We start from the raw sequence: 144179 nt of genomic DNA, 5'->3' as shown, positions 1-144179 counted from the left end.
CAATGCAAATTAGCTGTCCGTACGAAAAGGATGTACAGTTCGTGCGTGCTGCCAAGTGGGGATGTCCGGGCGCGACTTTGTTTTCGTGCCTCCACTTGTTTCGCCATCGTTCTGCTCTTTGTCCCTGCGGAGAGCTAAACAGGTCGCACTCCTAACGCATGCGCGTCGCATGGTGATCGACGGTCATGAGCGCCTTTGATCGTTGACTAAGAAGACAACATGGTTGCATTTACAAAGTCCTTCATCTGCCAGCAATTCTGTGTATATATGTCTGTATATATATCCACAGCTGTTGCTCTTTTCAATAGTGTAAAGCAGCGGACAATAAGCCTGTTTTAACCGAAGAACTGTGCCATCGGCGTCATTCGTGTTTTCTGTCTGAGCGGAAGAGAGGAAGGCCGTTGTGCGCTCACATCGTTACACGAAATACGCGTTCGCCCGATGAGGAAGTCCTGGAGCTTGTAGAATACGGTGTTTAGCCCTGTAATATGATGGCCAGATGTAGCCTAAATACCACGGAATGGTCTGGCTCTGTGGCTGGCATGCTATACCGAGGTTAATTGAATTGAAGCACGCAGGCACACACACGCGCATGTGCGCTCAAACGAATATAGAGAGAGAAGAGCTACAAGACGCTAAACGAATACCTTGCTCCATTAATATTCTAAACGTTTCCAGCTGTCTTCAAGGCACATATTTGTAGCAGTAGACATAAAAAGAACAGATATGCACCCACAATGACCGGCCATATGTGTACATGGCACCCTTTGCAGAAGGCGTGCGTGCGTCTTTGACATGGAGTGCCTACTTCGTCTCGAACTCGAAGTGGCCTACAAAACAAGCGCGTCGTGCTTCACAGTATGACACAATGGATTGTTCTCATTACTATACGGACGCACCGAGCGCACATCTATACTGCAAGTGGAGCTAGTTGTTCGGTCTTTAGCGTTTTTAATCGGAGCTTTCGGTCTTCATCTGCGTGACAGCCACTCTGTCATTTAAGCTGGCGGTCAGGTTGGGCATGTCTCGTATTTCACGAACTCTGCTTCGCCGCAAGCCACGTTCAGCTATTTATCAGAGCTATTATAGGCCAGGAGTCATGAGTGCATGGTCATGACGCCATTGAAGCTAAGGGCACTCGTTTACAATCATATTTGTCGAGTGCATGGTGCGCTTTGGCTGAAACGTACAGCCCAGCCTATGCGCGCTTTACCGGAGGTCCCAGCAGGGTCCGTTGGAGGGAAGTATGAAACCTCACTTCAGAACTTTCTTACTAAAAACAGCTATACCACTGTGATCGTTCAGCCGACACAAGGATCGTTAGTACATGTGGATTTGCCGAAACTTCATACCTGCGACTTCAAGCGTTCTCGTAACGCTTCACTTTTCTGAATTCCTAAACACGCATGGTTCTTCAGCGCGGCGCACGTCTTTGATTATTGCACCCATCTGTAATCATTGCAAATAGGGATTTGGTAACACACTAAGATGTTAAATGTTATGCAACTGTGTAATGTCATAAAGCTGCCTTAAGTTAACAGACCTTTAAACTTACTTATGGACTAACCATCATGCCCTTGTTGTCTGGACCACCATATTCACAGCGCCAGTAGAGGCTTATCCAGAGTTCCGCCGAGTAAACATTGTAGGGACTTTATGGGGGGAAATGTGCCGGTGATATTCTATAGGTCGTGACTACCACGCCTTCAAAGAGCCTCTGGTTGGATGCAAGGCAACCGATCGTGAAGTTGCTCGCAGTGATCCAAGTTTCACTTCCGCCTTCTGAACTTTGCTAACATCTACGCATTTTCTAAAGCGCATGTCTAAAGACTAGCACCACTCAGACTGCGTTGTGCTTATGCTTCATTCGACCCGCAACTGCTCGACTCCTTACCCACTCGCGATTTCTCATTGCGGCCTGACGGGCGGCAACATCTAAAAACGTTGCGGGCGGTAACGCACGCTCACCCAAGTGCACGGGCATTCCACGGTGAACGCAATCCTTCTTGGCTCTACTGCAAACGCAAAAAACAATGAGAGCGCATTCTTCTTGGCAAAGGCTGGGCGCAATGGACGTCCTTTAACTCGGAGCAGGCAGCCACAGCAGCGGCAGAATCTGCACAGAGGCCACAGAGGCGGCGGCGATACGCGATCAAGCGCGGCCGAGCGTGGCTCGATTCGGAGGTCACGCGTTACGTTATGCGGCCACGCTCCGCAGCGCGTGGATATATTCTCCGAAAGGGGCGGTGGCGTCGAGGCGGTCAGAAGCTCCCTGCTGCTGCTCCGCTTTGAGCAGCGCACCCTCACTCCGTGGCTCCGAATTCTGATCTGTTGTTCTCGCCGCTTGCTTCATCGAGACACGCTAGGGGCCAGCCATCATCTTCGCAGGCGGCGCGCTAAGGTCAGGGTTAAAAGGGGGACAACGCGTGCACGCTCGCCTCGACATCCTCCCTCCGTTACCCACCCCTGTGCAGCGCCCTAATTGACCCGTCATGACGAGGCGGCGCGCCGTCGCACAGAATAGCCGTAGTCACGCATTGTCCGCGACCCTTCGACAAGAATGACGGCGCTCATTTAGCGCGTCGTATAGAAGATCACTGGTGTTCGCTACTTCGCAAAAACCCGCTTTCACTTTTGCTTGGTATAACAGACAAATGTGTTCTCCTTCCTCTTCAGAACTTTATTGTTTGTCCTCTACATGAGGTAAATGCGCCAGCCTCGCTACTTCCACGACGGGACTGGAAGGTCGAACCTCCTGGCCCTATCGAGCGGGTACTGGACAACCAACACTTGCTTAGGATAAGGTAGTCATTTGGCAAGTTTTTCAAAGTGGTATCGCGTAAAACAGGACCCCGCTGAGCCGCAGACCCAAAGAGTGTTCTCTAATCTGCACTTCCTTTGCAAGCTTTGCATAAATGATTTCTACTTCTGCTCCGCGTACCACTCCTTAGTTGGAAGCGAGTTCACAAAAGTCGAACTTGCTATACTTTCATACCTTCTAAAGAAGATACTTAAATTTTCGTGTAGAAGGCAATTGCAGGAATCCCCCTATTCGGCAGTTTAACGAACACGCGGTTTCTACGAGTATATGTAGACTGCGCAGTTGCAAGGCACCTCCGTAGAGGATGAATCCAATTAAATATTCTCTAACTTCTCCTGTCTAGCTGTTTTTCCAAATAGGTGCTAATTGTTAATTACTTAGACGAAGATCTCATCAGTGTCCAGCCTGGCCGGGAATAGCCGTGAGTTCGGGGTGTTGTCCGGTGTTTTCGTGGAAGGGCTAGTAATGGGAAAGGCCTGTATCGTTGATTAATTACATTGCCCCACCTTCCTCTTGTGGCAAAGCCAACCATTGTTGTCAGCATAACCTAATATTGAAAAACTGAGTGTGTTAGTACGAGCATTCATTCAGTGGTCGTGGCCTAAATGAGAACCATTAAAGTACAGAATAAAAGATGGTCATTCGCAATAAATATTCAGAACCAATGATATTGTTTTCACTGCACCTCTATTTTTTGTTCACGCATACTTCTACGTATGGAGGCTCTCAACCAGGCCCTTTTGTTGGAAAACATAGAGTAGCATTTCTTTTTTTTTTCGCTTCTTGAATGGTTTCTGGTGGGATGCCAGTCAAGTTTTTAGTTTATATCAGTGAGTTTGCGCTCTTCTGCCTTCCGAGGTTACGTCTGCCCGCAATCGCGAGCACAGACCAGCATGAAAAAATTAATAAATAAAACTGAAATACAAAAAGTGACGTCACGACTATAAACCACAACACCTCGCGAACGCTTCCCGTTCAAGGTAGCATATCTCCTAAGTATTTCCCGGGCAATCCACATGCACGATCCGGCCAGCCGCCGGTCATCAGGGTCTATACAAAAGAGCCAGCACGAAATATGCCTAGACTCGGAACATTACGCATCACAGTCACGCCTTTCCTTTTTCTTTTTTTTCAAAACACACAATACCTGTGTACGTCCCGCTTCTGAAGGAAGCACACCATTTAGCGCACCTCCGGGCTGCAATGCGCACGACACATCAGCCGGAAAACCACCTCCACGTAACATCCCTGCGACCGGGAAAAAAAAACGTAACTTGAACAGCCCGCATAGCGGCGAGATCAAGAGGCAAGCACGCGTCCACCGCGTAGGAATCGTGTACGCTTTTCGTTTTGAGTGTCGGTGCACGCGTTTACGCTCACGTTTCAGGCTCCACTGTAGAGAGCCACAGTACAGCGGTGAGCCATTGAAGCGAAGTAATAAGCGGTACAGCGAGCCTTTCATTTGTGCATCCGATCACATATATACCGCGACTGCCGCCCCCTTAACTTCCTCCCTACCTTTTGCGCGGAGGTTTGCCGCTGCGCGGACCTTGAACGGCGTTGTCTTTCCTGGACCAGCCAGACCGTTGCTGCGGGCCGACCGCTTCGAGAAGGCGGGAGTATGCGTGGGGCTCACCACGCCGTCTATCGCGAGTGCTATGTGTATGCTCGTGACTTTCGAAAACCGAGGCGGACGGACTTTCGTGTCTAAGCTTACGTCTGGAGACGTGCGGTGGCGTTTTGTATTTATGCCGAGCACTGGAGTCGACGTGTTGCAGTCGGCATATGAGCGTGCAAATATTACAGAGCGCGGGTTTATTCCGCGTGTGTCGAGCACGTCTACACGAAACAAATGTGAGCTACGAGAAAAACTTAGGTTTGAGGAGCTACACGCTGAATTTGTCAACTGGCCAAGAAGATTCTCTGTTACTGGAGAAACAACCCAGAGAGATAGAAGCTCTTCATGAAAGCGTGTAGGGAAGCGTGTCGCCATGATATGATAGGACGAAATCATCACGTGAAGTTAACTTTAAGATGGACCGCGACTATATCACACAGCGGGACGACATGACACTGCGACAAGCCTAGCTTCTCACCTATAAGCGACAAAAGTCTACAACTTGGTAGTTTTGAGGCCATCCAAACACGGGCCTATGGTTTCCTGCATTTTCTCTCAGCGACCCTCCCCCCCCCCTTTTTCTTTCACACACACACATGCACTTTTCCTACGAACTCTTCCGTTTTTCTGTTTTTTTTTTCTTCCGAAACACCGGTTGGCATCAATAAACGTTTTTGTAATCATTTTTCCCGTATTACGCGCCGAAGTCATGAGGCACCTGATAGTATGCAACTCCCTATTTGTTTTGACCACCTCGGCATCACGTATGTTCTGGGATCTAAGTACCAAAGTGTTTTTGCATTTTGGCCCCCCATCGAAACGCCACCGCTATGGCTGGTACCTGAATCCGCATCCCGGAGCTTAATAGCGATACAGCTTAGCCGCTAAGCTATCACTAAGGACACCAGGTTCCCTTGCTAGTGCGTTTAGGTCTGCGAGAAATTCCAATCGCGTGCTGTCCTTATACGTATTTCGTAAGCTGATTCACAAGTTTATTGTTACGGCGCAAGATCTAAAACAGTAGCAAGGAAATTACGTAGGACACCAAACGCAGCGATAAGTATCAGAGGTTATGCGGTTATGCAGTGTTTGTGAGAATGTTATTCTCCGCCAGGAAGATGGAATGCATCGCCGTTTCAGTGTAAGAACGCATTTTATCACTATCTGCTTTTCCAAACGTGTTTAGATTGTTTTTAAGAAGCTATGAGTCTTATGACACATGGTAATTACCTTGATAGGTTTCCTGAAAAAGTTGGACACTGCTAACTTGGGCATTGCCAGGGCGAAAGCACCGAAGACGTTTGCGGAGTCCAAAACGTGCACATGCATTAGGAAACACCAATTACGCTCTCTCTATCCCCCCCCCCCCCCTCAGCATCGTGGCTAAGATCCTGACTCCTCACGACAAGAAAAATGAAAACGATGTGTGTTTGCCGTCTAGTTTCGTCCTTGCCCTTGATGGTTTCAGAAATTATAAACATGAACCGATCATAAACGATTGCCAACCACCCTGACTGGAATGGCCAGCCCCGGGGTATCATGGCCATGGCTTCATCATCTGCTTTTGAAGACCGTGTCGGGGATCGCCTTCAATACAGAAAGAATCTTGAGTGCTTGTTGTTAACCCCACCCCTTAAGTAATGCCTCCTGCTGCTTCCCGTTAAGATATTAATAACCAATTTGACCAAATAGCAGTCCCCCAAAACGGAAACGAGGGCTATATGACGATGACAACCGAATGTTTCAAGCCACGAGGTCGAGTGTAATCCATGTGAAGCAGGGATAATCGCTGGCCAAGTGGCCGCTTTTTTTTTTTTTGGCATTCATTCTGCAATGCTGCAATGTTGGAAATGAATATGAGGACAGTCGCCACTTATGATTTGTACTTCAGCACTACTTACGAAGGTCACACACGCAAAAGTTTCTCCCCGCATTCAAGGCGAACGACGCTTCGCGCATCTGCATATGTGCTCGCATCCTTCTTCCGTTCACTCACAATAGCCGCTTCTACGAACCTTTTTTTCCGCGAATGCAAACCTCGCAGACAATGCTCTCAGGACCATGGAACCAACACGGCCGAAAGAGGCGGATGCAGTCTTGACCCGTAGGAAACAATGGCAACACTTCTTGTGTATATAGTAAGTAGTACATCGCTCGTTGTCCAGACGGGGAGGGAGGGGGGGGGGGGGGGCAACGCGTGCGAACAGCCATCTTCCGGCCACTCAGGGCGTCGGCGCGCCGGCTTCCGACGCGTTCGCTTCGTCTTCTCCACCCTCTTGCAAACGCAAGCACTTCATCGTCCCCCTCGGGCCGCCACCGGTAACCACTGCGCCTGCCGTCCACTCATCGAAGAGACCGCGCCTCTCTCAGAGCCGATGAACAATGCACACAAATATGACGACTGTATGTAGAGTCGCCGTTGAAGCAAGGTTCACTTAATTGACAATTATGGGCTCCCGTCGACCGTGAATCGTGACGCTTCCACTGTACACACGTGGCTAGCCCGTGGAGAGGCCTGGCTCTACGCGGTAGCCCGCTATTTACCCAAGATGCGTGAGTGAGTGTGCGTGTGTGTTCAGTACAAACCGCACGCACACATACGCACTGCATTTCACACGCTCGTGAGTACACACAGACAGCCGTCTTTATACATCTGGATCACCGCAGGGGGCGAGTTCGGGGCCGCCCTTTCTCTATGGTCTCTACCGCGAAGATGGGCGTGGTCTCGATTACTTTGTTTTGTGCCGTCCTAGCATGCCTCTCGTTCGCAGCGTGTCCGCCCGCGTGAATTCTAAAAGGCCGTTTCGCCTGAGCACTCTCGAGGGGCCGTTCGCGCTGTCGAGCTCTCTCAATTACGAATCTCTCTGCAAAACGAAGCATTTTTTTTTTTGCTTGCGATCTGAAAGCTCCAGCTATGTGTGGCTCTAAGGAAACCTGATCATCGTTTTTTTAACCTGTTTTTTCCGTGGTTGCCGCTTGTTCGTCTTTCTTCGCGATGTCGATGGAAACAACGCGCAACTAAACGATAAATGGGAAAAGGGGTGCGCAGGACATGCACTCAATCATCTCACGTCTTGTGCGTTGATTTTTTCATATTTCCTATAGTGGCGTGCTGTTTCATTGAATATAGCTCCAACCAAATCGCAAAACTTGCCGTCTTCTTTCGCCGTGTCATTGTACCTATCCTGCTCACAATAAAGTGGCAGCGAAAATGGCATCATGTGCGTTTGGGGACAACGTTTATTGGGAAGTATAAGAACATTTCTTCATGATGACCTAATGACATTTTATTGTATGGTTCGTTTCATATTTTTTTTCTGAAAAAAAAAAGCTAAGGCAGCTCGCGTTAGATGGTAGCCGGAACCAAGTGTGGAGGTGGGCATGCTTCCTTGTTTTTTTTTTTTTCCAGTTTTCTCTTTCCTTCCTCCTCACTTGCTTTCTGGTTCAGTTTTCTGGTTTATATTATGTAATTCTATTTTTAATTTTTATCACCAAGGCGCTTGAAGAACAAGGGGAAAAAGACTTCTCTTTAGCGCGAGCGTGCGCTACAGCTCGCTATGCTAAATGCGATTTTGAGAGCGTTGCGCCAAGCTAACCTACGACAGCATTTGACGATGAAAATATATGACAGTTCCACACCCGAAAAAGGTCAACGAGCAACGAATTCAGAGAAAGGTAGTTTTTCTAAAAGTTATTTTAAAATTCCATCATCGCGAACTGTATTGCTGAAGCTCATCTTCGTTTTACCACGCGTCCAGATTACCCGAGAAAAGCAGGAAGGTCCAAAATAAGTCAGTCTTATTATCCAATATTTTGGGCTGTTTATGTGTCCTATAAGCGCATTTATAATTATACACATGACGAAGTAGTCGAAATTCTACTGGTTTGAGTTATGTATGCCCGTGGGACCTCACTTACTACACGAACATATACCTACACCCGGGTACCTTGCCGAGCATCAGCACATTTAGTGCATTTTCGTATTCTTCGTCATATAGCACATCCACGCGAACTGCGTCCAGTGAAAACGCCTTGCGGTCTTGCGAACAGCGTGAGAACATTGGTTACGAAGCTTGCGACCGGTGAAGAGCAATGCAGCGTGAACACAAACCTTCGCACACGCGATGTATACCTGCTCACGGACCGCTGCCCGAGACGACGCACTCGGAAAGCACGGCGACGACCTCGCACGTCCCGCAAACAGCACAGCAGTGTCATTCGGCGTGGGTCGGCCGCTTAAAAGCGGGTTAGTCTCGCGCCAGCAGAGCGCGACGGCCAGCTTCCCACCGCACTGGTCGGCTGGACGCGAAGTCATGACGCTTCGCAGTATGACGCCAACGACCACGCTATATAGTACACGGCGTAACCAAATCGGCTAGACTCATGCTTGTTCACAGCACCGGTACTTTTCGTGGAAAGCGCAAGCTTGAATTTTTATAGGTGTATTCGCGTTGCGGGAGTGATACAGATCGCCTACCGAGTTTACGCTTGAAATATAATCACAATATTTAGGGTTTGACGTTCTAAAACCGCGATATGACTATAGGGATGCCGTGGTGGAGGGCTGAGGAAATGTCGACCACCAGGAGCCTCTTTAACTTGTGCCTAAATATAGATACATGGGCCTGAAACATTTTCGCCTGCATCGAAAATGCAGTCGACGCAGCCAGGATTCGATCCCGCGACCTCCGCGTTATGAGTCGGGCGCCATATATGCACCACCATGACCACTGCGGCGGGGCTACACTCAGAACAATGAGGAGGAGAAGAGGCGAGGAGTTTAACCAAGCGCGCGTCGCGGCTTGCTAACCTCATCGAAATTTAGCCTGACAGTGCTGTCCAGCCAAACGTGATAATACTTGCACTAACGACGAATCTTTTACTGACGATTTAACTACAGCCTATATATGCACTGACAAACCACACGGGTGGTATGAGCAGAAACCTGCTAGCGCGAATATCTTGGAGATGCGAAAACGTGCCACAAGTGATTCCACGGCACGTGGCACGGAAAGTATACGAAGAATCGCCCCAAAAATGTGGATTCTCCCGTTACCAAACGCTATACTGAACTCTATATACATGCCTAAAAAAGAAAGAAAAGAAGACGTGGCATAGTGAACCGAATGGTCAAATGCTTTCGGCGAACACACTTCGCAGTTCACAAAGGACCCTTCAATTTTTTACTGTTTGCGCTACCGATGACAGAAAATCTGGGAATGGATATTATGAGGGAGATCTTTATTCGAGACGAGCTCGACCTGGCACACACTGATGATGATATCTACAGATCAGGAAATTATACAAATGATGATGACACGTCCAATTGATAAAGAAGAGTCGGTGACTGCGCTCACACTAATTCCCCGTCACGCTGGAAGCGGCGTCCTGGTTGTGCGAGAGACAATATTAGAAATTGCATCGGGTATACAGTTTCAGTCGAGAAACGTGCATTTAAATATATATATCTGGGAAAGAAAAAAAGGGAGTTAAAGAGGTTGACGTCTGAACCTTGCTCGATCGCAAGAGAATGGGGAAAATGAGAGAGTGAACTCTCGCACGTACACACATTAGCATACACGATGCGCACGTGTAATCGAGAGATAAATTTGCTTATTATAGCTTTACACTTCTATAGTTACGTTTATTGTGATTTAGTTGTTGAGTAGCGTCGAAGCAACGAAGTGGCAATCAAAAGGCCTGGCCATAAAAGAACTTGGCAAAAAGGACAAAAGATACTCTTCTTCTTTTTTCTTCTTTTGTCATGGCTCATACCCAATGCAGAGTATTTGGCCGTGTATCAGTGATACTCGAACATCGTACCGCTAAAGGCACACACTTCGTCATTGTCGTCCTACTCATAGAAACAAATAAAATTATAAATAAAATAACTAAAACTAATGAAATGGAAATAAATAAAGATTCTCGAACATTCTCTGCACACTCCCCTGCCTTCAAAATACCTGTTCTACTCTGCATTTTACTTTACCTTCAGCATGGCGCTAACATCTCCTAAACAACGTTAGAAAAAAACAAATAAAACAGAACTCATTAATAATTTAATAAATTATGTGGAGTAGTTCAAAGATCGGGCGAGAATTATGCGAGGTAAACAACAGCGAACGAATGAAGAAAACTGAAACTGAATGAAGAAATTTTATAAGGGGGATTGTTTTTTTTTTTTTTTGCAAAGACCTGATATATATGCAATAATGACAGTTCCCAGAGCAGTAAATATATCTTTTTAAAGGGCTTTACCATTATATAATATTTAGTCTTTATACATTTCCTAATGCAACGATGTCTCCTAGAAGCACGTGCTGTTGACGTATGTATACGACAGGGTGTGGTGACGCTAAAGTACAGGTGATCACTTACAGGTGACACATTTGGCACTGAACATGACACGTCCGCTGTATCTGGGCTTGAAAAGAAATGCAAAATGACATGAACCGTGTGTGTCAGGACCAATGGGCTTCGTGAGCGTCAGCTGTACGAGACAAAAAGCACAGCGCTGTGTATGTGAGAGGCCCACAGTGAATTCTCAATGTACACGTTGCATTTCGTTTAGCTGTCAATTTCTCGCTATCATGGACATGAAAATCATCGAAGCTTCTATGTTTAGGGAGAGTTGCCCATAATAGCGAACCATAAACAAGCTTGATTTATTTTTTTTAAAATGCGATGAATTTCTTAGCGAACTTCGGCGACTTTCAGCGTATCTATCTATCTAGCCGCCTGCGACATTTAGCTCTCCTGGCCGTTTCGATCATGGTATCGATACCAAACTTAGTATGACATAACATGACTGTATGAAGAACAGATTTCACTGAACATATCATGAAAATAATGATATGTATGTCATAAATGTCATGATTTACATCTCATAGTCCTGCAGCTCTTGCGGTGGTTTCGTTCACATGCCATGTTGCAAAACTGGTATGGTAGGACATGACTGCATGGCAAACACAAGCGACAGACCCTAACATGAAAATCATGACATGCCTATCATGTAACAACATGACTACATCCCACGCTCATGATGCGCTCGCGGCCGTTTCGCTAGCGTCACATGTACCAAATTTGGTATTACAGTACGTGAATGGATGACGAAGGTATGTCACTGGTGCAAACATGATAATCATAAGATGCCTGTCATGTAACAACATGACTACATTCCACACTCATGATGCGCTGGTGGCCGTTTCGCTAGCTTCATTTACACCTAATTCGGTACTACGGGACGTGAGTGGATCACGAAGGTGTGATACTGGTGCAAACATGATAAACATGAGATGCGTGTCATGTAACAGAATGACTACATGCTACGTTCATGATGCGCTCGCCATCGTTTCACTAGCTTCACATGTACCAAACTCGGTATTACGCGACGCGAACGAACGACATAGGTAAATGACACAACCAAACATAATAATCACTACATGCATGTCATGTAACAACTTAACGACATGCCACTCATGATGCGCTCACGGCCGTTTCGCTAGCTTCACATATGCCAAATTTCGATTACGTGACGCCAATGGATGACGAAGGTATATGACTGGTGCAAACATAATAATCATGAGATGCGTGTCATGTGAGAACATGACGACATGCCAGAGTCAAGGCGACAATACACTTCGACCTGACACGGTGCGCGTGCTCGCCGGTGTTCATTTCGTCGCGTCACGCCGGCGTTGCCACGCCAGGCGCAGGTCCTGCCATATACTCGCAGGTGCACTCCGCGCTGCGTTGCTTTAACGCATGCGCGTTTCAGCGCGTCCGGCGTCCCTCCGTCACGAAAAGATGGAGGCACAGTGTTGTCTGGGTAATGCATCGGCATAGAGTAATGTTGCTCCATGGCATCGGCGTGAAATGCAGTATGTCGAATTTCGCGCCGGTTGCCGTCGGGCCGCGCCAACGGACGCTTGTCGCGCCTGGCATCAGACTATAGAGTACTCGCGTTTTGCTAACGTAGCGTCGCTGTGCCCAGCGTGCGCACGCGTCAACGCTACGTTGGAGCATATTGGGCTCTTTATGATGCGCTCGCGGCCGTTTCGCTAGCTCCACATATACTAAATTTGGTATCACGCGACGTGAATAGATGACGAAGGTGAATGACACATCCAAACGTGATAATCATGACACGGAAGTCATGTACGGCATCATTCACCTCCACCTCGTAACGTTGTGATTATTTTAAAGTGACATATCAGTATTTCTCATGCATGCTTCGCATATCATAGATTCCCACTGTACGCTGTACGTGGGACCTGCCAATTTTTTTTCTGATAATATATCATCTGCCAGAAAGATCTCACGCGTTTGCTGCGCGATCATCAATCAGTTCGCGGTGATTGATTGATATATGGGGTTTAACGTTGTTGGGGTCTCGGCGAGGCGAACACGCGCATCGCCACGCCACGCTCTTGGAGTGAACGGACACAGTAGACCCGGTCGGTACAACGCACACAACAAACATACTTTTATTAACTATTTTAGACCACGATATCGTCCGCCGAATGATACATCAATTTTAAATAACATGCTACCATACAAACAACATAACGCAGGGATACACTAAACACACAATAACCTGACAAACACACACTAACACACTCAACACACTAGCACATACCCAAGACGGCGTCGCCAACGCCTGACTTTCCACGTGGGACCCCGGCGCGAAGCCCGCGGTGCCGAGCACCGGGGACCCGCGCTACAGACAACCGTTCGCGGCAGCCGCCACGCGCAGAAGAGACTCGCTCAACTGTCGCCCACCACCAAGGCCCGCCTTCCGCCAGGGGCCACCGCCGACGCTACCACTCTACCAACAGTGGTACTCAAAGCGAACACAACGCCATCTATCGCCCGGCGGTGGTCACCACCGAAACAAAGCCTTGGGGCGAGACACGTGCGCCACGCGGCGCAGACAACTTTACAGGGGGGGGGGGGTGTCAGCACCCCTACATTCCCCCAACCTTAAATCAAACCATACCCCGAAATCAAAAAAATAGCTACACAAGCTTTAACAAAAAAATGATATCGCACGACCATAATGTCCTTGCACCACGACACCGCCGCTGGTCGACACTGCTGCACTTTCCGGCTAGACTTCACCTCAGTACCGGCCCCGCAACAGCAACGTTGCCGTCGGCGCGACGATCCGTCGCTAGCGCCGACACGTCTTCCAGTTGCGACCAGCACTCACGAGGGCGCCGGACTGCAGGCAGTTGCGCAGGTCCCAGGCATCTTCATCGCCCGAACTCACGACCGCATTCCTGGCCAGCGACGCTGACGATGCGCAGGACAGCCGGCCGTGGATGACATCCCTACCGCTGAATACATCAACAAAAAACAAAACTCGAAAGAAACAAAGGAGCGCGGCCCAGGGGAGGGAGCTTCAGGCTTTTCGGCCACGTGGTACGGTGGTTAGTACTGCTAGCTAATACATCGGTGGCGGCCGAGACGCCCATCAAAATAAAAACAAAAATCACTTTCCCTAACTCGTGCTCACAAGAAAAAAAAAGTGAGGGAAGCAGAGCGCAACACCTCAACGCTACGATCCACCTAGTTGTGCCACGTGCGACAGGCGGCTGCGCAGAGCCTTAGGCCTAATGAGTCGCTCGGCAACAACCGGCATCCACCCAGCACCCAGCCTAGGCGCAGGAGAGGCAGCCGCGAGGAGACGTCCACTCTGTGAGGTGGCCCTATCGCTCGCCGCACACAGCAGCTTACCGAGCGATCGGCGTCCACCGCCCCGGGCGGTGTCACGACGCCCCGGCGTCGAGCCGCAATACAAGTCAGCAACGACGCCCGGCTCCCTGAGCCCAAAGAGATAGAAGAAGCTATTTACAGAAAATCGGACCACCCACGAGGCTTCCGTACTCACTCGCTTCGGGCCTGGCCTACAAACCACGTGCTCTAGGCCTTGCTCACCCCAGGATGCGGACCGCATGGCTCTCGTCCTAATTCAACAACGTTTTTGAAAACTAACAACAAAAAATAAGAACACTTGCGAGCAAAAAAAAAAAGAAAGTCAACCTGCCGACAAATTGAAACACGTTACAAAAACCAATCCCCTCGCTTCTCAACAAAGCACACCACCGACGCTAGCAAAGAAGTCCCCCCTAAGCCTACTCTACTCCGGCTCTAACAAAATCCCTGTACTGAACCGCAAAAACTATTGTCCGATACTCCAAGAGCCCCACGTTGGGCGCCAGTGTTGGGGTCTCGGCGAGGCGAACACGCGCATCGCCACGCCACGCTCTTGGAGTGAACGGACACAGTAGACCCGGTCGGTACAACGCACACAACAAACATACTTTTATTAACTATTTTAGACCACGATATCGTCCGCCGAATGATACATCAATTTTAAATAACATGCTACCATACAAACAACATAACGCAGGGATACACTAAACACACAATAACATGATAAACCCACACTAACACACCCAACACACTAGCACATACCCAAGGCGGCGTCGCCAACGCCTGACCTTACACGCGGGACCCCGGCGCGAAGCCCGCGGTGCCGAGCACCGGGGACCCGCGCTACAGACAACCGTTCGCGGCAGCCGCCACGCGCAGAAGAGACTCGCTCAACTGTCGCCCACCACCAAGGCCCGCCTTCCGCCAGGGGCCACCGCCGACGCTACCACTCTACCAACAGTGGTACTCAAAGCGAACACAACGCCATCTATCGCCCGGCGGTGGTCACCACCGAAACAAAGCCTTGGGGCGAGACACGTGCGCCACGCGGCGCAGACAACTTTACAGGGGGGGGGGGGGGGGTGTCAGCACCCCTACAACGTCCCAAATCCAAAAATTATGAGAGAGGCCGTAGTTGAGGGCTCCGGAAATTTCGACCACCTGGGGTTCTTTTACGTGCACCCAAACCTGAGCACACGGGCCTACAGCATTTTCGCCTCCATTGAAAATGCAGCCACCACAGCCGGGATTTGATGCCGCGACCTGCAGGTCAGCAGCCGGGGGCGCAGTTCGCGGTGTATATATCTTTTAATGGCTCACCAAGACGCCCAATATTCGTCGCTAAACTGCGACAGAACGGTTCTCGGTAAACAGCCGTTAATTTTTTGTCGGTAACTACACTCAGACCGCCATTGCGCATACTATGCCTCACTACTCTTCCCTTCCCTCTCTTCTCGTTGCTCGCAGGGGCGCGCAGGCAGAACGTACGAGTCTGTGTGAAACGATGGCCCGCAGAGCGTGCGCAGACAGCGCGTTCGCACGTACGGTACATGCACTGCGGCTGGTGCGCGCACGCGGACTGACAATGCGGAAGAAAGGGGCGGAACAGCGGCATCGTCGAATCGCTCGCCCGCGCGCACGCAGCAGACACCACCACCGCTGGCGGAACTCCAGCGCATTCGGGAGGTGAACTTGAGGGGAAAAAAAAAAGAAATCCGCCAGACGCGGCGCGAAGGAAGGGAACCTTTCAAGCAGCGCGTCCGTGGGAGCTCAGGATTTCTTTCTTTCTTTCTTCCTTTCTTTTTTTCTTTCTTTCTTTCTTTCTTTCTTTCTTTCTTTTTTCTTTCCTTCTTTCTTCCTTTCTTTTTTCTTTCTTTCTTTCTTTTTTTTTCTTTCTTTTCTTCTACGCAACAGTAACGCTGCGGACTTTTGCGCACACGCACTGGCCTTGTACTCGCCGCCGGGCTTGTGGGCCGGCAGCAACGCGCGTAATTGCTGTTGCTTTCAAAATACACACCCGCGATTTCGTTTCTTTACTCGTTTCTACAACGAGATGAGAAAGAAAACAAAGGTCACTGTCTTGTAGTGACGCTTACAGTTGGTTACCGGCTGATCTGGCTTTTGAAGTATGCAAAGTTTTCTCTGTTCTGCCTCAGTGCTGAGAGCAGCATGGAGCCATAGCTTACATTTTTGCCACAAAGGTATGCACAGTTGTTGTTCAGTAGAGAAAAAAGATAGCTTGCTGCGGAACGTGGTTTGGTCTGTTCGCAGCAAGAAAAACAATCGATAGAAAGCTTAATATCTAGCCAGGACAGATCTGCTGCGCTGTGATGAAGTTTAAGTTACCTTTCGTCCGAGACCCGTTTGGCGAATTACAGTAACGTAGTACATCTAAACCCCGGCTACATTAGGATCAGCACACAAAGAAATACGGGACAGCAGCATTTCTCGCGCAGTAAATCGCAACGAGAATAGTTAATAGTTCCGAGTCTGCGCAGTGCGTTCACGATGTATGTACGTACACAGTCGTCATGACATGAAGTGAGGGCTATGAGAATGCACCGAAAGCGTGTTATGCATATCAGCGTGACATGTAACTTTCGGTGTCAACAACTCCGTCGGCTACACTGTTGGTGCGTGCGTGAAAAGGGGGAGAAACAAAGGCGGCGAACACGCAGTAAATGGTTTCGAGCTGTGCAAGTGTGCGCTGGTATATATATATGTAGGAAGTGGCCGACCAAAAAAATTCTCGAGGCCCTCTTTGCATGCGCCGCTAGCCTATGTTAACACGGGAATGTGGACAAACAACAGAACTATATGCGCGAATCGCGCGGCTTCCTCTACCAAGACGGCCTGTCAGCCAGCGCTGCTGGAGGCCTTGGTGACCATTATAGAATGCGAGAGCATGGCACGCACTCATGCCACCCTTCAAAACACACGCACAATAAAAACTAAACAAGCAAGAGATCACCTCAGCGGTCAAGTGCTACGAAACAAAAAAGGAGTTGAAGAGTGCGGCATCTGGGAGGACGGAAGACACGGGATGGACGCCGACTGTAGCATTGCCGCAGCTACTGTACGTACAGTATACCTTTCGTGTTGCTACCTTCGGGCGTACACATACATAGTGGGCAATGTAGGGTGTCATGCCTTTGTGCGTGCGTACACGTGCGTACGCCGCACAGAAACGCCCTCGTTCCGAAGCCGACTACTGGCTCGCGGAAATGTAGGTGTGCCAGCACAAGGTTCCGGGGTCAGGCTTGTGCTGGCATGGGGGGCCTTTCTGATGTATGACGGTTCGCTCAGTGAGCAAGCTCAAGAATTGCCCCTCTGCTCATACGTGAGCCCACGAGCTGATGGTTCGTAAGGTCATGCGGCGAGGTTCTTTCCCCCGACAAGCGTCATTTGCCCGCTATGTAACCGTGTGTTCTACGTGTCATATTATCCTCGTGCTTGTGCGTTGTTATAAGCGAGTCCGTGGATCGGTGGGTGTGTGCGAGTGCACGGACCATGACGTTACGCATGTGCGGTCCTATCGTTCGGCGTGTGTACTTTGTCGCAGCCTTGGGTTTTTGGCTACGAACAGGCTTGGTGATCCCCGTACTGCGGGTGGCATTGGGACGATAGTAAGCAGGTGGGGATGAGAGACGCTTGCTCGAAATGCGACCCTGTTTGAAGCCACAACGCAGTCATGTATACTTCATTCGGACGGCGTAATAGTGGAGTAGCTGGCATGAAACTGTACGACGGCCTTCGGGTCTCGTCTACTCCCCTCCAGTACATCTGCTCAGGCCACGCTGAATGCCCCGGTGACGCAATATTCTCTGCAGCCGATTCATCAGCTCGGAAACCAGCTGTCATGGGCCACACATGCATAGCGGAAGATTGTGCTGTCTATTTTTGTACCAGAAAACACGTATACCCTACGTACTTACTTTTCAGTTAAGACCTCTCAAACAATAAGGTCGTAGCTCAATAATTTAATTTCAAGTTTCATGCCAAGCCACCGAGCAAACCGGGAGAACATTTTATGGTGGGTTTCCCTTGTTTCCAGGACGCACAGTTCAGAGGGGGGACTGCGAAAATGTTAACGATGTGGTGTTCGTTAACGTGCCCTTCAATCTACGGGCTTTGCACGCTTCGCCTTCAATGAAATATGGCAGGCGCGACCGGGATTCGATCTTGCTATCTTCTGGTCAGCACCCGAATACCACGACCACAAGACCATCATGGCGGGGTAAGGAGAACTGTTATCTCGATATTTAAGTATCTCCACAGAAACTTCTCATGCAGTGACATCGCCGGTACCTGCTGGTCTTTCTACGGGTAATATAGTTTTCTTCGTTGTTGGGGCACTGTAAGTACGCACTGCAAACTTCTAAAGCTAGAATAATGCCAACGTAAGACATTACATGCGCCCGAAGCCGTGATACGATTATGCATCTCGCTGGAACGGTGTAGTTTTGATTAATTTTTTTTCTCTGATGATATAAACGAACTACTAAGCCTAGGTGCGCAGGTGTTTTCGCATTTAGCGTCATTGGAAATAGGCCGCAGTGACCAGAAATCCAACTTGACGACTTCTGTTCGGAGCAGAGGCAGTCTACAAGGTGTAAAAAATCGTAGCAAGCAAAGGGAAGACAGACGACACAGCAACGCTCCTTGGATTTATTCTTGAGGCAAAAACAATAACATTGACTTGTGCTTCGAATGTCAGCATTAAGCGAGATACCGTGTTGGCTAAAGAAACTGCAGTCAACGAGAAAGTTACTGCAGCAACTTCAAACTCACAATGGAGAGGGAGAGAGAGAGATATGGACTTTATTAATTTCCGGCAGATTGCTGGGATGGGCTCCCACCTAGGGGCCAACGGAGAGACCGTGTCTCCCGGCAGCTTCCTTGGCCTGCTGGATCGCCCAAAGTTGTTTGTCCAGGCCCGAACTGAGCAGCGCAGTCCGCCAACGCACCCGAAGGTGAAAGAAAAAAGTATTTTTTTTTCCAGTTGACAGGGAACACTGCATACAAAAGAAATTGGGCTCACGTTGTTTAAATGCACCTGACGAAGGCCACATCCCGTCGCTGCACCGCGTCCTGTGTGACTGTCCGGTATGCAATATTCAGAGATAATTTAACTGGCGTCCATTCTAGCACACCATATTAAATGAAATGTCTGTTGAAACTATAGCTTAAAACGTATTGGAGGGCTAGTTTGTGAGACAATACAGCATATGGCAGCGCGCACCAGGTTACACAAACACGCACACAAAGGCACGAACCCAGCGCTGATATTCAACCGATTTTTCTCATGGGAAAGAATCTAAGTATAGGGACGCATTCGTTGTTCCCACATGACGTATGCCTATCGCAACAATCTAAACCCATAGAACACCCTGTCGTGTAGCTGCAACCACTTCCCCTAAACAACGGGCACAAATGATGTACACGAAAAGCGAAACAGTGTCACATGTTTATACCTAAAAACTTTTCTTTCGGAGCTTTAGAGCGACCGATGGGCAACTAAAGTATCCTTCCTCCCTACGGACTTTTTTTTTTTTTCCTCAGCGATTGTGTCGTCCCTTTGGGTGCGTGTTTGTGTAACCCATTGTGCACTGCCATATGCTATTGAAACTATTCTTACATGTCGTCCACAGAAGACGTAGCTGCTGAAGGCGACGATGGCAGTACTGGGGCTTTTAGTAAAAAACGCACTTATACAAACAGCTGTGGCAGTGGTGTCGCGTGCCACGGCGGAGTGATGGACCGCGACTGACCGCGCATGTGGGCCGTATGTCTTTCTCTCTTATTCCCTTCCATTTTTGAATATTTCCCATTTTGTTCCTATGCGTATAGGGTGGCAAACTGGTTGCTCTGAACCTCTTTGCCCTTCCTTCTTCACCATTTGTCTGTCTTCTGACGAGCGCCCAACGACAACTTACGCACGTTATGACACTTGTCGAGATTTTGTGTCTCGGGACGGTCACATCATTGAATGGGATGATTAGGGACTCCGCAGTGCCATTTTTCATAAAGCGAACCGTGTTCATATGTCTTACAAGCCAGCGTGGCCCAAACGTGCATCTCCAGCTGCTTCGTCGCTGCTCTGTCAGACATCGATTTCAGATTCACTGCTCGAAAGAAAATGAAGCCGAAAATTATTCGCCCCGCCACGAAGCACCGCCATTACATATTCCTCAGCGTTTTTATCGTTGCTTGTGGACGTTGATGACGGTGGTGACGACAGTGGAGGGGGGAGGGTGAACACATGCCTTATAGACAAATTCCACCGGACTCACGTCACGAAAATGCGGTGGCGCTGTCTTGGTAAGCAAAAGACGCTCCGCCTACCGAAGTTTCTGCTGGGTTTTCAATGGTCCATGTTCTGTTCCCAGTCAAGCAACGAGAAAAAAAAAACGGTATGCCGAAGAGCTGCGTCACGGTTGGCTGTGAGTCGCGTCTCACAACTTAGTTTTGTTTGTTGGCGCACATCGCAGCCTTCAGCGCTTATGGCGGAAGTTACGTGCGGACGTCGCTATAATTTTACCCATATAATGTCGACATCAACCTACCTGTGTTTAAAACATGGAATGGGTCTATAGAAGTGCGCGCCGAGCAGACAAAATGTCAACTGAAACTCACGCCACCATTTCGTACGACCACGTGATCAGATGGAGATCAGATATTTTACGTTATTTTCCTGTCCATGATGATGGAGAGTTTGAGGTAGGGCAGCACCCTGGGCGGTGACTACTTGACAGAGCTCAAACTTGGCGGGCTTTGCACCAATTTGGAATTGGGTTTGATACTGGCCATTCCAATCGATGTTGCATGTAATATTTCATTTTTCTGTCGCATAATTAGTACCGAGTCATTTCAAGGGCCGATAAGTATCAGCGTCGACACAAAAGACGCGACAAGCATCGAGTTGACGTTACTGCTCCTTTAACACAGAGTAACATAGTTTGCTTTGTTACTCTATAGCAGGAGTTGGCTACCTGCGGCTACCCGGCACTAAATGAGAATGACCCCACTCCTCTCTCATCACTTCCTATATGAAAAGGCCGGCATGTCAGTTTTCACCCGAAATAAGGCTTTGGCTTGCAACTCATATTAGTAAATTCATCGGTGAATTGCTACCTTAGGACATGCGTGCAGTCAATAAACAAAGCTTTATTACAGTTTTGTACATTGCTGTCAAATCTCAATATTTTATGTTTAGGAACAATGTTTAACGATTTAGAGTATTTGGTACTCCCCTATGGGAGTGTAGAAAGCCGTCCCACTACATGGCAGAAGCTAATGGACCGTTCTTGGACGCTGCGCGAACGTTCACATATCTTCGTCTGCGTGATAATACAATTCCACAATTATGTCGCCGGTTTTGTTGCAAAAACGTGAACGTCCTGGAAAATTTCACTCAGTATTCTGACAGTGATGTTCGGCCACACGTAATAGTATTTATAGTAATGACGAACCTTCAACTAAGAACATGCCTAGTCCTTGTATACACTGGAGAAGTACACGTGTGGTTCGAGCATGAACCTACCAACGCGGATGTCTCGAAGATGTCCAAGCGTGCCGCAAGCGATTCCACGGCACGTGGTACGGGCTGTAGGGAGAATGTGGAGTCCCCCGATAGCAAACGCTATAGATGGTTTCAAGGTCACAAAAGTTGTACCCCAAAAAATTTCCGGTCACTCCATTTAGCAGCTTCTAACGTCGAAACTAAAAGCACGTTTTCAAGTTTTCTTTCAGTGATTGATTGATTGATGTGTGGGGTTTATCGTCCCAAAACCACTATATGATTGTGAGAGACGCCGCAGAGGAGGGCTCCGGATATTCCGACCACCTGAGTTTCTTTAACGTGCACCCAAATCCGAGCACACGGGCCTTCAACATTTCCGCCTTCATTGGAAATGCAGCCGCCGCAGCGGGATTTGATCCCGCGACCTGAGGGTCAGCAGCGGAGTACTTCAGTCACTAGACCACCGCGGCGGGGCAGTTTTCTTTCAAGAGAAAGGACAGTCTCTCATTAGTTTTGCTCATAAAGAAACGCGCGTTAAGTTCAAGAGAATCTCTTATAATGTTTACGTAGGTCAAAAGGACATTTATTTGAATATGTTTTGCCAAATGAGAGAAGAAAAGTGCAGAAAATGAGCGGGCTAATTTTCAAAGCTCTTCTTGTCCACCGATGTTATTAAACTGCTGTGGATGAAACCGGGTGACATCAAGGGCGTGTGTTTGCAAACAGTGAAAGGCTCTATACCAAACGTTATACGTGCATGAAAAAAGAGAAAGAAAAGAAAAGCGAAGACGTGACATAGTCAGTCGAATGGTTATGCTTTCACCGAACACAATTCGCAAATCACAAAGGACCCTTCAATTTTTCACCGTTTGCATTACGGATGAGAAGACGTACATCACGGAATATATATAGTTAAATAGAGCAGGGAAAGAAAAAAAAAAGGAAGTTAAACAGGTTGACGTCTGAACCTCGCGCGATCGCAACAGAATGGGGAAAATGAGAGAGGGATATCTCGCACGTGTACACATTAGCATACACGATGCGCCCGTGTAATCGAGAGATAAATTAACTTATTATGACTTTACACTTCCATAGTTCCCTTTAAGGTGATGCAGCTATAGAGTAGCGACAAAGCAACAAATCGGCAATCAGAACGACTGAACATAAAACGACCTCGCCATGAAATGAAGGGAACATCCTCGCGCTGCGCTGTGCGAACGTGCATGCCCGATTACGAGTGCAGGCGCCGTGCGTTCCTTCGGCGCATGCGTGCCCAGCCGCACTGAACAGCCTCCGCGGTTCCCCGCTGGTGTTGCATGCCCGCCGAGACGAGTCGCCGCGAGAACGGGTTATGCCCGACGATGACACAGCAGTCGGGGGAAAAAACATTTCTCGAAATGATGTTTCGCGTCCCACTGGGGCGCCTTCGGCCCTCAAGAGAAGAACGCATACGCAGCCGGGTGGGGTCGTCGAACTCTCGTCCGCCGTCAGGAGCCGGGAAGGCAGCGTCGAATATAAAGGTAGAAAGAGAGACGAAGATGGCGTCGTTGTTAAGCAATTACGGAGCCGAATCCCTCGCTCTCCCATTCACCCACCGGAGGCGGTGCCACTTTGCGTTCCGCGCGTTACGAGCGGTGTGCCTCTTCCAATCACTGCGGACTGCGTGCGTGACACGTTGCATAACAGTGCGAAGGAATAGCTGTACGCGTACGAGGCACGGTTTGTTTTTTTTTCTTATAGGGCTAATTGACAGTTACAACAAAACTATCAAGATTTGCCAAGTAGCTGGCCCGTCGTAGGCCTGCAGCGAACGTCGCTCGTAGAGAAGTGAATGATGGGTGGTATTCCAAGTAGCTGCCGCTTTATCGACAACGACGAAACTGTCAGACACGGCCAATGCAGTACAAGGCATGCAAGAGACGTGGTAAGCTGCAAAGATGAACAAGTGTTTAACGCTAACAAGCAATACATTACTATAGGACGCACGCTGGTAGGCGTGCATGACATGAACCTCTCAAAAATCGCATTGCGTGGAAGTGCAATAAAGCAAACGTGACGACAAAGAGTGAAAGAGAAGTGCTTTAATGAAAAGCTGAAGATTTTAGCCGAGCTCTTCCGTTTACATGGTTAACTACATGGCTTAGATTACGATTAAAATACACTACTCTCAGCTTGATTCCACGAAAGATTGAAAAATGTGGTACACTTAATATCTCCAATTTTTTCTCGTATATTTTCACATTATGCTCTTATGGCCGAATAGCTTGAAATCCTAATTTCTTTTCAAATCAAAAACGTTTTGAACCTAGAAAAAATCAAGAAGCATCACCGGGTGGTGACATGCCATTTTACAAAAAGTGCGTTTTCGTGAATTTGCGATCATGCTATAAGCGACTCAAGCTATATATCACAAATATCTTTTTGCATAGCGCAATTTGAAGTAATGGAGAAATCGCTCACTTGGTCTTTTCGAATTCTGGGCAACCTAAGTAGTTTTGTTTTAAAGTTCTTGAAAAACGCCACGTTAATAAAATTCACTCGTTTTTGGGGCGTCATTCCTGCTTTTGGGGACGTTAGAGCTTGTTCATATTTACATAACTCATAGTGCATTATGACTAATTATCCACTATATTTTCATTTGCCTACTAACATTCAAAAGAGTGAATTTTCTTCCTCAATACATGAAAAAACAAAAACTATTGGCCAATTTAGACATTTATATTTAAAAATCCCACTCACAATTTGGCTCAAAATGTATTCAGAAGACTGCGTTATCAGATTCTGGAAAAACATATTGCAATATTTTGATCACAACTGGCATATTACAAGTGCACGTCAAAGAACCCCAAGTGGTCAGAATTCGGAGTCCTCGCCTATGGCGTCTCTCAGAATCATATCGTAGTTAGGGAACGTTAAATAGCAACAAACTACTTAGTCCCACCAAAACGCAGCATGGCATATACAATGTATATTATTGGACACAGGAGCGGGCCATTGCGTATAGCGCTGGGCGCACCTTACCGACGCCACCCCCATTCATGTATACATTAATATGCGTTAGTTTGCACAATCTTTCTTCGTACCATCTCGATTGGGGTGTGCTTACACCCCCTCTTCTATTCGATTGAAAACCTTAGCATTTTCAATTACCGGCTGGATACCGATAGAGAATAATTGCGTAAATTAACTGTGATTTTACAACAATTATTTATTTTGTGTTCTCCCCACGAAAGCCTTCTTGTGCTTTAAGGACCACCGGACTTGACAAGCACTCGTGAAAGAACGGCGTGACACCGTTGATTGATTGATATGTGGGGTTTAACGTCCCAAAACCACTATATGATTATGAGAGACGCCGTAGTGGAGGGCTCCGGAAATTTAGACCACCTGGGGTTCTTTAACGTGCACCCAAATCTGAGCACACGGGCCTACAACATTTCCGCCTCCATCGGAAATGCAGCCGCCGCAGCCGGGATTCGAACCCGCGCCCTGCGGGTCAGCAGCCGAGTACCTTAGCCACTAGACCACCGCGGCGGGGCGGCGTGACACCGTGCTGTGTAGTCTTGAGCTGACTAATCATCTATCTCTTTCGTACTCCTCTTCTTTTCTCTCTCTTTCCTTTCTATTATTCCTCCTTTACCCCACCCCAAGTGTAGGGTAGCCAACCGAGCCAAGCTTGGTTAACCTCCCTGCCTTACTTCTGTATTTCTCTCTCTCTCTCCCTCAAAGATGGCTTTCGAACATGGAAAGACTGGGAAGCTGGGCTCGCACTACAGCTGGAAAATTCCGTTGCATATTCGGTCCGCCAGCGACAACCCCGCAAGTTTCGACGGATATTTCTGTATCTCCTCGTTACGTGTAACCTGTCGCGTGATACATGCGATGCACAACTTCACTCCTCCTCCCCCCCCCCCAAAAAACAAAACAAAAGGGCACGTAACTGTGGAGCTACTTCGCCATGAGTGTGTAGTTATTTGCTTACTATATGCACTGAGTACTTCCGCATTGCGTGATAGACCGGGGGGCAATCAACTTGATTGGTGGTAATGATGCAGTATGCAATGGAGAATGTTATTGCGTATACATGCTAGAGCATATGCGGTCGCTTTCCGATATCTGTGAAACACGAGAAGAAAATATGCCCTAACGTACTGATTAGCTTCTTCTTGAATAATCATTTATGTGGAAGCTCGCAAGCTACTCGAACGTTCATTAGACGGAAAAGCTACGATCCACTGGTTGGTAACGCGAAAGTGTTAGTATCTAGTTCTAACCCCAGACTATTTTTGTTCCTCAAGTGTGAAACCTGCTTTCTGAGAGTCTAATTTCCTTGCTCCTGGCTTCTTGTTCCAAACGTGTAAATGACAATTTTCCTCTATTTCGTAGTATACGCTAATGAATCGTCTCAGTTATTTCCTGATCGGTCAACTTCAGCCTCCTTCACAGCTAGCGCATTCGTTGTCCTGACACTCTGTCCTGTCATTCATCATCGATGGAAGGCCCGGGGGAAAATCATAGCTGCAGAGGCTGACATTGTGAGCTCTCCGGTGTGCTCAATTTGTTGAGCGATTTATTTATAGCGACAACTCATCCTTGGGCGAAAATCTTTTCTTTGTTGACGATAGGCACCTCACATATGTCATGCAGGAATATTACTTTCCAACAAGTGATCCGTACAACGCTGTTATATATGAGATTAGCTCGAACTAAGGTGGCAGGTTTGATGCGATCCGTCTGAGATTAAATGGCTAACCGTGAGGCTGCCGCCCATACGGCGAATTCTTTTCTGGTGATCTTAATCGCACGAAGCGTGATGGAGATTGACGAATGGCGCGTTCCAAAAACTAATGGGAAACCACTAGCCCGTCACGTATTTATTAAGGTGGACCACTTGCCTATAGTGTCTTCCGTTTAACAAGTGTGTGTAACAAGTGCGTTTAACACCGATCAACTCACCGACAAAGAGATAAGCGTCACTCATGATCTCTGTATGATTGGTGACCGGAAATACTCTCTAAAACAGTGGCCAACGTGGTGCTTCTCTTACCTTCTTTTGTTTTCTACGAGTCGTCACACACACGCTGTGTGTGCGTGTGCGCGTGTGCACACGCGCATGTGACGCTTCGAGGAAAGCACCACACTGCGCTCAACTAAATGCGATTCTACGCAGTAAATCTAACAGCCACATAAATTGGAGCATCGTATTGCTAGACGCACCCTGCTGCAGGAGGTGTAATGCGCTGTTTGGAAACAAGACAACGAAGAACGCGAAATTTTGTGTGTGCTCGGGGTTGACCTTCTATACGATCGATCACAGTGCATGGTTCTTCGGGCACCGGAGCATGCGCATCCGCGAAAGCGTATTAGGTCCCTGCTCATGCATACTGCGGTGCGTCCCGAAGTTCTTGCTTCCGACTGAAAGGCAGGTTGTGATAGCCCGTACTAAAAGAAGAAGCACTAAGATTACAATGAATTCAAGTGCAGTACGAAGTCCGGGGGGAAGATGTGACGATTTATTTATGAAATAAAGCAAAGCTCCTCACGCCGAAGAAGCGAAAATAGTCCGAATCAATTACTACCTGAATCTCTAACTCAGTCCGCTGCATGGTCCGAGTAGCCATGCCTCAGAGGCTAAGCGCTAGCACTACTTTCTGCGTACAGTATCTACGCGGACAGACTTAGTAACGTTAATCCTGGCATTTATTTCGTAATCCTACTGCTTTCTTAATGCATCGCGCAGTCGTGTGTAAGCAACGCCCTCACGTGAGACGCTATAGGCGCAGTTTTAGTAGGCTTGCAACAGGGCATAGGATTGCACTGATCTCGCTCCCGGTGTAAATAGGCGGACAGCGCGGGAAGTCTCATGAAGATCATTTTTTGAGTAACCCCGTCTCACACAAAATCTGTGCCTCTTCAGTCCTTTTCTCTTGTAAGTAGCGTTTGGAGTTCAGACAAACGGCAAAGCAGAATGCTCTGTCAGCTGTAACGCAGAGCCGACGCTGAACCAGATCACATATGCATCCGTTAGTCTCGTTCTACGACATCACGTGATCCCAGCTGCGGCGGCTGCATTTCCGATGGAGGCGGAAATGTTGTAGGCCCGTGTGCTCAGGTTTGGGTGCACGTTAAAGAAGCCCAGGTGGTCGAAATTTCCGGAGCCCTCCACTACGGCGTCTCTCATAATCATATGGTGGTTTTGGGACGTTAAACCCCACAAATCAATCAATCTATCAATTACGACATCACGTGGCATTACAAGTTAACCCGCAAAACGTAACCTCCTGCACACAAGTCGCTACCGGCTAGAGGGACCACTCCGTGCACTAGAGGGTCGACAAATTTCCAGAAATTATTTCATATCCCTCTACAAAATCTCCGCAGTGGCGCTTCTGCGAAGAACCTGGGTCTCTTTGGCATATATATCAAGAGGCTACAGAGCCCAGCCTTAGCACGAGAACAAGCTTTGGAAGAGAGCTTTCTGCAGTTTCGGCATCAGCTTGGGCTGGTCATGAGGGCCTGGGATACTGTCCGAGCTCAAGGGATCATGGATTAAGGAAACCTCTTCGGAGCTGTCTGCCTAAATAAGGACGTTTTTTTTTCTCAGATTCTCTGATTATGAGAAATACCATTCCGAGATCGTGATTACCGCCATCCACACGAACGCCATGAAAGTACCGAAGTCATACTTTCTGAATATTTCTATTTAACATACGCTCTTGTACACGGCGTAAAAAAGTGCTGTGGCTTAAGTGGGCTATGAATTGTGAGAACACCCGTGTACTTGGATTTACGTGACTGATGAATCACTCTGTTTAAAAAAAAAGTTCTAACATGGCATGCCTCACAACCATATATACCGTAGTTTAGACTTGTAAAACACGCGAACTTTAAATTTTGACGATTTAGCATGTCATCGTCCACTGTACAAGTGACAATACGTATAGCTCTTGTTGTACGGCCCATTTTCTCCGACAGTGGCCGCAAGGGGCACGAATAGAATGAGAAGCCAGCACGTGTCTCCACCTCTAGTCCGAACACGGTCTGCCCAATCTTAGTGGAGGGAGGCGCGCGTCGCCCTTCACGTCTTGTCCAGGCAAAGCCAAATTTTTCTTCCCCTGTCAGCTGGACCATGCGTCCTGAAACTCCGCTCAACAGGGCTTATAGGCATTTTAGTGCGTCGACGTATATCGCTAAGTCGTTCTCGCTCCGCTTGAGCTCTGAGCGTCTCTTCTGAAGGCCCCACCCCTCAGCGCACTGCCAGTGCAAATAAGCCTCGCATTATCTGTCAGATGGATGACAACGTCGTGGCGTCAGAGACATGAATACTGTCTGAACGTGTGAGCACCAGTAAATAGGAAGACCTTTATTGCAGTTATTGTGGCATGCCGTTAGACACAAATAGCAAGACTATCTACAACTTGCACGGGGAGATCGATCCTGAATAGAATCATGATCAACCCTGTCATCGACCAGGAGACGTACGCCAAGATACCACAGGACTGTACTGAGAACATCATCGTTGCCCCGCTGCCAAGGAATATGCACCAAACCTTCAACGTCGCCAGAAGGGTAGCTCGGGTCAAGGCTTTATTGAAGAAATTCGATAAAGGAGGCAAGGGGGCCTGTTTGTTTTTTTGACTCAGCCTAATATAAAGGCCGACATTAGTTCGCCGCGGTAGTAGTTGACCACCTGGGTAGGTGTACCAACTGCGCCACGGTTTACACTTCCAAACCGGAAATCGCTGAACAGGTTGTCATCGCGTTGGCCCCGGTGGATGATCGATACACCGATATATACAGTGACTCAAAACCAGCCATCAGAGCCTTCAGCAGGGGCAGGATCCCACCACAAGCAGTTCGAAACAGACCATTGATACACAATAGATAGATTGGTTCCCAGCGCACCTTGGATAACTCGATGACATCCCCCATGATTCCAAATTAATCGGTCAACAACATTGCCTGCGAACTTCCGGACCGAGACGCTTTTACACATGGCTTTGATTCTGCTGGATTCGAAAATCTACAGTGGGATACGCCCGTGACATATAATGAACTTACTAAACATTACAACCTGGGGAGGAGAGAGTTTGCACCCCCTCACAGTAGACTAAACCGAGCACAAGTGGTCACACTTAAACAATTACAGACACAGTCTTATTACTCACCGGCACAGGCAAAATAATTGTACGATATAAAACATATGGATGTTGTTTGCAAGGCATGTAAGAAAGAAGTATGCACGCTTGAGCATATGCTCTGGGAGTGAGTTGCTTGGCCGTGGCATTTCCCGGGAACAGTTTACAGGGATGATAAAGTCTCACGACTATATCCCCCAAGTCCTGGCTGTTCAGTACGCCCATGACAGGGCTAGGAGGCTTGAACTCCCAGTTCCAACGTGGGATTAGCCAGGCAAGTGGCTACACCCTGTACAGTACGTATAAATAAAGTCATTTCCATTCATCTATCCATGTCGTTAGAGAAAGAAAACAGATGCAAGGAAAGGTAGTGAGGTTAACCAGACGTGCAAAAAGAAAGACAGGTTAGAAATCACTATCCGAAAAAAATTTTTATCTTTACGCTTCATGCGTGTCCTTGCTCCTATTTTTGTTGAATATTAGCGAAGGAACTGAATAATAAGCCGGAGCGACAACTGAGGCTGTGCAAGGTAGGCAAGAAGCAAACTCAGTCAGACGCGTTTACTATAGACACGGTTCACTCATGTATTACGGCCTGGTGATGTGGGGCCCAAGGGATGGCCTAGTGCTCTCCCATAGTAGAGGACCAAGTACTCTAAATTGTTCATCACTTTTTCTGTACACATAGTCACGGCGTGATTTTTGTCAATGGAGTCTTATAAGTTTAAAGCACACGGGAGTCCCATAGGAAGATGCCTGCAGGCTATTTAGTTCTTTGTAATTGTCACGGCTTTGTGCTCTCCTGTAGGGTACTACCTACTCTAAATCATTGAACACTATTCCTAAACACAGTCACGTCCATCGTGGCCTTTCAGCTTTTTACAGAGGCGAAGCATTTCTTAGCGAACGTCGGCGAATTTGAGCGTATCTATCTATCTATCTATCTATCTATCTATCTATCTATCGATTTATCTATCTATTGATCTATCAATCAATCTATCTATCTATCTATCTATCTACCATAATTTCTCGGTAAGTAGGGTACTGCTGTTTATAATACTGTCGTTGTATATATTGTCATACATTTAGATTTCACTCTGACGTAAATTGTTATTTGATTTTAGTGTCCCTTTAAAAAGGCCGCCAGAACGTGCTCAGAACATACAGCCATGATTCCGCTCCGATATGTTTTCGTGAAAAATTTTACAATGAGAAAGTATCCAAATGATAGGAAGTGAATATATACAGCCAATCAGGCCAGAATTATTGTTAAACGAATGCATGCGCGCGGAAACTGTGATGAAAATGAGCTCGTGTATGCTTTAGGAGGCACGATCATCTCTGGCGCTATTTTTAAAGTGCTTCGAGCTGTCCAACGCGTTGTTTACTACTATTGTTTTATCAAGTAAATCCTAAAGTCAATTTTTTGTCAATATATTTTATCATACCCGCTTGCTTTTCTAAGAAAAAGCCACGCTAGGGATTGAAAGTGCTTCGTGTTTTAAAAAACTTATACAGGCGTCATGTCGGTTAAGGAATCGTGGTAAGTAAGTAGTATAACATGACAAAACAGTAAAATAACAACCAGTCTTCAGACAACCCAAGCTACGCGATATTCTTCATCGTCATCAGTCACATGTATCATCAACAAATGTCACACAATGCCTTGCAGATGTGCAGCGAGTACCCCGCTTACTTCACAATAACTTTTAATGGCGTTGTCCATACCTGTGTTTAGAAAAAAAGTGCTAAACGATTTAGAGTACGTGTTACTCTACTACGGGAGAGCAGAAAGCCGTCCCAGAATGGCGTGTAGCTTGCGAATAACCGAAACTTCAAACGCACTTGGCATTACCTGAACACGAAGCTGGGCTCATATTTCACACTAAACAGCATTGAAATCGTCACCACTTTTTTTTTTCTGCGAGTTATCGGTAACGTGCCATAGTATCTTAGTGCAGCTATATCTATCTTCCTGTCTGCACATCTCATTAACACAATGTTTTTAGGGGCGAAGCTCATTAAAGCGACACCCGTTCCTCCCTCGTAGTAGTGCATAACATGTCTTACGCTTGGTGGCGCCGGTGGGGGATTTCTCCTGTGTGTTGTTGAACAATAAAGAATTCGCAGCATGCACGTTAACTACAAGCCTAATTCCCCTGTCTCTCATTTCCCATTAGCACCCATTGGCATGTACATTGAGCACTATCTGACAAGAAAGTGTTGCTATGTTATACTCGCTAGGCGTAACCTTCTTGGTTTCAGAAAAGTTTAGCGAGCGTTGGGCCGCAGTTCCATGAATGCAGTGAGGTAGTATGTACCAGGAACTCGAGGTGGGTAAAGGTGGAAAGTAGATACGAAGCGCAACCCGTAAGAAAGTGTGCGTGTGTCACCTCTCGTTTAGTCCTTGGAATGTCTGCTGGATGGCGGTGCTTCTATATGCGGAATATATGATGAAAAGATACGAGATGGTGGTACTTGGAATGTTGACTAGGTGGACGAACTGACACAAAGACAGATGCATGGACGAACGCACGAACAGACGTACGCACGGACAGGCAGATGGACGCACGGGCGGTCACACAGACGGTCGCATTGATGGACGGAAGCACGAACGAATGGACAGACGGATGCTTCGCTCACTCTCCATCATTCACCCCGTGGATATGCTGCCATTTCTTTATGCGATGCAGTTATGCATCGCATAAAGAAAAACTTTATTCGAAAAACTTTATGCGATGCATAACTTTATGCATCGCATAAAGTTATGCATCGCATACTGTTTTTATCAGTATTTATTAGATGTCTCAGACTGCGTTAGAAATGATTTGTCATGTAATGTCAATTTCTAAAGTATGCATGAAAAGCTGCATGACTCTAGGCTATATGTGACATACACAATGTGTGGGACTTCATGAAGGCAAGAAGGCTGCCAAGACGCGCGATCCTCCCCTCCTCCCCCTGCGAGATAAGGGCGCGCGAGGGGCGTTGCTGCCCTCCCCTAAGCGGGGCAAAGTACGCGTGGGAGATTAGAGCGCGTGCCGGTGCATGGTGTGCAGACGCGCATTCAATGAGCCGTCTTGCTGGTAATCCCCCCCCCCCCCCACCCGATATAGCCGTGAGCAGCGGTAAGTAGTAGAAATAGATAGCTCACCGTTTGAACGGTGAAGGACGTGCTCTTCGGTGGCTCAGTGGTTAACGCTTCGCACTCACGATTGAGAGGACCCAAGTACGGTGAGTGATCCACGGCGGCGCCAGCGGTGTGGGACGACGGCACCAGCGGCAAAACCCAGCCGAGAGTGTCCATTTTGTTACACGACATCGGCAACGAGACATCGTAAGATAGACAATGAAGACGATGAATGCGATCAGGCTCGTGTTGTTGTTGCTGTTGTTCCTCAATCTTGGCTGCAACTGCCTCTGACTCTTCCTGTATATTTTGTAAATATATTTATTTCATTTATACTTTCACCCCCGTGACAATATAATTCATATAATTGATATCGCAATAAAAAAGCACAACGAATTGGATCGCAAGAATGGCCGTCTCGTCCTCCAAGTGTAGCGATGTGCACTTGAACAAAGCCTTCATTGTGAATGTCGACAAAGTCAGCTTACACAAAATTACGCAATAGTGCTCAGCCTACGCAAAATTACGCAGTAGTGCTAAAAAAGCTTTGCTTACATAGTTGACACTATTAATAATTGGACTAGACTAACCTTCAAGAAAATGGCTTCTGGCCTTAAGAATTATCCAACCTGTTAACAGTGTCAGTTAACGTAAAGATGACGTGGTGAACCGTACATTCTGATGAGACAGAAAAAGCAGCAGTGGGTGTGCTTATCACAAAAACAGGCGCACTTTTTTCCTTCGCGGGCCTCATTTTATTGCGAGGTCGTTTGCCAATGCCATCTTTTTACAGTGGAAGCCGCCCTCCCTTATTACACTTTGCTCAATTTTCTTGCGAAGTTTCTTTTCACTATTAAGTTTACATATGCTGTGGTGTTGCCGCAGTGATTGCCAGTGATCATGCTGTGTAAATGTCCTCGCGTGGTGCAAGAGGTATCCGCCATCCACGAAAAAACTTACTCCGCGTATAACGCGTATTTTCGCCCAGCAAAGATGAGACTCTTAAACTGCTATTATGCTAACATCACATCGCTGAACGCTGGCATTTCGCGCACTATATATATATATATATATATATATATATATATATATATATATATATATATATATATATATATATATATATATATATATAAGATCTAACAGACAGTACTGCCAAGGAATGTACAGGGAAAGTTATTAGAACCAATGGAATGTAAATAAGAAGAAAGAAAAGTGCCGTGGGTTCGTTTCCTAATTACGGCTGGTTATTTTTTCATCCACTTTTCTTTCTTCTTATTTACATTCCTTGGCATTACTGTCTGTTAGATCTCATTAATATTGTGTCAAAACATGGAAAAACGAGCCCTTAGGTATACACTTCTTTCCCTTATTTTATATATATATATATATATATATATATATATATATATATATATATATATATATATATATATATATATATATATATATATAAACTCACCGATACACGCATGCGTATTATTCTTATTGTGATTCATGATGTAGTGGCACAAACCCGAGTCGAATTCCGGAAGATCAAGCGACGCACACCGTCTACTTTCTACTGCTTTGTTCGACAAAGCGAGGCGCGATGTTCGCGACACAGATATCAACCGGCCTTTCTTTCTCGGACATGGTGCTGTGAAGTTCCCACCATTGCGCGAGGGTTCTTTGCCATGCGGTAACCAGCATGTGGTGTGCTGTTGCAAAAGTTACCGAAATGCAGACGAACTTCAAGTGGTACATCGTATTCACCTTTGCTTGAGTGTATACAGCTTTTTTTTTTTTTTAGCAGTGAGATTTTACAAAGCAGGCGAGTTTGCCTAGCATACTTGGCCCGAAACTGCCAATTTAATGACTTCTGTTTCGCTTAGACTATTTCACCGTTTATCACCTGATTCAGTCTCTAGCAGGAAAGTCAGAAGTATTCGCGAGGCACTTTGCCACGTGATATCCGCAGCCCATCTGGAAACACAGCCTGGTCATTACATGCACTCTTCGAAAAAAAGTTTTCTTTTAATCATATTATCCAAGAGCCTGCCCATTCCAGCGTGGCAGAAGTCCACTGCATGCAATAGTCGCGTCGCTAAGTGCTCTAAATAACGTTTTATCATCCAGCAATCCATTCAAAAGCCTGCTTCTTTCAGTACCGAAACACTGGCAAGACCAAATGAAGTAATCTAAATCGCCCACCTTATCTATTGCAGATAGCCAAGCAGCACCTCTCACTTTGAACTTTCAAGCAGGATTATTGGTAGATCCTGTTGTTTCACCAAACCAATAAGGGTGGGTTTGGAGTGAGTTACGTTGTAACCCAAAGGCTGCCGTAGTGCTTTCCGTAAAATTTTAGCGGGGCCAACAGAATCGTCTATTTTGGGAGCTGCTGACTGGTGATCGCATGCCTTCCCATACCTGGCAGGGCTGTAGCAGTTGTCACTGGCAATCAAGAAAACTAACATCACAGGAGCTCCCTGAGAGACGGGGTCCTGAAGTGGTGTGCGATTGTGGAACAAGCAATGTAGCCGAAGCTGGCTGCACGACAATGCAACCTGTCACCGTGTAGCGACGTCAGCTGGATCCAGCGAATTATCTGTTTTCCAAGATTTCTCATCTTCCTAAAACAAGGCAGCATGGGAAATGTTTTGGAGATCTGCGGAAGAAAGAGAGGTGCAAAGGAAAAGCACGTGGGCCACACTCGTAAATGGTTTGCTACGTTGCAGAGCGGCGGGGAAAATGGGTTGGGAAGGAAGACAGAGACCATTTGTGCTGACACGTCGATCAGCCGGGTCTGTCAGCGACTCCCGGCGGACGCCAACTACAGTACGAAATTCAAGATATCCCACTAACGACAACAGAAACTAACGTTCATGTCTGGCTCGGTGGAACATTGAGTTACGGTTGTCGGCTTCTGACCAGAAGGTTGCGGGTTCAATCCCGGAAGCGGCTGTTGCACTTCTGTGAAGGCAAAATAGTAGAGGTCCGCGTAATGTGCAATGTGAGTGCACGTTAATTAAGAAACATCAGATTGTCAATATCTCTGGAGCTGAACTATGGCGTCTCACATGATCATTTTGTGATTTTCGGACGTAAAACCACAGATACCATGAACCTGCCATCCGTCACTGTTGTAGTTGCTCAGAATGAAAGTGAGCAGGATGGTTGATACGCGAATAGCAGCATTCTCCGCTGCGACCGCATGCATCCATTGAAGTAAAGTAAGCCGGTAGGCGAATTTTCACTAACAACGCTGCTGCACTGCGCGGACCGCCTCTATCGAGAAGGCTGTAATCACGTGTTAGAACTCTGAATATCGTGAAAAAAAAGATATTACACAAGAAAAATAACGTAATTAAAAGGTATTCCTTCCAACTAAACTCAGTCCCGCACTCAACGAACACCACCATTGTTCCAGAAAAGCGCTGCTGCAGCACGTAAAGAAGGAAAGGAAAAAAAAATTACCAAGAGAAATGAAACGTTAACAACGATAAAAAAATAAATAGAATGAACACGTTAATGTTTGCTAAGCGCGGGGAAGAATCCACCTGTGGCCGTCCGAGAAAAAAAGAGAGAGAGAGAGAGGAAGCCACGGATTATCCTGCGTCTTTTTCGAAGCAACAGTGCTCGCTTCGTCTCGAACAGCGATGGTTCCTTCCCACATTCCGTGCACCCATAAAAATAACAAACAAAAAATACAACAGTAAGAGCCAAAACACACAGATCTAAATGCGCACAAAATAATCAATGTCGCGAACGCAGTTGCGTGACCTTCGCTCCTGTAACGGGCGACTCTACGCAGAAGCCCCCCTCCACCCACCCACCGGCAAACGGGCGCCAGCGGCGTTATGCGGGTCCCGCACGCCAACAGATTGCCTAGGGGTAGGTTTCGTGAGAGGAATTACCTAAAGCAGACTCGTCGTGTTAGGCGGGGAAGACACCACCGCTGAAGCGCTGCTGCAAAGGCGACGAGCTGCAGCCACGGGCAAACAAGCCGAGCATGAGGAGGATCCTCGACGCTCTCTCCGTCCCTCTCTCTTCCTTCAGTCCTGCTGCAGAGTTCTAGTCGCCCGTCGCTGTGGAGCACTAAAAGAGGAGGTGTCGTTCACCTGACCCTCAGGGCAACCAGGTTCGAGCACGCCTCTCCTTCTCACTCATCTCTCTCTGGCCGTCTCACTCTCTCTTTTGCTGTTTCCTTCCTTGACACTCAGTTTCCTTCTCATCATCTCGTCAGTGATGTCTCATGTTCGTGCTTGACTCTAGAACGGCCGCAAGCGACGTTGAGCTGCCGAGAACCAGCGTGTGGTGCCTTGTATCTGTTTATAGCTTTGGAATGAAGCACATTTCGCGTAGCCTGATGATCATAGCGGCGCTAACGGCGACGGGACCGTTTCACGGAAGACGCCGCAGACACCGTCTCGTCAACCCCCCCCCCCTCCTTTCCACTTTCGCCCCCTTCCGAAACTTTGTGGTGTGTTATTATGTACTACACGAAAGGACGCGCCCAGGAGGTGCACTGCGCCCTAAAACTGTGCGGCACGGAGTGCTCTCCAACATGTTTTCGTGCTCGAATGTACTTGAGATTCCAGGCCTGACAAGCAGTAGCTGTGCAGGTGCGTTTGCGTTGCTCCGCTGCATATTTTATTTCACCGCCGCAGGGCAGTGCAGTCTGGCTATGAATAGGGAGCCTACATGAACGGCCGTTTTTAGGGTGATGTCAGCCTTTGACCCACTACATGCCGCCAACGCACCGCCGCACGCCAAAACACAATGTTGCCAGACAGCAACGCCGCGCTGTCGCCCCATCTTGGTGCCCGCACTGCGTCTACGCCCGGTTGCGTTTAGTTCTCAATAATACGGCGTCGAACGTTGCGGTAGCGTGTTAAACGCTGCCGGGGAAGCCTTACAATGCCTGGATACTGCGTACCGCTCTGCACTAACCACAACAGAAAGGGGGTGCGAATGTTCCGCTTCCCAGCGAGCCCTGGTCCACGACAACTATGGCTGGCTCAGGTGAAGCGAGACGGCTGGGAGCCCACCAGTGCGTCTCGTATTTGCTCTGTGAGCACCGCGTATTTCGTTCACTGTTGTTTGCTGCGGCACACGTATATGTGTCTCGCGGTGTTCGCGAATGAGTAGATAACCGAAGTTGTCGTTGCTGCGTCCACGCATTGCGAGTAGAAAGCCCACAAACGGGACGCGTCCGCGCGTTCGTACGGAGACGCGCTCGCTAGTCTGAGCTGTTGCCACGCTTGCGTTCGTGTCAGCGTAACCTCAGTATTATGTCGCAAGTGTTTGTGTGTGGGCTGCGAATTTTTCCGTGCGTTCACTTTGAGAACTGGGTCGCTTACACGACCCTGAGAACCGCCGCTGTCAAAAGCCTAGGTGTTGTGTGTTGGCTGGCTCCAAAATGGCGGCGCACAGAAAACTATGCTGAATTTGGTGGGAGCTGGCAACAGCGTGCCCCGTTGCCCGCTGGTTTTGGCTGAGTTTCTTGAAGGCACTTATGAAGATGTCTCCACCCTAAAAGCGGCCGTTCATGTAGGCTCCCTAGCTATGAATGTTTAAAAAAGCAACCTTGCGTTTGCTGTATGAGCTTCCAGTGACCTAAAGGAAAAGTTGGGTGTACAAATTACTAGGCATTTGACCAAACAGACGAGTTGGTGACAGTGAAGATGCGCTAGCAATCACACCAGCAAATATTGGAGAGCTTTAAAATAGCGTACGCAAAGCTTTGCGTTGGCGATCGCCGCAACTGCACATTTGAAGTACGCTATCCCATCGCGGGTGCCCGTTAAGTGATGGTAATAGCGGGCGACTGTAATGGCGGTCACTTTCATATGCTATTCCGAAAATCCCTATTGCCTTTGCAACGCGCTGAGTTTCGCGAGGTACAGTCAACTGCATAAATATATATAAAACAAATGGCAGCATATCCACGGAGTGAATGATGGAGAGTGGGGCGAAGCATCCGTCCGTCCATGCGTTCATCTGTGTGACCATCCGCGCGTCCATTAGCCCATCTGTGCGTGCGTCTGTTCGTACGTCCGCTCGTCCATCTGTGCGTCCGTCTCTGCGTTCGTCCATGCATCCGCCCCGGCGTCTGTCCATGCATTCATCCGTCGGTGCAGCCATCCGTGAGTCCGTCCATGCATCTGTCTGGGTGTCCGTTCGTCCATCTATTCAACACTCTAAGTACCACCATCTCGCATCTTTTCATCATATATTACTCATATAGAAGCACCGCCATCCAGCGGACATTCCAAAGACTAAACGAGAGGTGGCACACGCACACGTTCTTACGGCTTGCGCTTCGCGTCTACTTTCCACCTTTAAGGAGCTTTGCCCCTAATAAAACGGGAAGTTTATTACAAACAACAGTTCAGGTGAAGTTCCGTCTGCCTGCAAGAGAACTTGCATAGCTAGAAGCGTAGACAACTTACGTTACCTGGTTTTCGGAACGTCGCTGCATAGGCAGTCTCCTTTTCAAATTGGTATTGCTCGAGCGTGACTACGTTTTCGTATAGCAATTCACATATGCGCAGCGGCTCTTTACAAAGCCTCTGTTTCTGGGTGGCTTTTTAAACATCTAAAGGATTCTCGATAGTATGGAAAAAACACAGACTTCAAAAAGAAAAAGTAGACAGCGGAAGGTCGAGCCATAAGCTACGGCTGTTTATTCTAACTGTGGAGCAAACAGAATACATAATTACCCCATGCGTATCGTCCAAATACAACAATACGAACGCATTAGACCTCTTTCTATTGCTGTAGAAACTACAAATGGAAGTAACACCAATGAAATTGGTGCCTCTCTTTTTAACGTAATGAGCCTCCAATAACTCACGTGATAAGGTATGAATACTCCTACACATTATCGTCATCCCACGCCGCAGTGCCAGTGGTTCACATCTTCAATCTCGGCAATGTGAAGGCACATGCGAAATACCTGGAATCTTTAACGATAATTTAGGCTCCTGTGTCTGACCCCTGACGCAGCGCCCAGTTTGGTCCATGTAGATCTTCAAGCACGACAGTGGTTTCTCGTATATAATACCCGTCATACATTTCGTGTAAGGTGGGGCATGCTTCTAATGCCCTGTTATGTCTTCGCACCAATTAACGTGGCTAATGCAACGGCACAGTTCAGGCGTGGCGCCCAGAAGACGTCGGGCACACCGTGTGTTTTTGCAATTTACATTATATTGTGAAAGATATTGCAGACCTATCGCAACATTCTTAGCTTGCACCGTTTTTTTTTCTTATTTTCTAGGTAGGGCTGTAGTCTCTTTTTTTTTCTTTATGGCTTTCATTTTTTGGGGGAAGGGGGGAGCGCTCTTCATACCACCCAGCACAAGCTCTGCCAACAAAAGTCACTTAGTTTCTGTTGGCAGGGCCTGTGCTGAATTCTTAAGTTGTCACAGAATCTAGACATTATAAGCGACGCTCGCGATCTGCTGGACCGGGAATACCTAATAACAACAAACAAAAAAATATCACATTTCAAACAATCATTTTTAGCTCACCAGAACAAACAAACAAAAAAGGCAGCCATGTACAAGAAGAAAACGAATATTTCACATTTCTTTCAGCGTTTCATCGATGGCATAGCGTGAGCGCACGATTGAAGTGCGTTTTATACCTCACAGGAATTTGGCCTACATTACACGCCGCTTTAGAGAGTATGGCAAGCCGTACAAGGCTTTTCAACAAACTACCATTGGTAGCTGAAAAGCAACACAAAAGACGCATCAAGAAGAGCCGATAAGGAGAGACGAGTTCGGGACCCAAGAGGAGGTCAGTGAGTGCGATGCGATGGCCGCCGCTCGTTGCCTCGGAAAGACCGGCGAAGCTTCGATAGGGCAGTGCTGCTTTAGGTTGGTCGGTTCAAACTTTGCGTGTGTTTAGCTTACACGTATACAGGATAGAGGAACTTACGACGCGGTTCCTAATAGTCGGTGTAGGTCACACTAATCTGTTGCGTGTCGAAGACGTTTTAAGTAGGAATTTCTTACAACAGCGCCCTCCAACTCCCCAGCTCACTCGGCTTCCGCTGTAAGAGCACTTTCAAGATTTATGGACATACGGAGAAGGTAGGTGCGCCGACGGTGCTTGAACCATTAACATTGACCTTTTCTGCTATGCGGGCCGGGCAAAAAAAGCAGGCGTTCACAAAAAAGTACACGCATATATTCCGTTTACTTCTGCATCCTTGTAGAAGTAGGAGACGTGACAGTGTCTAGACAAAACAAATTCTCCAGACCGTAGTTTTACGCAGCTCGATAGTTCCGCGTTGTGTACCATCTGGATGGAAAACGTTATGCCTCCCTATGCGTTGGGTGGGAGGTGTTTCGTTTTAAGAAATGCTGCGATTTTGGCCTTCATTTTACCGATGTATGCTGCTGTAAAATATGCTGTTTTGTGGACTTGAGATAGTTTTTGAACTCGGGTATGCCCCACCACCTCAGACTAAAAGAAGGATTTTGTGGCTGAACAAAAAAAAAAAAGCTGCCAAGAAACTTTTAAAGGGAGCGATATACTAGAAAATATACAGAATACCTGTTTAGACAAATTTTATGCAGATGTGATTGCAACTGACCACGTAGAGCTTTGCGTAATTTGATGTGTGAGCTCCTTCTGCGTACCTATGAGTGAACTTTCACAATTGCGTTGCTGCTGGGAGTGGACGTTGTGTAGTGTTTAACGTTTTTCATCGTGTCATTATGTGAATGAACTTCTATGAACTCTTCCTGCTGTTCTTTTCTTGTTGTTTTTTCTTTCGTTGCGGTGCTTTTCACATACGTGAAAAGGAGTGCCCGGCACTTTGCAAAACTGCCAACATCTCCTGAATACCTTATAATATAGAAAAAAAGGACGTCACGGTGTTTTGGCCGTTGCTGTGGCTCTCTTGTCGGTCCGTAATGCCACTACAAGGCGCCCACAGATAGCATATAGGACGACAAAAACGCATCACATAGAAAAACGTGAAACAAAAAAGAGTGAAAACAAGAAGATGAGAAAGAAAAATAAGGCTGAAACGCGAGTTGTTAACAACGTCTCACTGAAAAATACAGCTGAAACTGACACGGTGCGTCATATAGACATTTGCCTAAAGTGACTTGATGGTCGAATTTATGGTCTTCTTGGTAATTTTTCTGTGTGTGTGTGTGTGTGTGCGTGTGTGTGTGTGTGTGTGTGTGTGTGTGTGTGTGTGTGTGTGCGTGCGTGCGTGCGTGCGTGCGTGCGTGTGTGTGTGTGTTGTGTGTTGTGTGTTGTGTGTGTGTGTGTGTGTGTGTGTGTGTGTGCGTGTGTGTGTGTGTGTGTGTGTGTGTGTGTGTGTGTGTGTGTGTGTGTGTGTGTGTGTGTGTGTGTGTGTGTGTGTGTGTGTGTGTGTGTGTGTGTGTGTGTGTGTGTGTGTGTGTGTGTGTGTGTTGAATGCCTTATCCCTATCTCTGCCGCTTTCTGTAGCCGAAGTGGTTTCACATTGCCCCCAGAATTGGAAGCGTTCGAAAATATTTGTATCACACCTGACCTCCCAAATCTTGGCCGTCCAGATGGCACGCGCGAGGGCAGTCATGTTTCGTCTCATCGTCCCCGAGCCAGGGGACGTTGAGTTCACTCGCTTTTTTGGAGACATGTCACTTCCTAGGGTCGTGATACGATGACATGATCACGTAATGAGTTTTCTTTTTTTTTTCATCATTAGTTGCACGCCGCCGCTGACCGTCACTTTTCACGTTCGGCGAGACATCTATGGCTTTCGCATTAAACAATCTTCCCACAAAGCCGAGCTGGTGCAGTCACTACTTCTATGGGCGCTAGGTAAAACAAGGACACGTAAAGCAATTGCACTACGCGCTGAGTAAAGAAATAAACTGAAATGGCTTCTCTCTTCAGGTCCCCAGCAATATTGCCGGCCAAATAAGAAATTAACAGGCGATAATTGTAAGGGAAGTGGCCACAGAAAGAAGGAATGTGTGCTGCTCAGATATACAGCCACTGAAAAAATAAAACGTTACGTGTGCACGAAGGAAGAAGCCAGCGAGCAAATGGCTGCTGGCACAAGATGACATCCCGCGGACCTCCTCTAGATGAAGACGTTCCGAGATGCAACCGCCCCGGAATGTACGCGTCCGTCCCCGCACTTCATTCAGCAAGAAACATTAGCGGTGAACCGGAGCGCCCCGCCGGATTTCCGATCGAATAAGCCATGGCCTTGCGTAACCCCTCGGCGAGTGTATTGCGAAAGGCCCAGAGAGATATATCGTCCTACAGTATGGCTGTCTTAGTGCGAGCCTCCCAGAACCGAAAATCCCCGACGTTTCTATACAGTGGATGGCCTCTCTGGCAGAACCGCGTACTTGGCATTGCCGTAGACATCCGCGTACGCGAGGACGTATTTGCGGAGGCACTTCGTCGTATGTAGACGGAGCAATAAGCGGCACACGTTAATAGAGTGACGTGCTCCTCTTGTCTCGATGGTGGAGCTAATTGGAAGTGGGCTTGAGATGGCGATGAGAGGCCCGAGGAAATAGGAATCACATGTGACAGCTTGTAGTTGCTTTCTTCACCCTGCATTGTTTCATGGCACTGTTGTCTAGACGACTTATCATGGTTGCATTTTTCATCTCATGCTTGAAACGCCCTGGAGTACTTACATCATTAACGTCATTTCCTTTTTCTATCCTTGGTATAATATATTTGATGTGCACTTACGAGCAGGCAGCACGAGTGCACGCTTTCGCTTAACTTGGGCGCTTCACAATCCGTGCGCCATTTCGCGCACCAGGCAGACATCGGAATGGCTTAGAACCTTCGTGCACGTATTTCTGAGGCCACGCAGTGAACATTAGGTAATGCCCAAACCAAGGTGGGTTTGACGAGGTTTTAGCACCTGCAACCGGTTCGTGACCTCACAGTTCCCCAAAGCAGCATGTGCACCTCCGTGATTGGTTTCCATCACCTCGAAAGAGTCGTCGAGGTTTGTGGTTTGGTCAACGCGTATGCTATATGCCATGCCAAGGAGAGTAATGTCGTGAGGGTATAGACTTTCTGCACAAGCAGAAAGTAAAAAACTACTAGGGCTGCGCAGATTGCGCAGCACAGCCACCGAAAGACGGAAGAGCGGCCTGTCAAAGTTCTTTTTAAACACTAATTGGGTATAGGCAATAAAGCATCATAATTTTTTGTAGTAGGGAGGCATTCACTATGCCATCCTTCATGATTCTTAGGAGAAGAGTGTTACCCGCTACAGGCTTACAAGGAATTTTGATGCTGTGGCTGACAATAATGAAGACTTATTCCTGGTGCTATTGTAATGGGGTTGTATCATTCCACGACCCACTCGTTACGCAATTCGCATTGTGTGACGCCTGGAGCGCTTTATTTCGTACATTAATGCGATTCCTTTCCCGACATGAATTGTGCCTAGGATCACTTTGGAACGAAGTTCCAAGCACCGGCGTGGCTCAACGGTGTAATATATACTGTGCTGGTACTCAGGGGACATAGACTCGAGTCCCAATGTGTCGTTGGTGTTTTTTTTTTTGTTCATTTCGTGTGATGGGAATTACGGATGCTGGCGGCGGCGGACAACTACAGCGCACGTGACCTTTGTGATCTAATGACAGCTTTCGCTGCAAAAGTAAGCAGAAGACTTTGTCCTTCTTTCTCCTTGTGCAGCAATTAAATCTATATTTCTGTTTGGACACACCATGCAGTCTTCAAAGAAGTATTGCTGCAGCGTTGTAATGTCGCTAAAAGTCTGTAAGGTCTGAGGGAAACTCATCAGGTCACGGGACCATCCACGAGACGTACGCTTGATGTTTTCACGGTAGTCACTTCTAATTGTATAGTATGACACAAGTGCTCCTGAAGCCGGGATCATTGGCACACTTCGCGTGGCATACCAGATGGGTTTAGTTGGTACGTAAGCATTGCGTATAGCGTAGCGGAGCTGTCCGTGGCATCGTGATGCCGGCTAAATATTTGCCAAAAGAGGTGGCGATATTGTTGTCAAGGGTCGGTGTAACTACCAAGACAAAAGTTCCTCAGAAGGCAGGGCAAGAAAGCCCATAAGGAAGTGGCTATAGGCCTAGTTTTTGGGTGCGAAAAAAAGAGGGATGGAGCACAGAAAAAGAGGGAAAACGGTTCAGATATCAGGGTACAACTTTCCTCCGCTCTGCCACCCCGCCTACCTTCTGAAGTCGCCCAAACACTGATGCACTCCGATAAATTCTTGTATTGGAAGGATCTGTATAAGGTCAACAACAACGGCAAGATGGCGGCATTCACTGTAGTATAGCTCGCTTCTGTCACATTAAATGAGCCGTGTGCCGGAAGACTCGTTGTAGCTCTTCGATTCATCCTGTCTTTTACGCCCTATCATCTGGACTGCCGTCAAACATTCGGCCATTTAAAACCACCCCGCTGCCGTAAGAACGACCGGTCCACCGCGCAGTTAATTTATTTTCCACGAGTTCATGCGAGAGCCTCACGCGAGCAAATGCACGCTCGACAGTTAATTACAGGTGCAATCCCGAGGATCGCTTGCGCTGCTGAAGGCAAAACACGCTGTTAAATTCGAAGCCCACCACTTCAATGAGACACCGACAAACACGCACTCATTCATACCAAGCATATACCTATTTGTTGCTTATAAAGTGGAGAGAGGTAAGCGGAGCCTGAAGGGCATTAAGGGCAGAAAGCGGAAGAGATCGCTGCCCGGTCAGTGGTTCGTAAATACACATTCCACATGTGTTTTGTGTGTGTTTCACATAAAACCGATAGCGGAAGAAGCTCCAATGGTACAAAACACGACTCCCAACAGATCTTGTTCGCTCGGACGTTATAGCATCGCGATTGAGGAGCTCCGCCATAAGGAAGGCTGTACAATTTCTTCGTGAAAAGGGGGCCACCCTATATATACATTGATTTATGTGGGGGAGGAGATCTTAGCCGTGTTCGCTGGGCAAGGTCGCTCCGTATAATGGAAAGAAAGAAGGGAAAAAAGAAAGAAAGAAAGAAAGAAAGAAAGAAAGAAAGAAAGAAAGAAAGAAAGAAAGAAAGAAAGAAAGAAAGAAAGAAAGAAAGAAAGAAAGAAAGAAAGAAAGAAAGAAAGAAAGAAAGAAAGAAAAAGACGTTTGGGCGGTAGCTAGCTCGCCGCCTCATGCACACCCCAAAATATCATCTCGACTCTCTACTGTTGCAGTGGCAGCAAAGCCACTTTTTATGGACGGAAGCGAAATGGGAAAGCGTCCTCGAATCTTGTAAGCCCGCTGTGCCGAGTGTTGTTGCAATGTGCATCTGTGCGCAATGAAAACATAGCGAAAAAAATGGGGCGGGGGGTTGGCGGGTGGAGGGAATGTGGTATCTGTGACGAATGTGTGGGTGTCCATTTGTCAAAGGGTACGCGTACTACAGAATATACGGCGCTTACAAAACACTCCTCAGAAGGAAGTAAGGAATAAAATACATTGCTACGAGCATTCAAAATGCTATCGCGCTATAACCTGTGCTATCTTTTTGCGCAGTTGTGGATGTCTGAATTTCGTTCTCTCAATCAGACTTCCCATTTTTTTACTTCCTCTTGCAAAGTTTCAACTTCTGCGCTTCTCATGCTGTTGACAGAGTTGATGATGATGATGCTGATGACGGTGGCGATGATTTTCGAAAACATGGCCTATACGCACAATGACGCACGAACCTAGATTCCCTTTGTCCATGAAAGATATAGCACTTGATGAGGAAATCGTTCCTGAGAAATATCTATTTTTTACGGCACATCTTCAGGCATACACATTCCAAGCGCTTTGAAATAACATAAAGTGTTTATGTACGTGTGTGCGGGCACACGTGTGTGTTTGTATGTGCGTGTGCGTGTGTGCGAGTGCGTGCGTGCGTGCATGTTGAAGTGGGGGTTCATCATATGGACGTTTCGGTGCCTACAGTTCAGAAAATATTTGAAGACCTATATAATTCATTTCGTTAAGAAATCTCGCTCGAAAGGCGTACGTGTAATTGCATCAACATTGAAGAAATACAATTATATTAAACGTTTGGTTTTCATTGAAAAAGTAGTACATGAAAAAAAAAACTACTTTTCAACAAACTCCTAATCCAAGTAATCGTCGATGGAAGAACATTTAGTGTTCAGTTGGGAATGCACGGACCCCCCTTTCCTTTATTCCTGGGCTGCGTCCGTTTGAGAGTGTCGTCATGATTCTTGTCGGGGACGCTTCGTCAAAACATCAAAACATTCCCGCCGCGCTGGCCTAGTGGCTAAGGTATTCGGCTGCTGACCCGCAGTTCACAGAATCGAATTCCAGCTGCGGCGGCTGTGTTTTCGATGGAGGCGAAAATGCTGCAGGCCTGTGTGCTCAGATTTGGTTGCATGTTAAAGAGCCCCAGGTGGTCGAAATTTTCAAAGCCCTCCACTACGGCGTCTCTCATAATGATATGGTGGTTTTGGGACGTTAAACCCCACATATCAATCAATCGAAACATTTACGCACGTCATAACCATTGTGTAATCGTGGGAGCAGCAATCACTCCAGGTACTTTAATTGGTATGCTTTCAATACATATTGCAATATGCCTGTCGCCAATACTCGAGCCTCCTCTCATGGGTATAGTTACTAGCTCATCACCTAACATTTTTCTCGTATTTGTGGGCTTATCTCTAGAAACAAACATCAACGAAATCATTCGTTTTCGATGCCAGTGTCATTTCATTTTTATTTGTTACTCAGTTCACGTGTTGTTCGTGAATTTAATTTATTTAGGTTTTTGTTATTACCTAATTAAAACTGTCGAGTATATCTATAAACATACATGACGCGTTCACAATCTCTTTTTTTCTTTTTTTTTCTTCTGTATGTATTTTTCTGTGCCTGCGTTTTAAAGAGATCTGTTCTACCACTATACTTCTCCGCACAATTCATTGTAAAGGTTCAAAATGCACGTTTATTGTTAGTAACTCGACAATTCAATGAATAATTTGCTGTAGGGACGGTTTTTTGTACCGAGCTTCTCTACGTTTTCACTCTAAGCTGAGCATGTTTCCGTGTGTTGGCACTCGACAATCGTTATACACACAAAAAAAAAACAAGTTTCCAACATGACATTTCGCATCCCGTTGTAAGCGGTTCCTCGTTAGTTTGCCGCAGCCTCTACGCAAATGCTGTTCACCGCAGAGATTTACACGACCTTTGCGAGTTTCTGATGGGAAAAATGCGTTGCTCGGCGGCGCCTGCGATTTCCAAACACGGTGCCATACGCTCGACAGATGCGTTCGCTCAAGTCACGTGAACTATAACCACGCGTGCGCAAAGCACGCGCGAAAGCTCGCACGCGTACAAGCAACAGGCATCCACAGAGAGACGTGTCCACAAAACAAACGTTAGCAAGACGTACACGGACGTGCGCCTACACAAAAAGAAGTTCATGAGTATGCAAGAACTAAAACTGCAGGCATGCAAAAAAAAAATATAGTGTGGGGAAAACAGCGTCTGGCACGATCATTCCAGTTCCGCGTGTTTTGCAAGAGGACATCGTTATTAATCGAGCCTGCGTTCTCGTAAAAGTCTGGATAATTGTGGGCCCCCATGGCTTTTTCAATTAAGGTTTCCACAGGTCACTCTTCCTCCCACGACCCCGCCACGATAAGGTGCAGAGCCTGTCGTCACGCACGACCGAGTCTCGCTACCGGCACTTGTCAGATAATGCTGCTGTAGCTATCACTTCCATCCAAGTGCCGTTAGTCTTGGTGGAAAATTGAACGAACAGCCTTCGACTTGCGCCTCTCTGCGAAACCTCCAATTTTCCAGAAATAGCTGTGGCCTTTTAAAATTCCAAGTTTTCAGCAAAGGCTAGACGATGGCAGCTAGTACAATCGAGGCGTCCTAGTTTGGAAAGGCGATCGTGAGAGAGAGAAAAAAACGAAGGCAGAGAGGTGAGTGTGGGAAACGTTATTAGAACCAATCGTAGGGGCCTGAGTTTGAGCGCTCTCACCGGCTACTCTGCACTGGGAAAAATATATAGGGTAAAAAAGAGCGATGAAGATGATGATAGAGACAAAAGGTGATTCGTATGTATTTGCAATAACCACGGAACAGATTGGTTTTCTCGAAGTCTAGTGTTAGTGCTGTCAGACCAGTTGCCAGGATTTTTTTCGGGGGTGAAGTATACTTGCTAGAGGCCTTGAATATATTCTAAAAAAACACAAAATTTGTCTATCTTCTTTATTATTTTAATTTCTGAATATTGTACTCATTCATACCCACTCAAGCAAAATATCGGTGGTGAAGACGGGCTCTCAGCACCCCCCCCCCCTCGTCTCCCCTCGTTACTGGCCTGAAAGCAGAACTCTTCAAAAGTCCACCTCAGACATTGTCGATGCTGTCGGCTTGGACACTACATACAACAGGCAAGTTTCACTTCGCGTTTTCATGCCTGTACCTGCCAACATTGAAGCCAACGTTCATGACAACATTTCTATATAATCTATGTGCATCTTCTTTCGACAGGCCAATATTTTGTCCTGTATAGCCTTTTCGCCTATCGTCCAACCTGCGCACCACACACACACAAGTATGAATGCCCACCTGCCCGCTCAAGCTTCGATTCTCCTATTTTAAAGCAATCTTGACCAGCTTGCGTTGACCGTCACTTTGGTTCCTCGCCGAAACTGCGGAGTACGTATGATCCATGACTCGCGCTGCTTTTGTAGGCAACATTGTTTTACAATGCACACCGCCTATTCTACCACGTTGTAATTACACACATGCTCACGTACGCAGACGGGGCTCGGCCATAATCATGCAATTACGACCGTACACCCGAGCGAAGATTACGCATACGGGGAGCCCGAGAAAAGGAGATGCAGTATATAGTCAGACACGAAGAAAAGAAAGGAGGGAATAGAGCCGCCTGGATCATGTTTTTGACGTGTTCCGGCACCCATGTACGCTTGTTAACACCAGACGCTGCGTAAAGCTTCGAAGGTAGCCCGCTTCGCTTCGCCCTGAGGTGGGCGGTTATACAAGGCGACGGTGCAAGATGAGCAATTCATTACACGCTAAGCACGTACGTACCGCAGAAGGCGCGTTTCGTTCTAACGAGCGTGAGCGCATGCACCTCGGGAGCACGGAAGAAAAGATGGCACGACGTGCGTCTATCTATCGTGCATCGCGTATACAAGTTCCGCGAACACGCGCTTATGGATCGCGCGCCATTGAATATCCGGTGCGGCGTGGTGCGGTGCCCGCCAGAAAGGGTTCCGTACCGTCTTCGTGATTAACCAACTTTCAAGAGAGCAGCCTAATGAAGGCGCTGACGTCTTTGTCTATCCGATGCAGACGCTAATCGGGGGCTCTTTATGGCGCTAATGAGTCAGTAAAGTTTAAGGCGCTCTCTCGCCTATGCTACGGTGCATCCGCGTGGCCCGCAGAGGGTTGGAGCAACACGTTCTGACTAGGCTGCGAAGTATGACCAACCGATATACCATTCAATGTGATGTAAATCAAGCGATGACAATGAGGTTCATTGCATGTACAACAAATCATTATCGATCGACTGGCGACGTGGTTCTTGAAGTTTTGTGCTGTTGTCCGGTATATCATAGAAATCGATTAAGAAGGAGAAGTTTTGATGTTAGGCCTGAACATAAGGTGAAAAAAAATTACCGCACAAACAATCAGTGCAAATGGTTAACCAGCGAATGCTGAAACGTGCGGCCCTGAAGTTTAGCGGTGGATTTAACCTTATGCAGCACTGAAGCCTATCACAATTTTTGGTTACATATTCATTCTTCTTAATTGGTTTAGATGGACGTTCAGCTTAGGTTTACGACAGTGTTCACTTCGCATGCCGCATCAGCGATTCCTTGCACGTCCCACAGACCCGAAACTGACCTATGCCTAGAGCTGCCGGGAATCACCACTTCAGTACATCCATGGCATTGATTCGTTGTTGTAGAGACTGGATCCCGTTGATCGTCGCCAGGTTTTTCTAGAACTCCAGGTGATCAGAGACGTCGCAGCCGAAGCCGAAGGGCCACTGGAGAAACTCCCGCTGAAAGCGGGCGTTCATCTCGATAAACGTGCTCCCGCAATCATCACGTTGGCGCAGTTGTGCCCACAACGCCGTTTGTTCGGCGCGTGTTGTTGCAAGCGTTTGACATTGCGAGCTAACTCAGCGGCGTGGTTTGCAGGATCCACCCACCACCGGCTCTTGCGGTTCCCATTCGCAATCTAGCGCGACTGAGAAGGTTGCCGAATCATTGGTACGCAGTTGCTGCCGGCCCTGGGCCTCCCGGGTCTGTTTTTGTGCCCAGACTGCAGCATCGGCCCTAAAAATGTGAGCTCTTTCACGTTTCTGTTGCCGCCACTTGCTCATGTGGTCGGCCACGGCTGCGACGTACGGGATAGACTTCGTCACTCGTAGCTCAGCCAATGGCGCGCATTCTTGGCTACGACGCCACGAAAGACGTAACTGGCAGCACAGCCAATGGAGACCGTTCGTGACACCCATTCCGAATGGTTCTTCGTTTCACCTATAGCATATACAGCTTTCGATGTAAAATATGTCGATCACACAAAAGAGCGGTCAGGTTCAGCTGTTGTGAGCACGCTGTTCACTCTGCTTGCCGTGTAAAATTAATATACGTATCTGCTTCCATAGGGCGTACCTAAACACTTTGTGAAATGCCTTTGTGCAATTAGTTAACATATCGCAGAGAAACATATCGTCAATGAGATATCATCCTATTACATTATAGCTCACTTTGCATCTAAAACAAGCGCGCTGGCATACGTGCGGCGCATTAAAGTTACACCAGCTTGGGAGCAAGTACCAGAGGTGAAATATATAATGAAGTCCCAGTTCTCCTGTCGGCATACGTAACATACGTGACATTGTCTTTTTCAATAATTTTTTCGTTCCTTTGTTGAATTCACATCTTTTTTGAGAAACGAGGGGCCGGATCTAAAAGCGTTAGTCTCGCAAGTCGCAAGTAAACGTGCATGGCAACCATTCAGATGCGCAACGAGTATCATCTTCTGGATTGGGAATCCACCCCTTCATTACAATTTTTTTGTCTTTTTTATGTCTCCTGCAGTAAGAAGGTCCTTTCCAATGATACCAAGTTTGTTCTGGAAGCCGGTTGCATTTTGCGCCTGTGAATTTTCGGATTTCATCCCTCCGTCTGACACTCTGCTGTCACCGTTATCTCTTATGTATTCCATCGGTTTAGCTTGTCGTCGGTTATGTGACCCTCGCTTTTTCTTAACTATGCAGTTTTCTTTCTAATTTTGAATATATAACGGGTCCTACCCTAGTTTACTCTCTAATTTACTCAGCTTTTTTCCTGTCTCTTCACGTTATGGATATCAAGTTCTCGTTCCACCTCTCGTTGCCTTGTTCTTGACTACTTCTTGAGTTTTCTTGTTATCCTGCAAAACTCCGTGCCACACTTTTGTACCGGCAGTATAGAACGTTTGCGCACTTTCCGCTCAAGACACTGTCCTAAACTGCCTGTCATTATGCATGCGGAAATGTCGGCCATAAGCGCTTTAACTCATCCTTATTTTTCGGAAGATATTCTTTTCGCCTCTGGGCTACCCGAGGTGTCCGTAACTAGTCTATAGGTATAGATACACTCTTACGGACATCAAAAGTCTGTTGCCAGTCTTTAGAGTTCGATCTAGGAGCGGTGTAAGAATGTTGCGATCGCGCGGAAAACTTAAGGTTGTAACTGTGGCCAGGGTTTCCGCTGTGTAGATTCGAACAAGAGCCTGATCTGCGGCTAAACGTAACCAAAGTAGCCAAGCTATTGAGTCTCATCGCCGAATTTGCAGCCAGGTGTTTAAAATACGGGGTCACAAAAATAATTTTATCATTGAACAACGAATAAAAGAGAGAGAGAATAAGGATGAAACAAAGGTAGGGAGGTTAACCTTGGCTGAGCCTGGTAGGCTACCTTGCACTGGGTAGGGGGTAAGGGGAATAAAAGCTAGATAGAAAAAGAGAGAAGGAGAGAAATGTCACTCGTGACGTCGACGAAATGGCAGTTATGTGCTTAACATCACAGATGGTGAGTCACATCCGTGTGAAGTGAGCATGTTCGTTGCATTAACTTCTATGCGCGGTTCCATGCACCCAAAATCTTGCCGATGGTGAAGCCATGATGGTAAAAACATTTTGAATCACCAATGAAATAGAAATCTTAGCGCAGTTATTTTAGGAGAAAATTGAAGTTGAATTGAAAGTAGAAAAGTATAGCTTGAAAGCAGCCGTGGAGTAGCTATGGCGCCAACCTGAAATTTTCATCGCCATACCGGGTCATAAAGTAAAGCCAATTTGGCGCAAGGTAGCCACCAATGACAACCATGGATGTAGCTGCATTACAAGAGCAAGTTAATTAGAGCAACAATTTTGAACGCTGGAACAGCGCCAATAGGTCTTCGCAGTGGTCCTACAGTGAATAAAATAAGTTATAGGTCCTTAATGACGATGTTTCATTGTAAGTTAGGAAGCTCTCGAGTTCTTTTTTTAGGCTGATCGGGCTGAGTCGTCAGCCAAGTGATATTAAGTAATAGCGTTATTTCTTGGTTGCCATTTGCACTGTATAATATCGTGTCCTTTAGTTCAAGATTTATGGTGTCAATTAAAATCATGCACTAATTGTTTTTTGGGCCCTTCTGTGTGTATCAAAGTGCGGAATCTGTATGACAAGAGGCTCCAATTACGGGCAAAGTAACAACAGCAGTTCAGACATCCCTGCCCTGAATTCAAGTATATTATGCACATAAAGAAAGTTGAAAAATAAGCGAAATACGATCCGTACAAAATGTGAACATTAACTCTGTTTAACTATGCAATTGCACATTAGTTTCGTGAGAAACAAATTTGGGCGAAAATGTTAACAGGATCAGCTATATGCCGCTTAATAAATTATACCGAAATTTCCTTTTCGCGCTTTGTTTTAATACTTTAAATGACGGCTAGTAACCGATGAGGATGAATTAATTCGTGGTGATACACCGGCTGACTGAACATACGCACTCCACTCGCTATAAGGCACTGTATACAAACATTTGTCACCTCGCAGTGAAGCGCTCTGCTCGAGAGCTGTTGTACCGACTGAAACTTTAGTAGGCTCCTAATTTTATTTCTTATTTGAATTCTTTCCAATCGCGCCGCGGCTGCTCTAGCAAGGCAGTGCATGACGTGTTTCGAAAAAAAGTGCATTATCCGTGCAAAGTAAGACATGTGACAGTTCCTGAGTTCGTGAGAACGACACGCGATTGGTTGCGTGAACTAGGATACGACTACTCGCTATTTTTTGCACTGTGTTAAGAATTATGTCTGTTCAACGTAGCGTAAAAAAGGACAAGAGGGCGTGGCTACACAACGACGGTAGAAATATCGCTTCAAGCAAGCAAGAAACTAGACGAGCCAACAATATACGCATGCAAAGAGTCGTCGGCTATTCCTGTTGACAACATAATCTTCCTACAGCTGCTCCTTCTTACGACGCAACGCGCACGGCGACCTGGACCAGGCGGGAGCCGGCTTTTGGTTCGCGGGGCAGTATTTCATTTTATTTTGTTTGTTTACTCGTAAGTTTTTTCGGCTTTTTTTTAACGCTGTTCTCCCGGGGTGTCATAGCTGTCTCCACCCTTGCCCGCTTCGCCCGAAAACCTGAATCCACGCACGCGAGGACACGGTCTTATTCTCACCCAGAGTCTACGGTGGCACTGCAGATTAGGCTGTCTCGAGAGAGGAAGGCGATGAATGTTCCAACAGCGTCGTAATACTATTCGCTTGTTCTTCTTCAAGGTATGAAAACAACGCGATATTAACGCATCTGTGGAACGCACCTGCAGAACCTACAGTCACGGCTGTATAACCTATGCGTCTCATCTGACAGTCTTGATGACCACTGACAGGCGTTATATACCTGTTTTAGGGTCAGGCGTATGCAAGAGCCGCTTAGAAACCTTCCCCCGTCCCACCCTCCTGCAACTCAGGGCTCTACTGTGACCAGCTTATACTTGTACACGCATGCGGCGGCTCGAGCATTCTCTCTTTTATTTCTATTTGCGTACGCCGCCTTGGTACCACACCACGTTATCGAGTGTGAGAGACGTCTGCTGAACACACACCCATCTCCCTGTGTGTACCTCCTTGTCCGAAGATAGGATCGTGCAGCGTGCGCCAACTTGCGAGAGCGCGAAACCGAGATAGCTCCTGATCGACGCTGACGTCTGATGAAGAATTATTTGCCGACATCAAATATTGCAGTTTAGATAAAAACTCACCGCAATGTGGTATCGCACCCTTGCGGATCTCTTCCGTGTACCACAACAGAAACCGGGAGCGGTGCCTTCAACAAAACACGGGGTGTACACAATTTAACGTGCAAGCGGTCGTAAAGGCCCCAACGCATGCAACCGTATATTGTACATACGGGTGCGTCCAAAGGTGAAGTGCCGATCACGCAGCGTATAGCATCGCGGGAGCTCGGAGGTGCCGCGAAGAAGCCTGGAGGAGAGACCGGAACCAGGCGGCGGCGAGGCGTGGATATGGAGCCCTGCCATCCAACGCCGGCACGAGCGATTACTCTAATTTTTCAAGGTGAAGGAGGTGGTGTGATCGCTTTTGCCCGCATGCAAGCATGAACGTACATACGTGCAAGAGCTGCAGCTCTGCACCGCGCGTGTAAAGATATGCTCACCCACCGTATGTGCGGCCCTGCAGCTCCTTCTTGTTTCCTTTGGCTCGAGGGCGAGGTGGCAGCGGTGAAGGCTCGGAGGGATGGGGTGGCGGGATTGGCGAGAAACGCGCCGGGGCCCTAACCAAGTTTTCACGATGCGCGCGGGTCATTAATCACAAGAACCCGCCACACGTTCGTGAGCACGATGCAGCGAGACAGGCAGCAGTGAGTCCGTCCTGGGATGTCCTGGGTCGGACGCCCTTTATGTCCCGGCTACTACCAGGGCTGCGAACGATAAGGTGCGAGGCCAGCATTGGTCATTATTCGAAAGTCGTTTCCTGACCTGTTCTGCAGCGGCCTATTCTAAGATATCGATCATTCTAGGCTATTTCGTTCAAGGTACAGATCGGCAAGGTCAAGGTTCAAGCAGTGAGGAGATGCGTAATTCTTAGATAGTTCATCTTATTTTACTAAGTTCTCTTATTTTAAGTTTTATTGTATTTATTTTTTAGTTGACAAGGAAATGGTGGCAACAAGCACTACGGTAAGTCAGTTCTCTGATTTACCAGTGCATTTCTTCCTCAACATAAGGTCCACGTGCCAAACGAAGGGATCCTTACTGCCATAAAAGTTTCTCAAAAATCAGTATTCATAAAAGAACACTTTGTAAATGGTCGCTGTGTGAATTCAAGGGCTAGCGCAGCTGTGTACAGCTGCTCGTCTGAACGTTCCAGCTAATTTTTATCATGTGTCGCCGATATGGCTGCCTGCAAACATTCCGGGCCCATATTCACCAAAACACCTTTCACTATGTAGCATTGCACGTCAGAGAAGTTTCTAGCGAATCGTGAATCTGCAGGAGCATCGTTATTGAAGCACGCTATGAGGTGGCACTTAACGTTCACGCGCTAAATGTTTTAAGACTTCTGCCTCTGAAGCCGGTAGATAGAGGCATCGGATCATGAACACATAACAGCAGGGAAACCTGGGCTGTGAAATCGTAATATACGTTCGGGTGTAAGCGTCATGGCTACGCTTGCAAGCGTTTCCGAAGTGGCGCGAATTCGGGTGTGAGCTGCGTGATGAGAGCAGTGATGAATGACGCCGTGCTCTGATCTACACGCAAAACGAGGTGCGATCTCGACATGCTTTATTTGCAAATACTCTGACGCGGATGAGAGTCTATTATGGGCGTCCGGGAAAAAGGCCGTTAAATATGCCTCCGTTATTACGATTGTTACTAAATAGTCTTAGAGTGTAATTGGGCGTTTAATGGTTTTGTTAGTTCAATAAGCTAATGATTTTTCAAGCGAAAACTTATGCACGCTCTTTATCACCGCCGTAAAGCTTGGTTATATGAAATAGGAAAATTGAGAAAGTGCTTTTCATCGTTCGTTTAGGTGCTGCGTAATTCGTACCACTTTTCGACCACAGTAATCACTAAGTCCTCCTTTGGGCGGGATGTGAGAAACTTGGCGTTGTGGTGGTTTGCTTGAGTTTTTTTTTTCTTTTTACACGTACTGGTCTGCGTTTTCTGTCTTGTATTATGTTTATTTCTAGGCTCTTTCCTGTTGTTCTTCCATTGAAAATTCGCGCTTTGAAAAGACTCTCGACGAAGCAGATGTAGTGACCAATGCTTTCCAGTACGCACACAAACAAACACGTGTGCGAACTCCCGCAGGCGGATCTACGCTTGCGTAATTTGCAGGAAGTTGCTCCACCCGGTTTTCTCTCTTTTGATCATATGGAATTAATGACCTTTTTTAATCGAAACGTTGGTACGCTCTATCGAGAATCACGCGCTGCGTGTTGGGACCCTGTTTAAGCCGATGTCCTGGGCGACAATTCCGCATGTTGTATTATACCGGGCCCGCCGTCATTCAACATGCGTCTTCTTTGGTTTTAACGCATTCAAACGAACAGTACATATGGAAGGATAGGGGGATGGGTTAATGCTGGTATACAAGAATTTGCTGAACCAGCAGCCGATATGCGGCTGGCCTTGAGTGTCACTGGGCCTCGCATCGATTTGTTGGTGCAAGGAAAGTGTGCTCAGCTGTATGTCAATGACTGATTTTTTATATGTCCTTGCTTTTTAATTTATTTCACGTGAAGGTTGCGTGAACTGAATGAAGGCATCTCTGTGTTTTTTTTTTCATTGCAGTATATCAGCCGAGCATGGGACCTCTGAGGCACGGCGTATGGACCAAAAAATTTTTGATAACCGGTAGTTTTAAAAAAGATAGTCTTTCTTGGGGACCTTCGACGCAAAAATTTTGGTCTGTCTGTACATTTGTCTGTTTGTCCACTTTTAACGGCATTAGGTACTTGAAACGGCCAACCCCAACCGCAGCGCCCACCTATGTTACTCAAGATTGAGTGTTCATGCTTGTGCAATGGTCAATTAAAAAGCAATCATTGCGCATGTCTGGGACACCATAATAACACGTATATATTCTATATGTGAGCCTTTTAATAGAAAAGGCATACATAAGTAGTTTTTAAGGACCATAGCGCTTAGCACGGTGCGCTGACTATGCAACGCTTGCACGGAAAGACGAATGTTTCCAACACTTTGCTTAAACGAGACGGTGATGGCGCCTACCCGTCACCCTGCGTTCTACACCTTATCACCTCTGAGATGGGCGCGCACACCCGTCTCAAAGCCACACACTTTGTTTTCTAAAAAGACTGTCAGATGGCGCTTATGTCTCACGTGTGACGTGACTTGTGGCGCTCCTTCGCCTCCGCTGCACGCTCGAGGCATTCTAACGCAGCGCCTCCAGAATACCATTGACCGATTTTCTTGCGCAGAGCATCAACTAAATGTCTTGTTCACTCTCTCCACACGCAAGAATATCGTCTTTCGACGACATTTGCACATTACATGCAGCTACAGGGCTATTTTTTTATCCACTGTTCGACTAGCCTGTCATATCCCTTACTGCAGAGCGGCGCCAGTAAAACCCACCGGTTGCTCCGCAAAAACGACGATTACGTATTGGACCAAGAAGCTTAGCTACAGTCGTGTTGCGCATTCTTCATTCTTTCTCATCATTTCCTTTCTTCTGGGACGTACAAGAGATTTTGCAAGGTTACTTCATGTATAAATATAATGTGACATGCGAGTTACACGTGTATTCGTGATGCCGCATGGAACAGAAATCACGTGTACACCTGTATACTTAAGCGCTTGTGACACGCTCTGTGTACTATGTCCGTGCTTGTACACCTTCAATAAACCTCAGTTTCCGTGTACAGTTCTTGTTTGTTGGCCACTTACGTACGCCGTAGTCTCTCTTCAAGTAAGGACATACTTGCTGAGAGTAGGTGAACTGAGCTTCTGAATGCAAGCTGCGCAAGTCGCATCCGCGCAATGTCGGAACTGCGCATGCACGCGCTCACGAGTATGCTTATTCGCGACACGATCCGAGTCCGCTCTGATGAAGACGCATTACGCAGCGCCGCCGCAGCAGTTGCTCGTCGTGACGTAGCATTTCCGCACCGGCGGTGCTGCTTCAATGGCACGTCGAAGAACTAGTCAGGACACGTCGACGACGGCTCCCCTCCGCTATTCGGCACGTTGCATATATGCAACGCCACGCGTCCCAGGATGCGGAGGTCGTCACCGGGAGCATGGGAGCGCGAAGAGAACGAGGATTCTATCACCGCAGTGCGCGTTGTGTTTGGTTGGTTGTATGCGGAATGGCGATGACCGTACAGGCTTCATCGGCAGGATCGCGCCGAGAGCTACGTTTGCGGAATAGAAATAGACCCGCAATGGAACGAAGATGCGGACTTTACAGCAGATGCGAGGCGCGCACTTACAAAACGAGCACTCGTCGTGGCTGCGAACGCGCGAAAGCGAGTCACGCGGCTGGTGGCCGCTTGCATTTCGTGAAGGACGCCCGCTGTCCGCTTCGGGCCGTGAAACTTCCCAGGCTTGGTCCTCACGTTTGTGTTGATTATGATTAGTATTCTGCATACACGTGGATGTGAGCATAGGCGTACGCATAAAGTAGACAGGGGGGGGCGCCCCCCCCCCTCTAGTTACTGTTAAGTCTGCCCCATACATTGGCTTAATAAGCACCCGACAGTGGACCAGAGGGCGTGATGAAGCTCTTTGGACCGCGGAGTGGCTATGAAAAGAGAAAAGAAGAGAAAAGCGAGCCCCGTTATTGTCTGCTTCAAAGAGCGACACCGCCACAGTAGCTCACGAGGGATGGGGGTGAGGAGGGATAAAAAGGATAGGAGTAAAGATGTGGGAAAGCCGAAGAAGGAGAAGAGAAGAAGAGACGTGTGGCCTCAGCATTGTTGGTACCGACCACCAGGGATACTAAGAAAATGGAACGCTCACTGGACACAGTAACACGCTGAAGTGTCAGTGCCTTTTAGCCACGTTTTCAAAAAAAACCGTTGCTGGGCGCCTATATAATCAGCCGTGAACGCCTTGCTCACAACTAAAAAAAATGATATGCACGTGCAAGTTTGGTTTAGCTGTGTCTACTTGCTAGGCTACGCATTGGAAGACTCAATTTTGTAGCGCCTACTCGCTAGGCTGTGTGTTCTGGCGCTACCACCAGATCTCGTAAACTGCCTTGAAGGGTGTGCCTACCCGGCAATGCAGGTACTCGGTGCAGACCCGCAGGTCGCGGGATTGAATCCCGGCTTCGGCGGCTGCATTTCCGATTGGGACGCAACTGCTACGGGCCCGTGTGCTCAGATTTGGGCACACGTTGGTCGATATTTCCGGAGCCCTCCACTGCGGCGCCTTTCATAATTATATGGTGGTTTGGGGTACACGTTCAACCCCGCAAATCAATCAAGCTTGCCTAGAAGCACAACATCCTGCCGTCTTTTCCGGAGCGGCCTCAGTGCTGACACGCTTGGGTCTCTCCGACAACGAGGCGTTGTCGTGCGGGTGCGAAAACGCCGGCTGGTGCGTCTCTTCCATGAATATACCGCAGGAGAAAGTATATCACAACATCTATTAACCTCCATCTGTTTGTTTCACATACTCTTCAATGTCAAAACAGTTCGCGGCACCCGGACCACATGCGACGTAGTTCACGGTTTGTCACGCGTTGAAAACACGTAACACGGCAGCAACCGCTAGCAAACGTTAAACGTCAGCAAGCCACGTCCGAGTTAAAAGAAGATGCGTATAGCGACCAGCTCTCATGTTTTGTAACGCCATAGTGAGTTCTGTCAACATTTGTGTGCCGCATACGTGCGTTGTTAAGCCTTAAAATTCACAGGGTCTCTTTTCCATTCGGCTAGCATGAACGACATACCTTGTGGCTGTATTGACGTGTCCTTTATATCCAGCAAGCGCCGCTTATTATTGATCTTCAGTCCCGCCTGCACCACAAGTACGAAATCAATGCGCAGCTCGTTTGATCGCGTTGTTGTCATTGTTTGCTTCATTTCACTAAGGCTGGCTTTCCGTTCGAGGTCACATTCTCGTGAAAGACAAAATGTTTTCATCTTATCAATAGTTCTTTTATAGCTTCAAGATTGATTTATTGATATGTGAGATTTAACGTCTCAAAACCACCATATTATTATGAGAGTTGCCATAGCGGAGGACTTCTGGAAATTTCGACCACCTGGGGTTCTTTAACGTGTACCCAAATCTGAGCATTCGGGCCTACAGCATTTCCGCCTCCATCGAAAATGCAGCCGCCGCAGCCGGAATTCAATCCCACGACCTGCATATCAGCAGCCAAGTACCTCTAAGAATATATCAATTAGTGCGACAATAATTTAATCACTATTCGAAAGATGGGTGATATACGCCCTGCGTATCTATAGTCTGTTTACTATAGCTAACTCAAACTTTTGTTAATAATCTTTGCACTTATTAAAGCCCAGACCTTAAGAATATTTTTCTTAGACTTATGACAGGTGATGCTGATTTATTACGTTTTTTTTTCAACAATGTAGATTCCTTCCTGCCGAGCACCTAAAGCGTAAAGCGTGGTACTCATTAAATTTAATGAATGACTAGCGAAAGAGGCACCACCTCCGTGGTAAGAAGCGCCATGACATTGTTGTACTGAGCTCTAGAGGTAACGCCATGTCGTCATTATCAAGACTTCGCGGCAGTGCAGCAAAATAATTTTCAGAAGAGTTGCATAATACCATGGCAACACATCGACAAGATTAGAGGGGCGGTGCATTTAATGAGCACACACGTAATAAGCCCAGCGTGTAATATGCTTACCTGTCATTACACCCTTCTTTCGTGACCAATTACTGGTCGCCTGTAGATGTAGCCATAGTACGGACAGATAGGTCACGTCTTGAGATGGCAGGAATGTTGGTGCATATTTTTTTCTTTACTGCAGATGGCTCATTTGTGTGTTCTCACCTGGCACCAGCATGTTATCGTAATTAAAATTGGCCCAACTAATCGCAATAATTGGGTACGTGTAAGCTTACTCTACAATTCGCATGCTTATCTGTTTGGCCAACAAGCTCCTATCGTAGCTTTTAAAAGGCATGCTCGGGATCACATCAAGCCAATCGTGCATCTCGTTTGTGACGAATAAATTTTTGTGCATGCATCGCATCATCGTGTACTGGTATGCTTTTGAGTCGAGTTTTGCGAATGTATACGTGTCTCTGCGCTTGTGGCACAGTCTAATTTGTTTGCGAGAAGCGCGTATAGAAGAAATAAATATTTCCTATGTCTGTGTGCCGAATCGACATTGGTATAGCCTTTGTCGAGTCCGCCCTATACTACTTCAAACTCTGTCAATACAATCGTAGTGTTATGCAATTTTCCTTCATGGTCATTGTGAGTGTCATTGTTAACCCGCCCTACGTGAGTTTCAAGTACACGGACTTCGGGAGCTATTACAAACAAGATTACGTAAATAGAGCTTTGGGCGTCATTTGTATTAGCAACCGCAGTTTGGTACTGCTACTTTTATTCTTATTTCTATTTTTACAGTTGGATCCAACGTGTGTAGCAGAGCTTTCATTGAATCAGCAATATTTGTCTCGCGTTTAAGAGAACCGTGTGAGCATGAAAAGGGACCATGGTGCTTCGGCTGAAAACATTCAACAAACAGAAGACCAAGTGCGATAATTTTCAAGTCGTGTATTGATTGAAGAACGGGTATGATGAATTGGTGCGTCTTTCCTTTATTGAGCTCCACAAATACTGCATTCCTGTGCTAACACCACCGACAGACATGTAAGCACTTCCTTGTCGCGCTGTCATACAATTTTGCACCCTGAATCGATGATATGCACATAACTTCTCGTGCGTCTTACACAGGACAACTAGTTATTTAGAGCCGCTTATGCCCCATACACTGATAGAAGCATTTGTGAATCAAAATGGGGTCAACGTTACCTCTTCCATGACCATGAAGTAGCTGCTTATTCAAGTGTGAAATGACCGTTTGATTATCATGACTGCTAATGCGCACCAGGCTGCAGTATACCTGCATGCTGCTCGAATATAGCGAGTTTTCACGACATGTTTCTTTATTGATTTTACCTGAGATCTATACAGAGCGCGTCTCCTACAAGATGTGTTATGCACTTTGGGGATGACAAATAACCGTAATCACGCCCACTATCTTGCGTGAAGTACCAATGGAATACTTGTGCTGAATTCTATGCAAGCCAAATATACCAACATTCCTTTCTATCTGGCCTGACTCAAAGAGGGGGGGGGGGGGGGGGCAATGTTTAGTCTCAGCTAACATTCGGTTCATAGATAACGTGCCACCGTTGCAGTAATTTTTTCTGACATGGCCCGCGTATTTAGAGCAATCTGCTCATCAGTCCACAGACTGAAAGGCACGTCCGGAGGAAAGAAAAACGGGCGTGAAGTCCATTTAGGTCATCTGGTCTTTCGGGTCAGCTGAACTCGAATATTTTGTAAATAAGGTCCGTAACAGTACTATACGGAGGGAAATGCATTTACCACTCACGGTGCTCTGGTAAGTGTTACAAAGAAACAAACAAATAAAGGAAAATGCCCTCTGGACTGCAAAATACCTGAACGGCCGCAAACCAGATCATCGATAAGTTTTAAAAAAAGCAACAAATCGCTACTAATATAGCTTGGACACCGAAATACTCACGACATCGTGGAAAAAACGTTTCTGCAATCCTCGACAATGATATTACATGCGCGCGCTGCCAGCATGCAACACGGCTCTTCTATAGAAGAACGTAACGGAATTGTCGGCAAAAGAGAACGACAAAAATGCAGTCCTAAAAAAAAGGTATATCTGCGATGCTACAGAGGCGGTTGGAACACCTCAGGCACGCAACATCCACATGCACCTCTTTTCATCCTTTGTGGTGCGTCTCGTTTTAGCCCGTCACGCTCTGCGGACGTCACGACTAGCGGATCACTTGGTTGGGTGACTTCGCCGCCTACCACCAGTACGTTTGGCGAAGGGTATAGAAAGAAAGAAAGAAAGAAAGAAAGAAAGAAAGAGAGAAAGAAAGAAAGAAAGAAAGAAAGAAAAAAAGAAAGAAAGAAAGAAAGAAAGAAAGAAAGAAAGAAAGAAAGAAAGAAAGAAAGAAAGAAAGGAAGAAAGAAAGAAAGAAAGAAAGAAAGGAAAACGCCGCGTCAACGACGCTGCCGAAGATAACGGGTGCCGTCACGATGCCCGAACGGAACTGCTGCAGCCGGTCGTTTTCGATTCCGGCTTCGATCGACGCACGCGCTTCCCGGTGCACCGCCGCAGTCGAGGCCATCGCGCACGAGCCTGACAACGTTCAAGGGCCGCGGGTGTTGCGGCTGGCTGCATGCGGACCACGCGCAGCCACCGATGGCCTTGACCGTGGCCGCGAAACGCGCCGCATCGCGTCAGAGACCCGAAGTCACGGCCGCTGTCTTTCTCACGTTCTTGCCACTGCACACAGCTCCAACATAGGTAGTGGCGGGAATCGGTGATGACGTGCTACAAACACTTGCATATCGGCCGTGCAGTTAAAGAAACGAACTCTTTTTATGAGCGGAACTCATACGCTGGGCCTCATATGAAGTGTTCACAAAAACCCGGTGGGTATGGGTTAAGCAGTCTCCTAGCATAGGATAACCACGCATAGCAAGAAAGCGTGAAACAGAAGTAAGGGTGAGGAGGAAGGAAAAGCGGAGGGGAGAGGCAAAAGTATGGCGCACTTTTTCGTAGTGCGATGTCGGAAATAAGAAAGAGGGGCAAGGCATTATGGGAAACACAACAAACTATAGGAGGATGCTCTTGCGTACAAATAAATGTGTCCAACGTGGGCACGGCCCGCAACTACGGCTGTGTAGTTCCTTATGACCCAATAAAGTTTGTTGACTGATTGACAGACTACGGCTAACACCACGAGTTCTCGTTTGTTACATTCTTTCGTTCTGAAACCTCGTAGCGAACTAGGTATGGTATAGTATGCCAACGAGGGGGAAACGGAAGTGAGCCTAGGAAGACTGATTGAGGGTGATAAGAAGAGAAATTAGAGGTGAGAGGGTAAAGTAGAGCTTAGGCTTATATAACACAATATCGCGAAGCGATGGGAAAAGAAAAGTAAGGTTAAGGATAACGAACGTGCAGGTGAGAAGGGGGGAAAATAAGAGGAGAGAGAGTCAAGCTTTGCGTAGTCATGAGTAGTAGAGTACAGCAATGAGAGTGAAAGGTAAGAGAAGGTGAAGGAGTGGTGTGATGGGGAGTATGAAATGAAGGAGAGGAGAGTGAAACGTATCGAAGCCTTGTGTGGTATAATGTAGCTAAGGTGTGGCAAGCGGAAGTGAGGGGAAGAGAAAGGATGTCAGCTTTAGAAGGAGGGTAAGGCCACCAGCTGCACCGTTGCGTCAGTCTTCCCAGGACTAGTGTGTAATTGTCCCTGTTTTGTAGTAGGGGCGAAGCTCCTTAAGGATGAGGTTTGGCCGATGGCGTGCGTCGTAGCCGTGATGATGATGACGCTGATGACGGTGAAGATGACGGACAACGACTGGCTTGTGCAGTATGCAGTATATGACGTCTCTATATGTTCTACGATACATTTCGTATGACAGGAAAGAACCAACAACCTCCAGGGGAACGTGAACAGAGTCTCGTCTATGCCAACTTCAGGATAGATCCGATACCACAAAGCAGTAATACGGAAGGCGAAATGAAATTCAATACTCAAGACAAAATACCATTTACTTCCAATAAACATTGCATACAACTGTACACCGCTTCGCCGCCCACTTACACGCCCCGCTGTTGTGGTCTAGTGGCCAAGGTACTCAGTTGCTGACCTGCGTGCAGGTCGTGGGATTGAACCCCGGCTGCGGCGGCTGAATTGTCGATGGAGGCGAAAATGCTGTATGGGCCCGTGTTCTCAGATTTGGGTGCACGTTAACGAACCCCAGGTGGTCGAAATTTCCGGAACCTTCCACTACGGCGTCTCTCATAATCATATGGTGGTTTTGGGACGTTAAACCCCACTTATCACTCAATCAATCCCTCACTTACATGCGCGAATGGTCAATGTCACGGATGATTTACTGGAATACAGAACTATCCCACAGCTTCACTTACTCATCATAATTCACTTTGTGAATATGCCATATTTTTCTTTTTTTGTGTTCTAATTTCAAGATTACAGTTTTGTGTGAGGTCTGCCGTTTCTAGTTCACGAACTTCCAACGAGAGGCACTGTTGTGAGGAGCTATAAGATGGGGTTGCTTGGTAGCTTTTTGATTACTTATGGCCTCCATAGGGCGGTGCTTCATATCATTTTCTATCGTTCGTTCTATCTCACTCCCTTCGTGTTCTTTGTGTGTGTTTCGTGTATGTGGGCGTCTCTTACTTAAGGCGTCATGGCGGACCACAGTGCAGACGAGTAGAGGTCTGCACCACCATAAAAAGTGTTCACGTAAGATATTTCGGGGATTTGTGGTGCTTCCCTCACCCAATTACTATTATCCGTGTTCAGAAACCATATACCAAATCAGTAATACATGTGATTAGAAGAAGCCGGACTTCGGTTTTCACCATGTACCAAAATTTCTACCACAACATGTCGTTGTATACGAGATTACCCTCATATGGGTCACCTAATCCTTCCTTCCTGGAACTTGACGTAAGCCTATTTTACTGCACATTTGCTTACGGGCGACAATGCTTCACGCATAATCTCAATATAGATGCCATGCATTTCCTGACATATGGATTCTCCATACACACGTAGCCACGGAAGCATGGCCCAACCTCGAACGTGCCTTCTCCGGGAACGCATACTCTGCCTTCATATGCGTATGCGTATGCCTAGCTTGGACAGCTGTCCAGTGAACCAGTGACCCGGTGCGATGTATTTTACGTGTGCGCAAGCCGATGTGATTGCATTGCCTTCATTTCGACATACTCCTGCACGTGCTAGAGAAGAAGGTCCATGCTTCTCCAGATCTCAACAAAAAGACAAATGAAAGCTTAAGCAGGTCCTGGTCCCCTGGAAACGACCGTGACCGTGATCACGCTGTGTTATGTACGCGTATGCGCGAGTCTCATAGATAAAATATAGCCGTTCTACTTCCATTTGTCTTCTTTTTATAGCGATAACACTTGCAGACCTGGCAATGCATGTGAGCATCTACCTATTCGCTGTGGTTTACCAGCTGACCGAGCCGGTCTGTGTCATTCTGATGAATCATGCGCGTATAATAGGGATCCACGCTGCAAGCCGCCACCGGAGTCGTTTGTGCATGGTCTTGCGCTCCAAACAGCGTGTCTGCACGCACGCACGATCTGTTTCCCACTCTATAGCCGTGTTTCGGAAAACCAGGTACTGAATGAAAAAAAATTGTAAATGTTTCTTGTACAATATAGATCTGCGAGAATCTGTACTAGGGCATGATCACCTACAACGTAAAGCAGGTTCATTTATTTAATGCGTCCAAGAGCAAACCGTGGTGTAGTTCGCTTCCTAGCTGAACTCGATTCATCATAAAGCAGGCTGTGTTCGCCGGCAAGAATCCAGTCGCACCAATGCCATACCAGGCGGCTTGCCGACTTTGCAGATGGGGGACTGTACTATATGGGTACGTGTGTGCGTGCATCTGAGCTCAGAACATTTCGGGGGTTTGATTTTTGGTGGGCGATGTGTAACGAGCATGTCAGCACCTCATCAACCCCTAATGAACAGTATGCCGTACCTCAATACCACAGGAGCTACAACATCAACAAGATTTAAAAGATGGTTCAATTGAAAAGGAAACGCGATCTTAGTGGTGAGTGTGCTGCGCATAGTTTTCAAAGAAAATACATGGCAGTGATGGAGAAAAGAGTGCTATAGTTCTGGAGAGTTCCTATTAATGATTACAGGAGAGCTAAACACGAAGAATATATGTGTATTCGCAGCCGGTAAAATTCGTTATATGCTAGATTTTCGAATAGGTGCCTGTACGTAGCAGCCATCGGGATTGGAGACAATGAATGGAATGTACTGCACGAACTCATGAGCTTGTTTATAATACCCAAGTTCATCTGTGCAGCGATCACATATTGGGCGTGAATATTGGGTCTGTGTTGTATAAGGATTAAGGGTGCTAGCTGTAGCCTGGGAGAAGAGAAATAGAGGGGATTTCGGGTACATACGTGAGTGCGCGTGCACTTGTGTGCCTGTGTGTGTTCTCTTTCTTCGCGTGCTCTGTCTCTTAAATATTTCTCTCCTATTACTTTTTTTCCTTAATGCAGGGTAGCCTACTTGATCTTCTCTAACTACCTTCCCCTCGCACCTCGTTTAACGCTGGTTCTGCGTGTTCAACGAAGTGTAACGACGACACCGTCATCAGTAGCGTGCAGTTGAGAGAGGAGTATGCATATGCATTCCTACCATCTGCGTCTCTTCCCAGTTCTTTCGGCACTATGACACTTAATATAGCTTCAAGCTTCGGCAGTGATTGCCAAGCAGGAACAGGAAACGCACATTCTGTAGAACGCTTCCTTCATATTTGCGCGATTAAAAATAAGAAAGAAACATTCATGAGGGAAGAAGATGACTGAGCGACCAAACATGCCCATCTAACTTTGCTTCTGAACACCATCTCGACTCCGCGACGAAATTAACAGCGGCAGCGGGCGGAGGAATATCGTCCGCCCGGAATGCATTGTCAGGACAGTCGATATACATGATACTGCGAACCGCAGTGTTCGTTAAGAAAACCCATTTACTTCGTCATATCAAGTTCCTCTCGGTCATTATTTACATCTCGCGGGGAATGCAATATACACCAGACTGCGAACGGTGCTACGCCGCTCGGACTTTGTGCACTGCTTTACATACATTCGTTTACGCGCGTAATGGTACTTGTCACGAGTAGGACTTGCTGCTGTGCAAGTTGGTTGACATCTAAGGAATACACTTCCGTGCAAGCAAGCAACAAACATGTCGAGAAAGAAAGAACGCTGGACTCATTGCTTCCTACTTTTTCTTCCAACCATTGTTCCTTGTTTCCGTTAAAGTGAACCGGTGCCAGTAGTGATCAGACAACCAAAATGTGTGCATATACGAAGTTTTTGACGATTTAAAGTACTTGGTACTCTACTATGGGGGAGCAGTGAGCCATCCCTCAAGCGATGTGTAGGAACTGGGAACACAAGCGACAGTGTGTGCTTATAAAACGTGTTTCATGATTGGTACGCTACTACGGGAGAGCATAAATTTGTCCCGTAGGTCTTGCACTCTGGCAAAAACGGCACGTTCTCATTGCATTTCGCGCGACAGCGGTGAAACTGAAGCTCCGCGGAATGGCAGGAGTGTGACACACAGGAATGGCCCTCGTTTTCTTCTATTTGGGACACAAAACGAATTCTACTCAATGCCTTATTTAACTGCAATGTCCCGAAACTTTTGAGATTGAGTGCCGCCTGCAATGGCCTCTTATTCACGTTCCCGCGACTGTTGCGGCAGCCTATCCCACTTTCTGGTGCTGTGGTTCTCATCTCATGTGGAAGACTCTGAAGCCTCCCCTCACATACATGAGCGAGCTCATCGTAAATTGCGCCGGTGAAGTAGTGTAGAGATGGCACAAGAAAAGATGAAGAGTAATTTTGATGGGCTCGTCAATGAGCCAATACCTCTTTCAATACCTCCCATGGGATGCCGCAGTTTCTTGAGTCACCCACGAAATTCCCCAAAACTCATTGGGCTTGAAATGCCTATTAGATGTGAAGCGTCTTATGGTCGAGCGCAATCCAGTGTGCGGCGGAACCACTTATACTGCGCATGCATGTACTTTCCCCCTTTCTTCTCCTCTACGCTCCCCCTCTGTCGCTTGGCAACGCCGATAGAGCGTTTCCTAGTCAACGCTCGTTCTCCCTCTATGTCCTCTAGGCATCACTCCCTATGGCGTTTGCACCCCCATTGCGCATGCGCGCCCCATGCCCATTCATTCCTACTTTTCAAAAAACATCTCCAAGTCGCGTGACCTTAGTGAAAACTTCCCGAATGACGTCACACCCGCAAAAAATTTGAATGCAAGGAAAATGTTCTGCCCCTGTCTTTGCTTTAGTATCGCTATTTTACTATTGTCACTGAGTAGGCTTTCTTGAGGTGGTGGCCATTGACCTACGTTTAGCCTCTGCGCAGTTCTCACTATATTTTGCCCACAGCCCTGCTGTCAGAGCAGCTGTCGACAGTGACGTGGTGCTCTAACAATGACATCGCCCGTGACGTTTCTGCCCGGGTCACGTGATTATCGCGCATGTGACGGTGACATGAAATTGCACTGCAGCTTAAGTGATTGCTTGGGCTAGTTCGTACGACATAATTCACATATAACGGCGCCAAAAACGGACCCGAGAAAAAGAAGCAGACAGACAGTGGCGCTGACTTACAATAACATTTATTTGCTAGACCCGTGCAATATATATTTGAACAGTATATTTGTCAGATACTGCTCAAGTATTTATTGCGCAGTTCCGGCAAATAAATCCTGTAAGTCAGAGCCCCTGTCTGTCTTCTCATTTTTCTTGTCCTCCGTTTTTGGCGCGCTGATTTATGTGAATTATTCTCAGTAGCGTTATTTTTTTTTTTTTACTGGCTGTGACGGTCCGGCTTCAGACCCGCAGGTCGCGGGGTCGAATCCCAGCCACGGTGGTTGTGTTTTTAGTGGAGGCGAAAATGCTTTTGGCCCATGTGCTCAGATTTAGGTGCACGTTAATGAACTCCAGGGGGTCGAAATTTCCGAAGCCCTCCACTATGGCGTCTCTCATAATTATATGGCAGTTCTGGGACTCTAAGCCCCTACAATCATTATTATGTAACGGTTTTTTATCGTACGATAACGTGGTGTGATTCTTCACGATTTCTTCTTTGCGCAGAAAACTTTAACAAGAGACGAAAGGAACGCGACTGACACTGGTGCTAACTTCCCTTTGAAGCCTTTATTATTCGAACGCACACTTCTTTTTATGCTAAACGCGCACTTCTGCCTGCGCCAGTTGTGGCATTCACGTAAACGCGGCTTCTCAAGGAGCTGTCACACCGCCGTAACTCTCTGACAGCCCAAGCAACCGTCTTGTAGTACCGGGGACGCTGGCAGCGCCTGCTTTGCTGTATACAGCACGCAGGAGCGTCCAATCTAACTTGTGTTCGAGAATCGCCGCAGAGAAAGCAAGGGAGGTGGAGGCGAGAGACATGTATGATACGGACGGAACGTGACGCGCTTTCCGTCGCACCCGGAAGTGAAGCTATCGCGGAAGGCTCGTGCCAGACACGACGTCATCGTCGTCGTCGTGCCTTTCGGTGAAAGGCGGCGCTCGGCAATGTGTGCTCAAGGGAGAAGGCCCGCCCCTCACCGCCGCACGACATCGTCTAGTGAGTGGCCACGGTCGCCCCCTTGCCTGCCCACCGTGTGGCGTGTCGAGCTGCGACACGCGGACGTCTCTCAGAAGGGAGCGCGCAGGGTTGACAACCACTTCGCGGCGACAAGTCGCAGCCATGCTTTAAAAGTCCAGAGAATAGAAGAAGCTAGTTATTATTTTTAAGTTGAAGTGATGTGACACTGGTCGGAACGGCCTGTCGCCGCTGGCCGCTTGCGCGTCGACTCGGCCAGGAAGTGCTATGTCAACAGCGTTGGTGAGTGAAGATTCCGAGATAAAAATGGGAATGATGAACGTAGGAATCCGTAGATGATTGACGTTGCCCCTGTCTATAAAAGGGCCAGAGAAAGACAAACTGCAGGCCACTGTCTGAGCGGCAAGCAAAGCTTTTCGTGGACATATCTGACCTACGGCTTTTCTTTCTTTCTTTCTTTATTTCATCTTTATTTATTTATTTCTTCCTTTCTCTCTTTCCGATCGCGAATACTTTTTTCTTCATATCTTTTTTCCTTTCTCTCTTTCTTTCTTTCTTTCTTCCTTTCTTTCTTTCTTCCTTTCTTTCTTTCGCTTTGCTAAATGCTCTCTCCGGTTTCCTTCCTCAATCAAGGGAATCGGGCCTTCTGGCACGTGCTTAACACGTGCTACAGCACTTCACTTATTGCAGGCAACAATAATGGTGATGCGTTCAGATTTTTTTTTTGCCACAATGACTTGCCTTTGAGGCATGATGTTTTTGCGAGTATGTTTGTTAAATGTGCGCCGTGAATAAATGTAGCTATATGAAATGACAAGTTACCTCTATAAGAGGTCATGTGGACATGTAAGAAATCGCCGGTCCCTGACAACCCGGCGATCGAGAAGGCACCATGCAGTTATTGGAAAATGGCGCTTACTTTTGTACGCACCGTTTGCACCAGTTTCACTTCACAAAGCCGCGTTTATAATCTGTACGCTTGGCGACGCCGGGGTCTTCGCCCACCACGCTGCTAACGAAATGTCTGATTCTAACAAGCTTCGCTCCTTAAAGCATTCTTAAAGTCAAATTCTGATTTCACTGCATGCACTTGAGCCGTCAAAACTGGTGGCTCAAGGTGTATCAGTGCGGACAGAGTACAGCATAGAAAATGTGTAGAGCGCACTCAGACTCACTCAAGAAGTGCATTTCGTGCTAGGACTGGCTCGGACTAAGACCCACTCGATGTTTTCTCCCCCGGAATCACCAGAACTCAAGCTCACCAAGATATTGACCCGGACTCACTCAAACTGAGACTCACGCCTCCATCTGACTCGGAGTGACTCGACTCAAGAGTAAGTCTGCTGGCCTACGGAGTACAGAGCTGCTGAAACGTGCTAGAGGCATTGACTGCCACTCGTACGATCGCGTTCAGTACCGACTCCCAGATTGTCGTGCATGCCTCCACAAAATATTTCCCCGACGAAATGTTCTTTCCACATTTGGCTGCGGGGCGTGAGAGAGAGAACAGTGTTTACTTGGCCGAAGTAAGGACAAGTGGAAGTCATGGACAACGCTAAAGTTCTCTCGGCCGCGCGAGCTGGTATTCCTACTCGTTAGGTGTGATTGTACCCGCCAAAGCATGTAGCAGAACTCGAGGATTGAAAAACGTGAAATTTTGTGCAAGATATAGATAGTACTTTTTTTTATCGTCATCTACAGTTCACGTAATGCCGACGGAATTTTGACCAACTTACATGCAAGCCAACATTGCCTTTACGAAGCAAGTGTGCAGCGACAAGACGCTGTTATCACGAGTAACCCATTATAGCCGTCGTTGTACTTAAAACAAAAACAATGTCACGTTTATATTCGTCAGAACTGCACGTGGAACCGACTATTATAATTTATCTAACAGAGAACCTCGTATTATTCGCAAGTCGTTTTCTTATGTATTTGATACCACAAATACAGAAGTCTCAAAAATGTTCCAACGAGAATAAGGCGTGCCTCCTTTGCTTCGAACCCGGAACCGTCGTTGCTGTAGGTAGATATAGGTACAACTTATACGGATAACCGTACGCCATGGGAAAGCCGTTACGTAAGCTGTTGCCACGACTCCTTGCCGTGTATAGGCATTGTCGAGTCCCACCCGCCACTTCAATCCTTCCGACAAACGCTGTTAGCTCGCCGCGCCCTCATTTGCCGCAGAGGTGCAATCTCCTGAGGGCAAAGAGGTGGGCGGACGCCGTCTTACATGACGGATCGTTGCCGTACGGATTCATCACGTCGGCGCTTCTGCAACTCGTCAGTGCGTATACATTATCTCGCTACATCTTCATACAGATGGTCTTGTCCGGCCGATCCAAAGACGCGCACACGAACCCGCCCAAGGGCTGTCACGGATCGCTGCCGCTCGCTTTGCTGCGTGGTGCGTTTCTTGCTCTGTAATCTTGTTCTCTTCGACGTCTTTCTTCCCTTTGTAGTTTCTCTTTCGTTCGTTCTATCACAGCAATAGCAAACAACCCATAGCTTAGTCTAAAGGTCGAGTACGCCTAATGCTTGGCGGGCAGATCATCCAGCATACGTGTTTCTGTATAAGGTACGCATCGTGTTTACAGTCTTGTGATAACATGACGTTGATAAGTCAATGTCAGTATCGGGCGTGACACGCTTGCTACAAACTGTTTTCGGGGCCTGCGATGCATGAGGCCACCTCCAATCGACTGACAGCTATTCTCGATAAAACTGCGTCTTCTTAGGTATAGGATACAAATGGTATAAGTACAATTATATATACAGAAAAATCACAGCGTAATACAGCCGATTGCAACTAACAAAACTATAATAAAACAATAACAGAGATTATTTCCGCTTGTGATCGTGTTAGGTGGACCTGTAATGTCAATGATTCCGGAGCATGCTCCACAGGTTTGAGTGAGCCGGCCCTACACGTTACCTGACTCTTGAACTTCTTTGGAATGCATACACTTCGTACCACGTTCGCGCCAAAGCTTCCAATTTGATATAGGCGAAAAATTCACTGCATTTGAGCATTGTTATCTATCGCAAGTATGCATACTGTTGCGACCGGGGTTTCCAGACACCGGAGGTCCGGGATGAAGTTGTCGAGGCAGGAGGAAGAGAGACTTGAAGAGGGTTTATTTACAATATGTACATTGCGAACTCCCTACACGGTGAGCTCTCAAACGTGGCAGGCCTCTACATGTCTCCTAACATAGCGCTACATGGTGCTTGGTTCTACATGGTTCTGCTCGGTTCTGCTCTCGAAAAAAAGCACACACGAATGAGCCGCGGGGGCTCATTATAAAGGGTCTGTCCTCCCCAGATCCCTAGATCGGGGACCGCGTACAGAGGGCACCGTCCAACCACGGATCACACATTACCCGCGAGGGTGACGAGCACGCACGGTCCACGTGAACGTTCAAAATTGAAGCGTGGTCACTGCACGGCCATGTGGCACGAACGTGGCTCCTCCTCGTCAAGGGGTGTCGCTGGGCGAGGGGTCTGAAGTTGATGACTGCATCCATCGAAAGGGCCGCCGTAAACAAGCTTCAAATGGTCGCCGAACGACTCGTTCAATTAGCGGGACGATTTCCGGCCGCCGCCGCCGCCGTCATCTTCCAAAGAAGAAGCGGCACTTGTGGTCTCCCGAACTGCTCACGGTGTCGTGGCGGCAAGACGCCGCACCCTCCGGCCAGGGGGGAACAATACATGGCGGACACAGGCCGCCAGCCCGTTTGGCGACTAAAAAAGGAACATCAAAAGGAACGCCGATCCATTGTCAGACCTGGCGCCGGTCCTAACAGTAGGCAGCCGGTCGTTCGGTTACTTGTTTGAAGATTAAAGGAGCGCCGCTCCCTCTTCCGCTCTGGCGCCGGTCACAACAGCTCGTCCGCCGGCGGGAGAAGCGACCTGAGGGTGACCAGCTGCACAGGTTGCCCGAAGTGTCGCTGTGTAGTGCTGTCTTCCAGGCCACTGCTGATGACGCTCAGCCAAGGACTCTTTCCCTCTCGCTCCTTGTGGCTCCCCTCTGGGAAAAGCATTCATACACACCCCCACAGGCACGGGAGAGCACCCTGCCCGCACTGAGACACGTCGAGTCCGACAAATTATCCAAAAGCAACCTTACTTAAGCGGTATTACCAAACACAAAGCAGCAATCGGGACGTTTCTCTGAGGTTTCACCAAAACTCCTAATCCCGATCCGATAATAATCTTCCCATCAAACTGCTTTCAAGAAAACTAACTGTCAAGTGATGCGCTCACCGTGGCATACCCGAGTGCTTGCGTGAGCAATCCGCCGTAACCCACCAGGTATCATACTCATAAAATAAAGCATTTTACTTCACGCTATCTTTTAGTTCCCGAAATTTAGTGCCGCCAAAGCCAGTCGTCAATTCCTTTTGAGAAGACGAAAGCATAACTGCCGTGCTGCACCTGCATTAGGAACATCTTTATTATATATCCGCAAACGCACATCACAGTGCTCCTGCCTGGATGAGATACCACCTAATCGTTCCCTTGCTGTTGCCACCTTCACAAAGCATACATATAAACTCACGAGCTAGCTTTTCTTACACACCGGACACATGCGAACAAAACATTAAATGAACAACAAAAAAAAGTTTCGCATGAATCCTGAAAAATCTCGCAAGCAATAACTTTGCGTCTCTACGCTCAGTCATAATTAGTTCATAACGTTGCTCCTGCTCATTTACACGTATCTACCATGACGCAGGCTCCTATGCGTGTCGTTTCCTTCCAATAGATCTATACAACGTATATAGGCTACCAAAATGATAGAGCGCTAACGAAAACAAGGTACAAACGAGTTATTTACAAAATCACAAAAACAAACAAAATGTTCCTTTCAACAGTCCCGAGTCGACGTTTTCCGAGAGGCTAACAGCTGTTCGCAACAACTCTGAGTCGAACTCGCGGTGGTCGCGCCCGGAACGATTTTCTCGAGAAACGGGGTCTACAACACGCGTCAATCGCCCTGCTACCGAACCCCGCGACGTTCCTCGAAGCCGACTTGCTGTCGCTTCCTGCCCCTCGAAAACCACCGACTCTTTTGCCCCGCACCCCGTCCAATGCACCGCGAGAACAACGGAAGGGTCTCTTGCCCTTCGACCACTTACGCACACCATGCGCTTCTCTTTTCTTTGTTCTCTGGCCGCTTGGACGCTTGCGATACGGCAACTTTCTTGAAATTTCGCTCCGCCATTTGAATACATTCCTCAAACGCGTCGCGATTTCTGCCTGCCTGTTTTTACGGCGCTTTCTCCGTTTTGCACGTCTCTTGGTGCCGTCTACGGAGCCTTTCGCCCATCTCTGATGCTCACCAGCACCCACATGCTCATCTGATTTTTCGCGCGGACTGTCTGGATAATTGCCTAGCAATCTCTCCTTCAAACACTGCCGCGTACGATGCGCTTTTCTTTTCCGGCGGTTCGGACGCACACGATACAGACCCGTCAGAGATGACAACGGCACTTTTCTCGCGATTTTACCACGCCGTTTGAAACCCTTACTCAAACGCGTTGTGCTCATCTCGAGCTTTGCCTTATTGTTGCCCTTCGGACGCTTTCTCCCCTGTGCACGCTTCTTTGTGCGGACCTGGGAGCCTTTCGTCCTACTCTGACGTTCTTCATCACCGATATGCTCCTCCGCCATCTCGCGCGCCCAGTCCTGATGATTGCCTATCAGTTCATCGTAAGACCGCGGCCGCGTAGATTGCGCACTTCTGTTCCTTACTCTCCGGCCGCTCAGACGCCTGCGATTTAAGCCAGTCAGAGAAGACAACGGGCCTTTTCTCGCAAATCCGCCACGCCGTTTGAAGGTCCTCGTCAAACGCGCCGCGCTGATCGCGAGCCTTGCCGCGCTTCTGTTTTTCGGACGCTTTCTCCGTTTGGCACATTCCTTGGTGCCAAACCTGGAGCCTTTCGTCCGCCTCTGACGCTCATCAACATGGTCTACAGGGCTGCAAGGTTCGATGGAACACTCTGTTAATCTTAACTTCGTTTCCCCCACCACGGAACCCTCACACCCTGCTGTGACCGCGAGCTCTTTTCCCTCAGAATGGGTTAAAACCTGTTCCATTCCCTTACAGGCACTAGCCTTCTCTTTGGCCTCAAACGGCACCGCCGCTATATCTACAGATATCAGACCCGCAGCACTCTCTTCGGCCCTAAACGGCACCGCTGCTGAAACGCACCGTTCGTGCGGTACATCTGCAAATTTCTGACCTGTAGCCCTCTCTTCGGCCTTAATCGGCACCGCCGCTACGTCGCACCGTTCGTGCACTTCATCTACAGATGTCTGACCTGTAGCCTTCGCTTCGGTCTTAAACGGCACCGCCGCTACATCGCACCGTTCGTGCGCTACATCTACAGATGTCTGACCTGTAGCCTTCGCTTCGGTCTTAAACGGCACCGCCGCTACATCGCACCGTTCGTGTGCTACATCTATGGATTGACCACTCTGCTGCAATGCCACCAATTCACAATTAAGCCTTTCTATCTCTTCATCTAATTCCTGCATCCTTTTTATATGTTCTTCATGCCTGCGCTCAGCTTCCAATTCCTCCTGGCGCCATCTTTCCTTTCTTTGCGCCCTTTGTACTTCCTCCTCCTGGTCCAATAAGTACATATTCCCGAAGTGCTCGATTTCCTCATTGTCACTATTGCTTTCGAGAATCACTTCGCGGAGTTTAGAAGCAGGCATATCATCATTAAAATCTAGCTCCAGATCCCAACACAGGTTCAGCAGGTTCTCTCTCGTCAATCTCGTAAGATCCATGGCGACTACTTTGCTTTGGCTCAGCTGTGACAAAACACAAACCCACCAGCGCTTCAATTCTGGGTCTAGAGAAATTGAAGCCTGGCAAATCTCACAGCGGAGACCACAAGCTTAAGCACCCAAGTAGCACTACGTGGCCAACATCCCTCTCTACTTTTTCTTGTTAATTTTTCACTCCTGCTTTTTACAACATCCTAAAATTTAACCCGCAACGTACCCTTAGAAATTTTGAAACATTACCCCTTGTTCCTATTGAATCATCTAAGCTTTCCTGCTTTAGCGTACTTGCTCAGATAATCATCCAGTGCTGCCTTGTGCTGAGATAACAACCACCGTGGCCAGGCAGTTGTTGGTTATATCTATCTTTTAACGAATTTAGGCTAAAAGACTCGATATATCTCAAGCACAAAGCCAGGCACTCACCCCATTACGTGCGGTGGTGGTACGCTGCTTCGATCCCGCCGAGTTCCAGGGCTTTCGGCTGGCCTCCGGTACATGTCGCTCTCCGTCGCAGACTCGTATCCCACCGCTGCCACCAGTTGTTGCGACCGGGGTTTCCAGACACCGGAGGTCCGGGATGAAGTTGTCGAGGCAGGAGGAAGAGAGACTTGAAGAGGGTTTATTTACAATATGTACATTGCGAACTCCCTACACGGTGAGCTCTCAAACGTGGCAGGCCTCTACATGTCTCCTAACATAGCGCTACATGGTGCTTGGTTCTACATGGTTCTGCTCGGTTCTGCTCTCGAAAAAAAGCACACACGAATGAGCCGCGGGGGCTCATTATAAAGGGTCTGTCCTCCCCAGATCCCTAGATCGGGGACCGCGTACAGAGGGCACCGTCCAACCACGGATCACACATTACCCGCGAGGGTGACGAGCACGCACGGTCCACGTGAACGTTCAAAATTGAAGCGTGGTCACTGCACGGCCATGTGGCACGAACGTGGCTCCTCCTCGTCAAGGGGTGTCGCTGGGCGAGGGGTCTGAAGTTGATGACTGCATCCATCGAAAGGGCCGCCGTAAACAAGCTTCAAATGGTCGCCGAACGACTCGTTCAATTAGCGGGACGATTTCCGGCCGCCGCCGCCGCCGTCATCTTCCAAAGAAGAAGCGGCACTTGTGGTCTCCCGAACTGCTCACGGTGTCGTGGCGGCAAGACGCCGCACCCTCCGGCCAGGGGGGAACAATACATGGCGGACACAGGCCGCCAGCCCGTTTGGCGACTAAAAAAGGAACATCAAAAGGAACGCCGATCCATTGTCAGACCTGGCGCCGGTCCTAACAGTAGGCAGCCGGTCGTTCGGTTACTTGTTTGAAGATTAAAGGAGCGCCGCTCCCTCTTCCGCTCTGGCGCCGGTCACAACAATACACGTCACTAGTTTGTAACCAACATCGGCATTCCCGTATACCTCGTCGTACTGCACTCAAATAGAAGTGCATACGCTTGGTGTAGCGTGCTTCAACTCTTGAACAACCCCCGTAAGAGGTTGCATTTCGTGCGGAGGTTCCATCGCCACTCCCGAACGAGCTTCGATATGCTAATGCTTTTAGTGGAGGTACAATAACTAAACACCTGCACCGCATACCCTGCCTGCACATTCGCTACAAGACAAAGCTATTCTATAGTGCCTAGACTATATATACTTACGTATATTCTATAAGCACTATATAGCTACACGCAAGCTTGCGTTCATTGCGCGTTCGATGCTACGCATGACACTCGTACCTCGATGCGTGCCGGCTTCGCAAAAGCGTTTCCGTCATACCGTTGAAGCGAGCCGAAAGCTCAGTTTTTTTATCCGATGACCCGCCCATAGCTGCACGCACCCCTGCCTTGTGACATACCTGCCTAGAGCGCCTTCTGCGTTGACTTCTGTCAGTGCTTCCTTCTACATATACCGGCAATGAATCCGTGCTTCACGTCATACACGCCCACGCGTTGAAGACTGAGTACGTAATACGTATTATCGCATCGCCTGTCTTTTCTTTCTGCAAGCGCAAAACGCTCTTTTTCTCTGACTTCCTCGTGCACCTCTTGCACTCTTCCGAGTGTGGCTGTCTGGTTGACCTGTGTCACGTGACCCAGGCGTACGCCGGTGTTTGGGAGCGCTCAGCATCCAAACCTGCAGGGTAACGTGTGACGTACTCGAGACTATAGCGGAAAGAGCTGTCAGCTTGTACGCTCGGTCGTGATTATTGACCATGAATGTGAGTGGAGTTAACAATCAAGGAGGCGGAGGCCACAGTGCATGTGCGCCTTAAAACTCCAACGCCACCCCGTGGTTAGGCCGAAGAAGGCGTCACGGTGTGACCCCATACTGTCGTAAAAATATCGTGGTATATGCAAATAATACCAAAGCTTTAAACTCCGTTAGAGAGACCCAATAAAAAATACGACCTATACAACTATTGTTGGCGCCTAAACGACATGCCCTAAGCGTGCAGTTAAAGTCAGTGCATTCATCAATTCGTGTGTCAGCCGCCATTGCATTCAATACTCAGCGTGCCCAGCCTGCAGCCATCAGTCAGAGCACAAGAATGATGGTGGTGATAGGGATGATAAGGACCGTATTGATGATCTTTGTTACAATCTCCACCTGAAATGGACCGGGGACAAATATTTTCCATTAGCCTATTTGTTTCAATCAGGTTTCATTACAGTTCACTGCGTCTACTGCAGTCTATCATGCTTATAAGTTGGATCATCTCTTTTCGGATCGTCCGTGCACACTCCGTCGATTTCATTTTATGTGGACCATTTTAGAAACGCTATCAGGGCGATAGAAGTCAATGTCAAATACATCTGACCGTGAAAATAAAAGGATCGCTGGTTAAGTGAACTAGTCTGTCTCATTTCCTACCTACTTTCGTAGTAGCATATATGATCACTTCATTAATGACAAAAACAGATGCAATTTCAAAGGAAAGTTTGAGCAAAAGTTTTCCATATGTAACAATGTTTTTTGAAAACGTGTGCTCATATGCTCATTGGGAAAGCTTTTGACATTTGCCATTAAGGTCGGTTAACGCCACCACTTTCTATCTATAACAACCACGCATGATGTAAATTACAGTGTGTGCACAAAAACAATTGTCCTGGTGAGTTCCATGTTTAATGTAATACTTCGATTTCTAAAGCTGAATTGTAGGAAAGGCTGATGAATTATTCGTGGCCTGTAGCGGCAATGCATCACGTGCATGAATCGAAAAATAAAATCGCCTAGCACACTCTGAATCAAACACGCACAGTGTACACTTCACGTCTGTGAACTATAACGCGTGAACCGTATGATGGTCAAAGCCAGGCGAAACGTACACAGCCCGCTATGTAATCTTCCCGTCACCGTCTGCAGATGACATCCGTGTGAAAGGAATCCGACCGCGCCGGCGACAGGTGAGCCCATCAAGTTGTCATGGTTCCTTCGGCTTGGCTATAGCCTCGCTTCGGATTCGCGTTTGACCGATGCGGGCACATGCCTTCTTCGGCCGCGCGCGGGGCGACCTGCTGGCGTGCGTACTTGACCCGGCGAGACGCCGCGGGGCACGCGGGTCGCGCGGCGAGCACTTCTGATCCTCCGCTTCAGCTTACATGCACGTTGACCATGTCTGCGGTATGCAAGAATGAAGGTACAGCGAGAATGTACGTACAAAAAACTGAAATTGCGCGTTCGCGTGAGCTGTGAACGACGTTGAGCACCCAATGGTCCTGCCACGCGGTTGGCCTGTGGCCTGGCTGACGGACTCAGCGTGATCGGACAGCTTTATTCGGGGTAGCGATTTCGAGCCGTCACTTGTATCCATTCGCGATGTAATGGGAGGGGAGTAGTGACGAGTGAACCGAGGAGCGGTAACGAGCCGTTTGAATCTGCCTCTTTCACAGGACACACTCGTCACATACCAGATTTGTGATTACGTTCTAAGCTTGATGATTCAATGTGAGTGACGCAGATATGAGCTTCCGTTATGTCCGCCTACTAAATAAAAAGTAGCAAAACTGGTGTTCCTATAAAACAATTCAACAGGCTGGCCTGCTTAAGTGTTATTATGTCATGTCTTTTTCAGCTGCGTCCTCTGCACGGGCGTGGATTAGGATGGTCGATTGTTAAGAGCGAAGCCCCTAAAGCTCGAGGTAAAAGGTCAGGTGTCCGCGAAAGACCCTCTGCGACGCCGCTGATCGGCCGCACCTACCGACGAAGACACATGCATGGCCACCGCGCCGAGTTTCCCGGCGTGCAAACTCCACCCAGTTACTAGCAGAGTACAAGCGACGTAAGGCTTGCGGATCTACCGCGGTGCCACAGTTATATTTGCAGGTTAGTTGTCGCTGTGGAGTTTAGACGTCTTTGCATGGTCTATGACAAGCTTTGTTTCGACTCTGCTTCGTCTACGCGAAGGAAAGACCTCGCATCATCCAGGAAGGCTATATGAAGCACCTACGATCTTCACCGTTTCTTAAAGCTTTACATGCCTTGAGTTAGGTTGTTATTTTTATTTTTTTGTCCTGAAACCACCCATAATCACTGTTTTCCTTCTGCTCACTGCGCAGGTTCCCGGCAGCAACGACATGCGGTGGAAGGGCGTGACCCTTGCGCTCCTCGTTCAGCTTTCTCTATGGAAGGTGAGTGCACTGTATAAGAGCATTCCAGCTAGACTTGCCGCAGTACCGATTGTTACCTCCGAATTGTCAAGCATAGATAGGTGGCCGACGTATATAAAAAATGGTCGCAGAAATATTTAAACTAAGCTAACGTAAGCTGCTCTAATAACCTAAGGCAATAATCAACGCAAGTAGACTGAGAACGTTCTAATAATTTTATGAGTGGCTCGATGGATGACGAGCTTTCACCTGTGCTTTCCATGGCGTTACCTAAAGAGGCTGGGGATCTAGCGAGAGCCTTCCGTGTTTCATGTCATGCATCGAATTGTCGTTCGTCATCTTGTATTCTATGCAGCTGCGAGTTTGCCACTTAAATATGTGTTGCCATTAGGACATTTACTGCGTTTTCTTACATACCAAAGCGCAACAAAAACTTGGTAGACGCTTCAGCTTCGCCTTCAAGAGGCGAAGCTCAAGCAACAAATTACTGCAAATAACATCCCCTCTGGCCTCATTGTCTGTCAGTCCTCATTAACGCTGTGTCTCAGAAAGAAAAAAACAAGCCCATAAAATTCATTTTGTTTCCTTGAACAAAGCTCTTAAATATGACTTCACCTGTACAAGCCGAAACGCTGCGGAAAAACAAATATTTACTTAAAGAGAGACAGACGTTGCCACGGTTTAACAGAAAGTGAGAAAGCGTTTTCTTGTTGTTCAACATGTGAATTATATACAGCTGAAATATCATCCTCGCTATACACAAGCCATATACAGGAAAGAATCAACATGTAAAACGAATTTTAAAAAAAGCGTCCTAGAAACTTGTTAAGGTGGCTTTACCACATACTTCGTATGCAAAAGGTGAAGGCGCCTGGGCATTATTAAAAGGGAGAATAAACCTGCAGCAGCTGTATTGCAGTTGCATGTAAATATATTTACCATAAATCCATGAGCCACATGGCAACGCAACAGCCGTCTATTAGTCTTCATATTCCGTACGTTATGTGTAAGGTAGTGAGGGAAAGAGAGAGAACGTAGAAGAAAGAGGGGGAATACAGCAAAGGTGGGCAGGTTAACCAGACAGTGCCCAGTTTGCTACCCTCACACTCGGGAAAGGGAAAGATAGGGTAAAAGATAAAAAGAAATGCATAGTGGCTCACCTTGTTGAGACATCGGTTCACTACTCTTCCTTCCATTTAGGAGGGGGCGAGGTGCGTTGCGAAAAAGATAGCTTGAAGTCTTTCTCATTTGTTTGTCAATTTGATACCGTTATTATTGCATTTGTCATTAATTACCTTCACCTGCTTGATACCAACATCCCGTCGCCAAGCGAACAGGAAAAAAGATCAAACAGAAGCTTGAAAATGGAACAAAAAAATGTGCAGTTTGTTGCTTAGTACCTCATGACGTCAACGCAGGGTTTCTACAGACAACTAATGACTGTCGCTCAGAGTTCTTCTCTACCGGTTGTTATGTGAATGCGTTAATTGTGTACAGAATGCAATGACATTGAAATTAAGGTGTCCTGCATTTTAACCGATGCAGCACGTTTATGAAAACCAACATTTTCGCGTATATAGGTGTAACGTTAGCGCAGTTCCATGCAGTCATGCAACGCACATGCTGGTTTTGAGTGTCATTTGTTGTGCTGAAGGTAGAGAGGAAATTACGCATTAACAACAGGACAAAACACGCCACGTGGGCTATTCGTGACAGGCTTGCTTCTCCTGCCCGACAAGTCCTGCTTTCCACAAGTGGTAATCTTCAGGTCAACTACTGCTTCCTATCCTGCGTTTTGGTAGGTGGGATGATGTAGGTAAAATGAATAAATAGAAAGATAGATAAATATTAAAGAAAGAATGAAAGAAAGAAAGAAAGAAAGAAAGAAAGAAAGAAAGAAAGAAAGAAAGAAAGAAACAAACAAACAACCAGAAAGAAAGAAAGAAAGAAAGAAAGAAAGAAAGAAAGAAAGAAAGAAAGAAAGAAAGAAAGAAAGAAAGAAAGAAAGAAAGAAAGAAAGAAAGAAAGAAAGAAAGAAAGAAAGAAAGAAAGAAAGAAAGAAGGCAAGCTCAACGTCTTCCCTGAGTTGTTTCAATCATTTCTTTTTTTCTTTAAATGAAGAATCTTGATGGATGGACGTCAAGAACATATGGACGGGAGTATTTGGATGACACCCACTTTGTGATTGAGTTAAATTGATTGTTCATGGCCTCAAAAGCACGCGCTGTCATGCACTCAAATGTGAGACCATGTTTACATATTTCATGATTCTCGGTTTAGTCCTTAAATTCGCTATGCTTCGCTACGTGAATGAATGAAGTGCATTTGTTTTGCGCCGTGCCCGGTTGAGCAATCACCTCGCCCAAAAGAGCTATACCATGATGAAAAAAAAGTGATAATTTAGACAGTTGGGCGCAAAGGGTGGCCAGATAAAGAAAAGGTATAAGCTCGTTCATTTCTTTTTAAGTCTATGTTGTTACCACATGAAAAGTAACACTGTTGCACGTGTTGCAAATCGCTCCGAAACACGCTGCAGTGAATTGTTGCCGAGTTGTTTCATTAGGCATCGTTAACAGGGTTACCAGTGTGGAGATAATGTGCCGTTGTGACCTTCGTTAACGCGCTCAGTAAAAACATTACGTTTTCTTTCTTAATGAGGGATCTGCCAAGGCCATAAAATTAATTGTGGTGCGTGGTGCGACAAAAACTGCTCGTCAAGAAAAGAAAAAAAATATAACAAATAATGACTAAGTCACGTTTGCCGGCAATATGATTAAGGTAGCAGCTCTAACCGGTATCAGCCTAGCTATCGTAACTAGACAAGGGTGCTCCGTGTGTGCGTGTGTTTTGTATCCGAGTGCGCGTGACCACAAGCATTCAAACCATCATTAAGGACTATAAACGAAAAACCCATAAACCTCTGTTTGTTTGTTTCCGGAAACAGCCTTTTGGCGGTTACAAGCAGAACCCGCACGCACATAGTCCATAGTCGACGCGGGTGGTCATGCAGGTCGCGAGCACAATGTATGGGTACAAGCGACGCGCTATTGATCTTCGCCGATAAAAGAAGAAAAAAAGAAAATGATCGGTAACCGAAGGCTCGACGGTGCTGCACGCACGCCATGCTGACGACACACCCGCCCGGTGCTGCTCCCGCGTAACGGTCCATAAAAACGAAACGGACGCAGCTCAGCGTGTGGTTGTAAGTGCGCGCGGCTCTCTTAATGAGCTCCGTTTGTTCGGGAGCATGCAGACGATGGGCACGAATCGCTTCCCTTCCCGGTGACGTAAAAAAAAAAGCCACCAGCGATCGACGAACGGGGTTGCTTCGCTTAAACACGTTTGCGGTCGGGTTGCCTTTTGCTCATCATGTTTCACGCAGCGCATGCTGCTTAGTGTATAGGCACTGCTTTCTGTTATTTCATGTTCGGAACAACGAGGTTTTTTTTTTTTTTAGACCTTCTTCGTTCAGAACGAACAACCCTTCTCGCTCTGCACTGCAGAGTGTGTTTTGCTACTATACACTCTTAGAAAAAAGGTTGGTATATTCAATAATTAAGTACTAGCCATTTTCTTGTCACAGAATCCACTAACCAGCTAGTAAATGCTGCTGGTAAATGTAACCCTAATGAAAGGTTATGCCGCGTTGGGCTCGTAAGCAACACTAGCCCAAATACTAACTGGCTGGGTAAAAGCACTACGTCGTTGGGTAGTTAAAATTACTACCTAGTTAGTAAGTGAATAGTGCTGACTCTAGTAGTTAGTTTATTACTAAATTGTTAGTAACCCCCGCAAATAGAGGTTTACGCCTATCTTGTTAAGCATTCATGTGCGTGGCCATAGTATTACGATTCTATTACAAAAGTATAGGACAAAAAACGAATTGACATGGCCGTCGTAAATTAATAATGGCTCTTATATTACTCCGTGTAACTATATTTGGGGTAAGTGCGCAGCAAAGCAACATGCTTATGGAGAGTTGACGACATGATCATATGATCGAATCAGATTCAGGTATGTATGATCATAAGTGAATCTCATATGCTCAGATGGACTCATTCATATGAGCATACGATATGCTCATGTCAGTCCAAATGAGCATATGATTCTCATGCTCACATGTTTACATGCTCACATGAGTATGAGAACTCATATGAGCGGATGTTTAGAAAAAGTGGTTAACGATTTAGAGTACTTGGTACTCTACTATGGGAGAGCTTAAAGCCATCCCGGGGGCCTCAAAAACGATGGACTTAAATAAATCTATAAGACTTGGACATAGCAGCATTCCACTGTAGCAGCAGCTAGACGACTATATATACCCCTGCTTTGGGACCACACACCGCGTACTGGTTAGCAGTCACAGAATTTATAGAATTATAGTTGTTCTCTATGTAACATTATGTCCCCTTCTATTAAGTTATATGTGTGCCACTACGTAGGAAGAAACTTTTATTCCAAGTTAGTCAATAAAATTAGAACTTGCCTGAATTTTGTTTACGATGTCACTATTACGGCAAAATCTTCTGTGGCATCTACGACTGATCTGACAACGGTGGCTTAGTAGTTGCTTAGTTTACACTAAGAAAGGTTCCCTGGTTAGTAACGGCTAAAATTACTAGCTGTACTAGCTGGTAGCTTGCAAAAGTACGCCACGAAGGTAGTAAAATGCTCCGGAAACTAGTAAACACACGCGTTCACAAACTGATTACTAACTTTTTTCTAAGAGTGTAGGATGCGTCCGCAGCGGAACTCTTTGAATTTGCATCCTTTCAAATAGTTGCCGTGAATCTTAGGTTTACCTAACGTACCAAGAGGCTATTGACCTGTAGTTCGTCAAGTTGCCGGTGGCATTCACACTGACTGGTAACTGGCGATCCAGGCGCTACTTACAACATCCGATGTTCACATTTGAAACCATCCCACGCCTTCGATCAAACCAGTGGTTACTTCTGTTTGTCTTTTTTTTTAATGTAAAAGCAGTAAAAAATAGGAGAGAGTGTCATTAGACTATCTGGAAGCTTAGTCATAAAATAGTGAATGAAAAAGTATGCTTTGTTCACGAGACACGCAAACGCTGCTATTGTTCGGCTCACTTTTGTTGCAATAGATGCGGGCGTTGCGGAAGAAGCGCTGGTTTCGGGTGCTTATCCTATACCCCGAAGGCGGCGCGGAAGGAATGGCTTCAGAAAATCTTGACCTGTCGAGGCTAGAGGAAGCATGCGACGCGCCCCCTTATTTTAGCCTTCCTCCCTGGTTCCGTCGCTTGGAGAGCCAAGGCCACGTTAAAAAATCTTCAGCGTTATTACAGCGCTTATTCCGACGTCGCGCCCCTGCTCTGTTGATTGGTTAAGAAATTTTGCGAGTGAGGTTGCAAAGCTGCTTAACCAGTCAGCAGCGCAGGTACTTGAAGCTGGAGAATGGAATAGCAAGCAACATCTCCGAAGCGGCCGCTTTTCTGCCAAAGTGACCGTTTGCGACCGCTCTCTTCGCGGCCAGGTTTGTCGCGCTACCTTGTCAGTCGCTAGTGGGAATGCACCCTTACACCGAATGTTTGTAAAAAGATTCCACAGCTTTTAATTTTTCTCATTTGTCAGTGAGAATCTAATAAGGGTGAACTTACCTTTGCGTATCGCCCGCCATGCGTATCACATATGGTGGGAGTGAGTGGTATGTCAATATTCTCGTGGCTAAGTTTCTATGTTTCGTGTATACATAATTGCGAATAGTAGAGCGTCACCAGCTGGCACTACATATGAGTGTGTTCAGTAAATAGGCATCTGCGTAATGCAAGAGCGTATTCTAAAGAGTCAAGTTATTGTTAAAGTGACAATGCATGAACAATAAGGTCGCATTTGAACCTTGCCCAAAACCACTTCAAGGCATCCGGCCGCATTTCTCGTCAACGCTATGCACGCCTTAACACGGCTGCGGGAATGACGGTACAGTTCTCAAGTCTAGGAATCGAAGATTGCGCCATCCACGGGATGGCTCTCAGCTCTCCCATAGTAGAGTACTAAGTACTCTAAATCGTTAACCACTTTTTCTAAACACATACTACGTTCAACATTTTCGAGGCAGGAACTACCAAGTTACCGTCAACAGTGAGGCCACACTGGCCCAATTCTTGGATGCGTTGCCATCGCACCCCTGGGATTCCAAGTAGCCGTGTTGTTTCTGCTGTGCCGCGTCCCCAGCGAAGTCCTTGCCTAAGCACTCTCCCTCTACAGGAATGTATTGCACATCACGACAGGATTCATGGAATCGCGCCCAACCGTGACCACTGGAATGCGATACGTCCGCGTGGAAATGAAGTCATTCTAGGAAAAAATACAGCGAGTGTTCCATCAATGTGCGCGCGTGCCGCTCTCTAGCGCGGCCGTTGAAAGTGACCACCGCCCTGCTTAAGCGTTGCATAGCATTTTCTTTGTCTGCATTGACGACAATTGGTGGTCAACGTTCATCGTGGTTGTTTTGGCGAGTTTGGGAACGGGCGGAATGGTACCGACGCTCACTTGAAGATGCAGACGCCGTTCAGCATTTTAGGTAGTCGTGAAACGCACGACTTTCTCACGCGTTGAAAAACAAAAACGCCTAATGACAGTGTACATACGTATTTTTTTAATCTCGATATCCGACTGGTGTACGCTACAGCCTGTCTGAAAAAGCTTCCTGTATAAAATAAAGGTGAGCATTGTCCTTAGTCTCACGATGTAACGATTCGGCGTTGGCGCCGTCCTCAACCCCACTGCGCATGCTCGGCTCGTCTCGCGCCTCGTCTCGTTCCTTGAACACGGACGCTTTGTATACAGGCGGTGGAGTGCGCGTTCGAAATTCAGTCAAGGGCGTCTTTACTTGTATTTCGCTTGAATTCACGCTTTGGTTGACTCCAGTAGACGCAACATCCATGCGATACCCAAGCGATACCGCCCCTCCCCTCACCCCACTCTGTGAAGCTTATACTCGAGTTCCCCCCGCGAGATGATGCGGGCGCCAATTTTTAATCCTGACGTATATACAACGCAGACCCAATTCTGGGGCACCATGTGCTCATCAGAGGGAGCTGCGTTGCTGGCACTAGCCCATCCTAAGTCTGCTGACGTTGGCTGTTAGTCCTATAAAAGCGAAGCTTAAGGCTCCCTCAAGTTCTAATTGCGAGGCATTTCTTAGCGAACTTCGGCGACTTTGTGCACATTTATATCTATCTATCTATCTATCTATCTATCTATCTATCTATCTATCTATCTATCTATCTATCCATCATCTATCTATCTATCTATCTATCTATCTAGCATTTTTCAATGACAAGTCAAAACGCACTGAAAGCGTTCTATCTAAATCATCTTTACCAATCACGGAGTGCCTTGTAATAAGCAAACACACATCTCGCTTAAACAAAAGAGCGCGAAAAAACACTGCCACGGCTGCAAACCAAGACGCAGAGAACGCTGCCGACCTGGAATCCGTGGCGAATGGGACCCCTGTGAAACGACAAAATAAAAAAGCAAGTATAGATAAAGCAGTTCTGCGGGTTCTGCGGAGCACGCGACAGGGGCACCGGTTCAAGGGAGACACTTGTCCCACCGATGGCGCTTCCGGGCAAGAATCCGCAGCTCTACGTTATTCCGGCGGCCGTCGCCTTCGTCACTGCAGTAGTAGCACCCCTGCGGCGCTTAAGTACGCAGTACGTGCGTACACATTCGAGTCGAAGCACGTCCGCGGGTGCGATATCACGAGCTGTGCACGTCCGCTTGAGGCGCAACGCGACGTGCTCAACGTGCTATATTCGAAGTACGTGTCGCATCGCGGGATTCCTTCAAACATTCCCAGCGGTATGGAGGGCACTGTGTCGCGCCAACATGGCACACGTGTCTTTAAGTGAGAAATATTTAAAGCGCTATTTTTTTACCGCCTTCTTCGTTGTCGTCACGTTCCTCTCATCCTTATCCCCATTCTTCTACGTAATCTTCATCCTTCGGCTCTTTTTCTGGACAATGATTTTGCTGACAGTGACATTAAAGTGGGGAGAGAGAGACTCTTTATGAGGAAAATGTAAATTTTTCCCGGCGTCTATATATCGCTGGCATGCTACTCCGTATATGTATGAGGAAGGGGACTGAAAGATTTCATTAGAGTGAGAATAAAAATATGCAAAAAATTGGCTGTGACACACCTGGGGAAAATCAGCCAAGACTATTATGAATTTCAGACGGCCATGCGACGCCTTTATTCGCAGTCTCGTTTGATGGTCACTGAACAAAATTTGACGAGCTTGCTCTTCCGGCCTGCGATGCAAGTGGCGACGCGCTCTACCATGCTTTCTTTGTGATTGCATAATGAGCGGGCTCGACATTGTTGAAATATGAGCAAAAGCATGACAGCGCTGAGACAAACGTATGTATATATATAAGATAAGTGAAGCAGGGCGCCTGATTGGATCCCAAGGAGTATAGCTGCTGCTTCCGGGCCTTCTGAAGAGAAGGACTACTTGAGAGGAAGGAAATCTTGACGTCAACTTCTGTCACCTTAGTTGGCAGTATGACTATGTACCTGCAGGAGAATGCAGAGAGGGAATCGATGCTCGATATGTGGCGTTTAACGTCCCATAACCACCATATGTATATATGAGAGACGACGTAGGGGAGGGCTACGGAAATTTCCACACCTAAGGTTCGCAAACGTGCACCCAAATCTGAGCACACGGCTCTACAGCGTTTCCGCCTTCATCGAAAATTCAGCCGCCGCAGCTGGGATTAGATCCAGTGACCTGCGGGTCAGCCGCTGAGTATACTTTAGCCACTGTAACACGACGGTGGGGCCGCAGAGAGGGAAATAGATGGAAAGTGAAGAGAAAAGAAAGACAGAAGAGCGGTGTTTGTAGCCTTACTACACGTGCTATTTGGTAGTAAAACGCACTTGTCAGTACAGTAGTGGAGATAGTTTAAAGATGACATTTCTAAATAGGAAGCTCGTCGCCGTGGCTATATGACCCCACCTAAGTTCTGTTGCTTCCTTATGCTGTCTTGATTACACTACACATGGCGTTGGAGCGTATAACAAGTCTTTGTTTTTGGCTGAAATACCCACTGCCGAAAATATGCAGCCACCGAGCGGAACTTCGCTCGAGTAATGACATACAAAAAAGTGAGCCACAAATTGACCTTATTCAACGGCAACGCTAGTGCATGCACTATACCGCGGATCACGACAAACCCAGTTGCAACAACGACCGCACCACCACGTCATGTTCCGCAGTGTAGCGCGCTTAACTCACCCAGGAAACTTCTCCGAGTCGTGCCGCCTGGTCAGCCACGAGTCAAACCACAACGAAGACATCGCTGTCCCGCTCACGTGGTGATGGGATAGTCATGCGCCGTCACGACCACAAGAGAAATAGCATTTCCTCTTCCGGTGGCAAGGCGCGAAGTCTTCCATAAAGGCGCCATAGAAGCACGTTTCGGAGCAATTCAATGCCTCGAGTAAGGAAACAACCGTAGCCTTTGCGTGGTTGAATGCCACTTCCGACATACAGTTCCAGCGTGACCTCGTGACACCACATGAAGGCTTGAGGCCTTCTGTGGCAAGTTAGTTCATATGCAGGTGTTGAGGGCCGCTACAAAACTATGTGAATCAATTTCTCGTTATATAGAGAAAGCTTCTGTATTACACAGCTTTGACTCAAGTAAATCAGAAAGTGCTGTCACATTTAGTGCAGCGCTCGCCGATTCATACGTCCCATATTGATTTACAGGACTTCATTTCCTTCTTAAAATTGGTTTGGAGTCGGCACGTATTCACTTAAACAAACAGTGCGCACATAAATAAATAACGCAGACAACAGGCAGAGGAGAGACACCCAGCGAAGCACCCACAACTGAACGTTCGTTGGGGGATAACACGAAGCCTAATCACGCATTTGCAGAGTGGTCAACTTCAGAAAAAAAATGTTAATCGCACGTCCATATTAAAAAAAACTTTTTTTACAACATAACTTAGGGTTGGCCTCTGAGACTTCTTATTTAGCTAACATATCATAAAACCTAATGATAGGGAGGTAGCTAATTCGGTAAAAAGCCTATAATAAAATTTGTCCTTATGCATCTTGGAACATGGGTTTCTCATTAAAAGTAACAAAGTAAGGGTTAAGCTTATAACACAGTTTTGGTGTACGAGAAAGGTAAACTTTATTGATTTCTGGCGGATTTCTGGGCAGGGCTTCCACCTAGGAGCTATAAAACGGAGAGACCGTGTCTCCCAGCAGCTTCCTTGGCCTGCTGAATCGCCCAGAATTGCTTGGCCCGAACTGAGCAGCGCAGCCCGCAAACGCACCCGAAGGTCTTCATTAGAGGCCGCGACCCCAGAATTTCTGATTAATGCTGGCCATTTACATAGGATATCGTCATGAGTGGCTCTGGTGGTACAGTACTGGCAGAGATCGGAGCTATAGACGTCAGGGTATATGTGGTGCATGATGACAGGGTTCGTGTATGTGCGTGTTTGTAGCTGCCACCATTGAATGGACTGGGCCTGATTTAGCTTGGCTGAGGAGGGGGCACTCCCGCCTTTACAGTCGATATTGCTGAGTTATGTCACAAAATTCAGTAAGGCGATCTTCCCATTTCCACACCGGCGCCAAAAAATCCGTTTGGGTGGCCGCTTCGTCTAACACGACTCGGAACGTGAGACCTCCAACCACGTTGTGTGCCACTTCATTCGGACTGTCCTCCAGGTTACCTAGTGGTGTGTGGGCAGGGAACCAAAGGATGTGCACGTATTTGTCCACCTAGTGAATTTTGCTTGTATTAGGGATCCGCAATGCCTCGGGGGAGATTCTGCCGCTGGCGTAGTTTCTAACGGCCGTCTGCGAGTCACTTACATGTGAGGCGTTCGTGTGGGCTATATGGCGATCGCGATAGCCACTTCCTCCGCCGTTTCTACATTCCATGTGACGATTGACGCGCTGCTTTTTCATTGGTGTGTGTGGTCTATGACAGCATCCACGAAGCGGTGACGTTTCTGGTAGCGTGATGCTTCGACAAAGACCACCTCATGGTTCTGCCCAAAAAACTTTGACATGGCTATGGCTCTACTGACACGTCCGCCCTTGTGTTCAGGGTGAATGTTTCTTGGTATGGGTGGTATTGTGGGCTCAGCACGGATAGTGCGTGGTATGTCGTTTTTGTCTCCGTGTTGAATGTAGTAAGAAATTCTGAGATTATGTAGAATCTGGCGGTCTGGCTTAGTCTTGGGTAATCGCTCGAATTGGGAGATTTGTTGTGCCTCAATAGGCTCCCTAAGCATATTGTGTAAACCCAATTGAAGGAGGAGTTCGGTGCTGGTGTTTTGAGGCAAACCTAGCGCTTGTTTGTGAATTCCCCTGATTGGGCTTTTGAGTATTGACTTTTCTGCAGTGAACCATCGATGGTACGTGGCCGTATATAGGTAATGTAACTTAGTACGAATGATTGGATCATACGGATGATACTAGCCTCTTTCATGTCTTGTGTTTATTGGTAATGCGTCTAATGAGGCACACCGTGTTCGACGATCTGGCGTTAACACTATGAACTGTCACTCCGTTGGTACCCATACTTTCTATGATGAGTCCTAGCACTAGGAATTTATCCACGGTTGCTATGACGTGACCGTCGCGTTGTAGTAGCGAGTTTTATATTGGTGTGTGTCTGCGCTTGGGGATGTTGTTTGGGTGGTCGACCTCTGAGTGTAGGGAAATATAGCAGTAGCTCAGACTTCTCCGCCGAGCAGGATAGCCCAGTTCCTTGTGAACACCATTCTACTGTGTCAATATCCTCCTCTAATCTTAGTTAAATGAAACCATCACTGCCGTCGCACAAGAGGGTGACGCCATCGGCATAAATTGTGTGATAGAGTTCTTGGATGGTTTGGAGTTTTGACGGAAGACCGATGACGGTGAGGTTAAACAACAAAGGAGAGATCACGGAACCCTGCGGGGTGCCCGTGCTTCCCATTGTTATTTCGGACGATCTGAGTGCTCCCACAGTGATCGGGGCCGTTCTTCCCGTAAGAAATGCTCTTACATAGTTGTACGTGCGAAGCCCCAAGTTTACAGCGTTGATCTTATTTAGAATAGTGCTATGTGTGACAGTGTCAAAAGCCTTCTTAAGATCTAGACCAAGTATGCTTTTAGTGGAGAGAGAGAGAAAAGGCAGGAAGGTTAACGAAGCTTGGCTTGGTTGGCTACCCTACACTTGAGGCGGGGTAAAGAGGAAATAATAGAAAGAGAAAAAAAAATCACTGCATTTCAAGCTGCTTGAAAATAATTATGGGGCAAAGCTTTCGGAGGTGATTATTGTGATTAAAGCTGAGATAGTACTGAGACTGATTGTGGTTGTGATACTTATATAATTTTTTATTCAAAGAGATAGCGCTGAGACCGATTGTGATATAGCGGTGAGTCTTCTTTACAGCTGATATGAGGTTCCGAGTTCGGGGTTACGTTTTCACTTCATAATCACAGCTTTGTGGTCGGTGAAGTGCAGGGCCAGTGGTTCTTCTAAGGGATTCATCCTGAAATTCGCAAAGAAGAGATGTATACACGTTCCTCTTATGGTGGTGGGTTTCTTGTGATCATAGGATATACACCGCCGATCGTATTTGGACATCATGTGCTGAACGAACCAGTCGTCGTTCGTGATGTCTACGTTGAAATCTCCCGCGAGTACAAAGGGTGTCTTGTCCTGGTACTCTGCTTCGTACTGGCGCATGGCTAAATCGATGTACTTCACTATGTTGTGCCGGGAGAGATTGGGAGCCAAGTACATTGTCATGATGACGGTTCCATCGGAAAGTTGCACCGCAGCGTGGTCACCGTTGTGAGATTGGGTCGTGAACGGTAGTTGCAGGTCCACGGCCGTCTCTGGCGTTTCAACGTATATCGCAACGCCACCGGCCGAACGGTCTCGGTTTTCCGTGCACACGATTGGGTAAAATCTATCGATGAACTATCTCCCCGAGTTCCACGTTTCGTTGAAGCAGAGGACGTTCGGTTTGGTTAGCGTTGGTCAGGATATATAGAGTTGACAGCAGCGCCATCACATCTACAATTAACCACAGCGCCCTCTGTTGCTTATAAGTGGAAGGTTACATGCAAAACGGTTACCACCAACGCCCTCTGTTGCTTATAAGTTGAAGGTTACATGGAAAATGATTCAGAAATGTCAGACAGATGAAGGCGTGTTACGAACAGACGGGAGACGGCGGACATCTTGAGGTCTTAAGAAGCTTCGCCACTAAAACAGGAGTAAGAAAGAGATGATGAATATTCAGCTCGATACTACACAGCACGGTCTCACGCTGTTCTTTCACAAGCGCCCGTGAAGTCCGGTGGTTCTTAAGAAGCACAAGGGGGCTCTCGTGGCTTTTCGCGTATGCGGAACCGTCGGCCAAGGTCCCAGGATCTTCTTTTCTGTAAGCGGTCATGATCCCAGCTGACAGAGCTTGGCTTCCACATAATACGTTGTTCAGAATAGTATGCTGGGCAGTGGTATAGAATGTGCTCAAGCGCCTCCTCGCAGGTGCTGATGTTGCATGCCGACCAACTAGCCATTCCAAGGAGACAAGAATACGCATTCGTAAATGCCACGCCCAACCTCATGCGACACAGCAAAGTTTCATTGCGTCGTGAGAGCCGGGATGGCCAACGAAGTTGCAAGTTTGGGTCGATCGAATACAGGTGCGCGTTGGAGAAACTCGGCGCATTACATTGTAGGATAGTTATACGGCGAGCAAGTTATTGTAGTCGCTTTGCAGCGTCCGTTCTCAAGAGTGGTATGGGCGTACGCAGGTCTTCGTCATGAGCTGATCGAGCACCTTCATCCGCGCGGTCATGGCCGACAATTTCGCAATGACTCGGCAACCATTAAAATACGATATCGTGACCTTCCTCGAGCGCTTCGTGGTAGTCGTGCCTTATCCGATATACTGATTGTTCGTGTAACATGTGCTGTATAGCGAACCGTAGTGTATGTAAGGCAGACTTCGAGTCGCAAAAGATGGCCCATTGATTAGGTTGCTGCCGAAGAATGTACTTGGCTGCACCTTGAAGTGCTGCGAGTTCTGCTGCGGTCGACGTTGTGGTGTGAGAGCACTTGTATTGATGCAACACATTACCAGATTAAACAACCACTGCCCCAGTGGTTGTTCTTTTAGAATTATTGGAGCCATCGGTGTAAACACAATTGCGGTCAAAGTATGTTTCGTCCAACAGACGCAAAATCAATTGCTTCAGGGCTAGCGGTGGCATGCGTGCCTCCTTAATGATTCCAGGAACCGACAAGCGCAGGTCAGGTTGATGGAAACTTCATAACGCAGATGCTGGACGCATCGCAAGTTTAAAGCCAGGTGATAATGTGCCCTGGTGTTTCGTCACAATAGCGCAGAACGAATCATGGGGCCTCCGCGCTGTCAAGCACGCTAAACGATGTGACGGAAGCCATGATAAATGGCGAGTGTGCACTCTCAGCGTCTCGAGAATAATATACGTTGTGACCGGCTGTTCTTGTGCCATAAAAATAGTTGCCATTGTCGATGAGCATCTTCGGAGGCCAAGACATGTCCGAATTACTTGGACTTGTACACTCTGCAGTGCACGGATCTGAGTCTTGCACGTGTTCGAAAGGGCAGGAAGGCTGTACCGGAGATATTCGAGAAAGTGAACGTTATAAAGCTGCAGCATGGAGTGCACGGAGGGGGCCCAGGATTTTCCGGCAATGAACTTGAATACATTCTCAATGCCAATGAGCTTTTTATCCAGGTATGTGGCATGTGGACTCCAGGTTAGGTCACTATCCACGATGACACCTAAGAATCTATGACTGCTCTATTATGTAAATGATTCGCCATCGATGCACAATGGGTAGAAAAACATAGGTTTACGTGTAAACACCACCGCTGCGCATTTTTTGTGGTGATAGTCAAACTTTGCTGGTGAAGGTATACATGCCCTTAGTGGAGCGTCGTGTACTGTATATGATGTGATGCTTGAGCTGCAACATGGCATCCTGTTTTGAAACATGCCTGCGGAAGGCAATCATGGTGTGAGGAAAAAATTATTGTCTTCAAGGTAATTTGTTAGTCTAGCCAGGAAAGCGTGTTCCATTAATTTGCCTATGCAAGATGTTAAGAAGATGGGCCTAAGATTGTCAGTGCTCAGTGCTTTGCCCAGTTTCGGAATCAAAATCCCCTTGGCCTTCTCTACTGCGGAGGTAAGATTCTGGTCTTGCAGCAGTTTATTATTGTAACCTGTGATATACGTGATCGACTCATCGTTCAAATTACATGTTATCTTGTTGGTGATGGTGTCAGGACCCGATGCAGATTTGGTGTTAAGTTTTTGTAGGACGGCACGGATATCTGCTACGGTAAATTCTTCGTCTAGAGTGGTGTTGACCTAGCCCATATAATGTGGATGCTGCTGAGGAGGAGCCTCAGAGATGTACTCGAGCTCTACTTCCCTAAGAAGATCCTATTCCGTGCCCGTGTACTTATGGATTAGTTTGTTGATGGTTTGTCCGTGGGTGGTTTTGATGTCATCTGGATCGAGCAGGAACCGTAGAAAATGCCACGTTTTACTAAGACTCAGCTGCCTGTTCATGGCATCGCAGGTTTTATCCCAGTGTTGCCGGCTTAGCTGTGTTGCATACATCTCTATCTCTGTGTTGAGAAATGCTAGCGTTTCCTGGGGTTCCTGTTGCGATTCTGTGTCTTCCACCTCTTTTGTAGCGATTGTTCTGCCCCCCACGTGTGGAGAAGCCCGCTATCAATCTCTTCGAGGTGTGCTTCGGGAGATACAACTTTGGAGCCATTATTAACATTCTGTTTAAGGGTGTGCGTCCAGTCCTCTATGTTGATGATGGGTTGGACCTGGTTCTCACGTGATTTTCGTAGCTGGGTCCAGTCTACCTGTTTCAGCTGTTTTTCTGTTGGTTTACGTGGGCCACCTTGAACTTGTACCTCGATGTTGTAGTGGTCGCTTCACAGGTCTTCTAAGAGATTTTTTCAAGTGGCTGCTGACGTGTTTCTATTGAACGTTAGATCAGGCGTTGTGTCTTTGCTGGTGCTAGTGCCCGCGTGTGGGTGTGCTAGGATTGGTGATTAGAGTTAACCCCTTCTGCTGCGAGTCAAACCACAGGGTCCTCCTACCTTTAGCAAACACATAAGGGTATCCCCAGGCAGTGTGTGGTGCGTTGAAATCTCCCGCTATTAGCATGGGGTTTCAGCCAGCGATGTTGAGGGCACGTTTAAAGAGCGTAAGAAATCAGTGCTTCTTTTGTTTTGGGTTGCTGTATATATTTAGTATAAGCAAAGTTTCGTGTGTCTTGCATTGCAGAACCAGTTCAATAAATATATTGTCTATATTGATAATTTCTGTGTCGTGTTGCGTGAATGTAAGGTTTCGTCTAATTGTGTCGTAAGGACAGTCGTCTCCTCGTTGGCATGTCTAATTGAGCGATAGCCTGCCAAATAAATTAGCGAGACAATGTGTCTCCTGCAATAAAATGATATCGGGCTTAGCTTTCTCGTTTAGGTATTAGTCAAGATTTGCTTACTTATTTGCATTGCTTCTACAATTCCATTGCCAAATCGTATAGGAGTGGTTTCTGGGGGGGGGGGGGGGGTGTTAGGAAAAGTGGGTAACGATTTAGAGTACCAGGTACTCTACTATGGGAACAATGCCGAGTTACCTAAGACACTGGGTATCTAGCTATGATGAGATGCGGGGGATAGGAATCTCACCGGCTGTATCACACTGAATGCCGACGAGGAAGGTTGCTTTACAGTCGCCATGGGGTCGACGACGCTAGGTGGCAGGAGAAGGGGGGGGGGGGGTGACTCTAGCCTCCACAGCGATGAGTCGCTGTTTTGGGTGTTCGCCTTGTTGCTGGGTAATTTTGGCTATATTCTCTATGTGGCCAGTAAGGGCCGAGATCAGTCGAGATGAGTTGCTCATCCACTCATTTGATTCTTTCACTGATTGCTCAACTTTCTTTGGTACTTAAGTGTCGGGAGACCCACGAGTTGGTTTGTCTTCATTGGCCTGGATGTCGGCTCTGCGTTTGGGAGATGGTGGTGTAGTACTTCTTCCATTTGTTCAATGGGGGTAACAGCTAAGAGTGGTGGCGATACTGGTGGAGAGTGTTCCGTCCGTTTATAACGGTGTAACTCCTCCTTGAGGGTCCTGTTTCCTCTCCTACAGCTGTCATTTTCTGGTTGCATTGAGATAACATCTGTTTTAGCTGTGCTATTTCGGCCTCTCATTTATCGAGTTGGCCTTGAGAAGCAGCCTCCTCAGACTTCGAGCTCACCCCCTTGACTACGTCTGCCCGGCCCACCTTGAAGGTTGCGCCAGATTCAGGAGTACGGCTCCGAGATGTTGACTGCGACCGGGAGCGAGACCTCAGCTGAGGCTGTGACCGAGATCTCGACCAGGTTTTCTTTCCGGGCTTCAGGGTAGGATGAGGGTCCCGCTGCTTGAAGCTGTTGTCGACCGGCGTTGGCGTCGTCGGGTAGTCTTCATACTGTTGTTCTCGCTCCCATCGCCGGTGTTTCATCAGGTAGTACGGCGTTTTGTAACGTACCCTGCACGCCTACTCGGCTGCCTGGTGGTGGCCGCCTCACAGTTGACAAGTGCACTTGCATTGGTGATCTTGCGGGGGGTTGGCCGTACCAAGCTACGGCACACACGGTCTGTCGGGTTTAGGCATACGTCTGCGTGGTGCCCCCGGCGACCGCATTGATAAGACGTGCCTATGTAGTTGCGGTAAAGAGAGCACCTCAACAGTGCGCCACCATATCGAACGTACGTTGGGATGCGAAGACCAGCGAACTATACGATCACCGTCGTTGTGTTGCTGAGGCATTTTGCAGGGATGGCTGTAGGGATCTTTGACGTAATCACATTAGCCGTAATATCTCGGGCAGTATCTTCCAACAGGATATCACGTATCACTCCTATTTACGTACAGTCTGGTGCTGCTTCGTATGCGCTAGTATCATACGTCTTGCTGCCGACGACAATTTGCGAGATTTTACGGTATCTATCAGCATGCGCCTCAAAGCATATGCTCACAACGATGATATTTTGTTGGAAATTTGGGCATATTGTGTCCTTGTCTTGGGCTTCTCTCGGAATTTTAGCAGTGTGGTAAATGCTAGTCGCTAGTCGAGCGGCCCATGATCAGTGAGTCGAAGGCCGCCTGTAGGTCGGATGAGGATCTTGAAGTCGCCTCGGGGCAGTGAAGGCATCCGGCTTAGTCTTGTTACTTGACGCGGGCGTTGCTCACGCTGTTTCTTGCTGTTATTAAATGCGAAGCATTTCTTAGCGAAATTCGGCGACTTTGGGCGTATCTATTTATCTATCTATCTATCTATCGATCTATCTATCTATCAAGCCGCCTACGACTTTTAGCTGTCCTGGCCGTTTTTTGTAATGGTATCGATACCAAACTTGTTATGGCATAACAAGATAGTATGAAGAACATATTTGACTAGTCATAACATGAAAATCATCACATGTATGTCATAAATGCCATGATTTACATTTCATGGTCCTGCAGTTCTTGCGGTGGTTTCGTTTACATGGCATGTTGCAAAACGGGTAAGGTATGGCATGATTGCATGACAAACACAAGCGACAGACCCTAACATAAAATCATCACATGCGTGTTATGTAACAACGTGACTACATGCCACGCTCATGATGCGTTCGTGGCCGTTTCGCTAGCGTCACATATACCAAATTTGGTGTTACGGACGCCGGACGCGCGGCGCTGCTTTAACGCATGCGTGTTTCAGCGCGTCCGGCGTCCCTCCGTCAGGAAAAGAGGGAGACTCAATGTTGTCTGAGTAACGCACCGGCGTGAAATGCAGCATGTCGCGTTTCGCACCGGTTGCCGTAGTGCCGCGCTGACGGACGCTGGTCGCGCCTGGCGTCAGACTATAGAGTGCTCGCGTTTTGCTAACCTAGCGTCACTGTGCCCAGCTTGCGCGTGCGTCAACGCTACATTGGAGTATATAATTTGGCCCTTCATGATGCGCTCGTAGCCGTTTTGCTAGCTCCACATATACCAAACTTGGTGTTACGTGACGTCAATGGATGAATAAATAGATGACTGGTGCAAACATGATAATCCTGACACACGAGGCATGTAAGAACGTGACAACATATTACGCTAATAGCGTGCTCACGGCCGTTTCACTAGCTTCACATATACTAAATTTGGTATCACGTGACGTGAATAGATGACGACGGTAAACGATACATCCAAACGGGATAATCATGACACGGGAGTCATATCATTGTCCTCAACCTCGTAACGTTGTGCTGGTTTTAAAGTGCATATCGGCATTTCTCATTCGTGCTTTGCATATCATCGATTCCCACTGTACGTGCGATCTGCCAATTTTTCACTCGTCGAGAATCCGCACCGGGTTCCACTGGTTGCCCGCAGGTCAACTTCCTTGATCCCACGGTGCTCCATGTTGTGCTTTTTTTTTCATATTCTTCACAGGAAATGGGTTCTCCGTCCATAGAGACCTCTATATGTTCACACAAAGTCAGACGCGTCAAACGCGCCGACCGGCGTTTCTTGGTGTCTACAGAGCTAGGCCGAACAAGGTAGCGGCGTTCGTGGCCGCTGCGTTCCCGGTGGCTTGGCAGGCGTTAGGCGTAGCTCTCCCGCCAGCGTGGTTGTCGAGGATATCGCAGCAAAAGTGTCAGAAATCAAGCCCCCATCTGGAACTTGGTACCGGGTGATTCCTGATTCTAGGTGATTTCCGCTGCAAACCATTCGGTGAAACCGGAGCCGACACGCCACGCGTCCACTCGCTCCGACGAAAATAGTGTCCTTTGGTGTACGAGGCAGAAAATGATTAAGAATGGTCTTTTTGTGTGGCATTAGAGAATGCCTATAGTTTGTGATGGTCATCGATGGGGTGCGATATGTGGTGTTAATGGGTTAATTCGTCATGCAGAAAAAAATGCTTCTTTAATTCCTCTTTTCCCAGGTTCATAACACGCCGAGCGGTCCTAATCGAGCACATCATTGTATCCTATACCTAAATTGAGGACGACGCAGCAAGCCATGCAAAAAAATAGTAGGTGTAACATCAAGGGACAAAAAAATGGCAGCATATCCCCTGAGTGAAAGATGGAGAGTGGGGCGAAGCATTCGTCCGTCCATGCGTCCGTCTGTGTGACCGTCCATGCGTCTGTTCGTGCGCCCGTCCCTGCGTTCGTTCATGCATCCGCCCCTGCGTCCGTTCATGCGTCCATCCATGCATCTGTCTGTGTGTCCGTTCGTCCATGTATTCAACACTCCAAGTCCCACCATCTCGCATCTTTTTATCATATATTCCCCATATATAAGCACCGCCATTCAGTGTACATTCCAAGGACTAAACGAGAGGTGGCACACGCACACTTTCTTACGGCTTGCGCTTCGGGTCTACTTCCCACCTTCAACCACATTGAGTTCATGGTATATACTAGTTCACTGTATTCATGGCCCTGCGGCTCAACGCTCGCTAAACCTTTCTAAAACTAAGCAGGTTACACCAAGCGAGTATAATGTAGCAACCCTTTCTTGTCCGATAGTGCTCAATGTACATGCCAATGGCTGCTAATGGGGATCGCAGCGTGCGCGTTGACTAAAAGCCGAATGCTCCTGTCTCTCATTCCTCATTAGCAGCCATTGGCATGTACATTGAGCACTATTTTTTATTGTTAAACAACGCACAGAAGAAATCTCTCACCGGCGTCACCTTGGAGGTCAAATGTTATACCTATCTCGGGTATGTGCCACTGATGATTACGTACTACGAGGAACGCCCAAGCCATGCCATAAGGAGCTTCGCCCCTAAAAGAGAGCAGGGTAGGGCAAGGAATAAACGAACCCTGAGCCATCTTAGTCGAAATATAAGAATAAATGCACATGGCCACGGCCCGTAGTGTTTAGGCAAGTTAACCGCTGGTGAGTAAAAGAGTAGATTACAAGAGAAGGGAAACGCGCGAGACGGAGGCACAAAGTTTAGTGGGCAGATTAGATTAGGAAGTAAGCGGCGGAAAACGCAGCAGCAGCAAGCACAGAACCGAGTTCATTGGTGAAACGTAGAAAAGGCTTACGTCCTGCTATGGACGCTGCCAGACTGATGACGCGATGTCTCTTCCTCCTCTCTTTTACATTTGTGCCATGCCACTGTTGACATATTTACTCAAGAAATGGTTCAAACACACTGTAACGTCGTTAGGGAGACGATAATCCACACAATGGCCTATAGTATACACTCGTCCGTAGAATCCAATACAGGGCACTCGAGTCCTTAAACTACGTGTTCTCGATTTCCTCGTTTACTTAGCTCGCTCTCCTTCAGCAAGCCTTCCGAACAGCATCAAAGCGACATAGATTTTGAATAAAAAGTTTCCTAACAAAACGAAATTTCTCAATGACTCTTCATAAGAAGGCGTTAGGATTAGAGCCGGCTGCTTTTTTCTGTTTTCTTTTAGATTTGAAGCAGCTCTTTGACTAGCCTATGTAATACTGTCCCTCCGTGTGTCTGTACGAACACGCCGCAACGCGTTCCCCTCGCCTCATGTGTTGGGGCTGTCAGCGATGTCCGAATTAATGTAGTCAAGGCCAGGTCAAGGCCAGGTTCAAATTTTAAGAAAGACTGTATTGTGATAAGTTACAGGTGAATCGGCAGTGGTTACATGTATAAGGAAACCGGACTCGGTGCAGGAGCTTGATCGGATACGTCCGACGCCACTCGCGTCTCGGCTCGCTCTGCGATGCGTTGCTCTGCGGTCCCGGCTCGAATCTCGGCTCGTTCTCCTCTCTCTGGCGATGCGTTGCTATGCGGTCCTGGCTCGAAGGCTCACTTTTGTTTTTTGAATGTTCGTTGAACCAATGGGCAACCGCATCGAGTGGACGCGCTCAGGGCTCGGAGTCCACGTTAACGCAGTGCAGCGTTTCCCGAGCAAGCACAGAGACGCTGCCGGAGAATTCAGCTGTGCGAACTCGAGTGCCGCTGACACGGCCCTTTCGAAAATTGCGCCTGTCCTCAGGCGTGCGTGTCGTTAGATGGCGATGGTTCCGTAACTTCTAGGCGCGGCTCCTTATATCTACGAAGCTGCTCCACGTTGACGATTTTTTTTGGTTGATCATGCCCGGTGTGTGGGGTACTCTTTGGATCTCGGCCCTGTTTCCTCCGACATCTCGAACGGACCTTCATAGCGAGGGTCTAATGTACTTCGAGCGCTTAACTCAAGCAGGACGATGTCCCCCGTTATGAACCTCGGAGTTCGCCGCTTCTTGTCGTATCGGACCATTGTTTTGCGCTGACTCTGCAGTAGCCTCTCTCTTGTCTCCGCACGTCCCCTTGCCAAGTCGTGTAGTCTATGAGACTCGTCGATGTCTCCCTCGACTGAGGCGAGGTTGAGCTCTCCTGGCAGTTTTAGGTCGTAGCCGTGCATGAGTCGAAATGGGCTGTGGCCACTGTGACGATGCTTCGTGCCGTTGATTGCTAGCGTTGCTCGGGGTAGTTCCTTCTGCCATTTGTCTTTGTTGTTTAGCATTTTGCGTAGCACCTGTTTCAATGTTCCTACCATTCGCTCCATCAGTCCGTTTGATGGTGGCCAGTACGGTGGGGAGTTCTGATGAGCAATTCCCAGTCTGTGATGGAATTGCTGGGTTTTCTTGTTCACGAATCCCTTGGCTTGGTCCGTAATAATGACGCTGGGAACTCCAAATCGCGGAATCCACCAGTTTGTCATGAAGTCAAGGTAGTGCGTCGACGAAGTGCTCAGTACGGTCACGGCGTCCATGTATCTCTTGGCGTGGTCGATACACACGAGGATGTGGTCTCCCTTCTCGTTTAGCGGACCCATGTGATCCAGGGATATCACCGCGTTTGGCTCAGTAGGAATATCACGTGGGATGAGGCAACCTTCATTCCGTGTCGTGCGGGCGTTGATAGTCTGGCACGTGTGGCAGGAGTCAACATACTTGCGTATGTCCTTTCTCATTGATGGCCACCAGTGCTTTCGCTGGCTCAGGTCTCTTGTCTTCTCGACGCCTAGGTGGCCGTTGTTGTCGTGGAAAACGATCATCACACTGCTTCGGAGGGCAGCGGGAATGATCACCCTCCGACGGACCCGCCCTCCCTCGAGAGATTTCTTCACCAGTATATCGTCTTCGATCTCTTACTCTGGAGATTTGTGCTTGGCCTCCTCCCGAAATCTTTTGCAGCCAGTATCCCTCTCCTGAAACTCGCGTAGGCGGCTGTGTTCGCCGACCACTACTGTGTAGCAGTGGAGGTCTCGGGTCGAAACGCCCTGGTCGAAAGCCTCTGCAGATTCCGACTGCCTCGAGAGTGCGTCAGCAGCGGAGTTCTGGCGTCCTGGCTTGTGCTTGAAGTCGAAGGTGTACTCTGCTAAGTCGATCGTCCACCTCGCAAATCTGCGGTTGCTGGCTCCCTTCTGGACGAGGTATGACAAGCTGATGTTGTCCGGGAACGCTGTAAAACGAGGGCCTCCTCTTAGGTAGACCGAAAACTTTTCAGTGATCGCCCAGTGGTGCGCCATGCACTCGAGCATATTAGAGTGTAGACCACGATCGTGCTCGTTTAGTGATCTGCTTGCGTACTCTATGATTCGCTCCTTTCCGTCTTGAGTTTGAGAAAGAACCGCACCCAGCCCGGTTTGCGAAGCGTCGACGTGAACGTTAGTCGGGCAGTTTGGGCGGAAGCTCGCCAAAATTGGCGGGTTCTTCAAGGCGTGTTTTATGGCGTTGACGGTTGCTTCATGAGCGTCAGTCCATACGAAAGGAACGTCCTTCGCCAGAAGGTGCCGTAGCTTGTGCGTGACCTTTGCAAACTCCGGTATGAACTTTCGGTAGTGGTTAGCGAACTGCAGGAAGGAGTACAGCTTCTTTGCGTTGCGATGCGGCTCGAACTTCTCGACAGCGGCAACTCTGGATTCGTCCAGTGTTCGTCCTTCGCCAAAGATCACGTAACCCAGGAAAGATACTTTGTCTTGAATCAACTGGCATTTCCGGAGATCCATCTTTAAGCCGTTAATCACGACTATCCTGAGTGCTTCGTTCAGCAAATCCAAAGCCTCCCTCACTGTTGTGGCTCCCCGCCCGGCATCGTCCATGTACGTAGCTGTCCTAGGTAAGCCATCGAATGTGCGACGCTTGACTCTTTGCATGGTATGAGGGGCCTTGTAAAATCCAAAGGCCATTCGAAGGTATTCGTACTTTCCGTCTGGAGTGACGTATGCGGTCTTGTGTACGTCGTCCGGCTTCATTCGTATAGTCAGAAATGCCGTCTTCACGTCCAACACAGTGAAGTAAGCCGATCCGTCGCGCATGACATCGTCAATAACGTCTTCCATGACGGGCATTGGATAACAAGGGTTGATGGTTTTCTCGTTGAGCTTGCGATAGTCGTGTACCATTCTTCGTGGAGTCGTCGGGTGGTGTGGTTGGTCGACGACTATCGTTGGAGCACCGTACTCGCTTTCGCTCGGCCTTATGATGCCCTTGGAGAGGTAGTCATTCACCTGTTCTCGGATGAACTTGCGATCAGCCGGTGAGCACCTGTACGGCCTCGATGACACTGGTAAATTGTCTCTGAGTTCCATGCTGTGTTCGGTGTGAGGACACACGCCTAAAGTGTCGCCTTTGGAAGTGAACGCTTGGTGATGCCTTAACAGAATTGCGTGAAGTTGTTCCCTCTCTACGGCGCCTTGTTACGGTACGGCGCCTTGTTCAGAATGACGTTCTTCGAGTACATGTACTCGACGATGGTCACGTGGCTCTGAAGGCGTCGCTTCGTCTGCAGTTAGAGGAACTCCTGCATTGTCAGCTTTCGTTTGAATCGGAGAATGAGCGCTTCCTTCCATTGCTCCCAGGTGTCATACTGTGAGCCGTAGGTGCTGTGCCAATCCTTGGCAGATCCGGTCAAGCGGCTTGCTGCTGTCACCAACGTCAGCGATGGCGTCCAGTGGGCGAGCGCTGCAATTCTCTCCACTTGCGTAATCCATTCGTGAGCACTTTGTTGCGGCGTCCCATCGAACAAGGGGATTGAGGATGACGTGTCGCTTGTGGAATGAATCTGGATCGGGCTCGTCGTCGGTGAACCTCTCGACAGCGTGTTGGCGAGCAGGGCTTGTGTGTTCACGAGCGCGGCGAGGATCTAAGCCATGGAAGGTTCTCCCTCGTGCGTTGAAACGGTCGGCGCGGCGGGGCGTGCCACGTCTTGGTTGGTGCCGTCGTTCAGTGACGGTGGCCGCGTCGAACCCGAGGACATCGTTATGTCGGCAGGGACGGAATAGTGCAGCCCGAGGGTTGGAGTCGTCACCCGTTCCGTTGGCAGTGAAGCGTTCTGATGGGCTTCGTGCAATGTCTCACGTTCACTCGTGGTCGCACGGTTAAGCTGGGCTCCCAGGCTACTCAGTTCAGCGCAAAGCCTCGCGTTGTCGGCGGACAGTGTCTCCAGGTGCGCCTGCCTGTCGTCGTCGTAGGCAGCCTGGTCCTTCGTTGACGAGTCCGTCGGCTCTAGGGCTTGGCGAGTGATGTTGTCGCGGATGATTCTTGCGATGAGCTCGTCCTTTCGTCCGGAGCACCGTAGACCTCGTTCTCTCAGCTTGTCGACGAGTTGTTTTTTCGTTGCATTGGCCATCGTGCTGTGGTCGAGGGTCGTGAACACGCTTACGACGATGGTCGTTTCGGAGTCCCGAGACGATGTACGGCGTGGCGTCGCTCCTTCTCGTGGCGTCGTTTCCTCCTCCGCATGCAGCTCGATCGATTCACATCCTGTCGGCTGCGCCATGTCAGCGATGTACGAATGAATGTAGTCAAGGCAAAGTTCAAATTTTAAGAAAAACTGTATTGTGCTAAGTTACAGGTGAATCGGCAGTGGTTACATGTATAAGGAAACTGGACTCGGTGCAGGAGCTCGATCGAATACGTCCGACGCCACTCGCGTCTCGGCTCGCTCTGCGATGCGTTGCTCTGCGGTCCCGGCTCGAATCTCGGCTCGTTCTCCTCTCTCTGGCGATGCGTTGCTATGCGGTCCCGGCTCGAAGGCTCACTTTTGTTTTTTGAATGTTCGTTGAACCAATGGGCAACCGCGTCGAGTGGACGCGCTCAGGGCTCGGAGTCCACGTTAACGCAGTGCAGCGTTTCCCGAGCACACGGAGACGCTGCCGGAGAAGGAGGCGCTGCCGGAGAATGAGACGCTGCCGGAGAATTCAGCTGTGCGAACTCGAGTTCCGCTGACAGGGCGATGCCAAGTAGGTCACGCCACAGCTGAGCGTTCTCGACACGCTCCCCTCGCAGTGCGCTCGCTGCAGAGCCCGCAGCTGCAGCCTCGTCCGTTCGCCCGCAACATCTGTCACCACTGCTACTCGCTACACCGCCGACTTCCCATCTACACCATGTGCACACCGCAGCACCGGCGTTAGCACCGTTCAGCCCGTGACGCCACTCGTGCGCAATGCTGCTGCTTCGCATCCTGCCAGGGTTCTCTTTGAGAAGATGGTGGGAATTTTTTCGTGGGAAGCAGTGTACCACCAAATTTACGAAAGCAGGGGCGATTTGCTCAGTGGCTCTCAACGTGACCATGGATCAAGGTTCAAAACGAGATATCAAGGGAGAGGCTGGTGTTATTTTTTCATCTTTCCTGACATATGAAGAATCTCAATATCTCACAATACTCAAGTTTCACCACGTATTGCATTTGTTAGGACCCGGTTAAAAGGAAGGGAAGAAAAAAGGGTAGGGTGGTGGCGTGAGTTGACTTCTACATTTGTATGGTTGCTGGCGTTGGTTTTTACGCCTGTGGAGAGGGGTTCCAGAGACTACCTTGGTTAAAAAATTTACCTTCAGTCGTAAGACCACCCTTTGTCCCCTGCGTTTCTCTTGCGGTTACATCATTAGCGGGCTGGCACCCTTCGCTTTGTCTATATTCTTCTCTCATTTTTCTCGCGTCGATCTTATCGATGTAAGCCTAAGATGGAATGTTATCAGCACTTCTGAACCTACTTCCTCCCCTCAACTATTCTAACACCCAATCCTTTATATATCTTTCAAAACTTTTTTGCCGCCGTGTAAGTGTGTCCCGAAGAGGAATCGCGTACTGTCGGGTCCGCACGCAGCATACCTCGTCAAAGAGATCAATGATCTAGCTGTTCGAAGGCCTTTTGTGTTATTGTTGAAAAGAAAACACGCCGTTTCGTCAGAAGAGGGCCATAAGAAGCACAGCCGCCAGCAGTCAAAGCACGCTCGCGTGCCTGCTTGGCGGAAAGAGCGTGGTGCCATAGAAGCACTCCAGGCGTGACTTGAATGGTCGTCAACTCTCGCGCGATTATGATCTTCCGAAAAAACTATGGATCTCGGGAGGAAATAAAGCCCCCTTCACGCCGAACGCCCTGCGCCGTACTCGTGAGCTATACACTGTCGGAAAGGGATGGAGCCCCCCGCCGTGCCACGGCGGCCTCGATTTACACATCAACTGCGTGACTGCAGCACCAATCGAGTGGTGAACAACAAGGTAGGCATGACTTGAATCGAGAATACCTGTGGGTGCTTCCCTGTTCACGGCGAATGCATCGTAAAGCTGCGGGCCTAACGGGTTAAATTGTCTACCCGTATAGAGCTCCAGTAAAAGGGCGTGCGCGTGCGACCACTTGTACCGTGACACGATTCACGGTGTCGTTTACGAACGCTATTCGTGCTCTGCTGATAAAGAAGTCGTTATAAAAACTACCTTTCTGCTCCTTTACGAGGCTTTGTTTTTTTTTTGGTTGTTAGTAGTGGTGGTTGTGTTGTGGTAGATGTTGTTGCTGTTCTTGTTGTGCACGTGTGTTGATGTTGCGTGTGTATTTGTGTGTGTGTGTGTGTGTTGATGATGATGATGATGTGTGTGTGCGTGCGTGCGTGCGTGTGTGCGTGTGTGTGTGTGTGCGTGTGTGTGTGTGTTTTCGGGGGGGCCGTCTTGCTGCCAAGGAAATGGTACTCGCCGGTTGAACTTCCAAAATAAACATTTATTAACACTCAGAAATATGCAAAAAGCCTCGCTGCACAATAGCACGCGCAAACGCAATACCCCTAATCTTCGCCCCGGCGGGGCACACCCTCTTGCACGCGCAGAATACATATTCTGGGCTGCGCCACGGCTGCTGCTTTTTAAGTATACGCGAGTGGGCCATGCGCATCGCCCCTGTTCAGCACGCGGTGCTACGACAGCGGCTCGGCGATGGGTGAAGCTCCCACAGAGTGAATTCCTACAATCCTACGTTGATTCCTAGTATGCATCCATTTGCTGTTTAGCCTCCAGGGTTTGGTTCCTTGCTTACGCAGTACAATTTGATATGAGTAATTGTTGATTTACACACAACACTTTGCGTCCTTGAAGCTTGCATTGCCTGCACCGTCCAGTCCTCTTTTGGCGCATGGCAATAAGCCCCACTCTGGTGCGAGCAGAAGTGGTCAGCTTCAAAAGCATGGTTGCCTGGTATAGCTACTTTGCGCCAATTCGGCTACATGTTTAGGCAGGTAGCGGCACAGAAGACGTTTTCGATACCTTGCTATTTTTGCCTCACTAGTTCTTTCGATGCGGACCAAATTATCAATATCTTGTCGCGTCGTGGAAGCTGGCCTTCAATTACGCGGCAAATACGGGAACCAAGCAACAGCTTCTGTGCTTTTGAGCAAACTCATGCAGGGCTAATTATTATTGGTGTCATGGTACTTCCAGTCTTTCAAGGAAATGTTACGCAGTACGAGCGCAGAAGCGCAAGAAACTGTCACTCTGCACGAAATGCTTCCTTAGGCGAGCAGTTTATGCTTTATTCATGGGTATTGTGGTTTTCTACCTTTTGATGAAAAGTGTGTTGTATTTATTGTTAAATGAAAACGTCGCAGTTTTCACGCACACGTGGCAAGTTATGGCTCATTCAGTACCCTTGGTTCAAGTTGGCTACTTCTGGGCTAGTACTTTTTAATTTTTAATTACTTATTGTTCTTTTGAGCATGGAACCCTGCTCAAAACTAAAGTTGGAACGCTAGGCACCCGGCTATTTTCTTTGGTAAATAATTAGTGCGAACCACTGGCATTGTGAAAATCTGACGAAAAAATAAATTCAACTTTTTGGAGCCATGGCGCCGACATAGAGTATCGAGTACCTGATGGCCTGCCAAACGATCCAGTCACTCCGTCATACGAGAAATCGGTGTACTGATCCTTCATTCGAAGCAAAGCTCCTGAAGCCGAAACGCTCTTATTTTGGTGACTTCATGCTAGCCATCATTTTATGGGGGAAAAGAGATAATGCCAACAGGAATGGAAGCAGAAATAAAAGCAGAATACATATTATGGCAGCGCACATCTTGAACAAAGACAACGTGGTGCATAAAGAATGTGCCATCGCCAAGCGCTGAAGGAAACGCGAAGGTCGTATTTTTCTTCTGTTTTGTGTCGTTATTGCGTCTGTTGTGCGCGCTGACACAAGCTATCATGGCTAATCAACTAGACCATCAGTGTGCCTTGGGCGATAAACAGAGGCTTTCATTGCAGAGGAGGGATATATGGCATTCACGATGTCATAGAGGGACATTCTTATGCGCTCAAAGAACGCAAATTGAATTGGACTGACTGGAGGCCGTACACTCAGCTTTCGGTCGTCAGCCTGGAGCCAGTTCCGATAGAGGCAGGTTTGGCGCGCCTTCTCAATCCAGCTGAAAAAGAGAGAGAGAGACATTTCGGGTTCCCGCAACGTCATAAACATTGCGTATTTCCAGTTGCTTCCCAATAAAACGAGTGAGTATATTATGTTCTGAAGGTGACGTTAGGCAAAATACATCACGGCAAGAAACTTGAAGGCAGGCTAGCCTGAAGGGCTTTTCAGTCCTGTCTGTGTGGTACACCATGGGAAGTTTTGGGGTCAAACTCGTGAATCACTCAAACACTTCATAAAATGGAGCTACTATCTGTTAAATTAGGTTGGGTCAATCGGTCATCGTACTCCCGCCTTTGTCGTATAAGTATATGCGAGTGTAGAATTGAAACGTAACGCACAAATGTGTTGTGTCATATTGCCTTCTATGCTCATCAAGGCTAATCGTATACATACAGACCCTTAGAGAGAGTGTGATGTCTTTCAGCGGCTTCGAATCTTCTCACTACGGCGCAGGCGTCCTCACAGTCAGAGGCCCCCTGGGAGGGCAAGGACCTCTCTCTGCCGGAGCCTCCGAGCGACCTGCCACGCCTCATCGGCGTCGAGGTTGCCTGCGGCAAGCGACACATGCGTGTCCAGCTGCAGTTCAGCGCACCTTTCAACGGCATCGTCTTCTCTAAGGGACACCACGGGCAGCCCGAGTGCGTCTACGTGGGACCCCGCTCGGGCATCACGGCGGCAAACTTTGACGTATTCTACGACCGATGTGGCACCAAGGTACATTGTGTTCGAGACACTCTATCTAAAGGTGTCAAAGTGTAATACTCAAGTTGCGACGGAAAGATCGCACACATACGCTGGCCTCTATTTCTCGACGTAATGGAATGTCACAGTGACATTTTTCTCTCTTTCTTGCTCCTTTCTTCATTGTACATTTGCATCCAAAACTTTATAAGGCACCGCGAATCAAGCTATAAATGCACGCATTAGGTGAAGGTCACATTCCTAATAGTCGTTGGGGTTTAACGTCCCAAAACGACGATGTGATTATGCGAGATGCCGTTGTGGAGGGCTCCGAAAACTCCGACCACCTGGGGTTCTTTAGCGTGCACCTATATCTAACCACACTGAGCCTCGAGCATTTTTTGCTTCCACCAAAATGCAGCCGCCAAGGCCGAGATTCGATTCCGCGACCTGTGGGTCAGCAGCGGAGCGACCTACCGTGGTGGGTCGAAAGTCCCATTCTTACAGTATACTTTATCTGTCAGCAATGCTTTAACTTCCCTTGGTCTTTACAACTTATAATACATTGGCCGACGACACCGATCCGTCAGTTTATCATTATTCACGCCAGGTTTACGAAACTAAACACGTCTCGCTCACTCACTCAATTGATGAAGCAGTTGCGATCACAGTCGTTGGATTTTTTATGGTATATTGTATATACTCCTCATTATGTCCTACCTAAGGTACTGTATAAACCCAGAAAACTGGACATATTTTGCCATGCTCCTTGATATAGCTAGCATTTGACCAGGACGTGATTAAGAGGGATAGTTTTCTCTGTTTTGTTTGTTATAATGCAACTTATAGAATAATAATCTAGCTTGATATTTATATTTCATTTCCAATGAAAAAAAAACATTACCAAATGTATTCCAAGCTAACGAACGGTGCATTAATGTTAGCGAAGTTCCACAAGTGTTCATTTTTAACATCACTCCGAAATGTACTATGTCAATCTCCTGCATTGTTCTGCTCGTACACAGACGCACTTACTGTCACACTTAAGCAAGAATTCGGCTGGCTGTTCTTAGCGACGGCTTCAAAGCAGTTTTCGTTGTAGCACGAAGGCGGGCGTGTATAATGCGACGTGAGCAAGGACTTACTTTAGTAAAAAAAAAAAAACCGACAAGATTTATTTTCAACCTTGTGCACGAAACTTACGCGAAGTAGATTTTTGTTGTATAAACATGGGCCACTTTGCTTCTAAGTAAGATGTGGGTGGGAATGTTGGGCGTGGCCTGATTGTAGCACCGTAGAAGCGCCCCCCCCCCCCGTGCACTGATTTGCGTACCTGAGAATTCATCCTTATTTTCTTGCCCGTGTCCTAAGACGACGCTGTAGCAACCATAATTTTTCAATAAAGTTCTGTAATCGTCTACTCATCGGAAACATGTTGACTTGCATTATCATTGACGTTGCATTTCTGTCGCACAGCCGTGTTCAACATCACACGAAAACGTTTGCGGCTCTTTTCGGAACGTAACGAGGTCACGTGGGCTAACGATAATGATGGAAACGAGCGCGATCAATGGCATCTCAGCTACGTTTAACCTGACGCTTTTCCCAAGCAGCTTGGCCGCGCACTGCTTTAGGATGGTCTTGCCCTTCCGGTGCGCAGCCGGACCACCACGGCAGCTTCTACGAGAATACCATCGTGGTCCAGTACGGCGTGGACATCATCGAGGCGTGGGACGAGGCCAAGCGGCTTCGCTGCGAGTGGCACGACGCGTACGAGAAGTCGGCTCTGCGCACGCCTTCTATCCAGCTGGCCGACCTCGACGTCCAGGAGCTCAACTTCCAGGGTGACAGCGTCGGCTGCTGGATGGAGATCCAGGAAGGCGAGTTTCGAGAAAATATTTCATTTTCACTCTTGAGCAGATAATTGTGTTGGCTTTTCAGAAAAACTCGCCTAGAGTCGCACGTCATGGAATACTACTCGACTGCGCTCATTGGCTTAAATCATGGGGATGTCAAAAAGCTCCGGACCACCCTTGTGTATAGGCAGGGGGAAGGGACACTCCTTTCAAGTGTTCTGGAGTTCTTTAACGTTAACCCAAATCTGAGCACACGGGCCTACAGCGTTTTCGCCTCCATTGAAAATGCAGCCACCCCAGCCGCGATGCAAAACTATGTGCTGAACGAAAAGTGCCCCCTTGAGATTTAGCTTTAGAACATCATATATTTGAGTTATTGACAGTCAAGTACGGCGCATTCAACTTTTTTTAAAGGCTGTTATTTTTTTAGTGTGTACCTGTATTCAATACACGACCTGGTTCGATACCCCTCAGCAGGGTGAAACTACGGAAATGGCAAAAGCCACTCGACTGGTGCAAAGAAGACTAAGCAGAACAACGCAGTTACTCAAAATCGGTCCCCATGCTAGATTTTTGCATTATATTTCAGAGCATGTTTTAATGCTTACAAAAAGAAAGCCCCTATTTCAAAACAATATGGCCGTTATGGTCTGATTTGAGTCCTCCTTGTGATATTTGGGGGAGATTTACATTAGGGACTTTTTTAGGGATTTACATTTTGGGGATTGACGACTTGGTATGCGTTGACTTATAGAAGAGAACTGTCATTACTCTCTAAGTATTGTTTACTTGTTGTTTTTTGTACTTTTTCTCTGAGCACACACATTCATTGAAAGTTCATTTCAAGGAAATAGTCTAAAATTTAAATGGAAGAGTTTTTGGAGCAATTTAAATACGCACCGAGATCTCCGTGCTTGCGAATCACCATGACGGCAAATTGTTTGCTTGTATTTTAGTTCTTGTGGCACATAAATCCCTCGAAACTTGCCAGACAGGGTCCTTCGCTATTTTCTAATAGAGTATCTATTAGCGGACATCCAACCAGTCACCACTCGAACGGACGTACTCAAAATCGACGATGTTACGAGCAGTTAGTGTGAAGATTTGGAACATGTTTCTATGTGCCGTCTTCTAAGACCTACTGAACATACTCTAACGGAAAGATAATTAGTTCTGACAAGACAACAGCGCTTGTTGTCCTCTTTCGAAGAGCCCCGAAACTACTGCTAGTCCAAACACGAGAAATTGGTTTCTTCTTCGCTTTCACTATACCCTTCCTACAGGTGATATATGTATTTTTTATTAATCGCATGTACACCCCCTTCCCCCTCCCCCCCAATTTTTGCGGGCCACGAAATTCTTGAAGAAGCTGTACTCCCGTTTTTCTTTTCCGAGAGCATATCCAGATGTTCTATCCTATACTAGTCCCATTCTCTAGTAGTCCTGTGGTGTTTCTGACGTTAACAACTACGCTATAGAAACGCCACGCGCTAATAGAGAAAATATTCGCATTGCCAGTGCGTGGAGCCCACACTCCGTAAACTTTTGCGTGCAGTTGTACCATGTCCGCAATAAGCGTGTGGGTTACCAGGATTTCACACTTTTTGGCTGCATGCTGTTATCTGAAGTTGCGCAGTCAAAAACGTACAAAACATAGTGGAATCAGTTCATCACACTTAATCTGTAGTGTGAAAAGACCGAACGGGTGTGTGATTGTATGGCAAAGCAGGATGTGAGAAAATTTGTAATTGACGTCGCGCGAACCGATTCCTGGTTTCATGAGTTTACTGAAAAAGAGGGGAAAAACGAGAAATGTCAGGACTTAACAACGTGCTCGTTCTTTGTATATTCGGAGGTTGTTCAGGAGCTCTTTATTGCCATGTCATACCTCGACCCTGCCATGTGATACTTAGCCATGTCATGCCAAACCTTGCATTTCTTCTCGCACACTCAGGCAAGGGCCCATGGGCGAAGCAGGTGTCGAGCATCGTGCCGCTGGGCAGTCCGCTGACCATGGTGATCGCCATCAACGACCGCGACAAGCAGTTCGACATGCGCGTCAAGTCGTGCGCCGCGCACGACGGCCTTCGCGGCCCCATCCAGCTGACGGACGACCGGGGCTGCGTCCTGCGGCCCAAGATGCTCACGGCGTTCATGAAGGTGCGCGACTTCAGCGGCAAGGCGAGCGTGGTGGCCTTCTCGCACTTCTACGCCTTCAAGTTCCCCGACACCATCGAGGTGCAGATACAGTGCGTGGTCGAGATATGCCGCCACGGATGCCCCGATGACTGCCCCGGACACGAGCAGCACCCACCTCACGTGCGTATTCATCTTCATTCATTCATTCATTCATTCATTCATTCATTAATTCATTCATTCATTCATTCATTCATTCATTGCACCGCTTCAGTGAGTGCACGTTTCCTGGTGAGTGCGCGTGTCCTTCAATGCTTTCTAGCATCGTTAACTGAGACTAATTTTAGAATCACGTCAGAACGTCTGCCTAAAACTGCAAGAAACTAGCACCCCACTGCGGGAGAAGCGCTCACGCTTCGTTGACACTGAACAAGCACTTTTCAAATTGGGGGACCCACGCGCAGCGTAGAATGAAATTATGTGGGTGCTTTGAACATGCCCAATGCAGGGAAGAGAAAGAATTGCTGGCGTAAGAAGTGTCCAAACCACTTTTAGTACAGCCCGACAAAAAGGTGAGAAGGGCGAGGAACAATAGCCACCGTTGTGTACCAGCCGTGGTTTCATGTGCACACCATGTATATTTTGCGACATCGACAATACTACCTTTTCTTTTGGAACATTCCAAGGGGCCTCTGTCTGCATCATACTTTGTCGCTAGGAGCTGAAAACTCATCCATACATTTGCGCTTACTTTGAAACCTAATTAGGATATTTTAAAGACAACATTCGTTATTCACGATCGGTCACAAGTGTCCACGCATACATGACTATCAAATGACACTGTCGTCTCGCCGTTTCCACGTTTGATGTCAGGGGTTTTTAAAAGGGTTGGCAGTGCAAACGATATTCTCTTTATAGAGTAATTAGATCGCACCGTGACTTCCACTGTTCTGCCTAACGAGTGGTATATAAACAAGAGTTTTTATCCGTAGTCCCTGAGTTTTCTCGACCGACTTAACGCGTCTCCTCGCAGGGAGGCGGTGGTGATCTGCCTCCACCAAACCACCTGGAGGAGGGACCGCCACCGCCCGAACTGCACCACCATCCGAGACCGCCGCATCATCAGCGGCCGCACTATGCCTCCTCGTCATCTGAGCAGGACCAGAAGCTGGAGAGCCCACCGTCACCACACCATCAGCAGCAGCAGCACCGCGATCCACAACGAGAGGGTGTAGCTGCAGGCAGTTCTCTGCACGCGATAAAGCGCCAGCCGCAGCCGCCACAGCACCAGCAGAGCGTAAGCGCTACCCAGCCCCCTGTGCAGCACCAAACAGTTCCATTTGGTCTCCCGCTACTGTCGGTGAACGTTCTTCCCAACCATTACTGTAAGTACAGGTACTCTTCGTTACCGCATCGTGTAAATAAGCTAAACAAAATTGGTGGGTTTCTTGAATTCATTCTAAACACGTGACTTTTGCGTCTCTTTGTACACTCTGCAAAATAGCTCGCGTGCTACACTAGGCTAAGCTGCATCCAGTACTTAACTTCATGGAGCCAGGGAATGGGGAGAGGGGAGCGAGTCTGACTAGCATGTGCGTGTTGATGGGTTGGCGCGTTCGCACCATTTACAAAAAAGTAATATTCACCCTACGTTTGCTCAATCATGCACGACATGACTGGGGATTTTGTGCCGTAAGGTCTTGCAACGCCGACATATGCTTGATGGCTCTGCACAAAGTGCGAATAAATGTTATATACAAACAGTGGTGGACAGTACAGACAACAAAACTATAATCAATTGCATTAACCTCGCTTTGTTCGTACGGCATAGTTTTTTGAGCGTGCGTCATAAAAACATGAATAAAACATGGCACACACAAGCATTTCAGAAACATTTTTACATCTAGTCAGGACAGGGAGACGTCCCCAGATGAACTTCTATCCCTTCATTTCCAGAGATGTGACATTCAAGTGACAGCAGTAGTGGTGTAAAGTCCTTCATCCCCATTGTGTGCTTAGGTCGTATATCGAAATATCAAGCCATACGTCTCTGAAAACGTCCATGTGGTTGTGCATGTGTGTCTTTCTTGTATTATTCTATGTCTGCAACGAATATTACGTTAAACATGGCAAGTAATTTTGGAACACCAGAATCAAAGAGAAGGCTGCCTTCACGGCATCTACGTGTACTTTATTTAATGTTAATGGTGGTGTTATTTTCCTCGATGTTTGTGGCGGCTGCATATATTGCAGCGGCGCCGGACACTCTGTGTAGTGGTCACGTCTTGTCTGCACGAAAAATGTCCTTACGCTTTGCTAAGATTGGTCGCACTACATTGACACTGCAGTCGCTGAGCTCTACTTAATGCAAGTTTGACTGGCTCAACCAGCAACGGCACTCTTGTCTTCTTTCTGCAGTCACTCTGTATCGTTAAGCTGGTCGAATACATCAACTCACAGTGTTGTCTTCCCACCTATTCCCAGATCCGCCGACGCCACCGGGCGTCCACATGGGCCCACCACACCCTCACAACGTTGTCTCTGTGCACCAGGCTCCTCCACCGCATCTATCGTTCCCGCCTATGAACCCGCACCTGCAAGCCATGCCGCGACGCCCTTCGTACGAGGAGGCGGAGGAGCAGTTGCTGCAGGAAGGCCTACCCAAAAACGTCATCACAGACGCTCCTCAGTTTTCTACGACACCTTCTCAACACGAAAGTGCTTCCGACACAACCAGCGAGAATAAATTTGAACCAATCACGCAGAAGGAGTACTCAAGAGATTCACAGTTATCGGTTGCCACTGCTCCACCCAAAGAAAAACCCACATTGCGGCCCCTTTACTACGAAGCCCCCAAGTCTGCGGGAGCGCCATCGTCACGTTTCGAACAACCTGACACCACGACGAACCCCTCTCTGTCGCATACGGAAGATGAATACGAAGACGAAACAACGTCTGATATGCCACTCACAACGACGGCGACAACAGCGAGCGTGACTGAGGCACCTTTTACAACCCCGTCTCGTGACACGTTCAACATGCCTCCGCCTGTGCGTCCATACCCGAAAACACCTCCACAAGAAGGGTCCATCGCTGAGGGAAATCAGCTCGACGCGCCCGACCTTAGTTCTGCAAAGCCGGTGTTTTTCACGTATTCACCACCTTCCAGGGCCCCAGCCCACGTTCCAATCAAGGATGACCCTAGTGACACCGATGGCAACGGCTCTAGTGATGGAAGATTCAGTGCCATTAGACCGCGACCTCCTGCACCACCTGGCGCTACCGGTGAGCTGTACCAACCTGCGAGACCGCATTTCCCGTATCCTATGTCTAAGATTGGACTGGCCGGTGCACCTAACCCTGACGCGTTTCAGGAAAGGGTCGACATCGTAGCCGAAACTGCGTCGGATCGTCCTTCCACTGTGCCACGGACCGAGACCCCGCACGATTCCAACAAGTCCGCGACACCGACAACCGAAACGGCGTCGTCGACGACGACGACGGCGGACCCGACGCACGTTCACAAGGTTCCCATCCAGGCTTCTGTGGCACTTATGAGCGGCCGCTTCCCGAACGGCCCACGCTCGCTCAAGACCAAGCGCAACGCCGTCGGCTCTTCAGACCAGCTGGGTGTTCGCGGCTCACTGCGAGTCATCGCGGGCGTCGACTTGGCCTTCCTGCCCAATGTGACCAGGGACGATGCTGCCGTCTTCACCGGTCGCTACGAAGAGATCATCTACGGCGTCTGCCTCCCGGCCACGGGTCTGGCTGCGAGTGTGGGTGCCTTCGTGCTGCTCATCCTGTGCACCACGTGCATTGCCGCCTACCTCTACTACGTGCTCAGGACGTACGAGGCCAAGTCGAAGCAGTCCTTTGTACTGCGCAGGTTTCTCTCGACGTACAGAAACAGAAAGATGAAGCACTGAAAGCTACGCAACCGAGAACGTAGATTTATGATGGTGTTTTCCCTTCGAAAGCCCCGTGGAACAATCTCAGGAAAGAAAAACTTCGCACTCGTGACGACGTTGCCACACTTGCATTCAGACTGCTAGATGATGCACCGAAGGTTGTTAGGTTGTGAATCATCATGGAAAGATGCCCCATTGTGCAATGTGTGTGGTTGTGGCTGTCGTTACAGGTTGTGACGTTGCGATCACGCGAACAGGGCGCCACTCGTGAGCAAAGACAGAAGTGCAGTGGTTTCCGGCCAAAAAGCTATTGACTAGTGCCTCTGAACGAGTTTTAATTTAACGCAGAGTCAAAAGTTGACAAAAATATAGCATGGGAAAGCGTGACGGAGTCGCGACGAAGCCTAAGACTGCCCTCACCGAGCGTGAGGTCTTGCTCCCACCTAAATATAGATGGCGTGCTCTAGTAACTTCTTTACGGACCTTCCGACCGAGCGCATTGCATCGCAAACACGCGCTCATTCAGCAAAAGACAGCACTCCCTGTGTGGAACGATCATGTGTGTGTATGTGTGTGTGTACATGTTCTTTATTTTTGTCAACGAGGCGCAACTGTCCGCGCGTGTATACTTAAGTGAAGTGTGAAACGCTGTTGGTATCATCCTGTGTGATGTGAACTCAGAACCACTCAGCTCTCTATACCTTGTTGTTCTTTGCCTGTGCGTGTGACATTGCGTGCGTAGGGAACAGAACATTAATAATCGCCGTAATTAGCGGACGTTTTTGTTTCATCTGCGTTCCTTTCAACGTGACAATTGGATGCAACTGACGTGTTTTCCTGGTGATGCGACGCTAACGAGCTCGCGCTTCTGTTTTTAGGCACCACCAGCAGCATCATGTGACTAATGCTTTTGAAATTGCTCTTAACACTACTGACCTACCGACCTATTTGCTTTCTCGCTGAACATTTCGGAGCGAACCAATCAAACTGCTCGCTTGTCCCTTAGAGCAGCACCAACGAGAGAGGAAAGAAAAGGTAACTAACCTGAAAATGTGAATATATCTACGCGCGTAGCTTGTATAGAGCCTCTCGCACTTACGCGTACATTCCGGAGGGAATCAAGCGCCTCCATGATGATGATGTATGTAAAACACGTGCAATGCTGCACCACGGAAAGACATATACATGCTCCTTGATACTTTCATGAGGCCACCACTTCTAACAACAGTCTAATGGACGGCTAAAACTTTATTAAACGTCCGGCAAGGCTCAACGCCACTCAGGAGTAGGTCTACGTATAATTCGTAACGCCATGGCCTTACTTCAATGCCGCCTCGCGGTATTGCTGAGCTACCCATTTCTGGATGCCGAAGTCTGGGCTGTGTAGAGCAGCGGCCTAACCCAACGATTGGGTATGCAGAGGAACTGCCATCATTCCAATAATTACATTGCACTCTCAAAACATGTGTTTGAATGCTGATAGCCTTCCTTGGCCCAAATTGCACGGGTCGTCCTGATGCATGTGGGAGGAGGGAGATCATAGCGAGAAGAGAAAAGGCAGTGAGGTTAACCAGATGGGCGTCCGGTTTACTACCCTACACTGGAGATCAATAGGCAGATTTGTCTTGGATGTAATGAGGTAGGCAAGATGCTCGCCTAGAGTACCCGTAGGCGAGGGGCCGCCTCATCTTCAGTTTAGGACTCGGCGGTGGGTACATCTTTCCAGCGTTTCTATATTTTCTTGTTATACCATGGCATGGAAGTTCAAACACGATGCCATTTCGATCATATCCAGCTTAAGCACGTCACAGGAGACTGACTAGAGTTTCTATAAAACAGGAATACTTACTAAGCAAGTTTAATTGACTTAAGCTTTTATGGTTACCCTACACGCCAAGAATGGAAATTTCACCGGGCTTGACAGAGGTCTAGTAAGGCTAATTTTGGGTGATTATTATAATTTTTCATACATTTGTTCAATAATTAACCAAAATTGCGAACCAATCTTGCCAGACAGTGGCTAATATAATCACGGTAACTAATTTCCTTGCTAATAACAGTCACTGCGTAGCATAGTGAGAGTGTGCATTGATATTTTTTCTCTTGTGATGCCACGTGTATCTCAGCCGTAGATTATTTCTTCTATAACGTTTCTTTCTGTTTTTTTATGTGTCCTATTCAAAAGAGATTCTCTCTCTGTACCTCTTCAACTTTCTTTCACAATAGGCTAACATAACTCCGGCTGCAACATATTTGACTTTGCAGTTTGTTATCGCCCTAGCAGCACCACTTTGTCTGACGTGGTTGGTCGGGAGAAGTTGCTAATACTAGGGGAGCATCCACAAATTGTTTTTAAATTGTTGAAAAGAAGGCGTTTTATCACGAAAAGACGTCTATAATGTAACCAGGTCACTGCGGTGTCCTCTTATGCTGCCATCTGAGCGACTGTGTGACATGTGTCAGTGAGTCGGCTCTGAATACACAGTCAACAATGCTGTCGCCACTATTGATCACCCACCGTGAACCTCGTTCATGCCAGCCTGCCATGGGTTGAAGCTCTCAAGCAACGCGCAACACAAAGGAAGCGATAAGAAAAAAAAATTACCTGTGGGGATATATGCTGAAGTGCCACGGCTTGCCTTCGTGCGATAGAGATGATGTTTTTTTTGTTTGTTTGTTTCCGTGCCAGAAATTTATTTTGTTATTTTTTTCGTGATGTCGATGCGAACTCCTTAGAACGTTAGCTGTGGAAATTCAAGTGTGAACTATTTGAAAACGTAAAACCGTGATATTTCATGTTGGCCAGAGTCAGTGTTTTGAAAGCTGGCGCGCTGGGGGATAGTATAAAGAGAGAGAGAAAGAAAGAAAGCGCTTATGATGAGGAGAAGGTTGCGAGGAAGGAGTGAAAAAGGCCGTTGCTGTATGGGGTACATAAAGCTTGGTGGGTGGTGCCACACAAGCACGCTCTATAGATGGATGGGTGTAGGGAAGGATGCATAATGTCGTGACGTGAAGACAGAGGTCGTGTTTGAAGACGCTGAGAAAACAACAGCGAGTCGGTCTTTTTATTAACCGCGCGCGCCAGAGAGTTCCTCGTCTTTCTCGTGTTTGCGTTCTGCATAAAAGCGTGCAGATGCGTGTATGCGCTGTCGCCTTCGTCTTTTTCGCGGGACACACGTGACAATATAAACGCCCCCTTACAAACGAGCAGGTGACTCGTTACCTAGCAAGCTAAATTATAATTCATCCCGAGCCTTGAAAATTGGACAGAAATAAGAGTGGACCATTCCCGGTATTTCGCCATGGACTCCTCAGGACTTGCCTGGTGTAGGCATTGGTAAGCTATCACAAATGCACAGTATGTAACGGATGCTCTAGGTTGCGTAAGTTTACCCCACGACTAAATACTGAGCTATGCGAAAGGGAAACTGCAGCAACATCGGCGTTACCATGGTAGAAAGTGGGACTAGTTTGAATGGTTGTATAGTTTTCTTCGTGTGCTTTCTCACTCCGTCTTTTAATGAATTGACGTTACTCGCGAAGAATGGGGGCTTTGATATGCGCCTCTCTGTACGTTTACTCAAAGCGAGTATGAAATGTTTCCGGCGTTCCGACACATCAGTGGAGTGTGATAAATTAAGATGCACCAGATACGAAAGTAAGGCAAATTTTTTATGCAAAGTTTTTCTCGGCCGTCTTCTCTCACACGAGTATTGTTTGGCTATGTCACATCCATGAAGACAACGTATCTTTATCTGGCTGCAAAATTGAGTGAATTTGGCGATGTTTTCTGTCTGTATGATGCAATACTAGCTTAAGACTGTGCGTGTGCATGCCTCAGTGTTTGTTTTCTTTTGTACTTGAATGACTTTAAGAAGGAGTATTAAATAAAGTCAGTTTCTTACCTTTCTTTAATTTCATTCGTGCATGTGTAATACTAAACATTGGCCACGTATCTGCGCGCTTCGCTGCAAATGTCGTCGAAAGACGATTGTCTTCTCTTTGCAGGCGCTGCGTGAGATATGGACGCCATGCGGCAGTAGTGTCCGGAGACAGGGGCCTGTACAGAATGCAGGGCCACTGGCAGGTGACAGCGCCATCTCATCGGCAGGCCGCCTTTTCCTGCAAAGCGTCGCATCTTCAACCCCGCGTAAAAGAAACACTAGGGTCTTTAAACTCACGCATCTATGTATTTTCTAGTAAGAAAATACACCACCTAACACGTATCGACGTTTAGCCTCAAATAGGCGCAATAGTTGGTTTTTGATCGACAAAACACGAACGCAGCCACCAGATAAAGATGTCTTGGCGTAGAGTAAGTGCTTAAAGAGGCTTTGCAACACTTTTTGAGCATGGTCAGAAAACACGGCCGATCGGGTAGTAAAGGCTGCTGACCACTCGCGAGCCAAATATTATAGTGTAGCACGTGGCCTGGAATTCACAATAAATTATCACAGCCAGCTAAAATTGCGTTCTCTTCTCTCTACAAATGACGTATGACACCCAAAAACCACTCCTAGAAAGCCCATCTATCAGCCTTTGACTGATTTGAACGTGGCATGCTCGGTCGTTACAGAGATCGCCTTGGGAGGCTGCGACTTGTCCACGCGTGAGCACGCGATCGCACTGAGAAAGCCACGCATTCGAAGAAGAAAAAAAAGAAAAGGGGCTCAAGGTCACGAGGCACGCATGACGTATTTTCTTTGCACCTGCTATCCCTCCCTGCTTAGCTTCCAGCGCTTTCTCGGGACGAGAGAAGAGAGCTAGCATGCATTTGTACCATGCGATAAGCTTTTGTAACTCCACTCACACTGGACCGATTCATAACATTCTAACGCAATGTCGTTAAAGAGCTCGTGTCGCAGAAAATCCGCTGTCGACGTCGGTTGTAAGTGAAAAATCGTCCGTGAGCGAAAAACCGAGAAAGAAGCAAATAAAACAAAGAATAAAATTTTCAGTCCCATTGAGGATCGAACCCAGACTGTTCGCAGATGTTTACCAAAAAACCACGATGCTAGTTGCAGCTGCTTCGGGAAAAAGCTCTACATAAATGCCATATGGTGGAAGGAGCCTCCTTAACGCATTTTGTTCGACAGGTGTCACGACGAAAACTAGCCCATTCGGCGATTTGTAGGTGTATTTGGGAGGCCACCAAACTTCGTCGAAAAAGGCCGGGATAGTGCAGCCATCGCCACTGAAAACACGCAGGAACTTTCAAACTGCTTTAAAAATGGACAACTATGTCCATTTAGAAGACAACATATCAAGCCTTTCCAGATGCGTTTATCAAGCAAACAGCAAATGCTAGATAATGTGCTGCCATCTGTGAGGCATTGTGGGACTCTCTATGCCCCTTCAAGGAAATGTCATTTCAACAAACCACAACACTTGCATAGATTTAGCTTCTCATTCATACGACACCATTAAAGAAGGAAAGTACTGCAGTTGCCATTTCAATGACCATTAGGCGATGCTTGTTGCGGTTGGCCACAAGAGGCCTCCAGAAGGACAAGTCTAACAATAGCCAGATGACCAACGCAAAACGGGCGACAGAATGTGATCATTTACGAATACAAATGTCACGCCTACGCGAAGTTCATAATACAGGACCATGTGACTATATCACTGTACAATAGTTTCATGAAGTTGTTATAAAAGTGCTGTTAAATGGATCGAAAACCTGTACCATTATTACAGATACGTCGCGCTTGCGCGCCCACGCATTTGTGTGTGTGTGTGTGTGTGTGTGTGTGTGTGTGTGTGTGTGTGTGTGTGTGTGTGTGTGTGTGTGTGTGTGTGTGTGTGTGTGTGTGTGTGTGTGTGTGTGTGTGTGTGTGTGTGTGTGTGTGTGTGTGTGTGTGTGTGTGTGTGTGTGTGTGAGTGAGTTCGTGCGTGCGTGCGTGCGTGCGTGCGTGCAAGTGTATAACAAAACATATGAATAAGCTTGCGCAAGCTTGGTTCAAGGGCGCACTCTGGGCTGGATTTAGCAATCGCGTTCAATTCTTTATGGCGAAGCTTCGTCAGGCTATAAGCTCTTCCAGTCAATTCATTTCATGGTTACTTGAAAAAGTCTTTCAGGGCCCCTTTGAACTTTCACCGGGTTACTGAATTGCGTGGCATACATACATACATACATACATACATACATACATACATACATACATACATACATACATACATACATACATACATACATACATACATACATACATACATACATACATACATACATACATACATACATACATACATACATACATACATACATACATACATACATACATACATACATACATACATTCATACATACATACATACATACATACATACATACATACATACATACATACATACATACATACATACATACATACATACATACATACATACATACATACATACATACATACATACATACATACATACATACATACATACATACATACATACATACATACATACATACATACATACCAAAATTTCTGCTTTCAAGTATACCAAAAAACTGCCGTCTTTATTATAGGATGGTTTATGTGCCAGAACCACAATATGATCGTGAGGTACTCAGCAGTGCCAGGCTACAGAATTTCCAATCACCTGCTGTTCTTTAGCCTGCACTCCTATCGCACAGAACATGGGCCTTCAGCTCTTCCTCTCCATCGAAATGCGACCTCCGCGGCCGGAATCAAACCCGTGACTTTCAGGTCAGCAGCTTGGCCCAGCAGCCACTTCTCTACGAAGACGTATACTGTGCGCGTGTATAATTAACCATTAAGCAGCAGTAGCAGGACCAGATGCGGCCCTGTTTGCCGTGCAACACATGACCACGGTAGGCCCGTGTTATATGCATTTGCAATGCTGGAAGTTGCTCCACGTTGACGCCTTCTGTGACACGTTTTAGGGGCGAAGCTTCTTAAAGCGGCACACATTCATCCCTCGTCGTAGTGTGCAACCCATCTTACGCTTTGACCTGCAAGGTGGTGCCGGTGGAAGATTCCTACTGTGCGTTGTTGAACAATAAAAAATTCGCAGCGTACGCGTTATCTAAAAGCTGGATTCTCCTGTCTCTCATTCCCTATTAGCAGCCACTGGCATGTACATTGAGCACTATCTGACAAGAAAGGGTTGCTAGGTTACAATCGCTTGGCGTAACCTCCTTGGTTTTAGAAAGGTTTAGCGAGCGTTGGGCCACAGTGCCACGAATACAGTGAAGTAGTATATACCATGAACTCAAGGTGGTTAAAGGTGGGAAGTAGACACGAAGCGCAAGCCGTAAGAAATTGTGCATGTGCCACCTCTCGTTTAGTCCTTGGAATGTTCGCTGGATAGCGGTGCTTCTATATGCGGAATATATGATGAAAAGATGCGAGATGGTGGTACTTGGAGTGTTGACTAGATGGACGAACGGACGTACAGACAGATGCATGAACGGACGGATGGACGGACGCAGGGGCGGTTGCATGGACGAACGCAAGGACGTATGCAGGAACGGACGCACGGATGGACGCATGGACGCACGAACAGACACACGCACCGACGGGCAGACGAACGCACGGACGGTCACACAGACGGACGCATGGACGGACGAAAGCAAGAACGAATGGACGAACAGATGTTTCGCTCCATTCTCTATCATTCACCCCGTGGATATGCTGCCATTTTTTGTTTAACGCAGTGGCGATGGGGTTGCCATGAAATCTATTAAAGGCCCAACAGTGCATGCGATTCCCTAGCTAGAGCGACAAATGGCAGCGACAAACAAGCTCCGTCGTGCTGTCGCGTCGGCTGCAACCACATGTCGGCGACAAAGTGTCATCGTTGCTTGAACGAAAATTATTACGCGCATACCCATAAATTGCGATCAGAAGTTCAAAAGAAGGTCGATTATCATGACAGCATGCCAAACTTATTATTCTTCTGTGGCATAAGGAAGCCACAAAAGCATTTGACGTCCTTTTTTTTTCGCAATTATTGGTTTCACCGTGACTGGGTGCCCATAAGCGTGCGCTGAGACGGTTACGATGAACTTATCATGATAATTTTACATTGCAGCAAGCGACCATAGTGATATAGCCACAACCCAAGGCCGCAAAACAATTATCACTTCATTCTCGAGGGCATACATTTTATAGAAAAATTTGATGTCGTACAGGCGGCGATATCTGCGCGACAGCATGCGGTGCACGTTATCGCAGTCCTTCCCTCTAACATTTTGTAAGTTTATTTTGCAAGGTGTTTGTGCTAGGAACGACCCGGTGGTTTGCGGGTTCGTGTGCTGCGCCTTAACGGTTGGCTTTCCGCTGACGGCGAAGCTGACCATGCCTCCTTTTGTGGCGTCGGAGCTGCTAGCTCTGTCGGGCAGTTCACGTTGACAGGTGAGTTAGGCTGTTGAACAGGAGGCGTCGAATCAGTAGACACCAGTTTATCTGGAACGGATGTTCTGGCTGAGTTTCCTGCGGCCGGTGACTTCTCCTCTGTGACGTTGCTGTGTGGCGTTAAAGGGTGTCCGAGTCCGGACTTGGAATTCAGGCTTCGTGTCTCAGGTCCGCATGGCGTGGTCGCAGGTGGTCGGCATGCGGGAACCGAAGTTGTTCGCGCACTTTCACCACGTATGTCACATCACTCGCAACTTGACGCACCACACCTTCCTCCCACGAGGCACACTCACCGCGCACAGTCTTCACGAACACTTTCAAACCAACGTCAAACAAACGCTCACGCACACGACACACGTCCCGCTGTTCTTTGAGTTTCTGCTGCTTTGTGTGCATCGACCTTGAAAAGTCTGGTTTTAACAATGCAAGTTTTGTTCGTGCTCGTCGCTCAAGAAAAAGCTCGGCGGGTGTCTGCCATCACGCTATCAGGTGTGTTACGGTTTGTCATCAAGAAACTATCAGTATTTTTCTGGGACGAATGTCGAGTACCTGAGGATTTGCTTTCCAACAGTTTCTTCGTCAGAGCACGTTTCACGGTCTGTACGGTTCGTTCAGCCGCACCATTCGAAGGTGCATGGTAGGCGGGAGTGCGAATGTGTTTCGCGCCGTTGGTGGCCATAAAATCCACAAACTTGGTCGAGATAAATTGTGGCCCATTGTCGCTTATTAGTGCTTCCGGGAATCCGTAAGCGGTGGAAGCACATCGAAGCTTTTCAATTGTCTTTGCTGTTGAAGTATACAGCATCGGTCACGCTTCGACCCTCTTGGAATAGGCATCCACAAAGACGAGAAACGCATTTGCACTTGTCTGCGCAAAGTCTTATGGACGCGGGATCAATATCTGGCTGGATAACTCCATTTTGGTGCTAACGGAGCTGCAGGGTGCACTGCTTGGCGTATTTTACATCTTTTTTTACATATTCTTCCAGGGCTAGGTCAATTCCTGGCCACCACACAAAACAGCGGGCTAGCATTTTCATGCTGCTTGCCCCAGGATGTTCAGTGTGCGGAATGTCAAGCACGCGATGTCTCAGTACTTTAGGAATAACAACCTGAACTCACCATATTAAGCACCCCTGCTCCAGTGACAGTTCGTCTCTGCGTACGTGATACGCCCTCAGGTCTTGTGGACATTCGCCCGTTCAACCACTCAGAGTGAAATCAGCCACTAGAAGTCAGACATCACCCGGACGCTTTGGCGATTTCATCGGCTGTCAGTGGAAGACACTCAAATACTGACAGGCACTCGGCGGATTCTACTCTTGCTGGCACTGCTTGAGGCAATCTGGACAAGGCGTCAGCCACGTTCATGTTCTGGCCCTAACGGTAATTAAGGCGGTACCTGTATGCTGCAAAAGTCATCGCCCAACGTTGCATGCGCACTGCGGCCAACATTGGTGTAGGTTTACCTTCACCTAAAATGCCAAGTAGTGGCTAGTATAGTCTAGCTAGTAGTGGCTAGTAGTAGTGGCTAGTATAGTAGTGGCTAGTATAGTCTAGTATAGGCTAGTATAGCCAAGTAGTGGCTAGTCTGTGTATATTGTGAAGTCTCTACCATAAAAATAGCGGTGAAACTTTATGAGACCAAATATTAGTGTGAACGCGAAGCGTTGGCACTGATATTTGGTGCGTAGGTATTTTCCGTTGCTGTGAGGGTTCGCGAAGTGAACGCGATAGGCCTTTCTTCTCCGCTAGTTTCATGGAATATTACCATGCCTAGGTCGTAGGAAGACACGTCGCAAAGCACTCCTATTGGTTTCTCAATGTCATAGAAGGTAAGGACTTTGCTGCTAACGAGCACCTTTTTTGTGTCTGCGAAAGCATTGCTACATTCTTTCGTCCACGACCATTCGGTGTTTTTCTTAAGCAGCCGATACAGTGGCTGAGCAACGGTCGCATAGTTTCTCAAGAACTTTGAGTAAAAATTCAGCATGTGCAAGTACGCTTCTAGTTCAGTGACGTTAGTCAGCTCAGGCGCGTCGATTATCGCCCTGATTTTCGCTTCCGTGGGATAAATTTCTTCTGTAACTGTATTGTCCAAATACGTCACTGATTGTTGAAAAAATCGCCATTTGTCGTTGTTTAACGTGATGTTGTAGTCTCGCAGCCTTTCAAGGACCTGCTGTAGCATTTTTTGGCATGAAACCATATCAGATTCATGCCACGATCACATCATTGATATAGCACTCTACGTGTGGAATGTCCTTTAGCATTTCGTTCATCAAGGACTGAAAAGAACTGAAATATTGCGCGTGCACTAACCACACCATGTGGAAGGCGCTGAAATAGGAACAGCCACAAACTGCTTGCTGTTGACCATCAGAAATGATCGTGACTCGAGGCTCACTTGTACCTGCTGATACGCCGCCGATAGGTCGAGAACGCAGAACACCTTACTCCCTGTAACTGCTGAATACGGGTCTTCTGGCCTCGGCAGTGGGTAATGGCCTGTTTTTAAGACCGCATCAATCGTCACTTTGTAGTCACCGCAAAGCCTAAGGCTGCCATCTTTTTTCTGGACTACAAGTGCTGTCGCCCAGTTGCTATGCGATACCCGCTGTAGCATGCCAGTTTTAACTATCTCCCGGAGCTGTTCTTCCACTTTTTTAAAGACGATAGTTTTTCTTGGGGACGTTCGACGGAAAAAGTTTGGTGTACATGTCTGTCTGAACATTTGTCTGTTTGTCCACCCTAACGATACCTCAAACGGCACCAAACGGCCAACCCCATCCGCAGTGCCACAAATATCGCTCAAGGTTTAGCGTTCATAGTTGTGCAATTGTCAATTAAAAAGCAATTATTGCGCATATCTGAGGCACCAGAACAACGCTTCGATGTTTTTAAAGTCTACCTTTAAACTAGAAGAGGCGCACACAACTCTAAGGAATGTAGCGTTTATTCGCGCTGCGCTGACAGGGCAACAGGATGCTCCAAAAGGTGTTTACAACGCTTTGCTACGACGTCATGGTGGTGGCACCTGCCCGTCGCTTTGCGTTCTACACCTTATCACCTCCGAAACTGGCGCGCATCTTTCTCCGCGAGCTGCACGCCTTCGTTTTTGAAGATAATCGCCAGGTAGCACTTGTGTCTAACGTGCCAAGATGCGCTCGTTCACCTCCGCCACACGCTCGAGGCACTCTAACGCAGCGCCTGCAGAATACCATTCACCAATTTTCTTGCGCAGAACATCAAATAAACGCATTGTTCACTCTCTCCAGATGCAAGACTATCGTCTTTCAGCGACATTTACAGTGTAACATGTAGATTCGGGCCAACTTTTTTTAAGTGCAAATGGAGCAGACCTGGCTCGACAGGATACTGGCGTAGCATCTGCATTTATTGATATTTCTGCTTCAAAGCTCTTTACGGTGCCCATTGTCTGCGAAAACACTTCAGGGTATTTGTTCCTCAATAATATGGCTCTGCCCTTCGCGGTTGCTTCACCTATTGCCTTCCAGTCAAGCTTGAGATGCTCAAACCGATTCTGGTCAAGCAATGCTGGCAGTCTGCTTCCGTTATCCTTAAGGATAACTACTACTACTACTACTGGAAGAATCATGCTGACCTTTGTACACAACTGCAACCTCACCCTGTCCCTTAAGTGTCATTTGTTCGCCGATGTACGTGTGAAGTGTCACTTTGCTGGGCTGACATGTAAGACGAGCGAAATCTAAATCGTAGACATACTCTGGCACTACAGTAACAGCCGCTTCTGTTTCAATCCGCATGTTCAGGGGTTTGTATTTGACCTGAATGTTGACATCGTAAGAAGAGCGTGTCACAATTATGGAATGTTATACTTCGTGCTCAGAGTCCTCGTCAGAACATTCTAAGGCATTTGTTTTTGTTTTTTTTTTTGTAAACTGGCGCGCCGCTGCGCAACACTTTTATTGCCGCCCCAGCTGACGACCCTCTCAATCTGCGTGCTTAGGCAATGTTGTGCAAGTAAGACACAGGATTCAGTTAGGATATTTCGTCTTGCGTGTGTTTTTCGACATTGTAAACATGTGCACAAAAGGATGGAAAGTTTGCTTCATGGTTTCTGCCACAACAAGAAAGAAAGTGAGTGGCATGCTTGCCTTGATGCAACATGGAAATAATATCGTGTGTTAGTGTCGTTAGGGCAAACTGTGGCCTATTGTTGAATAAAAAGAAGCTCGCCCGTTCTTCCATGACCGACAGCTCTACAAATGCTTGCCACGCAGTATAGCTGCACTATTCGCTGCTCGGGACGAAACAACATAATACTAAGTGATTGTTTAGATGTTGCACGGAAACAGGCCGGTGGTTGCTGCTTTTCTTTTTCGTCGTGACAAAAAGCTTTACAAACATTATCTGCTTTTGTGCCGCTATTTATTATGTCTACGAGCACCTTCCAGGCGCGAAATCTTAGCGGTATCCAATTTCTCACTTGCGAAGCCTACGAGCCCCGTCGTCGAAGGGCGCCGACCGAGAGCGTCGTCCGCTTGCGCCGTAATATAAATGGTTCGCACCATCCACTCAATTCGGGCTGCATGCATGCGAAAGCACGCGAGCCTTGCAGCGTCACGCTGGCAGTGTGCACTTTGTGAACTAAATGCCAACTCTTCAGCGACAGGACGGAGTAAGCCTGCTCCGTAGCTGTTCTCGCCCTCACTCTATACCACAATGCAACATCCTGGTTCCGCGAGCCCCCACAAGCGGCGGCACATGCACCGGCGGCCACGCGCTACGAGCCCCGCCGCGGTGGTCTAGTGGCTAAGGTACTCAGCTGCTGACCCGCAGGTCGCGGGTTCGAATCCCGGCTGCTGCGGCTGCATTTCCGATGGAGGCGGAAATGTTGTAGGCCCGTGTGCTCAGATTTGGGTGCACGTTAAAGAACCCCAGGTGGTCGAAATTTCCGGAACCCTCCACTACGGCGTCTCTCATAATCATATGGTGGGTTTGGGACGTTAAAACCCCACATATCAATCAATCACGCGCTACGAGTGTCCTGTTTCAATCCGTATTACAACGAAAGTTATTATTCCTACAGACGCATCGCAATACGACGAAAAGTCAGGGGTTGGTATTTTCAGCCCGATTTTAAATTGGATTTATTCCCTTCGACTAGCCGATTTCATACCCGTTTTTGTGGCTGAATTTCTGGCAGTAGTGCTCGCCTTACGCAGGTTAGATACAGCAATTGCATCAGCTGTCATAATAAGAGATTCCCTATCTCTCTGTGCGGCACATTCTGTTGGTGCTGATAATCACGTAACAAAGGCGTTCCGTGCACTAGTACCTGCGCATTTGAGAAAAGTACGATTAGTTTGGGTGCCTGGACATAAAGGTTTGTTTTTAAATGAAATAGCCGATTCCTTAGCTAAGTCGTCAATCAGCCAACCAATTCTACCGCTCTGTCCATCATCCGCTTATGTGAGTGCTGCTCGATTCCGCAGACGTACGCTTATGCAAGTCTTTAAAGGTTCAGCACTAACAAACTCTACAGAATATCGCCATTTATTATATCCCTGGCGAAGAGACTTTTGCCGCAATCGAAAACAAGAAGTAACTATCACAAGGCTGCGTTGCCGGGTACCAAATCTAAATTTCTATAAACACAGGTCTGCTCAGGCACCTTCGCCACTGTGCGCATTCTGTGATGAACTGGAAACAATATACCATTTCTTTTTGACCTGCAGGCGGTTTAACACATTACGAAAAACTCTATTAGAAATACCTTTGCGTGGTATTGGTATGGACTTATCTCTGCCTGTCGTTTTGTCTTTTGGAGCTTCCATTTCTGGTTTCTCTAATGCGACAGTATGCGCGGCCGTCCGGGACTATATTGATGAAACTAATAGGTGCACTAATTAACCAGTTTCATTATCCAAACGGGCCCACATAATTATATACGTATAAAATCAGATTATTGCTTTATTCTAAGAATAAATTTGTTTATGTAAATATTTGTATGCATTACATTAAGCACCATGCTTTCCTAGGCTATCGGTAATCTTTCTGTTAAACCTCCATCATTCCAAATCTGAACAGTATATTTTGAAACCCCTCGATCCTTGGCCGATCCCCCACAGTGGGTATGCGCCACTAACAATAGGAGAGCAACAACAACAACAAGAACAACAACAATCCGTGGGTACTGTACATGACCGGATGGCCTTTTCAGTCGCCGAAATGCGCCTACTTTTTTGCCATGTAGTTCCTTCGCCGCACCTGCCTATGGGATTCGGGGTCGAACCCTCGTCGCCAGTAATATAGTCACAACCCGTGGCCGCAAAACAATGATCACTTTGTTCTCGAGTGCATACATTTTATAGCCAGATGTGACGTTATACACGCGGCGATCTCTGCGCGGCAGCATGTGGTGCACGTCATCACACACAGTTGTCACAAGCTACCGTCGAAACATCAAAACAACCCTCGATACTAAGATTTACGACAAAATTCGGCCACTCTCTCGCTCTACGCGTGAGATGAGAATGTAGGAAAGGTCGTCGATACCTCGCATTCCTCGAAGTACGCGCGTATAACAAGCGTCGAAAGCAAATTGCAACCGAAGCAAGGAGCAGGCATGGAGGAAGGAAAAACTTCCTTTCTCCGTGGAACCAGGGGCGCAGCCATGTTACCGGAAATCACCACGATGGCTTCCGAGTGACAAGTGATCTATAGTTTTCCAGAAGCACGCGACGCGATAAGCGGCAGAGACGAATGGACCTCCACGACAGCAAATTCTGTCGCTCGTCGCTGCGGCTAGAAAACCACGTGCATACGCTGTTTCTTAACCTGGATTGGTGCTTACTATTGGCTGGTGACATGTAAAGCCGTGGTGAGAGGTTCCCTAACCACGCTTTCATAGAAATGCATGAGATAGTGTCTTGGCAGCTTCTGACTCACCCCTGTCTATTGATTGACACTTGACCGCGAGACAAATGAAAACCAAAGCTGACACTTTAACTTGTATTCTCCTAAGAGGACTTCTAGGAAAAATAGGCAACTAGTGTGGGTATGCGCTTTATATGTGGACGTCGCTTTCTAATCTCTCGTCACTTGAATGCTCGGCAAAAATAGGTGATTTGTCGCAATTCGTCAGATCACAAACCTTACAAAAATTTTTAGAAAGAGCAAGTTCTGAGAACCATTCGAAACAGTAATATTACATTTCTTACTATATTCACTTCATTGCAACCCAATTCTATGCGTTAAACATATTCTACAAATTTTATCGGTTACATGGTCTGTGCCATTTTCACCGTCGCCTCCGCGCTGTAAATATTCTAGTTTCTTCTGGCACACCAATATCGTAGCGAACACGTCTTCTCTCCAGTGGCTGTTGTGCTTCGGCTCTGTAAAGGCGTTCTCTAGAGGGACGACGAGCCAGCTTCGCTAGTCGGCCAGAAGATCCACCAAGATTCTGGTCTTGAATCCGCATCCGTGTTTCGTTTGTGCCCAAAAACGATGCAACGACCCCTTGCGATGATGTCGTAACCAAGAATCCGGTACCTTTGTTTTTACCACCATTTATGGGCCTATGGTTGGACATCGACCAACGGTCTTCTACCAGTGAGAGTACAGGCTCCGTCCAGTTGTACGACGGATGTTCCTCGACCCATTCGTGTGTTCGAAAGTGATTTGTCATAGCTAGAAGGACGGTGACGAAGCAGGTGAGAACGGCCAGCCCGCAAACGATCCCCGTCGTCCTTCGGAGGAACTGCGGGTCGGTGAAGACCCGGAGCCATCGAAGAGTTCTGACCTGGTCGGCGACAGGGTCGAGATGGGAGTCAACTGGCCTGGCGCTACTAGATGGAATGTGGCCCCACATTTGGAGAAGCAATGAGGTCGTGGGCGAGGAGGATTCTGAGCGCTGAACGCCCAGCGAATCGAGAGGCACGTTGCTGTACCACGTCCTGGTCGTTGATACTGGAGACGACGAGCCGAGAGAAGGCGCCGACAGACTGTAGCGAGGAATAGAGGAAGCATCTCGCTGGGCTGACATTACTGCGATGGTGTGCTCGTTCGCTTGTTTGCTTCCTTGCTTGTGCCTTATTCGTGGACCGTACCCACTGCGGGGGATTGTCCCTAAAAACAGCGGTTTATTCAAGAGAAACAGTTTATATTGACACGAAGACGGATGAGTCACTTAGGGCATAAACAAAAAATTGAGAATTTCTAGTTCATTCAGCAATAAAAGTAATGCAGTGGTATGAAAAACAATGTTATCTGGTATGCTTGCTGATATCTTTCTTAAAACTGGCTCTTACCATAAGGAACCTATTTTCAAACGGCCCCTGTTTCGTGCCCAGCCGTTTCTTTTTTTTTTACTGCACGGTTGAGGTTTCTACTGAAAAGCGAAACCAGGTTGGCTGTTGCGCAGGCATGCAGCGTTCAAGATAATAACATCTGTGGTTTAACGCCCCCTTGCACGTTAAAGAACCCCAGGTGGTCGAAATTTCCGGAGCCCTCCACTATGGCGTCTCTCATAATCATATGGTGGTTTTGGGACGTTAAACCCCACAAATCGGTTTAACGCCCCTAAACCACCACATGATTATGAGAGACGCAATAGTGGAGGGCTCCGGAAGGACTCGTTCACTAGATTCCTTGCATACCGGTTGTTCCCTCACGATCTCCGACGACAGCGCAGCTCTGGGCGACTTGGTTGGTCCTACGCCACCTCTTGACGACGGTCCCCTACGACGACGTCAGCGCAGCTCTGGCCGACTGGATTAGCCCTACGTCATGTCCTATCGCCGACAAGAGCTCTTCCAAGTGGTGCCCCGTCCTCGGACTCCTGTCATCGTGTTTCCATCTTTCCTATCTTTCTTATGTCGTAGCTCGCTGTCCTAGCGCATCTCTCTCTCTCTCTTTCTTTCTCTATACCTTTAATCATATCCTTTTAATCCCTCCTCACCCCCATTCCTTGTGAGCTACTGCTGAGGTGTCGCGTGCTGATGCAGACAGTTCCGGGGCTCACTTTTCTCTTCTTTTCCCTCGTATAACCACAATCTCTCTCTCCGGGAATTTCGACCACCTGGTGTTTTTTAACGTGAACCTAAATCTCAGCACAAGGGCCACAAACATTTTTGCCTCCATCGACAATGCAGCCGCCGCAGCCGGAATTCGATCCCGTGACGTTCGGGTTTGCAGTCTAGTGTCCTAATCACTACAGCACCACCGCGGGGCTTTTTAACAACGAAGGGGCTAAAGCTATCGGTAGCTTGTGCTCTGTTGGGAAGAGGTCCCTGAGGTGGGTACGCGCCCAAGAAGTTGCGGAAGTTCCACATTTGATTACAAAAACTCTGCTCGATGGAATGGAGGAAGAACGTGAAAGAGTTCAGAGTGGTAGATAGAAGAAAAGAAAGCATAAGCGAATGAAAGCAATGAAAAGAAAGAAGAGCAGAATAGAGCACACTATAGGGAATACAGGCATAAAAAGATTTAAATAGAGAAAAAAAGGAACAGGTATGAAAGAGATATAAGAAAAACTTGAAGCAATGCAGACAGAGGGAGAAAGAAACTGAAAGAGACACATATAAAAATGAATACAAGAAACTGAGAAAAGGAAAAAATAAATAAAAAATAATCTAAAAAAGAAAAGCCACTGCTTCTCTTCTGCACAACCACCTTTTATTTCCATGGCGCAGCAATTCATCTTTTACCTCGATAATAGAAGATGCCACCACAAAAAATATTTTGCCACGTAACGTTCCTCAATTCTTGCTTTTACAGATCAAGTTTGGTGCCTTTTCTGTAATCAGGGGCGAACGATTCATCATTTCGCTATATCCTGTCACAGGTTGAATACATAGAGAAAAAGAATACAAGTACAGCCTCTTCGAAAGCCGGGCTTGGTATTGATATGAAACGCCTACCTTTTCTTTTGAGGCTACTACTCTGGCATGCAGCAACATATAATTTTTCTTCACGATCCAGGAGTAAATCCTTTCGACTAAAAGGAGTCATGGTAGAAAACAAAGCAATGATTATTTAACTGGCCCACCTAGGAAATGTACAACAAATCAAAATTTAGAAGAACTCACTCATCAATCTGCCAACCTTGCATTGGGTATGTGCCACGCAAGGAGGACAACTACGACAGAAAGGCCACCCAGCTCCACTCTTATTTCATGCTTGGCACTACCGGTGCGGAGCTGCCATAGCTTTTTACAGCAAAGATTTTAGAGCAAAGTCGGGGTTAGCCGTTCGTTTTAGATCTCTTCTTCTTCTCCTGCTTTGCTACCAGAAAACGGTGAATTATTCAATAACTTGGTGAGCAAGAGAACGCGTACAGTGAGAAAGAGAGAGTAAAAAATATAAAAAAAGATAATTTTTCAAAAATCGTTCTATTGTTTTACATATCCGAGGTTCGAACTCGCCTACCCACGGCCCGAATGCAAGCATCCCGATCACTTGGCCAATGAGTCACCTTGTGGAGTAGAGCGTAGCTGTAGATTTTATCTGCAGCAATATGCGGAGGGAAATGGACGGAAGAGTAGGGCGGAGAGATGGGAGGGTTAAAAAGAGGGAAAAACGAGTACAGAAAGACCGGCAGAGAGAAAGAGAAAAACAAATAGAACCATTGAAATAAACAGAAAGGCGGGGAAGAAACAGAGATAGATAGATTAAAAAAGAAGAAAATAATAGGCCACTATTTCCAGCCTCCCATCGTGGGAGCACGACCCAGTGCCTTTAGCGAGGGGGATGCGGGAACTGAAATTGATAGAAAGCAAGAGAGAAAACATATGGAAATGGTGACTAGAGGACAAGAGAATATCTTGTCAGTCCAGGCAGGGAGCACAAGGCCAAAGCGTTCGCCCATAGAGCATCTAGGCCCACAGGAGTCGCGAACTCGAGACAGACTCGCAGGCCTGGTATTCAGAACCATGCTGGAAAAAGGAAATCTTCCGCAGTTGTCGCAGGGAGATCGAGAAGGTGGTAGTGGCGCACAATCTCGCATCGTTCACCGGCCAGATCGGGGCAGGAGCAAACGACGCGCCCAAGCGTTTCTTCGGCACCACATCTGCGGCACGCAGGGGATGCATATCGACCGGGGGTGTATATGCGCGAAACAAGCCAGGCGCTGCCAGTCCACAGACGAAGCAACAGCCAGCACTCGCGTCACGCTAGGAAAGGTGAAAAGTTGACAACAGAAAGAGAGAGAAATGAGAAAGGAAAAAAAAACTCCCAAGCATTTCTCCGAGGGTGAACATGGTTAAGTGCGAATGCATGCGAACATGGTTAAGTGGTGATGCTATGAAGGGTATTTATTCATTCGCACTATTATATTTATTAATCACACTATGGTGCCTTTATGGTGTAATGGTTCCTGGGAATCGCAATTTGATCACACGGGGGAGTTTACGTTAACTCACTGGCGAATGCCAACGGATTTTAACTTTACTCCCCCTCATAGCATCAGCTATCGCGAGCGAGCGAAGGGGGAGGGGGACGCGCGCAGCGGCGTTAAAGATATAAGGCGCGTTACTGACACCGATATCAGCGTCGCGTTCGTGGCTTATTCGGTAGAGCGTCGCGCTGCGGCCCGCCAAGTCCTCTTTCTTTTAAAGATAGAGAGAAGACTGCGGACGCCGCCGACGGCGGTGGATGGTTTGGGGTCGCTTATAAAGTGTATTCACACTTAAAAACAGATCAAAATATAGAACGCAAGAGACCACCTAAGCGTAGAGAGTGGTAGAGAAACATATACGTGAAAAGATTGAAAAAAAAATTTTGAAAATGAAGAAAGAGCTAGAAAAGACTAAGAAAGAAAGAAATATAAAGCAAAATAACACGAAACAAAAGGTGACATGACAACGACGTATAGAACAGCAAACCAAGTCCACTGTGTGGCGTACAGAAACCATCTCTATGATGTGCACGTGCATTCTTCTTTATTTTCATCCTCGTCCTATTCTTCCTCCTCTGCATCTATAGTCCATCAGGGGAGCTATGACACAGCCTCGCGTGATTGTGTGCTAGCTTCACTTGTTATTAATTTTTTTGTTTTACAGAAACGTATCTATTTGCAAGTTTTAAAGATTGTAAAAAAATCCAGTTCAACCGCAAGGGCAAAGCGAGAAACTCGACAGCAACAAATGAGGATGTTTCACGAAAAACAGCAGCCAGCTCGACACTTGCAGCGCGCTGCTCAACCACAAGGAACGACACTCGAAAAGAACGCTCAGCTAGGCACAGATAACACAGAATGAGCATGAACTTACAACTCTCCTAGTTGTTACTTCGTGTTTGAGCAGCGCGTTACAATCCTTTTTTCTTTTTTAGGTATGGAGCACTTTGGGGCCTCGGACTGTCGTATGCCGCTGTCACTTTCCGTGACGCACGCATAAACCACGCATAAATAAAAGAAAAAAAGGACAAATTGAAACAGAGAAAAGGGGGCAAAATTGAGTAAGGAGCAAAAGAGACAGAAATATGTGGATACGGGTGAAGAAATAGATAAAATAAAGGGGGGAACATCTAAGGGCTCCAGTCTATCGGCGCGTCATATCGTTGCCCCGGTGAATCATGAACGGCTGTTCGCCACGAAACTGGGTAAATTTTACTATTCGTTTCCAGTTCCGGAAAAATGAACAGTTGGCCCAACAAATAGGCGACAACATGCCAGCATATTATTTTCTTAGCATAAGTTTGTTAACTTTCGTGTCAAAATTGTTTTAAACTGCGACGTTTTCTCCTGTAAAGCGTACTTCGCAGCATATTGTGGTGTGCAACACGAAGACAACGTACGACAAAATTCACTTTCTGCTAATGGGCAATGAGAGAAGGAAGAAGAAGCACCATATAAATACTGAAAAAGTCTCAATAAATTATATAAGCAACTCTTGGCTGATTCCCCTGATTAGGTATGAACCATGTTTTAGGTTTCATTATATCATCACAAGCTCCACTTCGACGCAGTTTCGTTAGACTACCCGGTTCTTGGCCAATACTCCAGCGTGGGTGTGTGCCACAGATTTCACGCTCTTTATTTATTTATTTATTTATTTTCGGTGATGTTAGTTCAAATACGCACTATCTTGATCTCATTGTACTGCTTATTGCTGCTCGACCGCAGATATCCGACGTCTGTGGATAAATTAACAGGTTTTTACAGCCGGGTACTTAGTGAAAGTGTGGTGGTGGCTTTGCCACTATTGAGTTGTTTTTAAACCTGTTTCAGCGGCCGGGGCCTTGGTTCAACTGAAGGCACCACCAGCTCACTTTCCGGTGTGGAACGGGGTGGTACGTAGCCCTGACGCTTTGAAGTCGTAGCTGTGGCGACCTGACCTCGTCGCCAGCCTGGTTCATGTTAACCAGCTTCTGCTCTTTCGTGGTAGTGCAGTTCTTCAGCATGACCACATAATGCTACTCAAAAGCCTGGAGATTTTTTAGTTGTGTAGGTTTAAGCAGCTTTACATCACCGACCTGGTTCTGTCGGAGATTTGCAAGGCACTATTTCATCTGCATGACGTCTGCGTCTCGATTTTGCAGTGTCCATTGCAACTCCACGAACTGACAAGTGCCCCACACTCTTTTCTGTGCGTCGTTAACAGATGTTTTCTGCACCGCTTGTACGATTCAGAAGCAAGCGGGAGATGGTGGTACTTCACAAGAGGCACCCTTCATTCCATGATCTTGTTCGCCATCACCCGCGTGCTGCTGGACGCCACCGCTCAAACCACTTGAATAGCGTCCGGAGTTATGCTCGTCATTGGTATGTGCTGACACGCTGCTGTCACATTCTTCAGCGTCTAGGTCTTCGTTATTCACTATTGCGTAGCAACCTTCTTGGGCTAGTTCGAACCCCTTTGATAGGTTCATGAAGGCAGCCAAGGTTCCGTACGCATGGATAACATACTAATCCTGCGATGGGCTCAGTGCCCTCAGCAGGTCTTTTTCGAGAGATGACCCATTCTCCTTTAGAGCTTTTCGCAGCAGTCTCACAATATCAGCCACGTCTAAGTCGGTGAAAGTGTTCATATCTGCTTCCTCACTAGTGATGAGATTACCATGGAAGTTAAAACTTGTGTTTGTGGTAGATTTCTTTGGGCTGTCTTCCCATTCAATCCCATCTATAAGCTTGGTACTGTCAAGGGGCGATTCAGCTGTGCGCAATTCACTCGCCGCTTTCCCTGCGGTTCGCATAATCTCGTCATTGGAGCAGGTATCGGAAGCTACACCTTTAGTACAGTATTTGCAATCGTCGCAAACGGGAACGCCTTCCTCACATTCCTGCTGCACTTCGAGACGGCCGAACACCTCCGGTAGGTCCACCTTCAAGCCAGATGGTAGGCTTATAAGTCCGCTGCTTGTGGAACCAAAAGACTGCCTCACATTGGCCTTGAACTTGCCCGCTATGGCATTTTTGAGAGCTGCGTCAATTCGCATTTGCAGTTACTGGTCAGGCTCTGAACACACGTTGAACGCACGTTCGAAGATTTCCATAGAACAATTTTTACACGAGCAGCACGCACTACTGGCACCTGTGCTGCCCACCGGAAAGTTATAATGATGAGGATGATGGCGCATATCGAGCTGCA

At 47.5% G+C, this 144179-nt stretch overlaps 1 protein-coding gene across 1 annotated transcript; it reads left to right on the top strand.

Moving 5' to 3' along the window:
- The first annotated feature begins 71446 nt into the window (after positions 1-71446).
- LOC142800416 (uncharacterized) lies at positions 71447-122781 on the top strand. The gene is made up of 7 exons (XM_075887474.1): positions 71447-71740; positions 82812-82883; positions 113098-113358; positions 114986-115205; positions 117136-117500; positions 118351-118702; positions 119802-122781. Exons 1-7 carry the CDS (start codon positions 71726-71728, stop codon positions 121241-121243), a joined length of 2727 nt encoding a protein of 908 aa, XP_075743589.1. The 5' UTR covers positions 71447-71725; the 3' UTR covers positions 121244-122781.
- The last annotated feature ends 21398 nt before the right edge of the window (positions 122782-144179 follow it).

This window comes from Rhipicephalus microplus, chromosome 1, assembly GCF_043290135.1.
Source record: "Rhipicephalus microplus isolate Deutch F79 chromosome 1, USDA_Rmic, whole genome shotgun sequence".
NCBI classification, from domain to species: domain Eukaryota; kingdom Metazoa; phylum Arthropoda; class Arachnida; order Ixodida; family Ixodidae; genus Rhipicephalus; species Rhipicephalus microplus.
Note: the sequence above shows the minus strand (reverse complement) of the source record. Positions and strands in the feature narration are given on the sequence as shown.

Excerpts from the sequence above, each read along its gene's own strand:
- LOC142800416 (XM_075887474.1), top strand. Across the intron at positions 82,884-113,097 it reads TTCAGCTTTCTCTATGGAAG|GCGTCCTCACAGTCAGAGGC; the intron begins GTGAGTGCACTG and ends ACTACGGCGCAG. Across the intron at positions 113,359-114,985 it reads ACGACCGATGTGGCACCAAG|CCGGACCACCACGGCAGCTT; the intron begins GTACATTGTGTT and ends TCCGGTGCGCAG.